The sequence below is a fragment of the Pelobates fuscus genome, chromosome 6, assembly GCF_036172605.1.
Source record: "Pelobates fuscus isolate aPelFus1 chromosome 6, aPelFus1.pri, whole genome shotgun sequence".
Lineage (NCBI taxonomy): Eukaryota > Metazoa > Chordata > Amphibia > Anura > Pelobatidae > Pelobates > Pelobates fuscus.
The window spans coordinates 163,048,521-163,192,699 of record NC_086322.1 but is presented as its reverse complement, the minus strand read 5'-3'; the positions used below and the strand labels follow the sequence as shown (position 1 = coordinate 163,192,699).

General features: G+C 41.6%; 1 protein-coding gene across 3 annotated transcripts; it reads left to right on the top strand.

Annotated features, from left to right (window-relative positions):
- Positions 1–33,051: 33,051 nt before the first annotated feature.
- ELF2 (E74 like ETS transcription factor 2) lies at positions 33,052–135,639 on the top strand. 3 transcript variants are annotated; one of them, XM_063460073.1, is made up of 10 exons: positions 33,052–33,145; positions 44,428–44,506; positions 66,185–66,301; positions 82,682–82,844; positions 127,168–127,281; positions 129,509–129,682; positions 130,128–130,211; positions 130,865–131,057; positions 132,150–132,476; positions 134,572–135,639. In XM_063460073.1, the coding sequence occupies exons 3-10, from the start codon at positions 66,227–66,229 to the stop codon at positions 135,167–135,169; spliced, it is 1,728 nt and encodes a 575-aa protein (XP_063316143.1). In that variant the 5' UTR covers positions 33,052–33,145; positions 44,428–44,506; positions 66,185–66,226; the 3' UTR covers positions 135,170–135,639. The 3 variants fall into 3 exon arrangements, with proteins under 3 accessions (XP_063316143.1, XP_063316144.1, XP_063316145.1); XM_063460074.1 differs by lacking the exon at positions 44,428–44,506 and having other exon boundaries at positions 33,074–33,145; XM_063460075.1 differs by lacking the exons at positions 33,052–33,145; positions 44,428–44,506; positions 66,185–66,301; positions 82,682–82,844 and adding an exon at positions 115,680–115,844.
- Positions 135,640–144,179: the final 8,540 nt, after the last annotated feature.

The following is a 144,179-nucleotide window of genomic DNA, read 5'->3' as shown; positions in this document are numbered from 1 at the left end:
TAGTGAGGGGGGAATAAAATAACTAACCTGTAAAAAAAAAAAATTAAACTTACCATTTGACGTCTTCTTTTTTCTAAATTCTTCTTTCTTCAGCCCCCAAAAAAGCCAAATAAAAATCCATCATACCCGTCGCACTTTAAAAAAAAAAACAAAAAAAAACCGAGCGCAAAAAAAAATTAATCCATGTTCACCCATGGAGGGCACGCCGCGTACTGAGCTCCGCAGGGCGGATCAAGGCTTATATAGCCTTGCCCCGCCCTGCAATTAGGCTTAGAACACACTGATTGGTTGGTTTAAGCCAATCAGAGTGCTCTGTGTCATTTTACACAGCGTGGGAAAATTCAAAAGAACTTTCCCACGCTGTGTAAAATGACAGATCACTGTGATTGGATGGTTTTCAAGCCATCCAATCACAGTGCTCTGTGTCATTTTACAAGCGTGGGAAAATTCCAAAGAACTTTCCCACGCTTGTAAAATGACACAGAGCACTGTGATAGGATGGATTTCAAGCCATCCAATCACAGTGCTCTGTGTCATTTTACAAGCGTGGGAAAATTCCAAAGAACTTTCCCACGCTTGTAAAATGACACAGAGCACTGTGATAGGATGGATTTCAAGCCATCCAATCACAGTGCTCTGTGTCATTTTACAAGCGTGGGAAAATTCCAAAGAACTTTCCCAAGCTTGTAAAATTACACAGAGCACTGTGATTGGATGGCTTGAAAACCATCCTATCACAGTGCTCTGTGTCATTTTACAAGCGTGGGAAAGTTCTTTGGAATTTTCCCACGCTTGTAAAATGACACAGAGCACTCTGATTGGCTTAAACCAACCAATCAGTGTGTTCTAAGCCTAATTGCAGGGCGGGGCAAGGCTATATAAGCCTTGACCCGCCCTGCGGAGCTCAGTACGCGGCGTGCCCTCCATGGGTGAACATGGATTAATTTTTTTTTTGCGCTCGTTTTTTTTTTTTTTTTTTTAAAGTGCGACGGGTATGATGGATTTTTATTTGGCCTTTTTGGGGGCTGAAGAAAGAAGAATTTAGAAAAAAGAAGACGTCAAATGGTACGTTTAATTATTTTTTTTACAGGTTAGTTATTTTATTCCCCCCTCACTATTTTTAGGGTGAGGGGGGTAGGTAGGGGTTAGAATGTTTTTGGGGGGGGGGTGACTAGGGGCTTGGGACCCCTAGTCACCTTGATGGGGGGGGGGGTTCATTTAGGGCCCCCACCCACCGCGCAGGGGTGGGGGCCAGGGGGGAGGACAGTAGGTCCCCCCCCTATCTTTATTTAGGGCCCCCACCCACCGCTCAGGGGTGGGGGCCAGGGGGGAGGACAGTAGGTCCCCCCCCCTTATTATTTTATTAGGGCCCCCACCCACCGCGCAGGGGTGGGGGCCAGGGGGGAGGACAGTAGGTCCCCCCCATATCTTTATTTAGGGCCCCCACCCACCGCTCAGGGGTGGGGGCCAGGGGGGGAGGACAGTAGGTCCCCCCCCCCTTATTATTTTATTAGGGCCCCCACCCACCGCGCAGGGGTGGGGGCCGGGGGGGGAGGACAGTAGGTCCCCCCCCCTTATTATTTTATTAGGGCCCCCACCCACCTCGCAGGGGTGGGGGCCGGGGGGGAGGACAGTAGGTCCCCCCCCTTATTGTTTTATTAGGGCCCCCACCCACCGCGCAGGGGTGGGGGCCGGGGGGGAGGACAGTAGGTCCCCCCCCTTATTATTTTATTAGGGCCCCCACCCACCGCGCAGGGGTGGGGGCCGGGGGGGAGGACAGTAGGTCCCCCCCCTTATTGTTTTATTAGGGCCCCCACCCACCGCGCAGGGGTGGGGGCCGGGGGGGGGAGGACAGTAGGTCCCCCCCCTTATTGTTTTATTAGGGCCCCCACCCACCGCGCAGGAGTGGGGGCCGGGGGGAGGTCAGTAGGTCCCCCCCCCTTATTGTTTTATTAGGGCCCCCACCCACCGCGCAGGGGTGGGGGCCGGGGGGAGGACAGTAGGTCCCCCCCCTTATTATTTTATTAGTGCCCCCACCCACCGCGCAGGGGTGGGGGCCAGGGGGGAGGACAGTAGGTCCCCCCCCCCCTTATTACCATTTATGTTTTTACAGTGAGCAGCCACAGGCTGCTCACTGTTTAGTGGACATGCCCCTACTCGCGGTATAGCGAGTAGGGGCATTGGGGAGATTTTAATCTCCCTTGTGCTATTATGGGGGTCATATTGACCCCCATAGAGTGAGGGGGGGACCTGGGGGGCTTATGAAGTGGTGGGGAGCACAGCTCCCCACCGCTTCTGTCTTTACATATTACAAGGAGGGAGCTGCACGTCGGTAGCTCCCTCCTTGTAATAAACTGATCGAACAAACGAACACTGATACTCAGTGTTAGTTTGTTCGTCTGATTTTTTCTATTCATTCATTCGTCTGTCTGATGAATGAATGAATAGGTGAAATTCAAGTTCGCATGTCCAGGTGTTTCACTGGGCATGTGCGGGAATCTCACAGTCTGTGTAGTGTGGGTAGATGACGTGTCCCATAGGGACCTCACCTACCCACACAAAGATGGCGGCGCCCTGAATAAAGATCGGGGCAGAAGATACAGATTTAAAAATAGGTAATCTGGGGGGCTTAGGGGCATTTGGGGGTGACTAGGGGGGCAATTGGATGTAGTGGAGGCGGGAGGGGGGTTAAAAAAAAACGGGATTCGGCATGACAGTGCCGCTTTAAATGTGAAAAGAAAATTACAATCACTTGCAATAATGTTAACTTGGCAGATAGTTTTCATTTAAAGAGACATCCCAGAAACTAAATGCGATTGTCCACGTGATAATTTCACTGAGAGTCACTTGCATGATGTCGAATGCATGTTTTTAGAAGGGAAAAAGAGACAAACTCTTGAACCTTATGTAGATTCAGCTCCTTATTTCACCATTTCAAGAGGTTAATAGTCAAATATATGAAGCATAAGGAGGGGCAAGTATCTGCAGGTCGGTGTTTTTCAATCATTAAAAAAGTAACAAAAACGCTTATATCAGGGAATGGACACTCCCATAGAAAACTATGGACATCCAACAATCAGCTGACACAGCTTTGAATGTCCCTGGAGAAATAGGATGTCACAGGAGAAGGATCAGACCCTATTTAAAGGAATACTAATGGAAAATGTCTGTCAGTGTGTGTCTGTGAGGGAGTTTGTGTGTCTGAGTGATTGTGTGCCTGTCTGTGAATGTGTGTGTGTGTCCGTGTGTGTCTGTGAGGGAGCTTGTGCGTCTGAGTGAAAGTGTGTCTGTCAGTGAATGTGTGTGTGTGTCTGAGTGATTGTGTGTCTGTCACTGTGTGTCTGAGTGATTGTGTCCGTGAGTGAGTGTGTGTGTGTGTCAGTGTGTGTCTGAGTGATTGTGTCCCTGAGTGAGTGAGTGTGTGTGTGTGTCAATGTGTGTCTGTGAGTGAGTCAGTGATTGTGTGTGTCTGTCAGATTGTGTCAAATTAGTGTGTCTCTGTCAGTCAAAGTGTGTGTGTTAGTCTTTAATAGGAAGAGGTGTGGCATTGACAGGAAGGGGTGGGGCAAATGTAAACTAGAGGGTGCCCAAGTTCCATCATGCCTAGGGCAGTGCAGATCCAAAATACACCACCATAAAAATGTGTCATATGTGCGTAGATTATATAGCAGCTTTGAAATAAGCTGATTCTTCTAGGACCTGACCATTACAACAACTTACGATCACAACACCACTCCTCTCTAAAGATGCAGCTTTTGTTTGCTTTTAAGTTAACCATCCACATCAAAGTAACAGTTTTGCCAGATTTTAAGCAAACTAGAATGCTTTTGTGACTGTTTGCATCAGACCTTTGACTTCCCTGCAGATGCGATGAGAGGCGCAATTACATAGTTATGGTATCAGTGATAATGAGGTCTGATAAGGATTTTGAACTTTGAGTGTATACAATTGTATTCGGGAATATAAGGAAAACAATATGAGAATGTGGAATTTTGTCAAGATAATATCACGAGACACTGGAAATATTTTGTAAATTTGTAATGGAATTATGCCATGTTATGTGTTATATGGAATGATAGCATGTTATATAAAATCTGAAGGTCAATAATTTTAATAACATCATGAACATTGTAAATAGTAATGACAGCTATGTAATGTGAGCTGGAAGAGATCACAAGGGAATAATAGTAAGCATATCAAGTGAACAGATAAGTTATCACAATAGTTAAGAAACAAATTGGGTACAGCTCACTCTGGTATACTGAAGGAGAAAGGGGGTAACCCTTAGTGGAATTGAAAGGAAGGTATGGAGGTAGTATACCAGTGCTAGGGTACTAGAAACACATAAGAACTACTATGAGTTATAATACCAATGGGAGGCTTAGGATACAATTCAAAAACGAAAAATAATTTAATGAATAATAATGTTAAAAATTGCCAAAAGATTGGCAATCACCCAGAGTGTAACACACAAACTAAATATAGTGGAAAAACCTAAAGTAAATAACTTAAATGAAAAACATGGCTCGATAACTGAAGATTAAAAAATTCTAAAGTTGCACTCTATATGTTCTCCGTTGGAGCACACGTCTGTGCTTCACAAGAACTATGATAAGCGTAGAATATTAATGGGGGAAGGATAGGGTACCCTGGAGTGTAGAGGATATAAACCCTATGTATATATATCAAGGAAACTGCCTAAGTAAAAAGAGCCTTGATACAAAGTGTGGAAACTACAGGCTCAGTAATAGGCATAAATAGTAAGATGTATCAATTCATCAGTAAGTGTTACCAATTCTATACACTGTCAGTTTGCAGTGTGTTTAGACTAGCAGTGTGCCTCTGTGAAACACAGAGCGGTTTGAAACTGTTAGATAGATGATAGCAGTAAGACTGAATAGCGATAACTCTAGAATCTTATTATGTTCACATTAGCCTATGAAATTAAATGTAAATTGATTGTGTCAGTAATACTGAATGGTGTGCCTTAATGTTATGGTCTTTTTTTAAAAAGAAGATTCAAATGAATAGCCAAAGTACTAAATGTCATCTTAGATGGATGCTGACAGGACAATAGATTGTAAGAACACGCTGGTGTGCTGTGCTCACAGGATAACGAGGGGAGAAAGAGAGATTGATTGATAGCAATTAGTAGAGAGTGATAGAAAACGATATCTCTTAAATAAACTATCCGTAGATAGCCTCTCCGTGCCTTCAAGGGCACCTAAATCCAACCCCACTAGCAAGGTATATAGAAGGAATAGAGTGCAGACATAGAGGATAGTTATCACATCAGTATAACAAGCTGCATAATAATTCCCTTGATGCGCGCGTTTCACCCGACCAGGCTCGTCAGAAGGGAACCGGTTGGTGTGAAACACTCGGTTTAAAAGAGAACAGATAGCTCGTGATTGGTTATCAGAAGATGCATGTGATTGGTGAATAATCTGACGTCATGGGGATAAATGTATAAGTGTATAAATAATAAATGTAAAGAGAGAATGTTCACAAATATGGTACAGTATATTATTAACCATAAAGGACAAACACAAGATTGAATATAATATTAAGTTAATTACAAAAATAGGGGGTTGACAAAAATATATCCATAAATAATAAATGTAAAGAGAGGATATTCACAAATATGGTACGGTATATTATTAACCATAAAGGACAAACACGATTAAATTAAATAACGGTAATATAAGCTTGTATGAAGAAGATAAATGCGTATCTTATGACCAAAGAAGGGAGAAAATATGATAAATAATCAACTGAGATTAGGTAAATCAACTGGAATGAAAAACATGTATTGAAGTCAAAACTCGCTTAATGCTGAGCCTAGTAGAATATATTAACGCCCAAAAATTAAAAAGAGAAAGGGAATGTTTAAAATAATTATCATAATACAAAAATGAATATCAAAACCTATTATGAGAAAAAAGGGGGGGGGGAGAAGAATATTTAATTTGGGAATGAACGGTATATGATGGTCACCTGCATTATAGTCCTTGCTATAATGCTAAGTATGAATATACTTATTTGTAAATAAAGGGAATAAAATTAAACTCCTCATTAAGGCTGTTAGGAGTCAGAGTTTTGAAATAATAGATCCATCTTGATTCCTTAATTAACAACATCTTGTTGTAATTACCTTTCCTAGAGTTCATAGATAATCTCTCTATGGCTTGGAAGGTAAGGTGAGTGGGGTCACCGCTGTGATGTAATCTCACATGATTTCCAACAGGGGTAGAGTAGAGACCTTCAGGTTGGCAGGTTTTTCCACTATATTTAGTTTGTGTGTTACACTCTGGGTGATTGCCAATCTTTTGGCAATTTTTAACATTATTATTCATTAAATTCTTTTTTGTTTTTGAATTGTATCCTAAACCTCCCATTGGTATTATAACTCATAGTATTTCTTATGTGTTTCTAGTACCCTAGCACTGGTATAATACCTCCATACCTTCCTATCACAATAGTTACTTATATATGAGTAGCTGTGCAGAAATTATGAGTCTGTCATTTTAAAATGTACTGAAAGGGTACAATAAAAAGAGGAGGTGATGGAGATGGGACAGAGCTTTGAAAACAGGAGAAGATACAGGCAATATGGATGAGATTTTGCAAAATCAATAGGGAAGTAGATAGCAGAGAAAAATGGGAGATGCAGATGAAGAAACCCAGGCCAGAAGTCTAAAACAGCATGGCATGGCCATGATTAGGTGCTGACAGCCAATATTCCTGTAATAGACCAGATTGTGCAATGGGGTGCGCATGGAGCTCCAGCAGACTGGGTCCCTCTAATGGACCGGCTACCTACCCTCTCATGTGCTCTAGTCTAGCGCTGGGAGGAAGGGATGTTAGATTGCTTCTTCCCAACGCTTGTGGAAGCCATGCAGGAGGTTAGCAATGGAGCCAGGAGTTTGCAGCTTTGTACCTACTGATCCTCACAACAAGACCTAGTGGAAGAGTGCAAGGAAAGAGGTTGTGTGATGGTAGAGTGCCTTGTCCTCTGATCAAAACCCCCTTGTGTGCAGGCTCTCCATGCTTGGAAATGTACTGCAGCTGTTCTTTGTTCTATTCTTCAGTGGCTGTAAGACAAAACATCCCAATGTAGTTGTGGAAACTATGTTTGATTCTTTGTATGCTGTGGTCTTTGCCAATGACAGTTAATGTGCACTGGGTCTTTTTCCATAACCTGTGCACATCTTTGCTCTTAAGTTGGGTTCTCCATTTGTGAGGCCTGCTCCCGATAAGCATCTAACCGGGCCACTTTCTCAGCCTCACAGTATCTCTCCTCTTCCCTTCTCTGCTGACTTATAAAGAAGGAGAATCTCTTTTTGTAGTATAGTTAATTCTCCAAGGTGTATGTTTAGATTTTTTTTTTTTATGATAATTATTTAACTCTTACCTTTCAGAAAAAAATAATCAATATTCTAAATTTTATCCCAATAGATTTTTTTCCCATTCACAATTATCTGGTGGGGGCCTGTCCCAAGTGCATCTATGGCTGAGCCTTCCCTGGAAGCCTGTATTTCAAACCAATAGTTTAGCTTTTCACTGAGAAAAGTGAAAGAGAACTCAAAAACACTATGTGACCAGTACACAGTGACATCAATGTTATTCTCATTACAAAAATAGTTATGTTACACTGAAATTTTTTTATTATATTATGTTTACCATACAATTTTAGTAATGAGAATTGACTGTGAAGTTGCTGTTAATTGCACACAAAGGACAAGAGAACTAAGAATGTTTGTGCCAAACTATTTGGGATTTGAGAATATATCCAATTTGCACTTTGATGTAATATTTGAAATGTTTGTTTCAAATTTCAAGTTTAATGAATATATTTTTTTCACATCTCCATGTGGTATATATATATATATATTTTATATATATGTCATACGGTGTTCCTCTACCAGAATATTTGGGAATTTGAGGGTTCTGTGCAGTTCCTAGAATTGCAATCTTCTGGACAATGATCTCAGATGTCTCATCTGAGATCTACTGAAGCAACTATCCCAAGTTAGGGATTATGACTCTGAGTGTTCCTATCACAACTGGGACTACTATTGCCTTTACTTTTCACATCTTTCTAGCTCCTCTTGCAGTCCTTGCTATTTGTCCACCTTCTCATGTTCCTTCTTCTTCATGTTATAGTCACTGGATATTGCTACATCAACCAGCTCTCCAGTCTTCTGTTCCTTGTCTACCACCACAATGTCAGGTTGTTTGGCTGCCTTGACCTTGAAGTCCCACAGGATCTTATCCCTCTCATTTTCAAATACCCTTTGTGGTATCACCTATCTGGAATGACAGGTCCAGCCCATATTCTGTGCAGATATTTCAGTACACAATCCCAGCAACTTGTGTCTCTTCGTGTATGCTGTTCCTGCTAACATCTTGCATTTGGCTGCTATGTGCTAGATTGTCTCAGAGACCTCTTTGCACAGTCTGCACCTTAGGTCTTGCCTGGTGTTGTAGAGCCCCACTTCTATTTATCTGGTGTTGAGTACCTGCTCCTGTGCTGTTAGGATTAGTGTGTCAGTGCTGTCTATCAGTCCTGTAATGAATTCACATTTCGTAATGTGAGCTACATCCACTATCTGCCAAGCAGAGGCTAATACAATGTATTGTTTAATTCTAAAATCAGGAAAATAGGTTGAAATGATACAGTGGTACATTTGAGTCTACTTATCCCACAAGCCAAATTAGTCTGCTGTCCCCTGATAACACTTCACTTGCAAAACTTAATTTTCACTTGTGCCAAATTATGAATTAAATATTTAGAAATACATTTACAGCCATCCATGTATTATGTCATAAATTTTTCCCAGCTCATCAATGCTGCTCATAAAGATTTCATAAAACGGTTCAAAGTAACGTCTCATATCGCATGTAGAGTTCTGTACAGTATATGCATGCTATTTATAGGTGGAGCTCAGGTAATATAGTGTGTTCTTTCCTTTACTAGAGAGACCTCATTGCTAATGAACTCCAGAGCTTTTTCTCATGTGTACTGAGGTAGTGACGTGGGCAGAGATACAATAACTGTCCCTTGAAACATGAATCCTGGAGAGCGAATTCACACCCACCCTTTCATCTCTTTGGTGGCAAGAACAAAGAAATGATTACGCCCACACGGCTGGGACCTAGAAGTGCAGATATAAACTAGGTTTTGGATACCAAAGTCTTGAACCCATTGGAACTCACGTGCAGCTCCATATAGACAGAATGGAAGGTTGAATTAATGATCATATTGCTCCAAAGATTGCTTTAATGTTGAATAAGTATTATCTCAATAACATATCTAACTGTTTACTTGTAAGCAATCCTTTGGCCGTCTGTGTGAATAAATGCCACCATTTATTTTTCAGTCCCTGTCACAATATAAATAAATATTGATGAGTATAGTAATCATTAGTAACAGTTCCCTTACAAAAACCATAAAATATATAATTTCATACTTGCATTGTTCAGAACCACAAACAAGGTCATTCAGTTCCACTTTCTGCGCATAGAAATGTAGCTTACCCCACCCTGGCCAAATAACCCTTAGGTTAAATAAGACAGGACAGGATGCAATAAGGTCTACCTCACAAGGTGTAGGCTATATGGCTGCATGGTACCTTTCTTACTTGCTCATCAGTATCCTTGTGGTGTCTGAACACATGCGGGGTTCCATCCCGCTGACTGGTGGCAATACTAATGACAAGCAACTCCATCAGGACAGCACTTTTAACTTCAAACATCCAATACCAAGACATGTAGACTATGTGGGCATTCCCCACGTTGCTATTATGCCATTGGCCTGACCTTGCCTATAAAAATACATAGCACACTCTGGGTGCTCAGTTATTCTGCGACCTTAAAGTCTGAAGATCTGCGTTCATATTCCTGTAAGCACTCCCTGTTCTTCTTGGTGCTGTAATTGGCTTCTGGATTTATGTTTTTCGACCTACAGACCTGACTGAACCATGACTCATCCTGCCCTGCTTCCAAATCCCTGACTCCAGCTTTACCAGCCCTACTTTTTATTTTATTTTGTGTTAACCAACAAGCCAGCACAAGCTCTCAGGGAGCCTGTCCTCGTCACCAAATCTTCCTCAGATACGGTGATTAGTAAGGAGTGCTGTATTTCTTCAAACAAAAGTAAAAGCCCAATAATAGGCCAGAACTTAACTTGGAGAGACAGAAAAGGTAGATGTCCTACACAAACTTGTCAGAGGATATGAGGTCTTATTGATTGCAGGCAGCCTAGCATAGTCCTTAACTAAGTTTTTGATCAGGGGACCAGAAGCTAAGCCAAGGAATCCATTAGGTTAGCCAATAATTACTGAGTCAAACTAAAAATGTCAAGTGGATCCGAACCATGATAAAAGCAATGTGAAAAGAAGCATCCAGTATCATAATTGAACATGGAAGAGATGTCAGATGCTGAAACCTTAGATTTGTGCTATGATGTTCCACTGGTATCCTGGCAGAATGTGCATATTTGGAAAGTATGGGAACAAAATGTGCATCATTTATATATATTAAAGGTAGCTCTTGGGAAAAGTAAGGCACCGTTAGCAATGGTTTGCTGTTTTAAATTGAGCTTTTTAAACCAAAGCAAGGGTTGTGATGCAAAAGATCAAACGGTGTCCAGGCATAAAAAAAACAGCCATGGACTGTACAGTTCTGTAGGACTCATCTGCATGACACATTTCTGGCCCAGGAGTTACAAATGCAGACAAAGAGACAGACAGACAGACACCCACACACAGAGGAAATCTCTTAAACAATCAGTTATATGCATGCAATGTACAAAATATGTGTCAGCAGTGTAACACAAACTTTAAAGGTAAATACATTCATCAAGCAAAAATTATTTGAAGTCAAAAGTAGGTAAAAGGTGCTTCTCTTTTCTGGTCCTGATTGGGGATACAGATTTTATTGTCCGGATTAGGGTGTGCCATGACTGCCCGCACTGGACCTGTCCTGAGTGCACAGCCCCAGTACACCCTAATCTGGACCAACCAGTCTGGCACACCCCAAGCCGGACTAGCCTAAAAAGAGCATTACGCACAATAAAATGATAAAGTTGGAAGATTTCCATATAATCTTGGATAATAATAAAGCCTATTCTAATCCAGAACTGGTAAACTGTAATCTGTGCAACTGGAGACATCAAAGTCTTAATAGTGGGTTTGTAAACTACACTTTATAGCTTCAAGAGAAAATACAACAAGGAGCATACAGTTTGCCAAATCACAATCAAATAGGATGTGGTGCCACAAATTTTAATAATGGTTGGTAAGGAGTGACAGCTTTCCTAGCCTGCTTTGCAATCCCAAGTAGTCTCCTCACTGACAGAGATGGGAGTAATAAAAAAATCACATCCTCCTGGCATCTCAACAGAGAACTCAGCAGTGCAAAGGGGTTGAGAAAGCTGTCTCTGCTACTGCATCGCAGCTGTCTTACTCCATAAGACACCAGGGACAAAACAGCTCTCTTTTCATCACCTCTGCCTCTTTGCTGTTCATAAAAGTGAACAAGGAGAGACCCATCTTGTCTTGTGCCACTATCTTTCTTTCCCATCCTCCCATTACTCTATGACATTTTCTGTCCCCTCTTTTCCTTACCTTCTGTTTTCTGCTCTTTCATTACTTCTAGAAATGCATTATATATTTTTTGAATGCACATTTTTGGTCTCTCCTTTCTTGCCTACTACCAAATTTTCTGGTACTGATGAGGGATCTGGATTTTCTGGTCTGGATTAGGGTGTGCCAGGGCTGAAAGCTCGGGAACTGTCCTGAACATGCAGCCCATGCACACCATAATCTAGACCAGCTACAGGACCAACCAGTCTGGCACACCCCAAACCAGACCAGCCACCAGACCAGCCTAAAAAGAGCATTACCCACAATAAAACGATAAAGTTAGAAGATTTGCAGGAAAACTCCAAAGAAGGCTTTGGCCCTACAGAAGGGGAGATATCTTACCATTAGAAGTTTTCATGATATTATGCTGATTATTTATATTTCATTTTTGCAACACGCAACGTTTGTGCACACCAAGATGGTATTGTTTTTCATGTGTACACATTTTTTACTTTTTCTTTTTTGAATATATTTTTTTTTAACCATTGAGGGTACCAATTCGCTTAACTTTGATAACTTAGATGTGGAACAATATTTACTCAGACTAGAACTTCTTAGGTAGATGCGGCTGCTTCATTTTAAGGACTTTTGGCTACAAACTGTGATTGTATTTATTTCTGCAATGATTACTTGTATTGTGTTTTGCTACAAATGATGATTGTCATGTTTAGGAAGTTTATGGATTAGGAGTATTTGTCAAAGCATTTGAATATATTGGTGTTTATACTTTTGTTTATATATTTTTGCCGTTTGCATTTCTTTTTTGAACAGTAATGAGGTCCCCACAACGTATCTTACTAAGGTACCAGTTATTATTATTATTATTATTTTATTATTTATAAAGCGCCAACAAATTCCATAGCATTGTACAATGGGTGTACTAACAGACACGTAATTGTAACCAGACAAGTTGGACGCACAGAAACAAAGGCGTTGAGGCTCCTGTTCAGTGAGCTTACAAGCTAGAGGTTACCTATCTGATTTAAATATCACACTTAAGCCTCAGTTGATTAAAAAAAATATTCTTTTGCATCATCTTTTGGAGTGAGGTATTAGTTTTTTATTTTTGTAAAAGATCAACATCCAAAGAGCCAATCACATCCAAAGAAACATTATTTCTAGTTGGTGCTTGTACCTGTTGTAATATGAAGGTGTCATTTAACACATTCAAAAACCTGATTTTCCTTGCTGGGCTACTAGTCCCTCTATCCCAATGTATGTCTGGGTATTTAAAATATCTAATAATTAATGTGTTACCAAGATGTGCAGCTTTCCCAATTTGCTTTAACAGCTGTTCTTCCTCATCATTATTATTAACATTAAGGAATTTCTAACAAAAAGCTACCCACAAAGCTTCCACGTTTTCATCGTCAGATTCCATTTGCTTAAGATTTGGCTTTAACTTATGATTGACATACAAACATACCCCACCACCTTTCCTGTTTTTTCTATCCTTCCTAAATAATGTGTCACCGTTTAACTACAGTTTATTTCAGATCATAGATTTTAGGAAATGTTAAGGTACAAAGTACTAAGACATCAGCATGAAAGCAGTGTGTGCAATAACACTAAGTTATCTGGAAGACAGAGCAGGCAGCCATGGAAAGATTTTTGGCTATACTGGATGTGCATTAGACTCTAAACTGCAGCCTGTGTAGTTGTCCAACAAGAGCATGAGCAAGGAACCAATAAGTGTAAATATACTCAAACCCAAACTTGTTTCTCAGTGTGCAGAAAGTAGGTTGATATTACATCAAATATGCAAAAACCTGCATGTTCTTCATTGTGTGTATATACCCAGTGCAGAAATACAGTGAGTAGATAGAAAGCCTAAATAGTTGGGTCAGTGGAAGACTGACATTTGTTACTAACCAGGAAAGGACTGACCAGTTGGGCACTCGATCACAGTCCAAGTGCCCAACAATTGTAGAGGGCCAGATGTTTGTCCAGTGTGCTGTTTGCTGCCGGCATCTTTCAAGCAGTCTGTCTACACTTTGGCAGGGCACAGATATAGCACCACCTGCATAGCGCCCTCACGTGCCCTATATTGATGCTGGCAGCCAAGATGGGACATCACTCCGGGAATGGCGTCAGTACAAGGCGCAGATGGGAGCTGAGCAAAAAGAACCCATATAAACCACCAGAGAGAGGACCCACTCTAGGCAATTGTATTGGGGGAGAAAGCTAGGAGGACCTCTTACAAAAAAAAAATCACATCTGTGTGTATGCGAGTTTGTATGCAATGATGTGTGTGTACATGTGTGTGAATGTACATGTGCATATAAATGTATGTCAATAGGTATGTACATGTTTGCATGAAAATGTGTGTGTGTACATATATATTATATGTTATTTTTTTTTTTTTTTTGAACGGCTAGTTAACACTTCCCAAATTCTGCACCTACAGATACATTAAAAGAATATCTGGCCCTATGTGGGAGCCATGTAAATTTCGGGGTCACAATTGTGTAGCTCCCGAACAGCTATTTGGGTGCTGGGCAGCATACTCCTCAGATCTGTGTGAGTTGAACAATTACTGCAAATTGTGTGTTAGGGGGGCAGCAGACTGCATCTCCCCCATGTGCTGCCAAAAATCTTTGTACTGACTTGGAGTATGAGTACCGTATTTTTCTAAAAAAATTTTGTCTAAAATTGTGGGTCATCTTATACTCAGAAAGTCACTGCAGGGGTTAAAAACAAACAACAAAAAAACACTTGTGCATGGGGCCTAAGCCAAGATGGCGCCTGCAGAAGAAAGAAGAGGTCTCTATATGTGTGGGAGCTGCAGCAGACATCAGCACTTATCATCAACGGAGCTCCAAAGACATGCCACACCATAAAAGGAGCAGCCATATTAAGGTTTGCTCCACCTCAGGTAGGTCTCGCTTTCTGATTTATATCTATGTCACACACTCTCTGAAAGACACACACACAATGACTGACAGACACACACACACTGACACACACACACACACACACACACACACTGACAGACACACACACTGACAAACACACACATTTACACATTCATGCACACACTCACATCATTTTATTTATTGTTCCCTACCTTTGGAAGATGGTGTGGGGCCTCTCCCTGATGTTCTCTCGGGAGCTCAGTCGACCTGCTCCTCACTACTTCCTCACGTGCGCACTCTGTAGTGATGCCGGGTGCCAGAATGACGTCATATTCTGGCACCTTGCATCACTACAGAGGGCGCACGTGAGGAAACAGTGAGGAGCAGGAAGACTGAGCTCCCTCGCTGCCACCAGGTACCTCTCTGGTAATTTTGGCAGAGTAGGCACCTGCAATGTGGGGAGAGCAGGTGCCTACTCTGCTTTAGTAAGCATGGCAAACTCGCGGCTCTCCGGGCCACAAAATATTAATTGTGGTCCGCATGAGTTTGACATGCTTGCCCTAGAGGGGCACTCTAAGCACCAAAACTACTACATCTTAATGTCCGGCAACAAATTAATGCATAAGTTTCATAGTTTGTAGCTGAAAAAGCATATATTGTAACTTGCAAATAGATCTTTTTTTTTTAATAATATTATGCTGTTAACTAATTAAAAAAAAAAAATAACTGTTGTGCAAATGTAAATTAGCTTGCAAAATGTTTATTTAAGTTCTGCCTAGAAAACATTGGTAATTAATAATTATACAAACAAGGGATAAATAACTAGAAACACATAAACAAAAGGAGAAGACATCCCTGAGCTTACAATATAAAAGTGAAATGTACAAGGAGACAAAGGGTTTGGTTGCAAGGAGAAATACAATTGGAAAAATTTATCCATATTGTACACACTGAATATAGTAAAAATAGAAATTAGAAGCAGTGCTTACAATCACTATGCACAGAATGCAGAGAAAATATAGGACAATGGGAATACAGTAAGTATAGAATAATAGAGACAAAAAAGCAGGTTCAGAAGATGCAATAAGTCAGGAGGAACCCTTGTTCAAGGGTATCTGCAGCAAAAGGAAGTTAGTGGTCAAGAGCAATGTGTTCATTGAAGAACATAGACCAGGTATGGTCTGGTTTGCATTCCTAGTTGGGCCAGAATCACTTTTGAATTTGTATAAATGAGATACACCGCTGGGGTTTAGGCAGGTCCAGATTTACCCTCCTTGTTACCCAACGGCCAGACAGTGGAGGCTCTAGAATTTGTGAGGCCTTAGGCGAAACTCAAACATGAGGCCCCCACTAACATAAACTGAAAAAAATAGTGGTTCCATTGTGTGTGTGTATAAGTAATTGTAGTAATATTGAAGGATTGGTTTGCAGCACTGGATACAAAGAGCTAGTTTCTGTATTCATTGTTCAGAGGCTTGCTGTGTAGCTGCATTGTGAGCTCTCTGACTGTACATATGGCATAATTTGCTAACTAAATTAATTTGTGATAAACAATTTTAATTTGCAATTATACGACTCGTTTATACAGGATTGTGGGATATGGTTGCATAGCCTGTAATCATATATATATATATATAAAACATTATATATATATATATATATATATATATATATATATATAAAGTGCCGCTGTGAAGGGGTAATTGGAAAGAAAAATGCAAAGTTTGGTTGGTCAAAAAAAGCTTTTTATTTTAAAATCCTATACCAAATAATATAATTACAGTTAAGAAAAGAGTGTCATAGAAATTCCCCCTACATATTCTATAAGCCGTTTACATATATATTATCCCATATGTTCTTTATATGTGTTTCCCCAGGTATTGTATTTGTATGTATATTATATATATTCTTGATGTTGTCACTTTATCTTTGCTTTGCACATTCCATACCACTCTCACATTGCAGCCATAAACACACTGTTACGTGCACACATATACACACTGTTACATGCACACATATGCTCACTAATACACAAACACATATACACACTAAGGTAAATGCACATTTATGCACTAAATACACTTTTTTTTTATAAAAAAGTAATCAATTTCCTGGTGGTCCAGTGGTCTCTCTTCCAGCTGGTCCAAAGGTCTAGCTATCTCGTCTGCAGCTCTGTTGTGTGCAGAGCTCCAGCATTTGAAGTGTCAGAGCATTGGCAACGCTCTGATTGGCCGAGCTTGAGAGATCTCTACAACATAGTCTGCAGCTCTGTTACCAGTTTTGCTGTCTCTACCCCTGGACATGGAGGGACTTCACACTCGGCAGCATACAAGGCCAGCTGACAGGCCCCCTCCATGTCATGGATCGAGAACCCGATGGATCTATCTGTTCTAAGGTGAGTTAGGGAGTCGCGAGGCCCCAGTTTGCGCAAGACCTTAGGCTGCAGCCTAACTCACCTAATGAGAGAGTCGCTTCTGGCTCCAAGAAGGGCTAGAGTGGCCAGGAGTGCGGTATATAACTGCAATGTCTAGTGAGAAGTGGTGAAAAAGGCAGATGGCATGGACCTCACAAGAAGAAAAAGAGCATGAAGGTCAGATAGAAGATGTTTAGAGGTACAGCGAGGTGAGAGAAGTAGACCCACAGAGACAATATTGTGGTCACCAAGTCTGTGAGTATTGTGTTGGAAGCTACCATAAGACAGGAGTTTGCTGGAGTTTTGTAGAGGGGTGAAAGGTTTTGTGAAAAGGGTGACAGGGGTTTTGTAAAGGGGGGGGGGGCAGGGGTTTTGTAACGTAAGGACAAGAGTTTTGACTGGGGTCAAGACTGGGGTTTTGTCAAGGGGGGCAGGGGTTTTGTGGAAAGGGGTGACAGGGATTTTTTTTAGAGAGGGGTGTTTTTAGAGGATGAGAACGTTTTTTTAAAGGGGGATGGGTTTTGTAGAAGGGGATGGGCTTTTAATTTATTTTATCAGATTATTTCAATATGATGATACATGCAGTAGGTGCAATAAGGATTTTAATGTTTTTTGTTGTTGTTGGAAGAATACGTGTGTGTTTTTTTTAGTATGTAGATCTTGTTGAGCTGGACATTTAAAAAGTAGATCATGACACCTTTGGATCTTCTTATTATCCAAATCACTAGATGGATGGACCAGTGCTGAGCAAAAACTTATCCATAAAATTACGTTAGCGGCCAGAAGAGTGCTAGCTCAGGCATGGCTAAAACCTGACATGCCTCCTATAGATGTGGTACTCCTGAAAATTAGGCATACGTACCTGATGGATAAGTTAACTGCCCAGGTGCAGGGGACCTTAAAATCTTTTGCAAAGATTTGGGAGCAGTGGGACAACTTCGCTGGCGACTCTTAGGGCCGACCAGTAAGTTTGACCTTCTAGGGGGAGGCACCCCTGGTCCCTGCCTCCGCATCGACCATCTTTTCTCCATATCTTTCTCTTTCTTTCCTTTCTCTTCTGTCTTTCTTTCACCTTTCATTTTCTGTGTGGGTACTCCACCGATCAGGAGAACATTTTTTTGAGGAATGCGTATACCATATAACGTTCACTGGTTGTCAATCTCTTTTTTGTTGAAGAAACACATTACACAGTAGAAGGTGTTATAACAAGCAGGCAAATGCATACAAAAGCTTATCCATGGTCAAAACATGAGAATTACAAGATTAATAAAACACATGGAAATAATCTCTGATGTAAGTCTGCCTCGTTTGTTGTATTTTTTTTTATTTTTTTTAAACCTGCACAATTTTATAGCATTCAAGCTAGGCATACTTGTCTAAACATTAACCAGAGTTAAGCTTGTTGACAGTTAGGACTATCTAGACATAATGATTTTTAGCAGATTAATAATGCTAGTACTTAGGTTGTCAGGTGAGAAAAGACCACTGGATCCTAGTTCACATGCATCTTACCAAACCATCAAAAACAAATTAGAAAACAGGGGAGAGCACATCAAATAAAAACAGATAAAAGCAAAACGATGTATAATGGTGTCTACTAACAGCAGTGGTGCTTGGAGATTAGGCTGTAAATCTGCACTTGGTGGAGGAACTTTCATCAGCCAATCCCTAAGCCTGGGAAGCGTATGTTACACTCCAAGGAATCAATGGCAGTGGAACGGGAGTATGGTAAGGCATCCCCCCAGCCTCGTGTGGAGGCTAGCATCTCTGAGTCACTGACTTGGGGGGTCTATCTTTGAGTCCAAGTCTTTCCCAGATGAAAAATAGCAGAGGGCTGTTATCACTATCCTCTGCCTGTGTGGGTGATGCAATGGGGCCAAGCCCCGAATGGCCTTCAGCCTAGGAGGGCTAATTGATTTGAGACTTTAATTAATTCTACCTATTGTCTACAATAGCTGTATCTTTCAAAATGTCTTATTGTGCTTACAATATCGCTGTTTATTATTGACATTCTTATTTGTCTTATGGATCCATTGTCACTGTCTGTCTGTAACGAAAATATACCCCAACTCGCAGGATTCAACTTGACAAAAGACAACACAGAGGAGAGATACGTCTACCGGACCTTAGAATGGCTGGACTCGACGTATATGAGAGGAGACAGAGTCAGGAACGATCCAAGGTCAAGGATACAGAGAGACAGCGTAAACTAGGACTAGCCGGGGTCTGGTAGACAGTAAACAGCAAGCCGGCAAACAGAACAGATAAGGATAAAGATATAACGTAGTCAGAAACAAAGCCAAGGTCAATACGAAGGAACACAACTGAACACAACAAGCGCTAAAGGGAACTGAAACAGAAACCACAATAGGGCAGGGAGCAAAGGGAGAGGTAAGTTTAAATACTTTCAACTTATTCTTGATTGGCCCCTGTCATACCCACGCCCCCAATATGTGAGAGTATGGGGAGTGTGGGGTGACAGGGGCCAATGGGAGACCGTTTTGATTTTCGGCTCCCACTTCCCCTTTAAGAGCGTGCTCGTGACGCGCGGCGCGCTCTCAAAGCTAGGCGGGACACGTGACCGCATTCTGCGGTCAGCGCCCGCCGTCATCGGCGCTCTGAGCACGCCGAGAACAGAGGACCTCGGCCGGCCCCTGGACAAGGTAAGTAACGCTACACTGTCATTGTACCTACTTTTTCAAACATAAAGCATGGAAAAAACTAAAGGAGATCATGACACCAAAAAGTGTGGTCACCTCTGCTATAGACAGAGGGGGCAGTCCAGAGAGTGTAGAGGTGGAGCGAGATGGACTGTTTATAACATTAGAAGGATTCCTGGGGGGAAGAAAATGAAAGGAAATAAGGCAATGGTTAGGGGAAATGCCCCCAGCAAGAGTAGACAAAGTGAGAGAAGAGGAGGGGAGAATGAGATTTGAAGGTCTGGGAGGGGAAATGAGGTCTAGAAGGGTGGATAACAAGAGAGGGGAGAAGAAAATAGAGAGCTTGGGTGGAGAGAAGGAGTGAGTGTAGAAGAAAGGGAGAACGTATGGGGAGGATGTAAAGTATGGGCTGCATGAGGAAAATGGAATGACAAAAGGGCTTTATAAACCAGGGAGAATAAAAAAGAATAGAACATTTTAGAAGAGGAGAGGAGAAGAAGACATGAAATGGATGGAGAGAAAAAGTGAGGCAAAACCATATTTTATAAAATTCAATAAAAACTATTTGAAAAGAATGTGAGACATGCCAGAAATAATTGGGAAATAGGAAGAGGGTGAGTAAAGAATGGGATGCTGCAGGGAGGATGAGGAAGGAAATTTAATAGAGGCTTAGGGCTAAGTCTAATTCCAGCTGCTCAGCACCCGTTAAAGGAACACTATAGTCACCTAAATTACTTTAGCTAAATAAAGCAGTTTTAGTGTATAGATCATTCCCCTGCAATTTCATTGCTAAATTCACTGTCATTTAGGAGTTAAATCACTTTGTTTCTGTTTATGCAGCCCTAGCCACACCTCCCCTGGCTATGATTGACAGAGCCTGCATGGAAAAAAACTGGTTTCACTTTCAAACAGATGTAATTTACCTTAAATAATTGTATCTCAATCTCTAAATTGAACTGTAATCACATACAGGAGGCTCTTGCAGGGTCTAGCAAGCTTTTAACATAGCAGGGGATAAGAAAATCTTAATTAAACAGACCTTGCAATAAAGAAAGCCTAAATAGGGCTCTCTTTACAGGAAGTGTTTATGGAAGGCTGTGCAAGTCACATGCAGGGAGGTGTGACTAGGGTTCATAAACAAAGGGATTTAACTCCTAAATGGCAGAGGATTGAGCAGTGAGGCTGCAGGGGCATGTTCTATACACCAAAACTGCTTCATTAAACTAAAGTTGTTTAGGTGACTATAGTGTCCCTTTAATGAACAACATCACTATAGATACCCAGATTACTTAATCTCAATAAAGAGGTCTGGGTGCCATGTGACACCCCCCATTTTAACCATGATGTTATCATATTTTTATTCCTAACACTATAATTATCCTTTAAGAAGCCAGTGGGGGTGGGTAGCAGTTCAGACCCAAGTCATATAAAAGTATAAATAAGCAGTGGGAAATGAAAAGAGTATGGGGTCTGGTAAAGTAGTGGGAGAGGGTAACAAGTTGGTAAATTGGACACTCCAGTGCCCAATTATAATACAAATAAATATAACACTGTTTAGTAGATATACCTCAATGAAATTGTGCATGCATTTAATTATGTATTTTTTTTAATTGGGGGTATATCTAAAAACCACTTGCAAAAGCTGCAGATCCCTCCTCTTCTTCCCCATCTTAACCTTTCTGTGGCTGCCCAATCACAGGCTTTTCAGTGCAGCTGAATGAGAAGTCTTTGCAAGGCAGGTGCTTTGGACAATTGCTGCCTCTTGAGTTTACCTCCACTGAGCTAACCAAGCCAGGAAGTAACAGGACCAGTTGTCTGACAGCCAGGGGGCTGTAACCATGTTAATTTGTAAAAGTGCCAATTTCTATTGAACCTTTTGGATAATAAAAAAAGAGCACACTCTCTTCACACATAAAGGTTTCTTGAAGGTTCCTTTAAGGCCCAAAAATAATTATGTTCTTCTGTTGACTTGCCAGAGATAAGTAGGACAGAAAACAATAGTATACACTTAAAGAACACTATAGCATTAGGATTAAAAATGTGTAATCCTAACGATACAGTGGGATGTGCTGCAGTGCTATATGTTTATGTTACATGCCCTCCCCCCTCAGAATAGAGTAGAAATGTACTTTTACTGACCTTTTCTCCCTCGCCATACAGATTTCTCTGCGGCCAGTCAATGCAGTGCTTTCCCAGCAAAGCATTGGGACGCTAGTGCACATATGTGGAAAACTTCATTGAGATGCAGTGGTCCGGGTGCCTATAGTGTTCCCTCAGGGCCAGTGCAAGGATTTGTGGCTACAGATGCTGCCTGCCACTCATTCCAAACTGCGTCTTCACCTGTGTGTCTCTGAACCTCCTTTTGAATTTCATACCCCCTTTTGTGTTACTTATCTAATCTTTTGAATGTCTTACCCTCTTTAATGTATCTTATCCCTCCTTTGTTTGTCTTTCAGTAAGGAACTTACCTGCCCCTGTGCTGCTCCCCTTGTTGGCTCGCTCCACGTGGACGCATGGCCTGTACAGAGAAATATGTATACTTGCCTTTTGGCCCAGCGAACAGCCCCCCCTCCTGGTTTGTGTGGTCCGAAACTCACTGAGCCATTGTATTCCCTGCAGTATAATACACGCTGTCCACTTGAATAGGTGTCTTTTATGAATTCAAAATGTGACATCAATGCTGCCCTTAAAGTAACGATGTCATCTAGGCGACCCTATATTCAATCAATTTGGAGTCACAGAGATGATGTGGACTAATCAAAAAGTGTGTTAGTCTATATAAAGTTAATTTGGGCACTTGTTAATTGCCATATCGTTGTTTCTTCCTTCATACACAGTAGTGTATATACAGTATCTCACAAAAGTGAGTACACCCCTCACATTTTTGTAAATATTTTATTCTATCTTATCTATGTGACAACACTGAAGAAACTACCCTCTGCTACAATGTAAAGTAGTAAGTGTACAGCCTGTATACCAGTGTAAATTTGCTATCTCCTCAAAATAACTCAACACACAGCCATTAATGTCTAAACTGTTGACAACAAAAGTGAGTACACCCCTAAGTGGAAATAACCCTCATAGGCATGGAGTTCACCAGAGCTTCAGAGGTTGTCACTGGAGTCCTCTTCCACTCCTCCATGATGACATCACGGAGCTGGTGGATGTTAGAGACCTTGCGCTCCCCCGCCTTCCGTTTAACCCCTTAAGGACCAAACTTCTGGAATAAAAGGGAATCATGACGTGTCACACACGTCATGTGTCCTTAAGGGGTTAAAGATGCCCCACAGATGCTTAATAGGGTTTAGGTCTGGAGACATGCTTGGCCAGTCCATCAGCTTTACCTTCTTTAGCAAGGCAGTGGTCGTCTTGGAGGTGTGTTTAGGGTCATTATCATGTTGGAATACTGCCCTGCGGCCCAGTCTCTGAAGGGAGGGGATCATGCTCTGCTTCAATATGTCACAGTACATGTTGGCATTCATGGTTCCCTCAATGAACTGTAGCTACCCAGGGCCGGCAGCACTCATGCAAGCCCAGACTATGACACCCCCACCTCCATGCTTGACTGTAGGCAAGACACACTTGTCTTTGTACTCCTCACCTGGTTGCCGCCACACACGCTTGACACCATCTGAACTAAATAAGTTTATCTTGGTCTCATTGGACCACAGGACATGGTTCCAGTAATCCATGTCCTTAGTCTGCTTGTCTTCAGCAAACTGTTTGTGGGCTTTCTTGTGCATCATCTTTAGAAGAGGCTTCCTTCTGGGACGACAGCCATGCAGACCAATTTGATGCAGTGTGCAGCGTATGGCCTGAGCACTGACAGGTTGACCCCCCACCCCTTCAAGCTCTGCAGCAATGCTGGCAGCACTCATACGTCTATTTCCCAAAGATAAACTGTGGATATGACACTGAGCACGTGCGCTCAGCTTCTTTGGTTGACCACGCAAGGCCTGTTCTGAGTGGAACCTGTCTTGTGAAACCACTGTATGTTCTTGCCCACCGTGCTGCAGCTCAGTTTCAGGGTCTTGGCAATCTTCTTATAGCCTAGGCCATCTTTATGTAGAGCAACATTTCTTTTTTTCAGATCCCCAGAGAGTTCTTTGCCATGAGGTGCCATGTTGAACTTCCTTTGACCAGCATAAGAGAGTGTGAGAGCGATAACACCAAATATAATACACCTGCTCCCCATTCACACCTGAGACCTTGTAACACTAACAAGTCACATGACACCGGGGAGGGAAAAGGCTAATTGGGCCCAATTTGGACATTTCCACTTAGGGGGTGTACTCAGGGGAGGGCTGGCAGCGTTAGGCCTGGGGGGGCAAATCCAGTCAAGTGGCCCATCGCACCAAGAGGAGAGTAAAAACACGTTTCCCATGTGATTGAAAGGGGGGGGGGGGCAGTCACCTAAACAGACACACTCACTGACAGGTGCACACACTTGCTGATTTGACACACACTAACAAACACACACTCACTGACAGGCACACGCACACACTCACTGACAGACACACTGTTAGTGGCATACTGACTCACACAGACATACAAACTGACACACACATACATACAGGCATACTGGCTAACACACACACAGACAAACTGGCACACACACACAGACATACTGGCACACACACACAGACATATTGACACAGACACACACACAGACATACTCTAACACACACACACACACACACACACACTTTTAAAGCCAGCTTCCTACCTTTGCTGGTACCTTTCCTGAGGTCCAGTGTGCTGACTAGGGTGCTTGGGTCTGGCTCTGCTTGCTGTGTATGGGCCACCCGGTGGTCCGCTTTGTGTGTGGGCACAGTGCAAGGATTAAAGTAGGGCCCCCTTGTCACTCTACCTTGTGCATATTGTCGCTCCTCGTCACTCCCCACTAAGCAATACACATGGTTGAAATGTGTGTGGTTTCTTTGTGTGATTGTACTGTTGCTGAGTGAGTGTTGCATGTATGTGTGTAGTTGGATGAGTGTGGTTGTGTGAGAGTGTGAGGGCTGGCTGAGTATGATAGTATTTGTGGCTGTTTGAGAGGGAGACAAAGAAACAGAGAGGGTGATAGAGAGTGCCAGAGAAGACAGAGAGGGAGGGAGAGACTGTCAGCAGAGGTCTACAGAGCAGTTCAGCCACTGGGGGGAACATTTTTCTTTTCTTTTTGGATGTGGGCAGCCCTGGATTTAGGGCGGCCTGGGGGGAAATTGCCTCCCTGCCCCCTGGCCCAGCCCGCCCCTGGGTGTACTCACTTTTGTTGCCAACGGTTTAGACATTAATGGCTGTGTGTTGAGTTATTTTGGGGGGTAAGCAAATTTACAATGTTATACAGGCTGTACACTTACTACTTACATTGTAGCAGAGTAAGTGTTGTCACATGAAAAGATACAATAAATGTTTTACAAAAATGTGAGGGGTGTACTCACCTTTGTGAGATACTGTATATTTTGATATTGACCTTAGCTTGTATTTGACTTTGTGTTTTTCTGGTATCCTGACTTGGCTTGTTTCGAACCTTGAGTATTTCTGGTATCCTGACACGACTTATTATTCTGTTTATCCGTATTTCTATATCCCTGCCCGTGGCTATTCCTGAGTCTGTCTTTATCTCCATTAGTGTTAAGTCCAGCCACTCTAAGGCCCGGTAACGTCTCTCTGTTTGTAGGATTTGCCATTCATGTAAGTTGGAGTATGACCCCTTGACACTTTCACCCATTTTAGTGACTCTTATTCCCCTCTTGTGTGTCTCTTGCTCTACCAGTCCCTTTGTGTGTCTCTTAATTCTCTCTGCCCCTTTGTGTGTCTCTGATTTCTCTGAGCCAGTTTGTGTGACTCTTACTTCCCCCAGCCCTTTTGAGAATATTTTAATTATTCCCAGCCCCTTTGTGTCTCTTTGTCCCCCCACCCCATTTGTCTGCCTATTTCTCTCCCATAGGCCCTTTCTGTGTCTCAATGGCACCCGCCATTTTAGGTGTGGCAGTCGGGCTCACCGGCCTCAGTTGCAGTGTCGCGGTCAGGGCCACAGGGTGAGGACAGGGATCACCCCCCCCGGCCCAGAGGGGGGGGAACGGAGCCGGATCCGTGCCGGTCTGTACCCGTGGCTGGGTTCTGCGGCGCAGGATAGTGGGGCAGCGGCTGTCCGCCCCACTCACCGCAGGAGAAGGCCCCTGTTGGGGCAATGTGTTTTTCTCCCCCGGGGGACTGAAGCTCGGTGAGCCAGCCTCTCCCCGGGTCCTGCAGTCTCTCAGCTCTGGGTATCTGTTCTGGCGGTCTGATTTTAGGTGGTGAGGCATGATTTTAGAGAGTAAATTTTGTTGAATTGCCGGAGCTGTTCAGGCTTGCGACCGTCCAGCTCGGCGGTCCGGCCCCGCCCCATAAAAAAAACTTTTTTGACTGTAATATAATAGCAGTCAGTTTCCTTCACACGTGTGCGTTTCAGGGCCTGCCAGGGCACAGTGTCACACCAGTGCAACTCATATCTGGTGTAACAGTAGTGTACATTTAAAAAAAAATACAATTTTGACTGTAATAGATTGAATAGCAGTTAGTTGTCTGCAAGCGTGTGTGTCAGGTCTACAGCGTCTACTCTGCCAACTTCTGCCAGTGCACAGTGCCACTCATATCTGTTGTCACAGTAGCTTGCACGCATAGTACCACCAATCGAAAAAAAAATGACAGGCAGAGGCAGGCCACCCCGCAGGGGCCGTCGTGCTCGTGGTGCTGTGATTCCCTTTGGCCCTAGAATAATGCCCAGTGTTCAGAGGCCACGTACCCTGAACTCGAAAAGTTCTGAGGACATAGTTGACTGGCTAACACAGGACACCCAATCTTCTACAGCTTCCGCTTGGAACCTTGACGCACCATCCTCCTCCAGCTTAGCTTCAGGTCCCTCTCAAGTTACCACTCGCCCGCCTGCCACCACCACCAACACTAGCACCACAGCCGCTTCACTTGACCTGTCAGAGGAGTTATTTAGACATCAGTTGGAAGAAATGAGTGATGCGCAACCATTATTGCCAGAGGATGTAGATAACAGGGATATGTCTCAGTCAGGCAGCATTACACACATGGACGTACGGTGTGATGATGATGATGTTGTACCCGCTGCTGCTTCCTTTGCTGAGTTGTTAGATACAAGTGAAGCTGTTGATGATGACTATGCGTCCGTGGATGTCACGTGGGTGCCCGCTAGAAGAGAAGAAGAACAAGGGGAAAGTTCGGATGGGGAGACAGAGAGGAGGAGGAGACGAGTTGGAAGCAGGGGGAGGTCGTCGCAAGGAGCTAGTGGCACAGTCAGACAGCATGCATCGGCACCCGGGGTCAGCCAGACAGCACGCCAATCAACGCATGCTGTTGCCACCACCAGAATGCCGTCATTGCAGAGCTCAGCAGTGTGGCATTTTTTTGGTGTGTCTGCCTCTGACAACAGTTTGCGGTGTTTGCGGTGCGTTAAATGGGGAGTTTGGTCTGTCACTGTGAAGCGGGCGTAACCCTTACACTACCCGATCGATACAACATCATACCTGATGTTTTAAAGCACGTTATTCCAAACAATTTAGGAATGTTAGGTGATTTATGCCCTTTATGGATTAAAACTAGACTCTACATCAACTATGTAATTTTCCATGGGAATTTTGCCATGGATCCCCTCCGGCATGCCACAGTCCAGGTGTTAGTCCCCTTGAAACAACTTTTCCATCACTATTGTGGCCAGAAAGAGTACCTGTGGTAAAATTTGCCTGCCTATTGAAGTCTATGGTGGTTCGCCCGTTCGCGGAAATTCGCGTTCGCCGTTCGCGAACGGAAAATTTTGTGTTCACGACATCTCTAATTGTCAGTTTTATTTAGTTTTATTTATTAAAGTACGAATACAGTCTACATTACAAATATAAAAACAGAAAATAAGAGTAAGCGCTAAATACCCAAAAGGCAGCAACCCTATAAGGGGATCTCTCAAAAAAACCCTTAAACAGATGGCAGATACAAGAAATAGGGGGAAGGGCTGCGCCACAAAACGTCAGTGTATAAAATAGTCCAAGTAAAAAAAGGAAAAGAAAGTCTTATCTGGAACAGGTCCAATAGGGGACGTAGGATCTATGGATGTTGGTCCGGAGCGGATATCCTCTTTCTCCTCCTTCTTAGGGATTCACTCAGATATAGGAAAAATAGAGAAAAAAAATAGTGCAATACGTCTGATAAAGAAATACAACAGTCTAAAAGCTGGTATAGAACTCACATGTGGAGGAGCTGTAACTCGTTCTAGTATGAAAGGCGTGCAGCGGTATAATCCCCGCTTATGGGATATATGGAAGGTTCCTCCGTCAGTGGTCAAATATATAGAAAGAAAGGAGACAACAAATAGTGCTCACTGGGTAAAATCCACGGATAAAAGGGAAATAAAAATAATACTCACAAGAATGGAGCAGACCAACTGCTCCTTGATGATAGCGTTGGTGGTATTATCCCCACCTAGGGATTGCTTGGGGTCCAAAATGATGCCAGGTAACAAACAGGTATAAAACAGTGCTCAGTGTATTAAAAAGATAAATGGTACCAGTAAAAAAAGTGACCAAATAATCTTTAATATAATAAAATACACAGTAAAAGTCCACATACGCGTTTCGCCAATACGGCTTTATCAATATGGAAAAAGATCCTGATACCTGGCAAGGTAAAGTTTAAATAGCAATTCAGATAATTAAAATTGGCGCCAAAAATTAGGAATAGCCAATCAAAATTAAAATAATGAGCAGTAATAAAATGACATATTAAAATAAACTGATTGTATGCAGTATACATTACAATAGGCTCTATGAGCCTTATAAAATATCAGTATTAGAAAAACGGAGGTTAAATAGGGTAAAAATACATTTTGTAATACGGTCATGTGACCGGCAAGCGTCCGCAAGGGATTCTGGGGCTTGGAGTTTATGGACGTCGGCAAGCACTGCGCAGCTGCCGGCGTCTGTGTGGGGAGGTTGGAATTAGACGTCGGCTCGCATGTAATTGCGGCCGGCGTCTGACGAATCAGTGCACACTGTGGTGTGACGACGGCTCGCGTGTAGCTGCGGCCGTCGTCATGGAGACCCAAAACACATAGTAAAACCGACGGCTGGCACAAAGCTGCAGCCGTCGTCTAGGGAACCAGCTTAACTTCACGATCACAGGGGAATGTGATCAGTAAAACGGGGAGAAGGCTAGGTGTCTGATATACTGAAAAGTATCATCAGACATTAGCCTAATATAATAAAACAAAATGAATGTATAAATAACCACATAACGAATTATAATGAATAAGTACACCACAGAAATGACCAGTTAAATAGACAGTATAAAATATTGGTACAATCATATTGGGAAAATATGGTAAAACCTGCACAGCTATATAAGCAGAAATAGTAAAAGGCTGGATAAAAGGCATAAGATTACAAGAAATTATATAAATCGAAATCAACATTTAAACCATGAGGTGTGAGAGTTTGGAGTGTGTACACCCACTCCATTTCGTTTTTTCCTAGAATGTTTTTAATATTCCCCCCTCTCCATGGAATAGTACATTTTTTTTTATTCCAATACACTTTAATAATCTAGGGTCTCTATTATGTTTAATGAAGTGTTTGGATACTGAATGATTTAAGTATCCATTTTTAATGTTTCTGCAATGTTCGCTTAATCGCGTTTTCAGGCACCTTGTGGTCATTCCAACATATTGGAGGCCACAGGGGCACTCAAGCAGATAGATAACATTTTTAGTTGCACAATTAATAAAATCATTAATTTTGTAAACATGATTTGTCATATTGGAAGTGAATTGGGTGACTTTATTAGGAACTGTGGGGTCCGTGCTTCTACACACTATACACATTTTGCATTTGCAAAAACCTTTGATCTGTGGAAAAAAAGAGGGTGCATGTGTTGCTTCTCTCGTAAAATTCTTAGTTAGTATTGATTTAAAATTTGGAGCTCCCCTAAAAACTATATTCGGACGTTCTGGTAAAATCTTTTGAAGAGTTCCATCCTGTTTTAAAATATGCCAGTGTTTCTTAATGATTTTTTTTATATTATTACTTTTATTGTTATAATTAAAAATGATAGGCAGGGGCATAGGATTATCTGTATTTTTTAACTTATATTGTAAAAGTTCATTTCTATCTTTATTCTGGATATTTTCAATGGTATCCATAAGCTCTGTTTCAGAATAATTTTTCTCAATGAATTTGTCTTTTAGAAGATTTGCTTGCATATTAAAATCACTTATTTCAGAGCAGTTCCTTCGGAGTCTTAATATTTGGCTCTTGGGGGCACTATCGAGCCAGGGTTGGTAGTGGCAACTGGTTTTGTCTATGGCAGTGTTGACACAGACTTTTTTAAAAAATGTTTTCGTATGTATTTTACCATTTTTTATAAAAATATTCAGATCTAAAAAATTAATATGTTCCCTACTATACTCATAGGTTAAAATAATACCTCTGTTATTAATGTTAAGATTATCCATAAAAGAGTTAAGATCATCCTCAGAACCTTCCCAAATAAAAAAGAGGTCATCAATATATCTAAAAAATGAGACCAGGTTCGCTCTCCAGGCATGATCACTAAAAATAGCTTCAGACTCCCAGTTGGCCATAAATAAGTTGGCATAGCTGGGAGCGAACCTAGTACCCATTGTAGTCCCTCTTTTTTGTAAATAAAAGGAATTTAAAAACCAGAAATAATTATTTTTTAAAATGATGTTAATACCTTCTAATATAAAATCAATTTGTGTACCAGCAATTTTACCTTCTTTTGTTAATATATCTTTGATAGCTTTACAACCTATCTCATGAGGTATAATAGTATACAATGACTGCACATCACATGTAACTAGTATAAAACTGGGTTTCCATATAAAATTATTTAGGAACTTTAAAAGAGCCATAGAGTCTTGAAGATAAGATCTCATAAGTTTGACGGATGGTTGTAAAAGGGTGTCTATATATTGTGACAGATTGCATAGGAGGGAGCCTATGCCCGACACAATAGGTCTCCCTGAGTCGCTTTTCGGACAAATTTATTAACGTCAAGAAAGGCTTCGAAAGGTTTAAAAGAATTGGTTGGGGCAAATTTAAAACCTTTAGTTCAAACTGATATCTGTGCACTAGTTAAAATTTTTTGTGAGAGGTTAAAAATGCCAGTATTCGTTTTTTTGTTGTCATCGGTAATTATGGTCTTTCTAGTCTTTCTTTTTTGTTCGCGCCTACCACTTCTTCTTCCTCTAAATTTAAAATCCTTTTTTGTGACCGTGAGGGGTATGGTGTCTGGGTTAGTGAGGTGGGGTGGGTTCTGATTTCTAAAAAATGATCTTCATTTTCAAATTCCGAATCCAATGATAGTAATTGGTATCTGTTTTGGTAACTGGGGATCGTGGGTGATTTGTAGTAATTTGAGTACTCTTTGTGATCATTGATATATCTGGATCTCTGTGGTTTTGGAGACAGATATTTATGTGAGGGTCCTGGTGAATTGTGATATGTGGGTGATGGTGGGATTTTGTGGTGAGTCCGATAAGAATTATTTCGATTTCTTTGAATAAATGGACGATATTGGTTGGTGTTGGGGTGATGGGAACTTTGCGGGGGACCACGGTAGTGGTTACTGGGTGCCTTGTGTGTGCGAATATTTTGTGGTGAATGTGAAAAAGGATTTTTTTTAATAATAGGATTCCGATGTTGATAAGATTGGTGTTCTGAATAGTGTGCCTCAGAATTTTCGTGTGCCAGCCGTCGGTTTTACTATGTGTTTTGGGTCTCCATGACGACGGCCGCAGCTACACGCGAGCCGTCGTCTCACCACAGTGTGCACTGATTCGTCAGACGCCGGCCGCAATTACATGCGAGCCGACGTCTAATTCCAACCTCCCCACACAGACGCCGGCAGCTGCGCAGTGCTTGCCGACGTCCATAAACTCCAAGCCCCAGAATCCCTTGCGGCCGCTTGCCGGTCACATGACCGTATTACAAAATGTATTTTTACCCTATTTAACCTCCGTTTTTCTAATACTGATATTTTATAAGGCTCATAGAGCCTATTGTAATGTATACTGCATACAATCAGTTTATTTTAATATGTCATTTTATTACTGCTCATTATTTTAATTTTGATTGGCTATTCCTAATTTTTGGCGCCAATTTTAATTATCTGAATTGCTATTTAAACTTTACCTTGCCAGGTATCAGGTTCTTTTTCCATATTGATAAAGCCGTATTGGCGAAACGCGTATGTGGACTTTTACTGTGTATTTTATTATATTAAAGATTATTTGGTCACTTTTTTTTACTGGTACCATTTATCTTTTTAATACACTGAGCACTGTTTTATACCTGTTTGTTACCTGGCATCATTTTGGACCCCAAGCAATCCCTAGGTGGGGATAATACCACCAACGCTATCATCAAGGAGCAGTTGGTCTGCTCCATTCTTGTGAGTATTATTTTTATTTCCCTTTTATCCGTGGATTTTACCCAGTGAGCACTATTTGTTGTCTCCTTTCTTTCTATATATTTGACCACTGACGGAGGAACCTTCCATATATCCCATAAGCGGGGATTATACCGCTGCACGCCTTGTATTTCTTTATCAGACGTATTGCTCTATTTTTTTTTCTCTATTTTTCCTATATCTGAGTGAATCCCTAAGAAGGAGGAGAAAGAGGATATCCGCTCCGGACCAACATCCATAGATCCTACTTTCCCCTATTGGACCTGTTCCAGATAAGACTTTCTTTTCCTTTTTTTACTTGGACTATTTTATACACTGACGTTTTGTGGCGCAGCCCTTCCCCCTATTTCTTGTATCTACATTACAAATATATATACAGATATTTATGAAACGCAATCCCAGATTACATTTAGTGAATGGCACCAAATGTACACATACTCAACAATATCAGGTCTACTAAAAAAAATTAGCAGAGAAATGGTCCGAATGCCATATATAGTAAAGAATGTATTTATTACAAACGGAAAAAACACCAAACTCAGTTCAACTAATTCTAATAAAATTCTCATTCGCAAAAATTAATTAATTTAATTTATGCCAGCAAATGTACATAAATTCTCAGTATTTGCACCAAAACAGACTCTCCCCAAATCTAAGGTGACCAGTTTTTATTCTTTTTATGGGGGCAAATTATGAAAAATATACAACAGATTGCTGCAATGAAAGCAAGGCTACCATGCAGAGGTTTAGTTTTTTTTGTTATTTATTTTCTATATGTGTTTCTATACGGTTTTTCTGTTCAATAAACATTTTGTGAGTCAGACAATGTGTGTCCTTGCTTAGTGCCCATTCCCTCCAAGTGTGTGGGAGCTCCCTAATAATGGCTGTGTGCCTCCCAGCCCTGCCTGTGCTGCCATAGTCCCTCCCCTCCCTCTGACACACTCTCACTCTGTATTTCCCTTCCCTCTCTCTCAGTGTGTCTGTCATCCCCCTCCTCCCTCTGTGTTGTCACCGCTGCCACCCCCACCTCTCCCAGGTCGGTGCCCCGGGACCCTCTCCCTGCCGGTCTCTGGCTGCAAGGTAAGACCCCCGGCGGCGGGCCGGCACTCTGTCTCAGGCGGCGGGGGGAGCGGGGTATTGGGGGGAATCCCGGGCTATCCGCAGACATGATGGCAGCTCCCTCCCTCCCTCCCAGCCAGGGCCGCGGGTTCATCGGGCGGCATGATACCCCCCACGCCGAGGCCGGGCCTCACTCACCGGCCATGATGGGGCCGGCTGCTCTCACCGAGCCGGTATTGAGAGGGGGAGGAGGGAGCACGCTGTCCCGGGCTAGGCTCGGTTAGGATTAATAGGGGCTGCCTGGCCGCACATAGCCCTCCATGACAGAGCTCCCACCCCGGCATGTCCGGCGCCACCATCCTGCACCCGGGAGAGGAGCTGGGGTGGGGGCTGGGTGTCATCAGGGCCTACATGTTTGTTGTGAAACCCAGTCAGTGTGCATGGTAGGAGGAGAGAGCATTGAGTGTGAGGGGATCCCTCCCTAAACATTGCCTCAGTGGGGGTGGGGGACCATGCATGCCCTCCTTTACTATGGTGGGGACACATACTGCCCTCCTTTACTATGGTGGGGACACATACTGCCCTCCTGTACTATGGTGGGGACACATACTGCCCTCCTGTACTATGGTGGGGGGGGCACACACTGCCCTCCTGTACTATGGTGGGGGGGGCACACACTGCCCTCCTGTACTATGGTGGGGGGGGCACACACTGCCCTCCTGTACTATGGTGGGGGGGGCACACACTGCCCTCCTGTACTATGGTGGGGGGGGCACACACTGCCCTCCTGTACTATGGTGGGGGGGGGGCACACACTGCCCTCCTGTACTATGGTGGGGGGGGGGCACACACTGCCCTCCTGTGCTATGGTGGGGGGGGGGGGCGGGGGGCACGCACTGCCCTCCGGTACTATGGTGGGGGGGGGGGGCACGCACTGCCCTCCTGTACTATGGTGGGGGGGGGGGGCACACACTGCCCTCCTGTACTATGGTGGGGGGGGGCACACACTGCCCTCCTGTACTATGGGGGGCGGGGGGCACACACTGCCCTCCTGTACTATGGTTGGGGGGGGGGCACACACTGCCCTCCTGTACTATGGTGGGGGGGGCACACACTGCCCTCCTGTACTATGGTGGGGGGGGCACACTCTGCCCTCCTGTACTATGGTGGGGGGGCACACTCTGCCCTCCTGTACTATGGTGGGGGGGCACACTCTGCCCTCCTGTACTATGGTGGGGGGGCACACTCTGCCCTCCTGTACTATGGTGGGGGGGCACACTCTGCCCTCCTGTACTATGGTGGGGGGGCACACTCTGCCCTCCTGTACTATGGTGGGGGGGCACACTCTGCCCTCCTGTACTATGGTGGGGGGCACACTCTGCCCTCCTGTACTATGGTGGGGGGGCACACTCTGCCCTCCTGTACTATGGTGGGGGGCACACTCTGCCCTCCTGTACTATGGTGAGGGGGGGCACACACTGCCCTCCTGTACTATAGTGGGGGGGGGGGCACACACTGCCCTCCTGTACTATGGTGGGGGGGGCACACACTGCCCTCCTGTACTATGGTGGGGGGGGGGGGCACACACTGCCCTCCTGTACTATGGTGGGGGGGGGGCACACACTGCCCTCCTGTACTATGGTGGGGGGGGGCACACACTGCCCTCCTGTACTATGGTGGGGGGGGGCACACACTGCCCTCCTGTACTATGGTGGGGGGGGGCACACACTGCCCTCCTGTACTATGGTGGGGGGGGGGCACACACTGCCCTCCTGTACTATGGTGGGGGGGGGGCACACACTGCCCTCCTGTACTATGGTGGGGGGGGCACACACTGCCCTCCTGTACTATGGTGGGGGGGGCACACACTGCCCTCCTGTACTATGGTGGGGGGGGGCACACACTGCCCTCCTGTACTATGGTGGGGGGGGGCACACACTGCCCTCCTGTACTATGGTGGGGGGGGCACACACTGCCCTCCTGTACTATGGTGGGGGGGGGGGGGGGCACACACTGCCCTCCTGTACTATGGTGGGGGGGGGGGCACACACTGCCCTCCTGTACTATGGTGGGGGGGGGGCACACACTGCCCTCCTGTACTATGGTGGGGGGGGGCACACACTGCCCTCCTGTACTATGGTGGGGGGGGGGGGCACACACTGCCCTCCTGTACTATGGTGGGGGGCACGCACTGCCCTCCTGTACTATGGTGGGGGGGGGCACGCACTGCCCTCCTGTACTATGGTGGGGGGGGGGCACGCACTGCCCTCCTGTACTATGGTGGCGGGGGGGGGCACACACTGCCGTCCTGTACTATGGTGGGGGGGGGCACACACTGCCCTCCTGTACTATGGTGGGGGGGGGGGGCACACACTGCCCTCCTGTACTATGGTGGGGGGGGGCACACACTGCCCTCCTGTACTATGGTGGGGGGGGGCACACACTGCCCTCCTGTACTATGGTGGGGGGGGCACACACTGCCCTCCTGTACTATGGTGGGGGGGGGGGCACACACTGCCCTCCTGTACTATGGTGGGGGGGGGGGGGCACACACTGCCCTCCTGTACTATGGTGGGGGGGGGCACACACTGCCCTCCTGTACTATGGTGGGGGGGGGGCACACACTGCCCTCCTGTACTATGGTGGGGGGGGGGGCACACACTGCCCTCCTGTACTATGGTGGGGGGCACGCACTGCCCTCCTGTACTATGGTGGGGGGGGGGCACGCACTGCCCTCCTGTACTATGGTGGGGGGGGGGCACGCACTGCCCTCCTGTACTATGGTGGCGGGGGGGGGCACACACTGCCGTCCTGTACTATGGTGGGGGGGGGGCACACACTGCCCTCCTGTACTATGGTGGGGGGGGGGGGCACACACTGCCCTCCTGTACTACGGTGGGGGGGGGGGGCACACACTGCCCTCCTGTACTATGGTGGGGGGGGCGCACACACTGCCCTCCTGTACTATGGTAAGGGGGGGGGCACACACTGCCCTCCTGTACTATGGTAAGGGGGGGGCACACACTGCCCTCCTGTACTATGGTAAGGGGGAGGGCACACACTGCCCTCCTGTACTATAGCGGGGTGGGCACACACTGCCCTCCTGTACTATGGTGGCGGGGGGCACACACTGCCCTCCTGTACTATGGTGGCGGGGGGCACACACTGCCCTCCTGTACTATGGTGGCGGGGGGCACACACTGCCCTCCTGTACTATGGTGGCGGGGGGCACACACTGCCCTCCTGTACTATGGTGGCGGGGGGCACACACTGCCCTCCTGTACTATGGTGGCGGGGGGCACACACTGCCCTCCTGTACTATGGTGGCGGGGGGCACACACTGCCCTCCTGTACTATGGTGGCGGGGGGCACACACTGCCCTCCTGTACTATGGTGGCGGGGGGCACACACTGCCCTCCTGTACTATGGTGGCGGGGGGCACACACTGCCCTCCTGTACTATGGTGGCGGGGGGCACACACTGCCCTCCTGTACTATGGTGGCGGGGGGCACACACTGCCCTCCTGTACTATGGTGGCGGGGGGCACACACTGCCCTCCTGTACTATGGTGGCGGGGGGCACACACATTGCCCTCCTGTACTATGGTGGCGGGGGGCACACACATTGCCCTCCTGTACTATGGTGGCGGGGGGCACACACATTGCCCTCCTGTACTATGGTGGCGGGGGGCACACACATTGCCCACCTGTACTTTGGTGGCGGGGGGCACACACATTGCCCACCTGTACTTTGGTGGCGGGGGGCACACACTGCCCTCCTGTACTATGGTGGCGGGGGGCACACACTGCCCTCCTGTACTATGGTGGCGGGGGGCACACACTGCCCTCCTGTACTATGTTAGGGGGGGCACACACTGCCCTCCTGTACTATGTTAGGGGGGGGGCACACACTGCCCTCCTGTACTATGTTAGGGGGGGGGCACACACTGCCCTCCTGTACTATGTTAGGGGGGGCACACACTGCCCTCCTGTACTATGTTAGGGGGGGCACACACTGCCCTCCTGTACTATGTTAGGGGGGGCACACACTGCCCTCCTGTACTATGTTAGGGGGGGCACACACTGCCGTCCTGTACTATGGGGGGGGCACACACTGCCGTCCTGTACTATGGGGGGGGGGGGCACACACTGCCGTCCTGTACTATGGGGGGGGGGCGCACACTGCCGTCCTGTACTATGGGGGTGGGGGGGGCGCACGCTGCCGTCCTGTACTGTGGGGGGGGGGCGCACGCTGCCGTCCTGTACTGTGGGGGGGGGCGCACGCTGCCGTCCTGTACTGTGGGGGGGGGACGCACGCTGCCGTCCTGTACTGTGGTGGGGGGACGCACGCGTCCCTCCTGTACCATGGAGACACACACACACACACACACACTGCCCTCCTGTACTATGGTGGGGGACGACGACGACACACTGCCCTCCTGTACTATGGTGGGGTGGGGAGGGGGGCACACACTGCCCTCCTGCTCTATGAGGGTGGGGGCCGCACAGTGTCTCATGGCTACAGCGGGCATTGCTCAGTAGTTTGCTAATCCTGGGCCAGTTTCACTTTAGCAGGTTACAGCCCTGTAATCACTTTACTTCATTGCAGGAGGCCTGAACTTTGCTGTCATAGCCTCTGCCTTCCTCCCCCGATAGTAGTATTATTTCACCTGAGTTAGGCATGTTTGCATTGAGAAAATATCTGTACATAGTCATCATAGCCCTCAATCCGCATGTCTAGCTCAGTCTCTGCTATTTTATATGCCTTATTACACACTCATATTATTGGACGTTGTATTTGTATATCTCTTTTTATATCAGGTGTTGCACAATGTGCATGCGTGTGTATGTATTTCTTTTATTGCTATGTTAGTAATTTAATTTAATTTAATATGCATTTGAGGTTTATACACTAAAGCAGGGATATGCAACCTTCGGCACTCCAGATGTTGTGGACTACATCCGCCTCATAATGCGCTTACACCCATAATGCTGGTAAAGCATCATGGGAGGTGCAGTCCAAAACATCTGGAGTGCCAAAGGTTGCAGATACCTGCACTAAAGTATGAATTGTTGAAAACTGGACATTTTATGCTAAATAGCAATGCAGGAAAATTAACTGCGAAGAATTGTCATCTTATTTAGCTACTGGGGCCTAAAATATTGAATTTAAATTCTCCATAACTGACTGTTTACTAAATATTTAACTCTATATTCTTAAGTGCCTTTTCTGCATGTAGAAGATTTCTGTTCTTTTAGCACATTCTAGCTCCCTATGACCTGAATTGATAGGTTGGGAATCCTTTTGAGACACAAACCTTAGTAGTGCTCATTTGTTAGTTATCAGATCCTTATACACTGTAGCATGTTAAGTTTGGATTGATATTTTGCATGTTACTAATCTTAGGTAACTTACATTACTGTCAGTCCAGTGCTTCAAACTAGCACTGTTTTGTATGGCTTTTACTATTCCAGTCACGTGTTTGGCATATTTGTGAGTACACAATATTAGTTTAGATATCAGTACCATTGTACTGTTTAGGTAGGTAATATTCAATCTCTAGGTATACACACTTCCCAATCTAGTGTAGAAAGGATAGGGACATTTTGGTGCAATCTAAAAGACAACAGAAAACGAAAGGAATAATTACATTTTTTGTTTTGTTTGTTACGTAAGGGTTACTTTAACCATCCTGACTGCTTCTGCTTTTAGAAATAATGCCGATGGGAGTCTGTAGGTACAGCATTTCTGTTTGAAACACTGCACATATTAAGATATTTGCACTTTTGTACCGAGAGCTAGTTACAACACTGGCACATGTGACTTTGGCAGCCTGAAATTCAGTTCCAGACTACCAAATGTCAGTTCTGTGCGAAATGCATGTCTCTTGTCAGCACACTGGCAAGAGACTTGGTAATCTCCTCCTTTGCAGGTAGCATGCCTTTAAGGGTAATCTTGATCTTTCCCTATCCACCTCTTCTACCTAGCTCACAGCATATGCGTGCACACTGAGCCGACTACCAGTCCAATAAAATGTTTCTCTATGAGAAGCATTTTATTGGATCACAATTGGGCACTGCTGATGTGATAAGAAATTTCTAATTACACAGAGTTGTAAAATTTATTATTTTTTTTTCATGGAAGATGCCTGAGTCACAGCATGGAGGTGTGGCTAGGGCTGCATAAGCAAAGTGATTTAACTCCTAGCAGAAAATTTAGGTGACACTGCAGAGGTATGATCTACGCACTCAAACTGCTTTATTAAGCTAAGGTTATTTTCATGCTCAGAATATCTGACTGGCAGAAATCTGTAAGTGCAATGAAGGGATAAATACTAATGTTAAATATCCAAGGAGTGGTGTGCTGTCTGACCCTGGTTTGCTTTGTGGAACAATCCAGATTTTCCTGCTGGAGAAAGCTGAACGCAGGGAATATTTACACCCAATGGGAACCAGATAAGTTGTCAAACTGTTCTAAAACGGTTTTGACATCTTACCATGGGAATGGGGCACCAAATTACTACAGTGGTTACAGTGTTTGGAGTGTATTGTATACAATATTAAAACAAAAACTCTTCACTGCTCCATTATATAATAGCCTTTAGCAGCTGTAAATTAAAGGAACACTATAGTCACCTATATTACTTTAGCTAAATAAAGCAGTTTTAGTGTATAGATCATTCCCCTGCAATTTCACTGCTCAATTCACTGTCATTTAGGAGTTTTGTTTCTGTTGATGCAGCCCTAGCCACACCTCCCCTGGCTATGATTGACAGAGCCTGCATGAAAAAAAAAACTGGTTTCACTTTCAACCAGATGTAATTTACCTTAAATAATTGTATCTCAATCTCTAAATTGAACTTTAATCACATACAGGAGACTCTTGCAGGGTCTAGCAAGCTATTAACATAGCAGGGGATAAGAAACTCTTAAATAAACAGAACTTGCAATAAAGAAAGCCTAAATAGGGCTCTCTTTACAGGAAGTGTTTATGGAAGGCTGTGCAAGTCACATGCAGGGAGGTGTGACTAGGGTTCATAAACAAAGGGATTTAACTCCTAAATGGCAGAGGATTGAGCAGTGAGGCTACAGGGGCATGTTCTATACACCAAAACTGCTTCATTAAGCTAAAGTTGTTCAGGTGACTATAGTGTCCCTTTAAGCAATAATGTGAGCTGCCTACATACACAACCAACATACTGCTAGCTTCAATATGATCTGGTTTGTAATTATAGGATCGCTAAAGCCACCCAGACAACATCATCTCCATGAACTGATCTTGGTTCCATGGTTCTATCATTTTAAACCTTCTGTGTAAAATATTATTGTTTTGTAAAAACAGCAATGTTTACATGGAAGGGTTCTATGCAGATGTAGTGACTGTCAATAGAGGTGCTAATCTATTTATTATTCAGTCAGGTGTACTCGTATAGAGCCTCACAATGTTTTACCAATGGGGGAATATTGGATTTCCCTTAGATCCTTAATCTTGTTCATCTGAAGGTGGTGGATCAACTGCAGCTTGTCAGTAAAGGGAAGTAAAACTCACTTTTTAAGTCCTTATAGTGGGGAGCATGGGGCGTCAGCCACCTATAGTTAGAGGAACACTACAGTGTTAGGAAAACATGTTTGTGTTCCTAACACGTTAGTGTTCCTTTACAGGGACACTATAGGCTACAAATCTACTTTAGCATAATGAAGCAGTTGAAGTGTACAGATAATGTCTCTCTGCTCAATTCTCTTCCATTTAGGAGTTAAATCCTTTTGTTTGTGCAGCCCTAGTCACACCTCCCTGTCTGACTTGCACAGTCTTCCTGAACACTTCCTGTAAACAGAGAACTAATGTTTAAATTTTTTATTGCACAATCTGTTTACTTTAGAATTTCTTAACTCCTGCCTTGTTAAAATCCCTATAGACCCTGCAAGAACCTCCTTTGTGTGATTAAAGTTCAATTTACAGAGCAGAAGATGCAACTTTCTAAAGCTAGTTAAGGTCTGATTGGAAATAAAACCATTTTTTTCCATGCAGGCTGTGTGAGTCACAGCCAGGGTAGGTGTGGCTTGGGCTGAATAAACTAAAACAAAAGCGATTCAAAGGGATTTTATTGTGTTAGGAATACAAATCTTCTTTCTAACACTATAGTGCTCTCTGCTCCCTCCTTCCTTGCAGCATCTCGTACCCAGCATTTATTGGGCTAAAAACACTTTCGTCACTTACCCAATTTTAGTGCCGATGTCCCCGGCGCTATGACGTCAGCCGACGGGAGGGGAGGGTGGGGGCAGGCAGGCAAATGCATATGCGTATGTCATCTAAAACAGCAATGATTTAGATTGCAGATCTAAGGGGGACAGTGACAGTGCTCCCAGACCACTTAGATGAGCTGAAGTGGTCTTGGTGACTATATGTCTATTTAGACTCCTAAATGGCAGAGAAATGTGAGACTTCAGAGGCATAATCTAAATACAAAATCTTCATCATTAAGCTAAAGTTGTTTTTGCAACTACAGTGTTCCTTTAAACAACAAGAAAATGTATATGAAAAACAAAATATGGATCTGGTGATCTAGGTATTTAGTAGATACATTTTTATACTTCTCACCAAGCCTCAAATGTAGGTCTTCTTTAGGGAGTTAAACACACGCATGATGGCTTACAATGGGTGTAACTCTATTGTAGACCTTGTATTATGCCCCGGGTTGCTTTCATTCACTGAAAGGAAATGAGGTCCTGTGGGGCACCTCTCAGATATCTGTTGTTGTGGGACTTGGCATACTGTGCTACTTCCTGTTTCCGTTGTAATGTGAAACTGCAAATGTTCCTCCTGAAAAATAAACAATGGGTATTGTGTATTCCTGTATTTTTATTACATCTTTTTTTTTTTTTTATATACCATCTTGCTGTATGTTGTTGTTATCGCCATTTATATAGCGCCAACAGATTCTGTAGCGATTTACAATATTATGAGAGGGGGTATTAAACTTAAATAGGACAATTACAAGAAACCTTACAGGAAGGATAGGTTGAAGAGGACCCTGCTCAAATGAGCTTACAGTCTATAGAAGGTGGGGTGTAAAACACATTAGGACAGGACCCTGTAGGCACCATAACTATTTCATTGCATTGAATTAGTTATAGTGCCTGAATTTCATTGGCACTGCACCTCCATTCTATATAAAACCAATTTTCAAGTAGTTTAATACTGAATAAGAGCCCCTGGGTGCCCTTAGCTTGTTCTCTACTGAATGTATAGCCAATGCAGAATTGACACCCTTCTTTCTAGCCATACAGTTTAATACATACAATGGGTGCTGTTAGGTGGAAATCTGTCAGTTGGCACTATTAGCCAATTATTGCTGCTCGGGTTAATGCTTCCATTAGCACAGAGGGGATAGGTTGCTGGGGTCTCTTGTTTAGCACTAAAACTTTAAAAACTAATGCTGAATGGAAGGGCAGCTGCAGATGGCTCCAGACACTATAACCACTTCAATGTTATTGCACCTACTGTGTAATTTGTAGGACTTTCTTTTATCTTTTAGAATTAAATAAATGAAGGTTTTTTTTTTTTTTTAATTTGTATTTTATTGAGTGTTTTGCAACATAGAATACAACTTATACAGGGTATGTCTTGGAGGCATGTATTAGTCCTTTGCCTCTTCTATAAGTCAGAGTTCTGTTGCTCTTCAAACGTGTCACACAGGTTGTCTTCAGTTGGGTTTTGTCATTGTCTGGTGTGTGTTCTCGTCTACTGTGAGTTGTTGTGTTTCGGCTGTGTTGTGTAGTCTTGTGTGGCTATGTGTATCTATGGTGTCGAGCTTCAAGGCTATGTGGTTTTGCGTCTCTTAGGTGTTTTGTGAAGTGTCTGAGGGGCAGATTGTCATGGGTTACCTTCTAGTCCGTCCTTATGTGGGGCTGACGCTCTCTCTCTATGTGAGTCTCGTGTGGTCTATGAGTCATGTAGCCTAGTATGGGGTTAGGCATGTGGCAGGACAGTCCTTGTTTTAGGGCCGCTCTGCCCTTAGGCTCTCCGGCGTCTTTGCTGGAGCCTGGATCCCTCCGGGTCAGGCCGCAGTATTTCTTGGTTCTTTACCCGGTAGGTTCATAGACTTCCAAAACGCCGTGGGATCTTCCCCAGCTGATAGGGTAAGTGTTTCGTGTGCCTTTTGGATGTTCAGCGTTCCATCGTCTCCCCAGCGGTACCGGACCTCTGCCTCTCTCAATTTCTTGGCTACTGGTGCCAATTGTCTTCTCGCTACCAGCGTTGTGAAGGGAAGGTCTCCATAAACCGTCACACTGCAGCCCTCGAGCCGGAACACCTTGATCTCTCTGGATTTGTTGAGTATAGCAGTTCTCACCCCTATGTCTCTGGTGATGACTATTATGTCTCTTGGTGCCTCCTGTGGTGCTGCTGCCGCCTTCCGTACTCTGAACGCTGAGACCACCATCCCTTTGGTGTCTTTGCTCTTTAGGCCCATCGAGTCCACCAATCTCTGGACGAAGGGCAGCAGGACTTCGTCACCCACTGTTTCTGGGATTCCCCGCATGCGGACATTTTTGCGTCTGTGGCGGGATTCCAGTGCGGTCACCGACCGGGTAAGTTTCTGCACCTTCGTGGCCAGATCCTCGATTTGGTCGTGGGCGTCCTGCATCTGGTGTTCCCTAGTCTGCTCTTTATCTTCTATGTCAGAGACCCTCTTGCGGAGGTCTCCTATGTCTGCTTGTGCTTCCTTTAAATCTGCTTTCCAGACTTGCCTTATGTTTTGTAGGAGGCTTTTAATGTCTCCTTTAGTCACTGGGGAGGAGTCCTCGTCGGAATCCGTTTCTGGGTATTCTTCTCCCGGTTCAGGTGAGGTAGATAGGTCTCCCTCCTCCTGGGACGCTTCTGAGGCCTCCTCTGCAACCCGAGCCGCGGGCGCCATTTTGGCGGGAGCCGCGGTCGCGGCTGCAGGTCTCTCAAAGGAGAGCCTTATGTCCGGCATTCTCGGGGTCGCTGGCGGCTGGTTTCTTCTGTTTTTGCGCCCCATAGTAGTCTCTGTCGGAGGGTGAGTAGGGATGTCGCCAGTGATGCTCCTGTATTTCTTTTTCCTGCTCTATTTTGGTTTCTGTCTCGGAGCTCCAGAGGTTTGCGTCCGCTCTGGTGCTCGTCCGGCCACGCCCCCCCTAAATGAAGGTTTTTAGTTGCAGAGATTTAAGGTTTAATGAAAACTGGCATTTTTATATGCAATTATGTAGTTACTAATATAAATATTTATTAATAGTAGCTGTTCCAATTAAATTTTAGACATTTGTTTTCATTTGTTTTTCCAGGTGCCATATAATTGGACATTGAGAAAATAGATATCAACGTTTTTCTTTAATCTGATTTGGAAACCACAAGCAAATTCAGGTATGTAGTATATATGCAGGTTGACAAACCTGGGGCTATCCTGGTGCTTGTAGGCACTCACTAGTTGACTAATGCAGATGCATTAGCCCATCCAATTCTTAGGCTGAGCGTTAGGCCAACCTGCTTATAATACTTAAAGGGACACTCCGGGCTTCATAACAACCTCATTGAAATTACATTATGGCGCCAGGAGGTCCCTGGCATTGGCTCACCTTAATGGGTTGAACAGTTTAGCCTTAAAGTCTTTGTTCCAGCTTAGAATCTCCCTGCCTTTTTTTTTTTCTTTTCTTTCTTAAAATCTCTTAACCGGATGGCTCTTGCAGAATCAGGCAGCGTCGCTGCTGATTTGGCAGAAAGAGGTCAGCTGATGCCCTCAACCAATAAGTGAATCCCCATTTAAAAACAAAAAAAAATATCTTGAAAAAGGAACATTTCTTTTCAAGACAGTTATTTGAATGGGTATTCACTGATTAGCTGAGAATGTCAGCTGACCCCTCTCATCCAATTAGCAGCGCTGTTGCCCGATGCTGCAAGTACTTTCCGGTTTGGAGATTTTTAGAAAAATGAAGAGCAGGGAGATTAGTCACTGTAATAAAGACTTCAGGGTTAAACTGTTTGAGAACAGTAGTCACTGTAATAAAGACTTCAGGGTTAAACTGTTTGAGAACAGTTTATCCCTTAAGGCAAGCATGCCAAACTCGCGAGTTTTCCATGCTTACTAAAGCAGAGTAGGCACCTGCTCGCCACACATTGTAGGTGCCTACTCTGCCAAAATTACCTGGCCGGGGAGGAGAGGAAGCTGGTGGCAGCGAGGGAGCTCAGTCTTCCTGCTCCTCACTGCCCCTTCATGCGTGTCGTCTGTAGTGATGCTGGGTGCCAAAATATGACGTCATTCCAGCACCCGGCATCACTAAACTGCGCGCGTGCAGGAGCAGGAAGACTGAGCTCCAGAGAGAAGAACAGGGAGAGGCCCCACACCAGCTCCCAAAGGTAGGGGGCAATAAATAAAATTACGTGAGTGTGTGCAAGAATGTGTGTCGGACGTGACGTCATTGTGCTCCACCTTCGCAGGTTTTCAAGTAGTAGAGGAATATCCGTTTGGCACAGAATGCGGGGACTGGTATTTAGTATAGAGGGAGGACGACTGGTATTTAGTATAGAGGGGGGACGACTGGTATTTAGCATAGAGGGGGGACGACTGGTATTTAGTATAGAGGGGGGACGACTGGTATTTAGTAGAGAGGGGGGGACTGGTATTTAGTAGAGAGGGGGGGACTGGTATTTAGTAGAGAGGGGGGGACTGGTATTTAGTAGAGAGGGGGGGACTGGTATTTAGTAGAGAGGGGGGGACTGGTATTTAGTAGAGAGGGGGGGACTGGTATTTAGTAGAGAGGGGGGGACTGGTATTTAGTAGAGAGGGGGGGACTGGTATTTAGTAGAGAGGGGGGGACTGGTATTTAGTAGAGAGGGGGGGACTGGTATTTAGTAGAGAGGGGGGGACTGGTATTTAGTAGAGAGGGGGGGACTGGTATTTAGTAGAGAGGGGGGGACTGGTATTTAGTAGAGAGGGGGGGACTGGTATTTAGTAGAGAGGGGGGGACTGGTATTTAGTAGAGAGGGGGGGACTGGTATTTAGTAGAGAGGGGGGGACTGGTATTTAGTAGAGAGGGGGGGACTGGTATTTAGTAGAGAGGGGGGGACTGGTATTTAGTAGAGAGGGGGGGACTGGTATTTAGTAGAGAGGGGGGGACTGGTATTTAGTAGAGAGGGGGGGACTGGTATTTAGTAGAGAGGGGGGGACTGGTATTTAGTAGAGAGGGGGGACTGGTATTTAGTAGAGAGGGGGGACTGGTATTTAGTATAGAGGGGGGGGGACTGGTATTTAGTATAGAGGGGGGGGGACTGGTATTTAGTATAGAGGGGGGGGGACTGGTATTTAGTATAGAGGGGGGGGACTGGTATTTAGTATAGTGGGGGGACTGGTATTTAGTATAGGGGGGGGGACTGGTATTTAGTATACAGGGAGTGCAGAATTATTAGGCAAGTTGTATTTTTGAGGATTAATTTTATTATTGAACAACAACCATGTTCTCAATGAACCCAAAAAACTCATTAATATCAAAGCTGAATATTTTTGGAAGTAGTTTTTAGTTTGTTTTTAGTTATAGCTATTTTAGGGGGATATCTGTGTGTGCAGGTGACTATTACTGTGCATAATTATTAGGCAACTTAACAAAAAACAAATATATACCCATTTCAATTATTTATTTTTACCAGTGAAACCAATATAACATCTCAACATTCACAAATATTCATTTCTGACATTCAAAAACATAACAAAAACAAATCAGTGACCAATATAGCCACCTTTCTTTGCAAGGACACTCAAAAGCCTGCCATCCATGGATTCTGTCAGTGTTTTGATCTGTTCACCATCAACATTGCGTGCAGCAGCAACCACAGCCTCCCAGACACTGTTCAGAGAGGTGTACTGTTTTCCCTCCTTGTAAATCTCACATTTGATGATGGACCACAGGTTCTCAATGGGGTTCAGATCAGGTGAACAAGGAGGCCATGTCATTAGATTTTCTTCTTTTATACCCTTTCTTGCCAGCCACGCTGTGGAGTACTTGGACGCGTGTGATGGAGCATTGTCCTGCATGAAAATCATGTTTTTCTTGAAGGATGCAGACTTCTTCCTGTACCACTGCTTGAAGAAGGTGTCTTCCAGAAACTGGCAGTAGGACTGGGAGTTGAGCTTGACTCCATCCTCAACCCAAAAAGGCCCCACAAGCTCATCTTTGATTATACCAGCCCAAACCAGTACTCCACCTCCACCTTGCTGGCATCTGAGTCGGACTGGAGCTCTCTGCCCTTTACCAATCCATCCATCTGGCCCATCAAGACTCACTCTCATTTCATCAGTCCATAAAACCTTAGAAAAATCAGTCTTGAGATATTTCTTGGCCAAGTCTTGACGTTTCAGCTTGTGTGTCTTGTTCAGTGGTGGTCGTCTTTCAGCCTTTCTTACCTTGGCCATGTCTCTGAGTATTGCACACCTTGTGCTTTTGGGCACTCCAGTGATGTTGCAGCTCTGAAATATGGCCAAACTGGTGGCAAGTGGCATCTTGGCAGCTGCACGCTTGACTTTTCTCAGTTCATGGGCAGTTATTTTGCGCCTTGGTTTCTCCACACGCTTCTTGCGACCCTGTTGACTATTTTGAATGAAACGCTTGATTGTTCGATGATCACGCTTCAGAAGCTTTGCAATTTTTTTAGTGCTGCATCCCTCTGCAAGATATCTCACTATTTTTGACTTTTCTGAGCCTGTCAAGTCCTTCTTTTGACCCATTTTGCCAAAGGAAAGGAAGTTGCCTAATAATTATGCACACCTGATATAGGGTGTTGATGTCATTAGACCACACCCCTTCTCATTACAGAGATGCACATCACCTAATATGCTTAATTGGTAGTAGGCTTTCGAGCCTATACAGCTTGGAGTAAGACAACATGCATAAAGAGGATGATGTGGTCAAAATACTCATTTGCCTAATAATTCTGCACTCCCTGTAGTATTTAGTATAGAGAGGGGGGGGGCTGGTATTTAGTATAGAGGGGGACGACGACTGGTATTTAGTATAGAGGGGGGGGGAACGACTGGTATTTAGTATAGAGGGGGGGGATCTGGTATTTAGTATAGAGAGGGGGGGGGGGCTGGCATTTAGTAGAGGGGAATGCTGTTTATTTGTATACTATACTTTTCAAAACAAACCTGCATTTCTGTGAAAATTTTAGTTTGTTTTTTTTGACCCACTTTAACCTAAACCTTGTTTATGTGGCCATGCTAGACTTTGGGTTTGACATGCTTGCCTTAAGGTGAGCCAGTTCCAGGGACCTCCTGGCACCATAACATCATTTCGATGAAGTTGTTATAGTGTGCAGCGTCCCTTTGAAATGCTACTTTAAAAAATTCCTTAACATTGTAATGTTAATTGTGTTACTTGCAAAGCTATGCAATATGATGTTTAGCCCATCAAGTTCCACATACCTACCAATTTTGTTCAGCATTATTTTTATGTACCAGTGATTCATTCCATGTCCCTGTATCTCCACACAGAGAGTATAAATGTTGCAGTTCCCCTTCTAAACACTAGACATTAATTCATAAAAGTGTTACTTTCTATTGAAATCTGTACTTTATGTAAATTGAAAAAGAGGACAGGATAAATAATAATATTAAATATCCTATTAGTGCAGGATGAATTACCATGGTACAGGAGTCAGCGGCATTCTATAGCCTGTTGTAGAGGAATCCATATTTTCCTGCTGGAGAAAGCTGACTGCATGTTAAACCCCCCCACCCCCCCAAAAAAAACCCTGACTTTTCAAAAGCAGACGTGTAAACCCCACAGTATGTGCTAGGAAAAAATAACCCAACAAACGCCAAAGGTGCCTTAAAAACCTGTAAGACGTGGGGGCCAATGGCCCCTTCATAAGAACATACAAACTAAGTAATACAGAACCCTACCTGCAAGAAAACAAAAAGGAATGAACAACAAATAATTGCATTGTGGACAATAAAAGCAATATGGTTAAGCAAGGCACCGAGACCACAGTACAGCAGGCCACTGCACCCAATGGAGACAGGTGTCGCCACAGCAGACCTTGCACCTGTCCTCCCACCCCACTTTTGAACATTGATTATGTGCTCTTAGGATGCGGTGTGTCTCTCCTAGGCACTCTGGGTGTACAAAAGATGGTATAGCCCATGTGCCCCCTCCTCTTAGGAACCTGCAGGCACACTGCTCGGAATCCAGCAGAGCCTCCACTGCACCCCACACTGTACTGACTTCATTGCTGCTGTGCACTATATCTGGCTGTCACAGGACAGCAGGAACCCAGCTTCAGGTCTCCACACTGGGTCTAGGTGCAAAGGTGATATATGGGATATGTGTGCAAGTAGGGAGTGGAGAGGTCCAAAGCAGTGGCCAGCTGCAAACCTATTGTCCTGGTGCGCCCCTCCCATGGGGCAGGTTGTTGACAATGCAGAGCCACAGGTTGTAGCTAAGATAAATATCAGGTAAGCAGGTGGGGTCAACATAGTTAAACTTATTTACTCGAACAAGGATAACCTCCTCTCCCCCAGTCCAAAGGAGTGGGGCTTGTTCAAGGCAGAAATAACTATTTGGCAAGTGCAGTGTTAAGAAGCCTGCATCCAGGGCCACATTGCTTTTTAGGCTTGTCCCCAAAAGTTTGAAATTGTCCCACAGATACATATCCGCAGCACCCCCAGTTCTTCTATGTACAATATTTGGCAGCTCATGGCATGTTAGGCATCAGGCATAATAACACATACCACAAGACTTGGTAAAATTAATTCTGGCCAACAACGTCTGAATGGGTCAAAGCTGCAGAAGATGGCATCCATTCAGCATGATGGCCAAATCCTTTCCCCTAAACGTTGCTATTTGTATGCTTAAAGGACCACTATAGGCACCCAGACCACTTCAGCTCAATGAAGTGGTCTGGGTGCCAGCTCCCTCTAGTGTTAACCCTGCAGCTGAAAACATAGTAGTTTCAGAGAAACTGCAATGTTTACACTGAGGGCTAATCCAGCCTCTAGTGGCTGTCTCCCTGACCACTTCAGCCCAGCGGGAGGGGGGGCATTAGGTTGTGGGCACCTAATAACCCTAAAGTGCCAGGAAAACAAGTTTGTTTTCCTGCACTATAGTGGTCATTTAATGCTATGCACTAGATAAAATGACACTTCATTATTTTTGGAGAATGCTGTTTCAGAAGGTTTCTGCACTTGGTTATCCTGGTGGCGCCGGGCTTATCTCACTGGCTGAGAGCTCTTAACTGATGATTTGAGCTAGTGCTTAGTTTATAGGACCTAACATATCTCCATGCAGGAGCTTCCAGTTGTTCTGGAAGCTTGGACCGGTGCCTGGTAGAAGGCAGTTAAGTTGTCAATCCATTCTCTGTTTGACTACTTACCCTGGGAGGGTGTCAGGGCACTCCTGGCACCATAAGCACTATAGCGTGCTTCAGTAGTTATGGTGCTTAGTGTTCCTTCAACATCTATTTAAAAAGCTTTTATTTGAAATGGCACACTGAGGCATGCTAAGATTTTTATTTTAGTGTTTGGAGTGGATTATATTGTTCAGAAAATCACTTTCGACATGCTGGTTGATTTTGCTGTTTAGAGAGATTACCCTTTGCATATATAATAGAAACCCCTTTGAAAATAATGTTTTTGGTTTGAAGGGAAAGTGATGTATTCTTTTTGAGATGCATATGAATTGAACCCCAACCAAGGTGCCTGCATAGATTAGTCTAGTCTAAGCACAGTGTGTGCTTCATTCAATAAATATTTCATCTCAAAAATCTCTTCACCAACGTACATCTTAAAATTCTGAAAAGGTCCATCACCAAAAGATGACCCACTCTGTTGCTTGAGCGTTGGCACTGTTCTGAAACAGGACTTGCTGAAGTACAGAACGTATGGCTACAGTTGCATATCATATTAGGATTGCTAATCTTCCTCTTAAGAGTCAGATTTTAATACATTAAACACAAAAATATTTTCATTATTTTTTTATTTTTAGTGGTATAGCTTACGCACTGCACTGGCTTGTTAAAGTGCTGCTGTTTTAGAAACTTTTTACATAATTTTCTTTTATTTTTCAATTGATTTAATATATATTTACATTTGAAGAGGAAGTCTTTTGCTTGCTGCATTATAGTAAATCCTCTCCCTGCTTTGCATGTTCTTCCTCTCATTTTACATATTGTTGTGCCTAGGTGAAGTTTTAAGTAACAGCCAAATTCACACAGATTTATCTCGTTTAATTTCGGTTGTTGTCTTGTCATGCTGCCTGCACTATCTGATTTTGCAACGGTATAAAGCATCATAATGTAAAACCTTTGCGCTATGTTATAGTAAATTTATCTTGCGCTCATATCTAATTTCCCCCCCAGTTAGCGTTTTCTGTCTTGCGGAAGCTAGTGAATGTTGGATTATATATGTACATTGTTTGCTGGTTAATCAGAATCTAAATTTATTTTACTGGATCACTATAGTGTCAGTAAAACAAAGCGGTGGGTCCCCCTCCCGTGACGCTGAAGGCAGCTTACCTTATTCCAGTGACCTCTCCTCCCCCGCCGACGTCCTCTATCCCCGTCCGACGTCAGTGAACCCGAATTCGCATGTGCAAGTGCCGCATATATTACTCTGTTGTGGTTACATAGTTTCCAACCCAAGTCTCGCCAGGGAATAAACACAGCAACCTGTTCCCTGTAGCATTCAGAAAATACTGTATCAGGAACCATTTGAATATTTCTGTTTGAAGCTGTGTACAAGTTTGCATTGTATTTCTTTTCCATTTTTATTTATTTATTTTCTATTACCATAATACTCTTATAATAAAAGGAAAGCTATTGCATTAAGAATACAATGCTCTGTTGTTTTTTTTTTTTGTTTTTGTTTATTTTAGTGCATGAATAAACAAAACAGGCCTGTAATGCCACAACAGCATGAGCAGGCAACACAGTGTACAAATGTTAACATTTAAGTGGCATTCTAATGTAAAGAACTAATTTGTATATGGTGTTGCTTTATGCAGTACCCACAAGTGTGTGGAGTCTGATGCAGTACATACAAGGGTGCACTAGTAGGCATATTTGTAGGTATAGTTGTCTAGAAAGTGGGCCCGTGGGTTGTTTGCAACGCATCGTGCTGGGCAGCTTAGGTACCAGCCTTGTGCAGGTTTACTGATGGGTTGGTGCTCTGCTGAGCCAGCTATTGGGAGTAGTGTCGGCTCTGTCATGAGCAATGTGGGGCATTAAGACTAGCTTGCTGAGAATTGTCTGGGTTGTGGCTAGAGGGACTAGTAAAGGGTTGGCTGGGCTGTTTACGGAACCGCTTGGGATATATGGGCCAGTCGGCTTTGCAGTACTGTAAGGCTTCGGGGTATAATTTAAAACCTCAAGTTGGTCGTACCTTAACTTATTCGCCAGTTTACCCTGCCTTTAATTCCTACCGAATTGTGTAACCAAAGAACTTACGCTCTGGGGACCCCTAGCTCACCCTGTCTGAGGGAACCATGGTGACGATTTAATAAAAGATCCACAGGTGTGATTTAGCACCCCAGAACATACCTCAGACCGCTGGGTAAGCCTTGGGTTCCAAAGAGGGGAATTGTGGCGTATTTACCCTAGTCTTGGTGCCTGGCACGTAAGCACATTCTCTTTTTCTCTTGACATCCTGTGGCTTCTGAGGAGACGATTGCATCTGTCACCCTCAGCCCCCCTGTAGTCAGTTGCACCTGTACACATAGTATTAAATAGGCATTAGTGAATTAAACATAACCATTAACGTAGGTAAGCTTTGAACCAAGTGGAAATACACTCCCCGTTGTATGGGGGCTTGGAAGCAGCAGGCAAGAGGGCTCTGGCCTCAGGTGGTGACTGTGGCATAAGTATTTGAGAGGGCTCTCCGAGGTGTGAATGACTGGACGTTCACTCGATCCCATTTGGGGGTTGCTGTAGTCCTGTGGTGGCCAGATTGTGGCAAAGAGTCCCCTGGTAGGCCCAAGGTTCTTAGGCTTCGTGCAGGCCCTGCACCATGTGGGCAGTTTCTCCTTCCTGGATCTGTAGGGACCATGGCGAGCGCCAATGGTATGGCAGGCTGTGGGCTCGGAGGAGAGCAGTGAAGGGCTGTATTAGTTTCTCCAGAAAGATCCTGGTAGAATGAGAGTGTTATATTTTTCGAACGTGAACGGAGCTTTACCCCTTAATTCAGCCTGGACCGCCATATTATTCGCCACGTTGTGGAATCGTACACTAGGTGCTGTTGCCGCAGCCAGTCGGGCTTTTGGGATTCGGAAGACCCCATTTGAAAAACAAATTTCACATTACAATCCTGTTGCTTTCTACCCAAAAAGCAGGAACTTTTTTATTTTTTTGTATACTTTTATTTGGAGCTTTTATGATATTTAAGGAGGGAACAAGACATGAAATAGTACCACCATCAAAAAGTTAGATAACTGTTTTATTTGTGTGGGGGGGGGGGGGGGGGGGGGGGGGAGAGAATCTGTAACACAAGTATATTTCATCAGAAAGCCTGCACAGGGGATTGATAAAATATTTGAATGTTAAATATGAATGCTTTTAATTTACATTAATCAAATCTTTATACATCCTGAATTAAAAAAAATACAATTTGGCAGCTTGTTTTTAGTATGGCCCTCCGCACCTGATTGATACCTATTCCTATGAGTGCATGGAGCACCATGCCACAGTTGCTCTTTATTCAATGCTATCCTTAATGGGAAACTCCACTCCCTGAATACACAAAGAAATAAAAATCATGGTTTAGTAGATATACCCCAAATAAAAACATGCATTGATTGTGCGTTTTTTTTAGGGTATACTTAAAAGCCCTTTGCAAAAGCTGCAGTCCTCTTGTCTTTCTTTGCAAGCTTTCCTTTTCTTTCCCAGCCCAGACTTTGTGCGGCTGTCCAATCAGACTTCCCAGTGCAGCTCAATGAGAAGTCTTTGTAAAACAGGTGCCCTGGGAAATTGCTGCCTCTTGAGTTTAGCTCTGCTGAGCTAACCAAACTGGGAAGTAATAACACTGGTTGTCTTCTTGATAGCTAGTGGATTTAACAAAGTTTAAGTTATAAAAGTGGCAATATCTATTGGAAAAAAGTACCACCCATCACACATAAAGCATTCCTGCAAGCTAAAGTTCTTTAGGGGTCTGGAGTATACCTTTAATTTACCCCATTTACTGGTTCCAGAGGAAGAGCTGAACAGTGAGAATTGTATTGTCTGTCTCCTGAACATCTTACATGGCATATCAATATAGAGAGAGGAACTGAATTGATGACAGGCAGTCACATGTATGTCTTTGTTCTGCTGAGTTTAGGGATCCCGCACTGCACATTATGATTTTTATTATATGGTGTGATATTACCCCTTTGGTACACAAATTAAAACACTTAACGTCCTGTTGCCATATTGTACTGACAATAAACCTACAGTCCGCCTGGACTGCAAAATTTGGACATTGTTGAATTCCATCAACAATCACTGAATTGTGTAAATCAGTTCCTAAATGGACCTGCTTTTGTTCCGGATTTCAGCGGTACCGAACGCAGCTGGACATCTGAAGTCCAGAAGGAATTAATTAAATCCATGCCCAGTGGCTTCAGCTCCAAACCTGGATTTAAAAAAATAAAATAAAACTGAACTATTTGCCTGCTGGCAGCATTTGCAGCCAGCCATGAAAATAGATATAAAAAAAAAAACACCTCAGTCGCACAATGGTTAATTATGTGATGGCTGGCCAGTGCTTGCTAGGCAGCTGCCACACTAAATAAATTTAAATCCTGTGGGGTGTCAATATACTATCATGGAGGTGTTTTACTTCCACATGCCTCCCCTGCCGTGGGGCCATGTTTACTAAATGTTTAACCCCCCCCCCATATTATTAGTATGTGGATCTCCCACCAGTCATCCCGTCCTATTTTTTTAAAAAAAAACTTTTAACTAGGGACTGACTGATATAATTTTTTCCAGAACCAATGCCAATACAGATTATTGGTCGCCTCTCGGGCCGATTGCCGATAAGCGGCTCGGGCCTACCTCTATTTCCGAGCCTTGGAAGCTGCCTCCCTCGTTCCAGGGCTGCCTGCCGACGAACAGCGCATTTCCCCGATAATGCAAGGGAATTGTACGCACCCCACCAATGCTTTGGGGCAACGGTCTTAGAAACCACAACTCAGTGCGAGTAATGGCGCCCCTCTGCTCCAAAGGTGGCGGCCTGAGTAGATTCAGATGCGGAGCCCAGAGGCTTATGTGAGGACCACAGTGAGACGCTGAAGTCCGCTATCCCTGTGTCACTCGTTGAACGGGAAGCAGAGCGAGATGCACCAGCTAACAAGCAGGACATTCTAAACCTACTGCGAGAAATGAGACCAACAACAAATGCAGACCTGGATTTAATTAGGACAGAAGTCCAAGCAGTGACCGCATGAACACGAGCCTCAGAAGAGGATATCATAGAAATAAGGCAAGAGGTAACAGGTCTTGGGTAGTCCCTGCAATAAGTACAGTCCACTACTTATGAGAGTTGACCTCGCTGAAGACCGCAGTTGTCTCTTTAATATTAAAATCAGAGGCATCCCGGACTCCATCGAGTCGACCAAATTGACACATTATCTTGAACGTTTTTTTACTACCATCCTGCCACACACACTCATGCCAAAAAGACTGAGCTTGATGGCTTTTTTCGTATCAACAAACCCAAGTAAACTCCATCCTCTGCTTCCCAAAACCTAATCATCAGGTATGGCTCTGTATCGGATAAAAAATGCATTTTGAACGCAGTGAAGTGACGCAGGGATTTTGAGACATCTTGGCTCACCTTCTTTCAGGACTTAACCCGAAATACTCTGCAGTGGCGAAGGTCCTTTAGTGCAGTAACGAGCCAGCTACGAGACGCAGAAGTGGACTATCGATGGTCCCTACTTAGAGCATAACCACTATCAAGAATGGAACCACGCTGAGACTTACCTTGCCGGCTCAGTCCCCTTCTTTCTTCCATGCTTTGGGAATACCAATGCAGACCCTGACTCCGGCTGCTCCTACCTGAGAAGCCTGGGATCCAGAATGAATAACACCTTTCATCCCCGGAGCAGTGATGGCACGAATGCTTGGACTTGAATTCCTGTAGCAACGCAAGCATATGTCTCTCTTTTTACTGTTTTCTTCTAATTGTGTTCATGTTTATTTTTCATTTCCATATTGATAGAACTGCTGGTGACTTCAATCTTATTAGCCTGTTGCTCCATAGCAGGGAATCTACCCAACCATGAAGGGGCCATACGTTCTCAAGTGAGATCCGTTAACCCCCGTGACCCTCAAGGTTAGGGGACGTAACTCTACTGAACTGCAAAGTATGCAAGCTCCTGGTACCTTAAATGCCCTACTATAAATAAATAGGACCCTCACACTGGTTGCGAATACCGGTTGTTTTCCACGGCTCTTAAAGGCCACATCTTCTCCTAATAACGCTTCTCCTTTTATACGGGTATCTCGCCTAGCAATAGATTTATCCAAATACTCCAGGATGCATGCTAGCCAAATGAATGTACTCGTTGTACATCTTTTATATGACTTGTCTTACAAGAGTGAGACGCTTTTCACACAGTTTTGGTGCCTTATTCTACACTTGTTGTGTGGTTATTATAGCATTATATGTTACAGCAATATTGATACTCCTCATCTTGTAACTCTTGACATACCAAAGACAAAAAAAGAGGTTTTATGAATCTGGTTGATAACTGATAAAGCAATTTTACTGTATTTTGTTATCAATGCAAATAATCTGTCACTTGTATATCTTTACCTCAATAAAAAACAGATTGACATATTTCATTTTTTTTTAGATGCTGGGCAATATTTTAGGAGTTTGTAGTTTGCCTATTTAACTATTTAGTGAATAAAACATCTCATCTGAAAGGCTCTTTCACAGAAATGCATGTATCCATAAAACCCCTATTGGACAGAGAGCTGTTGTGCAAAATGGTTTTGCAGTTTAAAGAAGCACTATAGGGTCAGGAACACAAAGCTATAATTCTGACCCTATAGTTTTAAAACCACCATCTAGCCACCTTGGCCCTCTCTTGCCTTTGTAAATATAGTAAAATCTAACTTGTATTCATGCCTGAAGCTGCTGGCTCTGCCCCTGTCTGCCTCAGACCTGCAAGTTGTATGCTGACATAATCAGAAGTGTTTTCTGGGCCTATCACAATGCTTTCCCATAGGATTGGCTGAGACTGTGAAGGAGGCAGATCGGGGCAGAGCCAACACATGACAAACAGAGCCCTGGCCAATCAACATCTCCTCATAAAGATGAATTGAATCAATGAATCTCTGAGGAAAGTGCAGTGTCTGCATGCAGAGGGTGGAGACACTGATATGTTGTGGTGCAAACTAGGCAAGACTGCTTAAGGAAGCAGCTCCAGCAGTCATCTGAGGAGTGGCCAGTGAAGTTATCACTAGGCTATAATGTAAACACTGCATTTTCTCTGAAAAGACAGTGCTTACAGCAAAAAGCCTGAAGGGAATGCTTCTACTCACCAGAACAAATGCAATAAGCTGTAGTTGTTCTGGTGACGATAGTGTCCCTTTAAGTTTAATGCATCTAGTATATTATACTTGAATTTATTAACATTCCCCTCCCCACCCAATGCTTCAAGAGATGCAAGATGTATTACTGCATTTTCCAAGACCTAGGCTGTTTGGGAATCATGGTGATGATTTGAACTATGTCAGTGAGTTGTGGAAAACCAGGCCATAATCTAAGGGGTGTAAACTAATTATGCACATCTGCCGGCAAGCTGCTGGAAGAACGCCAGTCCTCAACAATGGCCCAAACTGAAAATAAAAACAAGTATGCAGTGTTCTTGAAGGGAAGGCGATGTTTTCTTTCTATAAAACATGGGACTTTTTAGTGTGTGTGTGTGTCTGTGTGTGTGTGTGTGTTTTCCTTCATATGACACTAGAAATGCATTGGCACTTAATAGTGAACAATAATTTTTTTTCTGTATCTACCTTCAAAATACTTTGGGCAGAATTATACTGACTCTGTAACAGAATTCCATGTGCTGCACACATACGTTCTGTATTTTATTAGTTTTCTCTGAGCATCATAACCATAACCATTAGGGGTCGACCGATTATGATAATCTGTGAACTTTCAGGCCGATAGATGATAATTTACCGATATTCTGTACATTTACTGTTTTGAAAAATAAACTATTTCTACACAAATCTACTGTTAACTGAACATGTTTATTATTATTTTATTTATTCTTTTATTAAGGTAAATGCACAAAGTATACATGCCAGTCAGAATTGTTTTATGTTTTTAAGAATATATTTAAGAATATATAGATGGTACACTCAATGTCCCCTGCAGCACATCATATAAGCATTGTGTATATGCATATATAAGCTATACATAGAATCTATGCAATCTAGACCAGATTACCCAAGAATATAGGCAAGCACTAATATACACAATACCCCACATTATAATAGATCCATAGTACACAGTGTTAGACAATATGACACGTAACATGGTTTCAGCAAATTGCAGGTTATACATACACTATTCCATAGTAAACCATTTACATAGAATGTGATGGCAGATAAGAACAATTCGGCCCATCTAGTCTGCCCAATTTTCTAAATACTTTCATTAGTCCCTGGCCTTATCTTATAGTTAGGATAGCCTTATGCCTATCCCACGCATGCTTAAACTCCTTTACTGTGTTAACATCCACCACTTCAGCTGGAAGGCTATTCCATGCATCCACTACCCTCTCAGTAAAGTAATACTTCCTGATATTATTTTTAAACCTTTGTCAGGAAATAGTGGAATAAAGAATGTTTTCATGTAGTCAAATATAAATAATAAACATATTATACATAATGAACATATAGGGCCCCATATATAACACAAAAAAAAAATAGAGAAAAAAAAAAAAAGTGTGGGATACCAGACCCATAGGTCCCAGGGAAAATCCCAGAGATTCATGGATGTGTGTATCAACACCCTCAAAAATAGAAAAAAGACAGATAAAAAATAAAATATATGATATTGATGTAAACCAATCCATGAACTCAGGGCAAGAAATAACCAATCCCGAGTTCATGGTATGGGTACATCAAAAAGTAATTAAAAAATAAATATATATATATATATATATATATATATATATATATATATATATATATATATATATATATACATACATAAAGAGCAAAAAATAAACTAAACAAATTGTCGTATCCACTGTGAGTCTCTCTTTATGGACTGAACTTGAGAAACTCCCTATTATTCCAGATTTTGCTGATCACTGTCACCCTTCTCGTGTGTGAAGAACTATAAAAAAATATATATGTAAGTAAGAACTAGAACAAAAAATTTTTAAAAGACTAAATATATTATCTAAAGCAGGCAAAATCCCTTTCATCATTCATGCCATTTGGGATCAGTGTATCCAATACATCTCCCTTTGGCTTAAACGTTTGAACCTGCTACACCCTATGGATGGGATTTTAACCTGTTCTATACCCAAAAAGTGTAATTGTTTGTGAAACCCAATGTCCAGCTTGATTAAATGTCGGGCCACTGATGAGGTAACCACTCTATTTCTAATCGCACTTTTGTGTTCCCCTATTCTCACAGATGCCTAGTAGTTTGGCCAAAGTAACCTTTGCCACAGGGGCATTTAATCAAATAGACAATCAAGTGCCGACTGACAATTGATATAAGTTCTCATATCAATATTGTAGCCCAAATTTGGGTGTGCAAATGAGGCTGATTTTATGACGTTATTACAGTTTACACACCTACCGGATCTATACATCCCTTTTGTCTAACCATGTGTCTCCCTTTGTATTGTCATCATTTGCTCTGGCATGTTTTAAATCCTGCCTTAGGTTCATAGAGTTCTTAAAAGCCATAAATGGAAATGTCCCAAAAATATTCCTCAGGTCCGTATCCTCACTTAGCACATGCCAATGTTTTTTTTATAATTTGTGTAACATGGCGGGACTTAGTGAAATAGGTGTGTACAAATGGAATCTGTTTTGGTTTTATCTAAACTTCAATCCTCGGTTTTTCCTGACTATTAAACTCCAAAACCCTCTTCTTAGCCATCCTTAATGTTTCCCTCTATCCCTAAATCTCTTCATCATTCCATCCGCCCTTTGTTCAAAGACCTGATCATCAGAGATAATCCTCCTCAGACGCAATAACTGTGAATAGGGCAACCCCACTTTCAGCTGTAGGTACGAGTTCCTTTCTGTCGGTTTGGAGAATATATCAAAATGAAAACCATTTGACATTGACATCCAGGAAATGAACCTCTGTTGGGCTATACTCAATGGTGGACTTTATGTTGGGTAGCACCAGATTGATAATGAAACCATGTTTTTCCTGTTGTCTGTGTGAGTCCCAGTCAAAGGAGGTTTGGCTAGGGCTGCAAATATACAGAAACGAAAGTAATTATATCCCTAAATGGAGCGGTGAGGCTACAGGGCATGATGCCAAAACTGCTTCCTTAACCCCTTAAGGACGGACGGCGGGCGTGCTGTCCTTGGGGACCCTGTTCTAAACGCCAGCAGACGGCATAGTATGTCCCCGCCGTCCAGGAGACTTACATGCTCGCTGTCGATCCCCCTCCGGCAATCGCTACGGGACGGGACTTGCTTGTCATCCCAGGCAGTCCTTTTGCGTCTGAGTCAGCCCTCCTGGGCCATGTAATCGCAAGGTCCTTGCGAGTAGGGATCGACCGATTATCGGCCGATATTTGCTATTTTCAGCAATATCCATATCGGCTAATAAAGATGCCAATATTACATACCAGGGCCAGCAGCAAGCGCTTACTTACCTTCCCAGCAGCCCCCCTGCATAAATCTCGCGAGTCCCGTGGCTGTCAGTGTTGCCGCGGGTTACCATGGCAACGCTCCGCGCTGGCCCCGAGATTTACACAGGGGAGCTAAAGGGAGATGCCGGGAAGGTAAGTAAGCACTTGCTGCGGGCCCCCACTGTACTTTTCATGCCACTGGACCACCAGGGAATGCTATATCCCCCCCCTCTGTGGCCAAGTAAGAAGCAGGGAGGGGGAACTAAAAAATAAAAAAATTCAATATTTTGAAAATTTAAATGCCCCCTCCCCCAAATTACATACCTACACAGATACACTGCATTATATAAGCATACTGCATTCATTATACACACACTACACACACACACTGCATTATATACACATACTGCATAAACACACACACACTGCATTCACTGTATGCACACTACACATACACACACTCTGCATTCATTATATTCACTATACACACTCTGCATTCATTATATACACACTACACACACACACACACACACACTACACAAACACACTGCTCCCCTGCATCCACTACACGTGGCATGTATATTTTGTGCATTTACCATTAGAAAGTTTATTTTTTTCAAAATGGTAAATGTACAGAATATCGGTAAGTTATCGGCTATCGTCCGGAAAGTTCAGAGTATCGGCATCGGCTCTAAAAAAAATAAAAAAATAAATAAATATCGGTCGATCCCTACTTGCGAATAGCCGTCCGTAGCAGTGCCAACAGGGGGAGTGCCTGGAATGACAGTCCCCCTGCTGCCTGTAATAAAGTAAAATAAAGTTTTTTAAAACATGTAAAATTAAATAATATATACTTAGAATATATATATATATATATATATATACACACACATACATACTGTCTAAATGTATTTTAATATATATAAATCAAAATAAACGTAGAATATTAAATATATAATAATTTTTTATATATGTATAATATAAAATATAGAAATACGTAAAAAATTTAATATATGTGTACTTTCTGTCAAACTGTGTGTGTGTGTGTGTGTGTGTATATATATATATATCATTCTAAGTGTATTTTGATAGCTGTATATATATATATATATATATATATATATATATATATATATATATGTGTGTGTATGTATGTATATATGTATATATCTATCAAAATACACTTAGAACGATATTATATATATATGCGCGCGCGCGCACACACACTATTTAATGTCCCTTAATGACCGGGTGCAAGCAAAAGACTGCTGTTTTGTCCAATCATCCAAGTAGGTAGCTGCACTCACGGATTTTAAAATTCCAAAATGTATTGATAAATGTTAAAAACCGACGATTAACGGTTCAGTCATAGAGGACTTTCATCAGGATCAAGCGTATATATATTTCATTAGGATATATGTGTATATGTATATATCATTTTTGAAGTTTATATATAGGTATATATTGCATCATATTCATCCTCATCTTGCGGTATCTGCAGTAATTGCCTTACTAACAAATGTGGAAGTGCCGTTCAGCAGCCAACACCACGGCGGATCAACACCAATTTATATAGTCAGGATTACTAGTTGATCCAGCAGGTAGAACTATGTCATGTCCAGGATTAAAGGTAATGTCTTACCGTGCCTTAGAGTTGCCGGACTTAACGTACCAGAGAATAGTCAGAATACTTGCCAAGGTCAGGGACACAGAAGGAGACACAACGAAGAGGGAAAGCCAAGTCAGGGATACCAGAATACAAGGAAGTCAAATGAAGCCAAAGTTTGGCCCTGCCCCATGCCGATTTTAGCCAATCCAATGCTTTCCCTATGAGAAAGCATTGGATCGGCTAAAAATCGGCCATTTTGATGTCACAAAGAGGGCGAAGCCAATGCCCCCGGACTTGCGCGGCGCTGGAAATAAAGGTGAGTTTTAAACTTTTATAGGGGAACTAAGGGGGGGCAAGCCACCTAAATGTAGTGATCCTTTAATTATTTATGAATTGGCATTCCAGAAGGCACATGTTCACAGCATTTGGTACAACGTGATTCATCACACAGTCCTCAGTTGGTACATTTTAGGACACCATAACATACCGACATTCCATTCCATAGAGTAGTACATCTTAGAAAGGGTATAGTACATAAAGAACATTGCATATAATCATTACATTAGTGTTGTAGAGGGTGACCTAGTATACATTGTCTGAACTGAGGGGTACTTAAACAGAATTCTCCTCTTGCTCATCGTGGTTTCATGTATATGGTTATCCGAGAGTGCGTTCCTGATCTTGATTTTCTGGTATTTGACTTTGGCTTTGTTTTGATTTCCCTGATATCTGGTATCCTTGACTTTTGGCTTTCCCTTATCTTTGTGTCTGATTCTGTGTCCCTGACCTCGGCTAGTATTTTGACTGTTCTTTGAGACGTTAAAGGACCACTATAGGTACCCAGACCACTTCAGCTTAATGAGGTGGTCTGGGTGCCAGGTCCCTCTAGGATTAACCCTTTTTTTTTTTTTTTATAAACATAGCAGTTTCAGAGAAACTGCTATGTTTATCCTGAGGGTTAATCCAGCCTCTAGTGGCTGTCTCATTGACAGCCGCTAGAGGCGCTTGCGTGCTTCTCACTGTAAAAATCACAGTGAGAAGACGCCAGCGTCCATAGGAAAGCATTGTAATGCAATAGATCCTCTCAATCCAAAATATGGACCGCTCTGGAATTCCCTCCTCAGAGTCTAAAGCAAAGGTAAATAGTGGTCAGAATACAATAGACCTAGGCAATGAAAGGATGATCCAAAGGATATGCCAAACGTGGATCTCAGGTAAGCTACCTCCAAATCCAGTACATGAAAAGATATTGCGCTCGATTTGGTATAGTTGATTTTATATCCGGACAGATTTCCAAAGTGGTTGAGTATTTGAAATAACAGTGCGAGTGACTGGAATAGGCAGCTTTATAACATTCTTGTTCCAATAGAAATGCCATAAATCGATCTGGTCTCTCTAAAGAGGTGCAGTAAAGGCTCCAACGAGAGGACGAACAGAGCTGGCGATAGTGGGGCAACCCTGCCTAGTCCCTTTATGGATCCCGAAATGTGGTCCAAGAGAGCCCAGGAGTTGTAAATGAGCCTGGAGGTTAGAGTATAAAGCTTGTATAGTATTAATCCGAGGAAGGGGGAAACTGCATTGCCAAAGTAGGCCGAACAAGTAAGGCCACATGACCCATCAAATGCTTTCTCTGCGTCCAATGATAGGAGTTTACCACCACAAGAGGACATAGTCTTAAATTAGAGGGGCAAAGGTTTAAAAATAATATCAGGAAGTATTACTTTACTGAGAGGGTAGTGGATGCATGGAATAGCCTTCCAGCTGAAGTGGTAGAGGTTAACACAGTAAAGGAGTTTAAGCATGCATGGGATAGGCATAAGGCTATCCTAACTATAAGATAAGGCCAGGGACTAATGAAAGTATTTAGAAAATTGGGCAGAGTAAATGGGCCGATTTGGTTCTTATCTGCCGTCACATTCTATGTTTCTAAGCATGCGACGGGTATTCTCCTATAATTGCCGACACATCATGAAGCCCACGTCATCCGTATTTGTCCAACTTGGAAGATGTAATATGATGTGCTCTGCCAGTATCTTGGTTTCAACATTTTATGTTGGGTCCTTGTCGCCCTTAGGGAGGGGAAGATATTAGCTAGGGACATATCAGATCAGAGGGTACTTGTCCTTTGGGCATCTGTGTGTGTGTGTGTTTTTTTTTTTTTATATAATTTATTAATGGAACACAATACTGACCCAATGATTGAAGTTCAGTCTGTTTGGCACTAATGTTTACTGAGAATAATGTTTTGTTCCTGAGTTAATATTAAACGGACTGCTTGCACTTTGTACATATCTGTGGCACAACCTAAAAAATAGACTGCAACTGTTACAATTTGTAAACGTAACATTTTTGAGTGGCATTAAAAATAAAATATTTAATTTTGAGTTTTTGGAGCAAAGCTATAAAGTGAAGTTCTCACCATGGAAATAAGTGGAATTATGCAGGTTTTGTTTAATTTTAACCCACATATATTGCATCTTATAATTTTTTTATATAAAGATAAAAAAAATCTATAAAGATGTCAAAGCTGTAATACTCAGTGGCCTATTATGTCCTTTCCACTTCTTTAAGAAGTTTTTGGTCAGAGTGGGGGAGATCAAATGCGCATGCCGGGGCATAAGACCAATACCATATACTTGTCCTAGTACCACTCCCCCTTGTTACAGCTCTGTAGTGCATTATCTGTCCTTGCCATGTTACTACAGTGCTCACAGTTTAATGTTCCTCAAACATTTCCTTAGTCTCTGCTGGCATCACTGCAGAACCAACAGAAACATTGTATAACCTTTTTTAAAAAAAACAACAAAAATACGAATTCAGTTAGGTCGTCATGACATCCACTAACAGCACTTCTTCCTTCAAAACAGAATGAAACTCTGTCCTGGAATCAAATGCATCATTTGATTGGAGGAGTGTTTTTTTTTTTTTTTTGCCTGTGCATGCCCAGTTCCAATCTATTGCTGCTTATGAAAAGCAATGGATTGGAGATTGCAGAGGCATGCTGACGTCTCTGAAGGAGGTGCTGCTGGCTGCAGCGAAGGAGTCTCAGCGCTGGAAAGGTGCTAAGCAATCTTTTTCTAAATTATTTATTTTTAACTTTTGTTTTAAAAAAAAAAAAATACGGGATTTTATGTTCCCTTTAAATGGAGTTGCAAGGCGCAAATCTATCCTGGTGTCCCAATAACTACCATTAATTTTGACTAGAGAAATTGGAAATGAAGTTATTGACCATGCCAAACAGTTCTGACCATTACTAAGCAAGACTCTGAAGTTCAAAGTTTGCATATTTATGTGGAGCTTACAGGTCTTATGGGTCCATCTTAAGCTCCAAAACACAAGGTTAGGCAAGCTAAACTTTTGATTGGATTAGTAAGTTTATTCATGTTTCATTAAGCAATTTATTTGAAATGTCTCAAATTTAAGGAGTGATTTCAGTTGATGAGTGCCCACCAGTGCTGTCAATGGTTTTCACCCAAAAATTCACCTGTGTGAAAAATAAAAATCATTGTTCTTTATGGATTCAGCAACCTTTTAAATGCATTCATCTTTGTTTGAGATAAAGAACCATCCATTAATTAACCATGACTCTGTTTTTAATCATATAACTTTTTCTGTTTACAGGGAACTTAATTGTAATTGGTTCCAGAACTCAGGGGATGCAACATGACCTCTGCTGCAGTGGATGGTGGTGGGTCGGTAGGGGAACTTGCCAGTAACGGGGTAGAAACTACAGAGCAGGTGAGTTGGAATTTGTAAGTTAAAAATAAATAAATATGTAAAACTGAGTACTGGGATAAAACTCTTTATCCCCTAAATAACAATTTATTTGTTTTGCTTGAAAACACATTAGCATTACCCTTTTTTTTTTTTTTTTTTTTAAAACAAGGGATGCATTGCTAGCACATAAACATATAATAAAACAGCAATTTTGTGTACACCTATTCTTTTACAGACAAACTTAAAAATAAAAATTACGTCAGTGCATGCAATTTTGTATTTTTCACCTATTTGTTCAGCTTTCATAACATTTTTGTGGTAATAAAAAAAGTGCACTATATAAAGTGTTCATGATCTTGCAGTATATCACACAGGGTCTAAAATCTGAGTATAAAAGCAATTTGTTTTTCTCTCGGTAGATGTGACAATTGATCAATAAGATTTAATGAAAAATCTTGGTTATAGGTCTTTGTAAGGATCCTGAAGACATTGCAAGCAGTATTGATTACTAAAAATGTAAAGAAGATGTCTGCACTGGAGTATAATGTTCACATACAATAACTAGTTAAACCATATTTTCCTAAAATAAAGGTATTTAAAACTGCCTTAGCAATCTTTATCAATCTCTGAATTGGCAATTTAATGCTGACAGTACACAAAAATTGGGATTGCACTTCCAAACCAGGGGACAGTTGATAATCAAAAAACACAAAATGTGCTGGCACTCAATAACGTAGGGTGCAGGTATTCGAGGTTAACCCAAAAACAACCTCCTAATCTCAATCATAAATAAATGTGAATACCGCACTCGATAATCATGCAATTATTTCATCGTTTTAATTATTATTATTTTTAAATATGCTTATAAAGATATGTATAGTATTTCATCGTGGTGACATACATTTCATCCTATATACATGAGCTATTTACAAATATATACACAGAATCCTCCCTCTTATAAAGTAAAGTTCATAATATATGTATATACAATGGTAATGATCCACAGAATCTCAGAAAAATTATTGAAAAAATAAGAAAAATTGAAAAAAATCCAAAAAAGGTGAAAAGAGAAAAAGGGAAAAAGGGGGAAAACAAGAAAAAGTAAAAAGGATAAAAAATGATAATACAGTCCTGATATATTGCAGTCCAAAATATAGTGCACTATAATTCACTGTCTATGGGTGGATCTCACCAATGTAGGAGTTTCTCCTGGTATGCACAGTAGGAGGATGCTGTAGTCTGTAGTAGTAATCTGATAGTGATGTTGAAGGGGATGAAAAGGTTCCTGTTGTGATGTAAAAAACGATCACCTCATCAACGCTCAGTTTGTATATGTGTGTCAGTATATAGCAGGTCGTTCTCGGCAATCTTTGAATGGGCGGGCTGCGCGCTCGGGACGTCCATGTCCCTTCGACGGCCCCTGTGTGCTGCATTCTGCCAAAATAAATGTAAAGTGGTTTAAATATCCTAAGTTGGCGGCTAAACCCAGCCGCATCCACTCCGTGGTCCTACTTCCGCATTCTGACGTCAGCGTGCGTCGCTGCGTCATGCGTGCTCAACTAAACTTTATTGTACATTTACAAATGGCCCCACACAAATAGATATAACTTGTTGGCTAATAAGATTAGTCTAACAGTATAGTATATTCAGTAGAAGGAGCTTATGAAATGAACATAGTTTATAATTGAAAACAAACCAAAAAAACAAGTTAGTAACTATTAAAGAAATACCACACAGTGTAGTTTATATACAGTAGAAGTAGCCTATGGAGTGAACATAATTAATAATTGAAAACAAAGGGAAAAAAGGAGACTGCCAAAGACTCTTTCTGTATATTAGAAAAAACTCTATTAGACTAATATACAGAAAGAGTCTTTGGCAGTCTCCTTTTTTCCCTTTGTTTTCAATTATTAATTATGTTCACTCCATAGACTACTTCTACTGTATATAAACTACACTGTGTGGTATTTCTTTAATAGTTACTAATTTGTTTTTTTTGTTTGTTTTCAATTATAAACTATGTTCATTTCATAAGCTCCTTCTACTGAATATACTATACTGTTAGACTAATCTTATTAGCCAACAAGTTATATCTATTTGTGTGGGGCTATTTGTAAATGTACAATAAAGTTTAGTTGAGCACGCACGCTGACGTCAGAATGCGGAAGTAGGACCACGGAGTGGATGCGGCTGGGTTTAGCCGCCAACTTAGGATATTTAAACCACTTTACATTTATTTTGGCAGAATGCAGCACACAGGGGCCGTCGAAGGGACATGGACGTCCCGAGCGCGCAGCCCGCCCATTCAAAGATTGCCGAGAACGACCTGCTATATACTGACCACACATATACAAACTGAGCGTTGATGAGGTGATCGTTTTTTACATCACAACAGGAACCTTTTCATCCCCATCAACATCACTATCAGATTACTACTACAGACTACAGCATCCTCCTACTGTGCATACCAGGAGAAACTCCTAAATTGGTGAGATCCACCCATAGACAGTGAATTATATAGTGCACTATATTTTGGACTGCAATATATCAGGTCTGTATTATCATTTTTTATTTTTTGTCCTTTTTACTTTTTCTTGTTTTCCCATTTTTTCCCCCCTTTTTCTCTTTTCTCCCTTTTTCCATTTTTTCTTATTTTTTCTATTTTTTGCAATATTTTTTCTGAGATTCTGTGGATCATTACCATTGTATATACATATATTATGAACTTTACTTTATACAAGGGAGGATTCTGTGTATATATTTGTAAATGGCTCATGTATATAGGATGAAATGCATGTCACCACGATGAAATACTATACATATCTTATCTAAGCATATTTAAAAATAATATTAATAATTAAAACTATGAAATAATTGCATGATTATTGAGTGCGGTATTCACATTTATTTATGACAGTTGATAATCATTCCTGCAGTACGAGTGAGATTTTATAGCCTGAATTTCATTCTGGAAAAATAAATGAACGTAGAAACTTGTATAGTCTTCTGGGAGTGAAGTGGTTAAGTCCTCATGACACACTGAGGGAGCCACTTGAAACAATTAATTTTTAATGAAATTGTATCTTTGTTAAAGGGGAAAATCATGGCTTTGTCTGTATTATGAAGTAAGTGGCAGCAATGTGTCAACTATCTACTAAACTGTGCCCTAATTTGGTATGTTAAATTGTGCAATCCCTGCAATAACAAGTTGGGGAGCTGTTGTCTTCAATAGATATTGCTACCTCATTTGATTGTGTTAAAATGGCAAATCCCACATAAGTGTTCCAAATTATGGATAGTTATCTGTAAGCCGGCCAGCCTGTTCGATTATACATTCCCTTAATTAACATTCAAATGTTAGCTGCTGTGTAAAAGGGGTGTGTATATTGGGTGTGTTGATTCTAGCCATGTTCTGGTCAGGGGGGCATGTGAGGTGTACACCCTCCCCTGTTCTCATTGGGTTTTGCCTATTACAAGGCAGGACTTAAGTCCCTGCTTGTTGATCAAGTGTGTGAGATGTTCTTCCCCTTTGTCCTCATTGAATGTTACCCATGTGGGGCGGGACGCATCTCCGAAACTATTGCATCGTAAGTCTGCCTGCGTCAGGTGGGTGGTGTGTCTATATTAAAACACCTCCTCCAATGCTGGCAGACGTGCTCGATTAGTTACATTACTGCGGTATCCAGACGGGAACACAATCACAAAAGAGTTGTTCATATCATGTGTGTACAAGACAATCAGCACTCCCCCAATAGCCGTAGATCGGTCCATATTCACAGAGTAGGTGCGTATATCCTCCCACTCTATGTAAAAAATACATGCATAGAGATTACGGAGGGATAATGCTTCTTAGATACTTTAGACTTTAAAAAGTCTAAAAATATATCCTAAGTGTATGGAGTTTTACCATGGGTATGTAACTATCATGCCTCTCTTCTCAATATTTGTGAATCCCTTAATTCTCCCGTTGACCCCATAATTACAGGGACAGTTTGATATTAAGATGTGCCGTAAGACCACAGTGCTGTCTATTCAAATAGTATTTGTGTCCCCTATGTCTCCTTGAATGAGTTCAATGTGCAAAGATATAATCTGTGAATTTGGGGGTATGTGTGCAGTAATAAAAACTGCTGTTTACATATCTAAATGCAGCAGTGAATTAATGGCAACTAACTCTCTGAAATAAAAGTCTGTAGTTAACAGGCAAATACATATGATAAATGTAAAGGCTTGCATTAGTTCACTTCACAGATATTTAGTATTCTGGGTGTTTAGATATATACCTCTGATTCCAACTTTATAATTATAAGCAGCTTAGGTCCAAACGAAATAAGATAAGGTAAGTAAACGTATAGCAGGCTAAAACTGCCAGTAATTAAGAGACAAATCGTGTAAGTGAAAAAAGTAAATATATACATCAATTAAAAATTACCACGGTCTTAAAAAGAAATAAGATTAGCATAGGGGATATTCTTTCCAAGAGCCTTATATCAGGAGCTATAGGAAGGCTGAGAAGGAGAATCCCTCATTCAATCCCTGTGGGGAAAGGGTTTTCAATTTATAAATCCAATAGGATTCCTGCTGTATCACCCTTCGATCCCAATCGCCTTTGCGTTGGGTTTGTGGAATATATTCTATTACCATAAACCATAGTTTGTTAGAGGAATTGGCATGGTGTATCTTTAACTGGCGTGAGACTGGTGTCTCTAGAGGTCTTCTCATGGAATTGACGTGCTCCCTAAGCCTGAATTCAAAGGGGCGGAAGGTTTTCCCAACGTATTTAATTCCGCAAGAACAAGTTAGTAGATATATTACTCCTTCTGTGCGACAGTTGAAGAAGGAACGAACCGGGAAAATTTCCTCCCCATTATTGTCTGTAAACAGTTTGGAGTCTTTAGATATATGCATGCATGTGCTACAGTGTCCACACTTATAAGTACCTTTGGGTAGGTAGTGCTTGGAGGGTTTTTTCAGCGGTGCAAGATGACTTTGTACTAAAGTATCTCTTAGGTTTCTGCCTCTACGTGCAGTCACGGAGGGAAATGGAGTGATTACTTGTTTAATATGTGGGTCCGACATTAGAATCGGCCAATAGCGTCTAAGGGTACCCATCATATATGTCCAGCCTGCATCATAAGTAACTAACTATGCAACAGATCGAATTGGCATCCGATGTTTGTTGGTTCCGATCAGTAAGAAGTGTGTCTCTATCTAAACTGATTGTGATACCGGAGAAACTGACGGAAGCCAAGCACAGAGAGATGGACACAGGTTTCTTCAGGAAGGAAGAGATTCTTTATTCGATTCACCGACCGGGGCTCAGAGGGACTTATGTCACCAAAATACAACAAGATCTGAGCCCAGAACTGACTGTGTAAATGCATGATATAGACATATAGCTCCTCCTATAGTTAACTCTACCCCCATATACTCTTTACACAATCAGCTGAACAAAGCCTAACTTCCCTTACTTATTAGACCACATGGCTCACCCAGAACAATGGAGGAGGGGGGAAATGTTTTCAGTTTCTGCATTCCTGCATTTGCTCAATACGGTGTTGATTGTATCTTAGCTACGTGAAACTAACTAACTGATACACCATTTACACATATGCCACATGGCAATCTTGTCCTAGTAAATTTATTTTTACTGAGATTCCACCACATTCCCCCCTTTGATGCTTTTGATATTTCACAATTCCAGATGCATCACTTAACCATAGTTTGCTTACACCTCAGGTTGCCATGAATCAGAACAGACCTCGTAAGCATCTTAGCATCCTTACAAATTCCTTCAGCACTCCTCATTCTGAATATATTCTCTCTGGGCTAAGGGTTCATACTTGCAAACAGCCATTACATGCGCAGCTGGTTTCCTTTCTGTCGTGCTCTCTATGACACTCTGTATGGACCTAATTACCAATGGAACCAAACATGGTAGAAAGAGACACACTATAATCAACATGACTCCTCCTACCAATGTCTTGATCCCTCCAAGCTGCTCGTACCTACTTCCAAACCAACTACTAGAATTGTACCCGTTCCAGGCTTAAGTCGGTACATGCGTCAGTTTAGCCATGTGGCTTGTGAGATCAGCCACTGCCTGCCCTTCATCATCTATGTGCAGACAACAGTTGCTGAGATTGAACTTTCCACATACACCTCCTTCTATTTGCACTGGAAGTGAATGGAGGACTTTATCAACAGCCCAACTGGTTTACCTGGTAAGAAGGCTATGTGCTTTACAGAGGAATCCATAATTGCCTAATGGTAGAATGAGGCTTGAATCCCTGTATTAGAATACAATAACACTTCATGGGCATACAGTTTGGCTGTTAACCAGTTCCCTCACATATTACATCCCTCCTATTGGCAATGAAGCGCGCTAAGGAAGCCAGTGCCACTCATTATCTTCCCAGCTACCTACATTCAAGGATGCTAGCTTCTTTTTATGATTCACATCATAAACTTTAACTCTCAAGGTCTCTGCTGTTTCAATTGGCAACAAGAAGAAGGATGGTTTGAGCATACCTAATACACATGCCCCTTCCCAGTCCTGTGGTAACTCCGAATATACTTTCTTACCACAGATCCAGTACAAATTTGCTGGGGCTCTCCAGGTAGATGTGATGGATAGGTCAAACCACACATCCTTTAAATTGTAGTATCTAGCAAACGGGTTAGATGGTTCTGAGACATTTGAAGCCGACCACCAAGTTGTATTCTTCGTATCATCATCATAAGCTTTTTGCCCTAGACAAGTTAATTCTCCTACAGAAGTATTATACATCATTCCTTTCCTCGCTATGCAAACATAACCTATGATGGAGGTCTTTAATCTCCACTCAGATTTACCTCTAACACTCATATGATAATCGGCTTGTGTAGATATTAATTGGTCAACTGCCTCAGAACCGGACATTACCTCCTTTGCTTCCCAAGGCCATTGGTCTCCCATGTTAGTACCTCCACACACATAGCAGTTGGTAACATTAAGACTACCGGCAATACTTTCGGCTAAATCTATGAACAGGTTTTTAGCATTATGGGGGATCTTATTATCTATACTCATCTCTTCATAAAAAGAATGGTATACTTGATGAGTTTGGGAGGTTACCGTATCGGTCTCTATCCCTATAAATAATATTGTCCCAGGATCTAAACCCGTCCCATATATTTGGAACCCAAATAAGTTACCGAACCTATCTATGAATCGTTCAGGATTATTTATGAGTATATGGACTGGGTTACATTCCCTAGACTTACAATATGGCTTTGTAGGCAACTTAGTAACAATCATATCCTTATCTACTGTCGGTCCCCAAGTTGCCCACCCCACACAAGACCAATATGGGCAAAAGTTATATTCCCTATCTGGGCATCTCGGACTTACATACTTGTTTTTACTACTGGGACAAATATATTTATCATTAGACCCATACGTTCTCTCCCACTTAAGATCCCCACATACATTCCACGGCTTTCTACCACTTGATATTGCTTTACATGCATCAAATAGCAGAACACCCGAAGAATGTACGGTTTCTAACTCAGTTTTATTTATTAGGGTCCCCTGAGGATCTCCATTCCTGAGGGTCAACCAAATTGTACGGGGTTGATACTCTGGACTGAAGCACTTAGGTTCTCCTACTCCTAAATGGCACACACTATATTCTATATTTAAGTATCTACATCTTGATACATCTCCGTTACATTCATATTGTGAATGCCAAATTAGGGTCTGGGAAATATGGTTACCTGTTCTTGTAGTCTTAATGCATACCTCACAGCTAGGAGTGTCGGTACCTCTACCTTCCTGAATATAAAAAGACACAAAAATACATATTATCAAAAACACTTCTTTCGACGTCTTCATCCTCAGTCTTCGTCCGTGCGATGGCACCTCAGCTTCCAGGATGTAAGGGCTGCAGGGAATGGAGTTCTGCTCGTCTTCACAGGGGTCCCTTCGAGACTTTCCTGGCTTTTAATAACACATTGGTGAGCGGACAGGCATTATTATGGCCGTCAAAAACACTCACTTGTAGATCTTTGTTGATGTTCCCTTTTAACAATATTATCTTCGCAAAAAAAAAACACTTTTAATCCAACTCGGTCACACGCTTCAACTGGATCTTGCAAGGATTCTCTGGATCTATGGTAGCTTGTCAGGAATCTGCCGCTGTTTTTTTTTTTTTTTTTTACCCTAGAGTGATGAATCCACGGAGTCACTTCTACAACCTTTACAACTGTTGGGGTAGATAAAAGAACAACATAGGGACCTCTCCACTTGGAACCTAATGGAACAGTGTTCCATTTTTTTATCCACACTTGATCCCCTAGATGGCAAGAATGAACAGGTGGATAAATATTCACAGGTAATCTATCTTGTACCCATTTCTGTACCTCCTCCATAGTTTTACCCAACTCTACAACCTGCTGCCGGGTAATTCCTTCTCCCAACTGACTCAAATCCCCCGTTAAGTTACCAAGTATGGAAGGTGGATGCCCATACATAATTTTTCAGCAGTACCCCAGAAACAAAAGAAAGCATCTTTGAGGTCTAGGAAGGTATAGTAGGTTGCCCCACCTGGTATTAAAGCAAGCAGATTATAGGGGATGGGTACCACTGGGTGTATATTGACTACTGCATTATTAACTGCGTTTAGATCTTGTACAGGATGATACTCATCTGATCCCGGCTTCTGAACAGGTAATAATGGAGTGTTCCAAGGGGAGGTACAGAATTTTAGGATGTCATACTTTGCACACTTATCCACATAGGTTTGTATATTTTCCTTAGCCCTCTATAATATATGGTACTAACTAAGGCTAACAGGATATGCTCCAAGCTTTGATTCAATGTGTATTGGTGGAATATTGCGAGCAAGTCCTGGAGGATTATTCTCTGTCCATATTCTTGAAATGTCAAATAAGGATTCATCACTCTTAGGGTCTGTATTTGTTATTATAGAGTAGAAGTGCCATTCTTCTTCCTTTTGCACCGATACTGATATTATGCCTGGTGATCTATTAAACTTCAGAGACATTGATCCGTTGGGTTTAAAAGTTATCTGGGCTTGAAGCTTTAATAATAGATCTCGTCCTAGAAGCTGAACTGGACACTCCAGCATATATAGGAACTGGTGCTTAACCAAATGGCCTCCTAGAATACAAGTATGACTCCTGAGAATTGGTCTAGCAGCGCTTTTCCCAGTAGCTCCTATCATAATTATAGTCTTCCTGAAGGAGGAGCAACTAGGTTAGTTACCACAGAGTACTCAGTACCAGTGTCAATCATGAAAGAGCTCCTCTTTCCCTCTATTGATACATCGACCATAGGCTGCACTCGGCTAAAGGGGGATGGAGCCCAGTCGGTATCAATAGTCTTCCATGACAGTGTCAGCCAGACCGACAAAATCTCTATCTTCTCTATCCCTTAATCTCTGGGTAGGGGAATAGTATCTACTTCCCTGAACACCTCCTCTGTTACTACTGTCATTCCCTCCAAGACTTTCTCTATAGCCACCTCTGTAACCATCTCGTAACCTTCTCTCTTGTCTTATCTATAACTTGCTTTATATTCCCTCTGTGGGCAGTCACTTTTCCAATATCCTTCCTCTCTACAATACGCACAGTGATTCCTACTTCCTCCCTTACTCAGGCTATTCTCAACTCCTCTATTCACCTCCCTTCCCTGTCTCTCTACACTTATGATAGCTACAGCTAGCATATCTGCCTTCATCCTCATTTTACGTTCTTCCTCCTGCTTTGTTTCAATCTCCCTGTTCATATACACCTGAACTGTGATATGGACATTCCTACAAATCCCTTTAACTTTAGCAATTTTCTTTTGATATCACCTTGGGTCTGGCTGACAAATGCTGAGTTGTTCATTCGAGAGTTCTCAGGGGCCTCTGGATTAAAAGGAGTATATAATCTATATGACTCCAGCAATCTCTCATAGAAAGCATTAGGTGACTCGTCTGCTTTCGTAAAGGAATTATGGGTCTTCCAATTAAACAGATCAGTCATGGTGAACGGGACATAAACAAATACAGGGTCTGCCAACTGTAATTGACCATTAATATCAATGTGTGGTGGACCAGGGGTAAGCTGCAGTGGCATTTGTAAATGTCAAAGTTGGAGGGCACCGGTCATTTGTCAGGTTAGGGTGGGACTTAGATAGGGTTGTTTAGTCATAGGTTCCGGTCGGGGAGTGGTGAGGTAGGTGGAAATGGATAAATTAATTTTACTGGTCAGTAACTTGGTTAACAAAATGTTTCGGACAGGGCTAGGAGGAGCCTGACCAGTAACCAAAAATGGTAAAAGTGTATTCCAGCGTCCTATACCATTGACCATTTCATCCAGTTGTATTTCAAAACTAATTTACTGTTACTAAAGGCACACAAGGCTCAGTAATTATAGTGTTATGTCAGTGGTTATGGTGTTTTCAGTGATTATGGTATTATCAGTGGTTATGGTGTTTTCAGTGGTTATGGTATTATCAGTGGTTATGGTATTATCAGGGTTATGGTATTATCAGTGGTTATGGTGTTTTCAGTGGTTATGGTGTTTTCAGTGGTTATGGTATTATCAGTGGTTATGGTGTTTTCAGTGGTTATGGTGTTTTCAGTGGTTATGGTGTTTTCAGTGGTTATGGTATTATCAGTGGTTATGGTGTTTTCAGTAGTTATGGTGTTTTCAGTGGTTATGGTATTATCAGTGGTTATGGTGTTTTCAGTGGTTATGGTATTATCTGTGGTTATGGTATTATCAGTGGTTATGGTATTATCAGTGGTTATGGTGTTTTCAGTGGTTATGGTGTTTTCAGTGGTTATGGTGTTTTCAGTGGTTATGGTGTTTTCAGTGGTTATGGTATTATCTGTGGTTATGGTGTTTTCAGTGGTTATGGTATTATCTGTGGTTATGGTATTATCAGTGGTTATGGTGTTTTCAGTAGTTATGGTGTTTTCAGTGGTTATGGTATTATCAGTGGTTATGGTGTTTTCAGTGGTTATGGTATTATCTGTGGTTATGGTATTATCAGTGGTTATGGTATTATCCGTGGTTATGGTATTATCAGTGGTTATGGTGTTTTCAGTGGTTATGGTGTTTTCAGTGGTTATGGTATTATCAGTGGTTATGGTATTATCAGTGGTTATGGTGTTTTCAGTGGATTCAGTTACTGTTATTAAGAATTCTCCTCACAATTTTGACTGCTAATAATAAAACTGAATACAAAGAACCAGTTGGGGGGGTAGGTAGGCACAGAAAAAGGAGGGGACAGGCATCTGAGAGCCAGAGACAATTAGAGCACAGGGGGACATACCAGCTGCACCAGTTTTTGCTAAAGAATTTAGTTGAGGGATGGTCAGATGGGTCAGATTCCATTGGGGATGGACAGACCAGTTTTGATAACCATCTAGTAACACAAACTGTGTTAACAGTCAAAAACTGGTCATTCTCTACTACATAAGGTAGTCCCCAAAATCACACACATTATATCCCTTTTTAAAGTTATTTAGCATACATTCTAAGGGATCAACAATCTTTAAATCGGCGCTGCCATACTTAGCAACGGAGCGTCTAATTCAAAGAAACACAACAAACACACCTACAACAGTCACATTTGTTTCCCTGGCAACAGCACCATGTGGCACAGTTACTAGGTCAAACTCATACAACAAAACATACAGGGAATTCCCGTACACACACAGCTGTTACACCAGTCACTAAGTAACTAATACTGTGCCCTTTGGCGAAACTATACAGTCACCCACGCTATAATTCTCTATATATGAATTACCCGTCTATAACACACCCCAGTAACATCGTCTTTTACAAATAGCGGTTACAGTACGGTTAGCATAAGTCAAAGCACAATTTAAGGTCACAATACAATTATTAGTGGTTATGGTGTTAAACATGCATTAGACGACAATGATTAGTACTTATATACAGTGTCAGTAAATATACAGGGTTATGGTACCGTGCACTATGATACAGCAACACACTATTAACACTCTCGCTAGACGGCTGAGCTCGCGCTATCTAACAAGATATACACTTTACTAAACAATCTTTAACACATTTACAATCCCAACTAAACTATTGGCCAGTACCTTGAATGGACTACCTAAAACTATATACACCCGTTTTGGTTAGCCACACTGCCCAAGCACCACATATAGCGAACTAGAGGACCGAATTTACACAGACGCCTCTTAGTCTATTACTCTATCAAAAATCTAGTGGGTTCCAAATTTACACGCCTTCCCACTTAGCCAAGATAGGTTGAGAGCTAGCGAACCGAATTTACACAGACGCCGCTTAGTCTCCCGGTCCCTCCGACCTAGCGAACGTAATATACACCCTAGAACGCTAGTCTAGACAAGACACCGGTGTCCGGCTAGGGCTATTTACACCAGAACCCCGCCTGACTAACCAAATCAAACGGTCTTACTAAAGAGCGTTCGATTGAGCGGTGCGCCTTCGCTCCTTCCCTCCGACAGAGGGGGCAGATTCCATACACAGATTTAAACCCCTTTTGGGCCTACCGCACAATCGGTATACCCCTAGTGGGTCTGCCGTCTAAAACAGCAGTTGTCTTACCTCCTCGTTCCTGAACCTGGGTTCACACTCATCGACGGGGACACCCCAGCACTTACTACGTAGAGGCCGATGATCTCCTGGACAAAAGACCAGTGGCGCCGAGACGAAGGGAGGTCCACGCAGAAGTTCAGGGGTGCAGCCGTAGAGAACGTGGGCAAAGATAGACCGTCTCACGCCTCTGCTTCTCAGCTACCGTTGAACGATGAGCTTCCCGGCCCAATGCACCAAATGATACCGGAGAAACTGACGGAAGCCAAGCACAGAGAGATGGACACAGGTTTCTTCAGGAAGGAAGAGATTCTTTATTCGATTCACCGACCGGGGCTCAGAGGGACTTATGTCACCAAAATTCAACAAGATCTGAGCCCAGAACTGACTGTGTAAATGCATGATATAGACATATAGCTCCTCCTATAGTTAACTCTACCCCCATATACTCTTTACACAATCAGCTGAACAAAGCCTAACTTCCCTTACTTATTAGACCACATGGCTCACCCAGAACAATGGAGGAGGGGGGAAATGTTTTCAGTTTCTGCATTCCTGCATTTGCTCAATACGGTGTTGATTGTATCTTAGCTACGTGAAACTAACTAACTGATACACCATTTACACATATGCCACATGGCAATCTTGTCCTAGTAAATTTATTTTTACTGAGATTCCACCACAATTGCTCTAGAGTAGGCTATCCTTAGAACCCTATTCGTTCTACCGTAGCCTTAGGTATTGCCCTATAGGTATACCCGCTTTTAATGGTTGAGGATGGTGGCTAGTCCAATTCAACAAACCATTAGTGGCAGTCTTTTTCTGATACAACGTAGCTGCCATTTTACCTCCAGGCTGTATCGCGATCGTTAAATCCAAGAAATAAGCTGTTTGTCGCCCATTTCACTGGTAAATTTCAAATTGTAGTCATTCACATTAAGAAGTTTAACAAAATCCTCAAAGTCTGTTAGATCCTAACCAGATGACACACGTCATCTATATACCTTTTCCAACAGTATATCAATCCTAAATAGATTTGTAAGGTGGGATCTGCCATGATGTGCTTCTCCCATGCACCTTAATAAAGGTTTGCATAGGAGGGCGCACAAGATGTTCCCATGGCAATCCCCCTTATTTGCTGGTATATGGTGCCGTTGAAATTTTTTTTTTTTGTGCGAACAAATCTGAGAAGTTCCGAGATAAAATCTATGTAAGAGGTTGGAGCCTTTAGTTCATGTTCTAAGGTAGTTCTACTATTATATATCCCTAGCGTGTGTGGTATGGAACTATATAATGACTCCACGTCTAGCCTGCATGGTGAGGCTTGCTCAGGGACATGGATATCTCTCAGGAAGTTCAGCATTTATTTTGTATCCCTGATGTACGAGGGTAATTTGTAAACAATAGGGGACATGACTTTATCGAGGAAAACACTCAGATTCTGTGTTGGTTTGCCATACCCAGACACTACGGGCCTCCTTGATGGATTGTCTAAAGATTTATGTACCTTTTGGGAGGCTATAGAATGTGGATAGTATAGGCTGTTTGATTAGCATAAAAACGAGTTTGTTTTTTAGTAATTAGCTCGTCTGCAAAGGCTGGAGTAAGGATTGATTTAATCTTGGTAAAATACTGAGGAGTGGGATCATGAGCCAGGATTTGATATGTATCCCTGTCATTCAGTAGCTGATATACCATCTTTATAGATTTAGAATGGACCACGAGTGCTATATTGCTGCCCTTATCAGACGGTTTTATTACTAACTCGTTATTAGCCTTTGGTTTAATGCCATTCTCTCAGCATTGGAGAGGTTGCCACTAGGTTCAAAATCCAGAGCTTTTAAATCAGCCTTTTCAATATCCCTGCACACCATGTCTAGATAAACCTCAATGTTTTTATAGTCTTTATGGGAAGGTGTGAATTTACTATAAGTGGTGAGGTTAGTAATGGGAATAGTTTTAGATCTGGGGTCATCGCAAAAGTCGAGAAGTTCGACCAAGAGTCGTATATCTTTAATTGTGAACACCATACTTAATGCTTTCTGCTCCTTCTTGTGAGTATGGTATTTATGAAGAGCTAGCTTACGGGTGAACAGATGTAAGTCTTTCGTCCAAATTTAATTTGTTGAACGGGGGAGTAGGTACAAAGTAAAGACCTTTTGATAAGGGTCTTAATTTGAATGTTCGAGAATTTAGTTTGAGGACAGGTTAATGAGCTTTGGGTCATTGCTTTTTAGTGACGGTATTTCCATTGGCCTCTGCCTCTCTGCAACTGTCTTGTCCCGGGCCTTGGAGTTCATCTGCCTGTCTCAATCCTAAAAAAAATCTACTCCCTTATGCAAGATACTCTTAGGGGCTGTCTGAGTTGACTTTATACTTGTATTAGGGGGTTCTCCTTCATTGACAGTAGATTCATATTCTGAAGTACAGAAATGATCAGAGTATATTCTAACTTTTCTTTTGGTCTGACGGTAAATCCTGCTGGTTTCAAAATCAGCTGTGTCCCTTATGAATGTATAATGCTTTTTTTTTTTGGTGGGAAAACCTGTCCAAATTAGTCATTAGTTCAACTTCAAGATTCTGGAATTGTGGGTCATCTTTAAAGCTTTGTATATTCTCAATTTTAGTGTCTAGTGTTCAAATAATTGACTTAAAAGTTGAGGAACATTTAGCTGCTTCTTCCTCCCATTTCTGTCTAAATCCCTCAATCTCTATATTTCTAGATGGAGGGCTAGAACCCTCAGACCCCTTGGGATAATTTTCTTTGAAATATATGTATCCAAAGTTGATATTTCCCAGCTGGTTTTGTTTTGTTGTTTAAAGGTTTTGGTTAATTTGTTAAAGCAAGTTTGTATATCTGGGGATGAGAGAGTTGGAAGGGAGGAATTATTGGAGAATATGGTGTCCGCGTCAGAACACCATTGTTTAGGGTTTATCTTATTTGATAGAAAACCAGGATTGTATTTACCATCTATTGAGTGGCTTTGCTTCTGGGCCATAGCTATACTGAGCCCCCATAAATATATATTTGTGTCTCTCCCTTAGTTTTTACGTTATCCGCTCATCCTTAGAATTATGAAATTTCCTATTTTTTGTTACTCTACCATTTAGGACTTTGTCCTCCACATTTTATATTGCTGTGTAGGTATACTTTTGTTTTATGAAGTATGCATCTTGATGGAAGAGGGTTCTTTGGAAATGAGACATTTAAAATTTGTTTTGTCTTGATGCAGAGCCTGTAGATAAAAAGGAGCAGTTGTCTGGTGAACTAGGCGATGAGCCAGTACATAACTTTAATGTTTCTTGTGGTTTCTGGTGTATGCTACTATGCTTATAGCCATAATGTATTTAGAGTTGGAGGCTGTGTAGATTCCAGTTTTGTATTCATCATCCTTTTGTACTGTGAAGCTATCACAACAGGTCTTATCATTTGGGAAGTTTGCACATTCTAACCTTTTTTTTATTTTAACAAGGAAATTGGGTGTGTATCTTTTTTTAATCCCTTGGAAAATACAAATGACTTGGGTAATGTACATGTGCCAACAGCAGGATGTATTTCTGCCAGAGGAGGTCTGTATCTTCGGATAGACACGTAGCAGTCCTAAACAAGAAATATAATAAATAGAAAATTAAAGTCTAGTCCGCGCTTTACAGCTAAATTTGAATGTTAGATGGACCTATTGATATCTATCAACTCTGTTTTCTAAATTACATTTTTTATATGTATGTTTTTTTGGTTGTTTTTTTTTTAAAGCGATTTTTAAACACGTTTGTGCTTTTTAAATTTTTTTTTGCTTGTAGGAGGATGTTCAAATTGAGTACCCTGCAGTTATTGTGGAGCCAGTCCCTAGCGCCCGTGTGGAGCAAGGATATGCAGCTCAGATTCTCGTGTACGATGATGAGACCTTCATGATGCAGGACGTGGCAGAGGAACAAGAGGTGGAGACTGAAACAGTAGAAATAGGTGCGTGTTTCTTTTTCTCTTGATTTGCCCACTCATGCACACATACAAAGAACAGTCATATAGGTTGTGTTTTCCAGAAAAAATGTGGCGGACAAGGTTTGCTTTAGACAATTTAATACTAATTACTGAAGTCTAAATTGCTGACACCACCGTAGATGATATGTTTTAATAACCTAAGGTTAGCTACACATAAAATATGCTTGGTCAGTCCCAGAATGTTGATTAATGTACACTTCGTTATGATACCATGCAGAACTATAATATTTTAGGAATACTGTAGATTTGCATTCACATTACATGTATGAAATTATAACTTTTTTTTTTTAAATGTCATCATGTCGATTGTATTTAAGATACTAATATCCATATTTATTTATTTTTTTCGAACAATGTAATGATTTAATCCCTGGAGGCTGATATTTATCCCAAGGACGTCTCAATACTGGATGTATAAATATATTTACTGTATGTGAGCATTATTCTCAGTCTTTTAGAAATCTGATTTCTCGGTCCAAATTTGGATAGATAATGCTACCAACCCCGACTATATTTAAAGGAACACAAACGTATTCCTGACCCGATTGTGTTAAAACCACCATCTAGCCCCACCTGGCCCCCTTACTCCTCTAAATATAGTAAAAACTTACTTGTATTCAAGTCTGCAGCTGCTGCCTCTGCCCCTGAACTGTCTCTGACCTGCCTGCTGTCATGCTTCCCCATAGTATTGGCTGAGACTGTGAAGGAGGCAGTTCAGGGGCAGAGACAGCACAAGTGAAACACAGCGCTGGCCCTTCAGCATCTCCTCATAGAGATGAATTGAATCAATGCATCTCTATGAGGAAAGTTCTGTGTCTGCATGCAGAGGGAGGAGACCCTGAATGGCAGTGCTGCACACTAATCAGCATTGCCCCAGGAAGCACCTCTAGTAGCCATATGAGTGGCAGCCAGTGGAGTTATCACTAGGCTAAAATGTAAATGCTGCATTTTCTCTGAAAAGACAGTGTTTACTGCAAAAAGCCTGAAGGGAATGATTTTACTCACCAGAACAAATACAATAAGCTGTAGTTGTTCTGGTGACTATAGTGTCCCTTTAAACTTACTTCCTCTGTACACTGCCACACTTTGTAGTTATAAGGAGCCCCTTTAGTGTATTCCTTCTTCTGAGTTCATTTCTTTGACCTAGTCATTTACCTGACATTTCTAACTTAATATCCTGCAAGGTTATGTCTTATAGGATAAGTGTCCTTTATCTTGGCTATAAGCTTACCAACCATCTGAAGTTTTGTGTGTTCCAAATAAAGGGAATATGAGAATTATGAGAACGGACAAAAGCTTAGAGAAATTCCGTAGCTTGCCCTTTGGTAAATTCCCGCTCAGGTCTTAAAATAGTTTTTGCTCACTTGTGCCATTACAAAAAAAATAATTTCCAAGGCCTATCAGACTGGTCCCATCCATAAGGGCAGCCCAGAACTAATATCCTGGCAAGTTCTCTCTACAAGAGAGATACAGCAACCCCAGATGATCGTATTGGCCTCCTTTGGGCCTCGTCAGCTAGGTGTTGCTGATTTTGTGTGTGTGTGTGTGTTCACTCCCCTCTTGATGGAATTTTGTGTATTCCTCATTCTCTGGTTTTCTACCAGAACCCTGATTGTATCAGGGTTCATAGAACTGCACTCTTGCAGAGACCTCTGTTGTCCCACCTGGAATCTGCTGAAGCTACTCTCCCATCCAATACCGCTGCAGTTTTCAGTTCCTCATCTATCATAACTATGTTGGGTTGGTTCGCCAGTATTTGCTTGTCTGTCTAGATCTTGAATTCCCACAGGAACTTCGCTCTGTTATTCTCAACTACCCATCTGAACTTAAGCAGGTCCAGGCAACATTCTGTGCAGATATTTCGGTACACAGTCCCAGCAACTTGGTTGTGCTTCTCAGTGTATGCTGTCCCTGCCAACATCTTGCACCTGGCTTTTACAGGGAGTGCAGAATTATTAGGCAAATGAGTATTTTGACCACATCATCCTCTTTATGCATGTTGTCTTACTCCAAGCTGTATAGGCTTGAAAGCCTACTACCAATTAAGCATATTAGGTAATGTGCATCTCTGTAATGAGAAGGGGTGTGGTCTAATGACATCAACACCCTATATCAGGTGTGCATAATTATTAGGCAACTTCCTTTCCTTTGGCAAAATGGGTCAAAAGAAGGACTTGACAGGCTCAGAAAAGTCAAAAATAGTGAGAGATCTTGCAGAGGGATGCAGCACTCTTAAAATTGCAAAGCTTCTGAAGCGTGATCATCGAAAATCAAGCGTTTCATTCAAAATAGTCAACAGGGTCGCAAGAAGCGTGTGGAAAAACCAAGGCGCAACATAACTGCCCATGAACTGAGAAAAGTCAAGCGTGCAGCTGCCAAGATGCCACTTGCCACCAGTTTGGCCATATTTCAGAGCTGCAACATCACTGGAGTGCCCAAAAGCACAAGGTGTGCAATACTCAGAGACATGGCCAAGGTAAGAAAGGCTGAAAGACGACCACCACTGAACAAGACACACAAGCTGAAACGTCAAGACTGGGCCAAGAAATATCTCAAGACTGATTTTTCTAAGGTTTTATGGACTGATGAAATGAGAGTGAGTCTTGATGGGCCAGATGGATGGGCCCGTGGCTGGATTGGTAAAGGGCAGAGAGCTCCAGTCCGACTCAGACGCCAGCGAGGTGGAGTACTGGTTTGGGCTGGTATCATCAAAGATGAGCTTGTGGGGCCTTTTCGGGTTGAGGATGGAGTCAAGCTCAACTCCCAGTCCTACTGCCAGTTTCTGGAAGACACCTTCTTCAAGCAGTGGTACAGGAAGCAGTCTGCATCCTTCAAGAAAAACATGATTTTCATGCAGGACAATGCTCCATCACACGTGTCCAAGTACTCCACAGCGTGGCTGGCAAGAAAGGGTATAAAAGAAGAAAATCTAATGACATGGCCTCCTTGTTCACCTGATCTGAACCCCATTGAGAACCTGTGGTCCATCATCAAATGTGAGATTTACAAGGAGGGAAAACAGTACACCTCTCTGAACAGTGTCTGGGAGGCTGTGGTTGCTTCTGCACGCAATGTTGATGGTGAACAGATCAAAACACTGACAGAATCCATGGATGGCAGGCTTTTGAGTGTCCTTGCAAAGAAAGGTGGCTATATTGGTCACTGATTTGTTTTTTTGTTTTTTTTTTGTTTTTTTTTTTTGATATGTGAATCGATTTTTAATTATTTTTCTTTAGTTGACGTGTAAACATTATAATTAGTGAATTTTTCACAATTTATAACATTTCATTCAGACTTAATATTGCATTGGGTATACATGTAGGATATTAATAGAAAGTCATTTCTGCACTTTAAAAAAACGAAAAAACCTAAAGCAATGCATAATATGTATTGGTGCACTTAAAAAGAAACATTTAAATTATAGTGGAACAAACGCACAAGCACAAATCCAAGGTTTAGTTTTGGTACAAAGTTTGGACGATTGCCTCTGTCCTTAAGAGATTAACATTAGAAGTGATTACTAGAGAAATCATTCCACTTCTGGACTGAAAAGGCAAGGGTCATACTGTAGTGTACTGTTAAGTCAGCTTGGCTTCCTTATCTATAATTCTTGTTTTCCTTGATCTCCAGTGACTTCGCAAATATTACGCTTAAATCAATTGCTATACTGGAACTCTAAATTTTTTTCCCACTTCCCCACTGTTGCAAGAAACACTGACTAATCTACTCAACTGTCCAGAGAAAATCCATATACCATTCTTGATATCCATATGCAGAAAAGAGAAGTAGCTCTCCCAGCAGCTTACAACCCATTTAGCGATTTTTTTCAACAGAAATAATTAACATCCAGGCTAACAAATGACTGCCCGATTAATCTTGTCGCTAGTGTCTCCATTCCCTTTTATATTTTATATTTAATTTGTGTTTATTTGACAACATTGCGAAAAGTTACATGACATTTGAGATTTGAACAAGGATATTGTAGTAAGTCTGTATCACATGGATAAACAAGTTCAATTTAAACTACACTTCTATTGTACTATATCAACCTATACATCAAAGTGGCCAGACATGGTGTCCTCGGCCGATAGCTAAGTTTTGGCCCATGTTACCAGTAAGAAACCGCTGTATTGGCCGTAATGCAGATTAGGGGGAGTAAACAGGTCTACGTCGGTCTTACTGAACTCAGTCTGCTATGAAAGATTGTAGATCTTGCTAGCTCGAGTGTGGCGGCTACCAGTTGAAGTCTGGTCCATTGGTAGGGTATGGGGCCAGGACGTGCGTGGGTGTATGGGGGGGGGGGGGGGGGTGTATGTCAGTGGTCTAGTGCGTTAACTAGATTTCTCTTGTCTGGGGACTGTTTGGGGTATCCGTCATCCGTTCCCCCTATCTGCTTCTCCCTCAGAGCGTTCTTTGGAAGTCCACTGTCTTTGAAGCGTACAATGGGCTCGCTGTGGGACCCTCTGTGCCTCCTATATCCCTCCTCAAAATCTGAGTGTGTGCTGTCTGTGGCCCCCCTATGTGGCTGATGGGTTCCCGATTGCGGATTGGCCTCTAAATCGGATCTCCCAAGGGTCTTGTGGTTCCCGCCTCCGCGCAGGTGCAGCACTGATTTGTTTTTGTTATGTTTTTGAATGTCAGAAATGTATATTTGTGAATGTTGAGATGTTATATTGGTTTCACTGGTAAAAATAAATAATTGAAATGGGTATATATTTGTTTTTTGTTAAGTTGCCTAATAATTATGCACAGTAATAGTCACCTGCACACACAGATATCCCCCTAAATAGCTAAAACTAAAAACAAACTAAAAACTACTTCCAAAAATATTCAGCTTTGATATTAATGAGTTTTTTGGGTTCATTGAGAACATGGTTGTTGTTCAATAATAAAATTAATCCTCAAAAATACAACTTGCCTAATAATTCTGCACTCCCTGTATGTGCTGGGTTGTCTGAGGCCTCTTTGGTTCTGTCTGGTGTGGTAGACCCCCCCACTCCTATTGATATGTTGCTGAGTGCTTGTTCATGTGCTGCTAGTATGAGTCGCTCAGGGGTACCTTTCAGTCCTGCATTTTCCAACCACTGGTAGGATTTCGTAATTGGAGCCATGCCCACTATTTGCTGGTGGTATATCCCATGTGGCGGTTTATGTTGCCATGGAACCTTCTTCTCGTCTGTCAGTTTGTCTTTGGGAGCTGTCTTCATGATGTACTTGTGGATGCTGTGTGTCCTTGACACTCATGAAGCCCCAATCTCCTTTTTTCTTGCTGGTGTGCAGTCTATGGGTAGTGGTTTTCCGGTAGAATCCTCTATTCATTGTGAGTAGTTTCTGGGTATTGATGTCCATGGTCTCCTGCTCTTTTCTTGACAAGCTTATTATTCCCGCTGGGTATGTGATGACTGGTAGGGCAACTGTGCATACACAGTGCGTGGTTCTTTGGTTAACAAGACATTTATTATCTTAGCCTCTTCTTCTCTGGTGTATCTGCTCAATCAGGTTGCCTGTGCTGCCAGCCTTGACTTAGCTGGACCATTAGCATAACTGGTATTGGCATAACTTTGTATTTTCTCAGTAGCCAGGTTATATACTTGATCTTTTCACCTCTGTGAAGTTTATCCATCATACTAATTTCATTAATGCCACAGCATTGGTGGTCATCCAACAGCTTGAGTACACAGTCAGGCTGAAAGAGAAACAATGCCCATCACCGAGACTAAGACTAGATGCCAAAATCAAGGCAACAAGTTGAACCAGCTTAGTAAGTTAATGTGCTGCCTTTATCTTGGCTTTGAGTCCCTATGGTGGGCATTGTTTCTCTTTCAATCTGACCAAATCAAGCTGTTGAAGGACCGCTAATGCAGTGGCACATATGAGTTTGTTGGGATTGTAGAAAGTACCTCATTAACCACTGTTGGCTTAAGTCTGTTGGTAGTTTTCCAGTGATATTTGATAATCTTGTCTAATAGTCAGTTGCTAGCTTCCCAATGACCCTCCCCTATTTGTGCCATTTTGGAGCACAGATGCAGGTTGGCAACCCAATGTGTGAGAGTGTGGCTTATGCTCTTATTTTGAAACGTTGGGTAACTACTTTATTTTTATTTTTGGGTGTGGATGATGGTCTGTTATAATTCATCCATAGTTTCCACATGCATTTCATGTGGCGCCTGTCATAGAGTCTGCTGTTGTAGTGGCATTCAATCAGGTCTAGATTCTTACTTTGTGTCCAGGAATGTTTAATTTAAAATGTTTGCCCTTTTTTCCAGTAGCCCACTTTTCGTCATATTGTCACAGTTTCCTAGCATCTAACTGGGACCTTTTTAATCTGGTTGACGTTTGAGCTGGCATGACTAACGTGGTTCGTGCTACTCTCATTATTGAGATAGATCGGTATGTATTTATTGTTGGTTGTCTTGCCCAGAGACACTTACTGGTGAGGAAGTCTGATGGATATACCGTATTTTTTGCTCCATAAGACGCACTTTCCCCCCCCCCCCTCAAAAGTGAGGGGAAATGTCTGTGCGTCTTATGGAGCGAATGTGAAGCTTTACTTACCTGTATTGTAGCGTGGGCCGTCAGAACAGCGCGCACCGCAGTACAGGAACTTAAATTTCAGTGTACACACTTCCTTTCAGTCCGGCTGGAAACCGGAACCTGAAATTTAAGTTCCTGTACCGCGTTGCGCGCTGTTCTGCCGGCCCACGCTACAATACAGGCAAGTAATTATGGGACACTGGGAGGGGGGGGGGGGATTCTATGGGAGGGAAAGGGCACTATGGGACAAGGGGAGGGGGGGGAAGAACACCTAGCAAGCAGGGAGGGGGGACGAAAAAAAAAAAGAGAATTAAAAAAAAAAAAAAAGTAATAATAATTAAATAATAAATAATAAAAAAAAAAATAATTAATAATATATCAAATGCCCACCCCCACCAACACATACACAAACACACACTGCATCACACACTCACACTTCATTCCTATACACACACTGCACTCACACACGCACTGCACTCGCGCGCGCACTTCGCTCGCGCGCGCACTTCGCTCGCGCGCGCACTTCGCTCGCGCGCGCACTGCGCTCGCGCGCGCACTGCGCAGCGCACGCGCACTGCACTCGCGCACGCACGCGCACTGCACTCGCGCACGCACGCGCACTGCACTCGCGCACGCACGCGCACTGCACTCGCGCACGCACGCGCACTGCACTCGCGCACGCTCGCGCACGCACGCGCACTGCACTCGCACGCACGCACTGCATTCATTATATACACACACTGTAAATAAATATTCAATTAATATAATTTTTTTAGGATCTAATTTTATTTAGAAATTTACCAGTAGCTGCTGCATTTCCCACCCTAGTCTTATACTCGAGTCAATACGTTTTCCCAGTTTTTTGGGGTAAAATTAGGGGCCTCGGCTTATATTCGGGTCGGCTTATACTCGAGTATATACGGTAACTTTTTGTGGTTAACTTTCACTGCAGAAAGGCCCAGGAAGGTGGATTCCCTAAGCAACTGGGTTAATTCCAATTATTTTTGCCTAAATCAGGTGTTTTTTTAAAAAGTGGAAAACACAAAACAAGAAAACAAATACATTTAGAGACCTTAGAAGCTGTAGTTTAGTGCGTGAGCTTGATGGATTCTGTATAAGAAACAAACTACCGGTAGCAGAATGAGTGGAGAAATGTTATCTCTTCTTCCAGCTTTAATAAATGTTAGTTTATCAGTCTCCCACATATGGCAGTTTACAAAGTATCAACTGGACATTTTACTACTCTAATGGTATGCTTTCCTTGTCTACCAGTTTATAACTGAATAATACTATATATAGTGAAATGGACTCTTTCTATTGCTTGAAATTACGGTAAGTGAAAAAGCTTTTGAATATTGTTTTTTGTATAATCCGTCAAATGTTCAACTATTAATATTGCTCCTTTAATGGTGTTATTAATGGTCTCATTTAAAACCAGTGGAATACCGGAGGAAACCCTTATATTATTGAAGGTCTGTAGAATGAAATCCTGTACTTTGCTTTCACTGTTTTGGACCCATAAAAGTGCCTACCGTATTTGGGGCATATTGATACAAAGACCTGTGTATAGCTGATCTATGACATGAACCTTACGAGGCATTGACGATTTTAACTATAACATAGGTAATAAAGCAGAACATATTACTTTTGGTCATGTTCATACTGCTACTTGGTTATTATTATATTAGCAATACCAGTACTCTGTTTTGTGAGTTCCCTTACTCCAAAGACGTTCTATAGTAAAGAAATGAAATATAAAATAAATATATATATATATATATATATATATATATATTATATACACACACACACACACATAAAAATAATTTCAGGAGAATTGTATTAAAATATTTTAAGTTAAAGATGCAAATTCTTCTATATTCTAAAATTAAGCTGAAGATCACTTTTCTCATGCACTGTTAATGAGCTGGAATTTGTACAAGCTCAATCTTTGCTGATCAACTGATCTTTCATAAAGTCCAGCATACAATACAAGCATAGCTGTTTTAGAGAATATTAATAGATTATGCGCACACATTTTTAAAAGCGAGCATAACAGAATGAAAAGTGGGGAAGGGAGAGTCCAGAAATATGTTACATTCAGAAGAAATGCAAAAAGCAGGACTAAACGTTTTAGAACCGTCATGGTGGAAGAGGGTATAGTGACTGTAGGAAACCACCTCTTAAATAAAATAAAAAAGGGTCAAAAATAAATCTACATACTTACAAAGCTGAAAAAAGACTTGCGTTCATCAAGTTCAGCCTTCCTCATATGTTTTTTTGCTGTTGATCCAAAAGAAGGCAAACAACCCCAGTTTGAAGCACTTCCAATTTTGCAACAAACTAGGAAAGAAAATCCTCCTTGACCCCAGAATGGCAGTCAGATTAATACTTGGATCAAGAAGCTATTGCCCTACATTGAAATATGATATCCTTGAATATTCTGTTATTGCAAGTATGCATCTAGTTGCTGTTTGAACATCTGTACAGACTCTGATAAAATCACTTCTTCAGGCAGAGAATTCCACATCCTTATAGTTCTTACCGGAAAAAAAAACGTTCCTATGCCTTAGACAAAATCTTCTCTCTTCCAGTCTAAACGCATGACCTCGTGTCCTATGTAAAGTCCGGTTTGTGAATAGATTTCCACACAATGGTTGCTCAAAGCTGGCCTGGCCTCTTTCCTCACAGCCGCCCCGGCCGCCCGCCCGCCCGCCCTTTAAGCAGAGCCGGCTGCCCCCTCCACACCGAGATCTGCACGGGGCTGAGGAGACAGGAGAGGAGTCTTGAAAAGCAGCAGCTGCTCCCTGCTCCCATCACCCACAGCCAGCCCCTACTTACCTATTGTCATTTGCTCCTGCCCAGTGCCACTGGACCCTTGGGAAGACACCCCCCTGAGCCCAAAAGGTAGGAAACAGGAGGATGGCAAAAAATATATATATTTTTTTCATTTTATTTGTGTGTGTATTTCTGTTCTGCATGTATATATTAATCTTTGTGTGTGTGTGTGTGTGTATCCATTTGAGCATAGCAAATAATACTTTGTGACTGCAAGAGAGTGTGTGTCTTAGTGTGTGTGACTGTGTAGTGTGTCTGTCAGGTTGTGTGTGCGTTTAGGTTGTTCACCTTTTTACCGACGCTATGCCGGTCTCGCTGCAGCTGGCCAGCCTCCATAGCCAAGATTATCCATTGCCAATTAGCATCTCCTCGTAGAGATGCAATAAATCCCATGCACCTCTATGGAGAACATTCAGCGCCTCCATGCAGGGCGTGAAGAAGCTGAATGTAGGTAGAAGACACTGTAGTGGCTGTATGAGTGATGTCCAATAGAGGTGTTACTAGGTAGCAATGTATGTTTCTCTGAAACATAGTTTACTTTGAATAGCCTGCAGGGACAATCTATACACACCAGACCACTACAGTAAGCTGTAGTAGTTCTATCGAGTACAGTGTCCCTTTTAAGAATTGTATTTTTGTCTTGGGGGAGGGGGGGGGGGGGGAGGAGAGAGACTGACTCCTAGATTGAAAGCAAATCTGTCAAGCCCTGTTGTAAATTATTTCTTGTAGTTAATCCAGGCTGTGCACATCTTGGTCTGTCTTGACTTACATTTGCTTGGTCTATCATAAACTGGTGTTTTATGCCTCTGGTGTTATTTTCAGTCCCTTTCTAAGTATTGCTCACGTATTTGATATGCCTATCGATCTTGAAGGCTATGATGCTTGATAGGTCCTTCCACGTTGTGGGGGGGCAGGCGATTGGTTGATAATCAAGTGATGATCTTCTCTTTCGAGGGTCCCTCAAAACCAGTATTGATCTACCTTGTGGGTGTTTGCTGTTAGTACATGGTTTATTTGTGCTGCTAGGTGTTCATGCAGCATTTGTTTTGTTATCCAGTATGTGTGGATCATGTCAGGTGCTGGTGCTTGCCAAACTTTCATGTTTTACTTATTGTTGTATATCACTGACTGTATTGCCAACTAGTTGGTCTACTTTCAGGAGTAGCCACAGGACGTTGGTGTTATGTGAATATTTGATGTTCTTAAAGTACTGGTATGTCTTGGCTCTTGTTGATACACAGCAGCAGTGCGCACACCTTGGATGGCTCTTTGGTAAACAGAACATGTATTCTCTTTGCTTCTCTAGTGTATCTGCTCATTTGTAAAGGACCACTATAGTGCCAGGAAAACAAACTTGTTTTCCTGGCACTATAGTGTTAATAGGTCCCCCCACCCTCATGGCCCCCCTCCTGCTGGGCAGAAGGGGACTGGAAGGGGTTAAACACTTACCTTTCTTCAGCGCCGGGCTCCCTCGGCGCTGTGCATTCTCCTCCCTCTTCCGACGTCATCCGCCGAATGCGCGTGCGCGGCAAGAGCCTTCAATCAGTCCACGGGAAAGCATTTCTTAATGCTTTCCTATGGACGACAGCGTCTTCTCACTATGAAAATCACAGTGAGAAGCGCGGAAGCTCCTCTAGCGGCTGTCAATGAGACAGCCACTAGAGGCTGGATTAACCCTAATGTAAACATACACATACATATGACAGAACAGTAAGATAATGCTGGGGGAGTGTTCATGTAAAATGTTGGTAGTGGGACAGGAAACTCAAATCAATATTTAGTCCTCTATTTTTTTTTCTGTTAAGCTATTGGATCGTTCTGGCTTCAAAAGTTTTTTTTTTTTTTTTTTACTTTCTTGCGTATTATTAAAAAACCCTTTCAGTACTTTGATTTTTAGGTCCTTCATTGAGTGGCCAAGATTCTTCTTTGTGGTGTTTAATGGAGTGTCTGTGCATATTCATTCTGCTATTTAATTTCTGGGTGGTTTCCCCAATGTAGAATCCTAGGTGGCACTTGGTGCATTGAATGTATACCACATTGCTGGATGTGCAGGAGTAATAACCTTTAATGCTGTAGGTTTTATTGTGTGTGGCTGTGTTGTTTGTGCATATGTGCTGACACAGTTTGCAGCGAGGTTTTTTTTCAATTGACTGGTCCCGTTTTCTTTATTCTTCCCATCAGAGGGCAGCTTCCTGTTGATTAATTTTTGTTGGAGGTTTGGTGGTTGTCTGAAGGCCAAAATGGGCGTTTCAGAGAAAACGTTTTTTAGATTCTCATCTTCTGTTAACATTGGTTGTAGGTCTTTAATGATTTTCCGTATTTACTCAAGAGTTGGGTTGTAGGTGACCACAAGTGGTACTCATGTAGATATATTTTTTCTCTCTGTACTGTAGCAGGCGCGTGCATGGAGTTTTTACAGCAGAGTTGAATTGTTTGGTAATAGTTTTTGGTTTGTAGCCTTTCTGTCTCATAGATTGGGAGAGTACAACCCAGCTCTTGAGGAAATACGGAAAATAATTTTCTCCATTTGTGACATTGTTCATCTTCTGCTGTGAAGACCCCATATGCATTGGCATATGAGACCATTGGGTATTTGATTGGTACAGAAGGGAATAAAAACTCTTCTGACACTTACCTGATTTCCGCTTGAATGTACCTTGGCGCTGGTTCAGGCTCCACCAACATTGTCAGGCATAGTTGTTCGCTTTAATTAGCACTAGTTTGGGGTCCACGGAGTTGGACTGGATGACCGCTTTACCTGGTTACCGCTAGACATCTGATACCACCTCTCCGGATGCTGGAAATTCCTGCAACATGCTTTCATTAGTTCCACTAAGCTTTCTCTGCCATTTGGGACCCAGCTGATTAGCTGAGAGCATCAGCTGATTGTTGTCCGCCAGTAAGCACTGCTATGCACAGCCAGGCTTACCTGGAAGCAGGTAAAGTGGTGCTTTGACTACTTACTATGAGAAGGTGCAAGGTCACTGATGGAACCATAACCACTGCAAAGGGCTATAGTGGTTATAGTAATCTTTTTAAATGTTGCATTGCTTATCACCATACCTGCATATGGTGTTTAGATTCCTTACCCGTAATATTTTCTAGCTTGCACCTGATCTGTTTTGTCTGAAAGGATACACATTTTCTATTTTGAATTATTCTGGATCTTATAAGTCGTCTTCCATCATTTTTATGAGCATCCTAGATTTTGCAGTCACAGTGGATACTGTGCACCCTTATCACAGTTGCTAACCACCAGTCGATTTACAAACCATCCTTAACAATAACTTGTTCATATGTCCACAAGGTCCATCAATTTTGTGACTGGTTAGTAAACTGTAGGTGTTGAATGCTGTTGCTAATTAAACACTGCATTTTCTCTGAAAAGACCGTGTTTACTGCAAAAAGCCTGAAGGGAATGATTCTACTCACCAGAACAAATGCAATAAGCTGTAGTTGTTCCGGTGACTATAGTGTCGCTTTAACCATTGTATAAGTAATCGATTAAAAGTGCGGAAAAAAATGTAAACAATTCCATTGATACAGTTACATAGTTACATAGCTGAAAAGAGACTTGCGTCCATCAAGTTCAGCCTTCCTCACATATGCTTTTGCTGTTGATCCAAAAGAAGGCAAAAAACCCAGTCTGAAGCGCTTCCAATTTTGCAACAAACTAGGAAAAAATTCCTTCTTGACCCCAAAATAGCAGTCAGATGTCTCCTTGGATCAAGCAGCTATTAGCCCACTAATTAGAAATTGCATCCCTGTATGTTATGTGTTTGCAAGTATTTATCCAATTGCAATTTAAACATCTGTATAGACTCTGACAAAACCACCTCTTCCGGCAATGAATTCCATATCCTTATTGCTCTTACTGTAAAAAAAAACCTTTTCTTTGCCTTAGATGAAATCTCCTTTCTTCAAGCCTAAATGTGTGACCTCGTGTCCTATGTATAGCCCTGTTTATGAATAGATTTCCAGATAATGGTTTGTACTGGCCCCGAATATATTTGTATAATGTTATCATATCCCCTCTAAGGCGCCGTTTTTCCAAACTGAAGAGATTTAAATTTTTTAACCTTTCTTCATAACTAAAATGCTCCATTCCTTTTATCAATTTTGTAGCTCGCCTCTGCACTTTTTCTAGTGCCATGATATCCTTCTTTAGAACAGGTGCCCAAAATTGCACAGCATATTCAAAGTGTGGTCTTACCAGCGATTTATAAAGAGGCAAAATTATATTTCTCGAGATGATACAGTGTTTGAGTCTTGTCTGCAGCTGCAGACCCCATCCTCAAACTCTTATCTTATAAACATCGGCTCAATTTGGACTGTACTGGTTTATCTCCAAGAGCAGTTTCAGTCACATAAGTGGAACTGCTCCTTAAACTGGTAGGAATCAAACATCGTAGTAGAGCAAGCATGTCAAACTCAAAGTCTAGCCTGGGCCACATAAACAAGGTTTAAGTTGATGTGGGCCGCAAAAAAATAAACGTAAAATTTTCACAGAAACATAGGTTTATTTGGAAAAGTGCAGTATATAAAAAAAAAAAAAAACAGCATCCCCCTCTACTAAATCCCAGCCCCCCTGCCCCCATATACTAAATCCCAGCCCCCCACCCCATATACTAAATCCCAGCCCCCCCCCCCAAATACTAAATCCCAGTACCCCCTCTAGCCAACAAGTAGACTCCACTCACATTGCCGCTGCCAGTATGCAACCCCAGAGTCCAGCCTCTGTTATACCCCAAATGGCGCCGTCCGCACCCTGTGCCAAATCTGATTCTCCCGTTACTTCTTGAAACCCTGTGAAGGTGGAGCACATCAATGTCATGTCGGAATGTGATGTGGCATGCCTCAATGCACCTCCAGGTACTCCAATGTCCAGTCACAGCCAATGCAACACTAACAGACAGACACTCACAGACACACAATCACATAATACCGTATGTACTCTAGTATAAGCAGAGTTTTTCGGCACATTTTTTGTACTGAAAAAGCCCCACTCTGCTTATACTAGAGTCAAGGTCTGTATTATGGCAACTTACATTGCCATAATACAGACCAGGACCGCCGGGCTCATTACAAGCCCGACGGTCCTGTTGGGGGCTGGCCGCGAGCTCTTACTTACCTTTATAGCAGCTCCGGTCAGCTCAGTGCTGCTCCTCCGTTCAGCTCTCAGTGTAAGTCTCGCGAGACCCGCGGCAGTCAGAGCGTTGCCACCGATTACCGTGGCAACGCAGCACGCAGACCACAAGACTTACGCTGTGAGCTGAACTGGGGAGCTGCACTGGACCACCAGGGAATGTTACAGCCCCCTCCCTGGCCAGGCAACAAGCAGGGAGACGGGACAAAAATAATAATAATTTAAATAAATATTAAAATAATTGAAACAATAATATTGAAAAAAAACTAAAATAATTATATAGTATATTGTTCAAAAAAAATTAAATAGTAAAAATGCCCTCCCCCACCCAGTTTATACACACACTCTGCATTCACACAAACACACTGCATTATATACACACAGTGTGCGTGTATATAATGCAGAGTGTGCGTGTGTGTGTGTATATACACACTCATACAAACACACACTCTGCATTCATTATATACACACTACACACAAACACACACACACACACTCTGCATTCATTATATACACACACACGCACACTGCATTCATTCTATACACAAACACACACTCTGCATTCATTATATACACACACTACACAAACACGCACACTGCATTCATTATATACACACACTGTAAATAAATATTCGTTTAATGTAATTTTATTGGGATCTAATTCTATTTAGAAATTTACCAGTAGCTGCTGCATTTCCCACTTATACTTGAGTCAATAAGTTTTCCCAGTTTTTTGTGCTAAAATTAGGGGCCTCGGCTTATACTCTAGTATATACGGTACATTTACACATTTTATTTATTGCTCCCTACCTTTGGGAGCTGATGTGGGCCCTCTTTTATCTGGAGCTCTCCTTCCTGCTCTTCACTGCTCCCTCGCGTGCAGTTTAGTGATGCTGGGTGCCGGAGTATGACATCATATTCTGGTGCCCGGCATCACTACAGACGGCGCACACCAGGGAGCAGTGAGGAGCAGGATGGTTGAGCTCCATTGCCTACAGGAACCTCTCCTCCCCGGCCGGGTAACTTTTAGCAGAGTAGGCACCTGCAATGTGGAGAAAGCAGGTGCCTATTCTGCTTTAACACTAAGCATGCACTCGTGGCTCGCCAGGCCGCAAAGATGTATTTTATGGGCCACGAATTTGACATGCTTGTAGTAGAGAATGCATAATAAAAATTGCACATTCCCAGTGTCTGATGGAACTGCAGCAATTTAGTATTGAATTGGGTTTGAGAGATGGCTCAGGTTGCTCTATGCGCCATCACCATTGCGGTTATGCAGCAGTATGACAGGTTGAAGAATGAATGTAGTTACACTGACTTTTTGTCAATCAAATTTATTTCACTTTTTATTGAGTGATAGTGATGTGTTACAAGGGTAAAACATTGTACAGTTATTACAAAGTATATAAGCACAATGAAAAATTAACCGCCACTTTATCTTAAAAAAAATAAAAATAAAGCATTAACAACAAGCCTATCATCAGATGGTCTGAAGAAATAAGTAGGCACATATTTAAGCTAGGTCAAATGTGCTTGGCGAGTACCTGTCTATTAGACTATAAGTTACTGCCAGTAACCTATGATACTGATTAAGCTTAAGAACAGCTTACTGCCTATGATTAGAGAAATGTTCATAAAAATTGTAAAAGTGCCACCGGGTACTAACTCATGAAAAAAAAACAAGCAAACATTGCAATACAAAACAAGGTAAAATGTCTGCCCTCTAGAAACTTAAAGGACCACTCTAGTGCCAGGAAAGCATACTCGTTTTCCTGGCACTAGAGTGCCCCGAGGGTGCCCCCACCCTCAGGGACCCACTCCCGCCCGGCTCTGGAAAGGGGTAAAAACTTACCTTTTTCCAGCGCTGGGCGGGGAGCTCTCTTCCTCCTCTCCGCCTCCGTTCCTCCCCGTCGGCTGAATGCGCACGCGCGGCAAGAGCTGCGCGCGCATTCAGCCGGTCACATAGGAAAGCATTCATAATGCTTTCCTATGGACGCTTGCGTGCTCTCACTGTGATTTTCACAGTGAGAATCACGCAAGCGCCTCTAGCGGCTGTCAGTGAGACAGCCACTAGAGAATTAGGGGGAAGGCTTAACTAATTGGTAAATATAACAAACAGCAAAACAAAACAACTACGTTGTTGTGTGTTAAATATCGATTACTTAACTTCAATTAGTCTGTAGCCTCCCAAGATCGTTATCCACCACAAAACGATCATATATATGTATAGAACCACAAGCAGAAGTGGGATACGGCTGTACAGTCTATATAGGGAACATACAAGGAAAAAAACAATAGTGTGATACAGTATATACAGTGAAAATGTGCGCTTAAATGGATGCACTCACGAGATAGTAAAGGTAAAACAGCATTCAAGGTGCCTCCCCAGGGAATATGGAGGGATGCTGGTATCCTTCGGTAGTGTCTAGCAGCCAAATGGGACACAGGACTCCAGGTGAGTAATGGTAGAAAATATTTGTAGTTTTATTTTCTTTAAAAGGTGATACAACCTTGTTGAACGAAACGCGTTGGACCTACTGCTGCACTTTTATATTTTATCTGCTTGGTGTTGTATCACCTTTTAAAGAAAATAAAACTACAAATATTTTCTACCATTACTCACCTGGAGTCCTGTGTCCCATTTGGCTGCTAGACACTACCGAAGGATACCAGCATCCCTCCATATTCCCTGGGGAGGCACCTTGAATGCTGTTTTACCTTTACTATCTCGTGAGTGCATCCATTTAAGCGCACATTTTCACTGTATATACTGTATCACACTATTGTTTTTTTCCTTGTATGTTCCCTATATAGACTGTACAGCCGTATCCCACTTCTGCTTGTGGTTCTTAACTAATTGGTAAACATAGCAGTTTCTCTGAAACTGCTATGTTTATAAAACAATTAGTTAACCCTAGCTGGACCTGGCACCCAGACCACTTCATTAAGCTGAAGTGGTCTGGGTGCCTAGAGTGGTCCTTTAAAGGCTTACAAAGAGGAAGGAAGCACAGCCTATGCTCATCAAGCAGTATGTTCTGCCCTGATAATATAAGCAACTTGGAGACCGTAAAGCAGCCCCCCACAAGCCCTAGGCTGTGACACAGTCCAGCATTTCACAGGTTCAATCACAGATTGTGATCAGAACTAATACTCAGTCTGTCTTTTTTTTTAAATGTTTTATTCAGTGGTGTGATTTCCAGAGAGATGACAAGGCACAATATGAGGTTATGAGTCAGTGTATAAACATGGATATGTATTTGTACTTCTTTTTTTTTTTAATGCCTTTATATTTGTCCACTCTCTTTGTACCCCTATGTTAATTACCTTCTTCCTCACCACGTCCTATGCCCTCAGTCTTCACTTCCTCTCTCCCTCCATTGTAGTGTGAAGTGGCCCATAGACGTTGGTCCAACTAGATCAGCTCTCTAATGGCACCATAAAGATTAAGGTTGCTTACTGAACAAGCTTAACAAAAAATATTAATGTATAGTTTGTTGCAGTTATAGCGTCCCCACCACACACACACTTTAAAGGGCAACTGTCACTTCTTCTTTCAAAACTAAAGGGACACTATAGTTACCAGAACTACAGCTTAATGTAGTTGTTCTGGTGATTATAATCCTTATATGCAGCGATTTCCATGCAAACAGTCTAATCAGATAAAAGGAAATGTTTACATTGCCTCTAGGGACACCTCCAAGTGGCCACTCCTCAGATGGCCACGAGGTGCTACATGGAGCAGTGCTGCACAGAAGACAGCACTTCCGTTCTGCGTCTCCATGCTCGACATGTATACGCTTAATTTTCCTCATTGATGCATTGATGCATTGATTCATTGCGTCTGTATGAGGAGGTGCTGACTGTTGAAAATGGTGTTTGGCCCCGCCCCCTTTCCATTTTAGCCAATTAAATGCTTTCCCCATTGGAAAGCATTGGATTGGCAAAAAATCTGCATTTCTGATCATGTCTCCAAGGGGGCGGGGCCAGTGCCGGCAAATCCGCGCAGTGATGGAAATAAGGTCTTTTAATTCCTCTTAAGAGGGTCGGGTGGGAGGGGCAGCAACCTAAATGGTGGGTTTAGCACTATAGGGTCAGGAATACATGTTTGTGTTCCTGACCCTATAGTGTTTCTTTAAACCACTAAACAAAATGTGGAAAATCACCTCCTAACTCATGTTATCCTTTATTATGTTGTCTCCTGTTCTCTTTTAAATAGATATACATTTAGCATCACAGTCTGGTGCAGAATACTGAAAGTGGGGCAAGCAGTATGGAAACAAGTTGGACCAGCAGATTAATTCAATTGGTGACTGTCTCCATCATTGCACCACTTTTTAGAACACTACAGTTCATAAATCTCACCAACACTTCAAGACTAATCAAGTCTTCTGAAAATTGTATTTTTATTTTTTAAATTGTATTTATACACAAGTGGAAAATACAAGGAGAAATGAAAGTGTCACCTCTCTTGTTTGTATGTTTACATGTTTTGTTTTCTTCTCTACAGTAGTGTCTCATTATTTAAGAATACTGACTGTTCCTTGCTTTCTATGCCAAAAAGTGGTATAAAAGGATGCCAAGAAATAGAATACTTTTCAGGTGCAAAAATGGCAGAAAAATTATGTTTTAGACAAAGTAATAACAGAAAAGTTACCAATTTACCACAGCTGAGGTAGCTTCCACTGGCTCTGTAATATGATGTGTTGGTTTCCCAAGTAGCAGAGTACTATAGATAGTACCCCTGTATAGGAATGCACATTGTTAATACGCACTGTATTGGATGGGGGTGGGTCTTTGTAAGACTTCATTAAAATGTGTTGGCAAACTGGCACTTCTGTATTCGTGCAAAAATATTCCCAAGTTATTAGCAATACATTAAGAAACCTTAATTTTCTCCGCTATATTTTAAATACCAAGACATTCCTCGACTGGCAGATGTTTTAATGTGAAGTGACTACTTTGAGCATTAAAACATTTCCCTTTCTTAGAACTGTAAATGTAATTTTCAGAACATTTCAAACATGCATACCTGCAAGACATCAATTTTCTTGGTGGAGATCCAGATGGAAACAAAAGCATCTGCAAAAGTATGCTCAAAACTGAGGCACTCTTCTTGTGTATAGGAAAAGAACTATACTCATAATGGAGATTTTGAATAAAAACAGTTATGTTTACGTTTTATGTATTTTTTTTTTTCTGGATCTTTTCTTATTTGCATCTATTTATTCCCATACTTACTCTTAACTACTTATTGCACTTCTTGTTATTTTCACCTATTTTATTTTGGTTCTTTTGATATTTTTTTTTGTGTGCTTTTTGATAAATGAGCTATGTCCATTGTATAAAACGGGAGATTCAAATCTGCACCTCGCGACAAATGTCAAATTTTCTGAGGCAGGTTAGCAGTTTTCATTCTTTTTAATGTGCACTGCTCAAAAAAAATAAAATGGAACACAAAAATAACACATCCTAGATCTTAATGAATTAAATATTCCCCTGAAATACTTTGTTCTTTACCTAGTTGAATGTGCTGACAACAAAATCACACAAAAATTAAAAAATGTAAATCAAATTCTTCAACCCATGGAGGTCTGGATTTGGAGTCACACTGAAAAATGAAGTGTGAAAACACACTACACAGGCTGATCCAACTTTTATGTAATGTCCTTAAAACAAGTCAAAATGAGGCTCAGGGTGTGTGGTCTCCATGTGCCTGTATGACCTCCCTACAACGCCTGTGCATGCTCCTGATGAGGCGGCGGATGGTCCCCTGAGGGATCTCCTCCCAGACCTGGACTAAAGCATCTGCCAACTCCTGGACAGTCTGTGGTGCAACGTGACGTTGGTGGATTGCGCAAGACATGAGGTCCCAGATGTGCTCAATTGGATTCAGGTCTGGGGAACGGGCGGGCCAGTCCATAGCATCAATGCCTTCGTCTTGCAGGAACTGCTGACACACTCCAGCCACATGAGGTCTAGCATTAGGAGGAACCCAGGGCCAACCGCACCAGCATAAGGTCTCACAAGGGGTCTGAGGATCTCATCTCGGTACTTATGGCAGTCAGGCTACCTATGGTGAGCACATGGTGGGCTGTGCGGCCCCCCCCAAAGAAATGCCACCCCACACCATTACTGACCCACTGCCAAACCGGTAATGCTGGAGGATGTTGCAGGCAGCAGAACGTTCTCCACAACGTCTCCAGACTCTGTCATGTCTGTCACATGTGCTCAGTGTGAACCTGCTTTCCTCTGTGAAGAGCACAGGGCGCCAGTGGCGAATTTGCCAATCTTGGTGTTCTCTGGCAAATGCCAAACGTCCTGCACGGTGCTGGGCTACAAGCACAACCCTCACCTGTGGACGTCGGGCCCTAATACCACCCTCATGGAGTCTGTTTCTGACAGTTTAAACAGACCCATGCACGTTTGTGGCCTGCTGGAGGTAATTTTGCAGGGCTCTTGCAGTGCTCCTCCTGTTCCTCCTTGCACAAAGGCGGAGGTAGCGGTCCTGCTGCTGGGTTGTTGCCCTCCTCCACGTCTCCTGATGTACTGGCCTGTCTCCTGGTAGCGCCTCCATGCTCTGGACACTACGCTGACAGACACAGCAAACCTTCTTGCCACAGCTCGCATTGATGTGCCATCCTGGATGAGCTGCACTACCTGAGCCACTTGTGTGGGTTGTAGACTCCGTCTCATGCTACCACTAGAGTGATAGAGAGCACCGCCAGCATTCAAAAGTGACCAAAAAAATCATCTAGGAACCATAGGATCTGAGAAGTGTTTTTTGGTCACCACCTGCAGAACCACTCCTTTATTAGGGGTGTCTTGCTAATTGCCTATAATTTCCACCTGTTGTCTATCCCATTTGCACAACAGCATATAAAAATTGATAGTCACTCAGTGTTGCTTCCTGAGTGGACCGTTTGAATTCACAAAAGTGTGATAGACTTGGAGTTACATAGTGTTGTGTAACCCCTTAAGGACCAAACTTCTGGAATAAAAGGAAATCATGACATGTCACACATGTCATGTATCCTTAAGGGGTTAAGTGTTCCCTTTATGTTTTTGAGCAGTGTATTAAAGAGATGTTGTGACGAAGTGCCACTTTTTCTCGGAGAGGCCTGCTTGCTAGCCTCTTGCCTTGTGACTATGGCCTCTGGGAGGTACTGTCATTTAAAAACACTATTTGGGCTTATTGGCTTTTCCAAGACTGTTTCTGGCCCTTTAATCTGTACTGTTACAGTTCTGCACTTTTGAAGTGGCACTTCGGAAGCAGCCGAAGTAGGCGAAGGGAACGCCGTTCGTGCATAAGACCGCGTGGCAGCGGCCATTTTAATTTAGCCGAACGTGGTCAGCGATGTTTTGCCGTTGCGTTCATGGAACTAAAATCGGGTACGCAACGGCACGAACACCCCTTAACTTCTACCTTCTATGTGGCTTCGACAGTAGTCGAACAGCGTTCGACTATACGAACGCCACATTAACCTTGCCTATTTGCACGAACTGCCTCAGTTCGTGCATTTGAACAGTATTTAACTATGGTGAATAGACCGGCCACACAGCCCAAATCTGTGGAACTGTTTTGGGCATGAAAATGTGCGTGCAGTCGGTCAAAGGAGACTTCCAGCTAGCTACCGAGCCACTGGACCAATTCGCATGATTGTTGGATAGGTTTGTTTTCTAATTATGCTGGTTCAGAAAGTCTAACTTTTATTGGAATGTGATGTATAATTTTGAAGTTATAGAAAATGTGTAAAAGTATATTTTTCGCTTGGAGATAACTCAATTATCTCCCAAGCAGAGGGGAGGAATTTACTGTAATGAATGGGAGTGTTTATCTGTGTGACTGTAAACTATTAGTTGTTGAGTTTGTGTTTTCAGTGCCCAACAAGGTCCATGTGGGTGGTGGGCTTTGCTTCTTATATACACATTTCCCCACAAGGTTCAGTGCATTCCGTTCCTGTTTGACCCTCAACACATAGTCTTGTCTTGTGATTGGAGGGGAACTGCTATAATCACACTGGGGATTGCTATACTTTGTATACTCCCCTGAGCTCTAATCACTTAGCTCTTTTAAGAGCTGCTCCTGATATGCTCTCCTGGAAGAGAGGTCTTTCCCACACGGTCCTGGAGGACAGAGGCTGATCCAGGGTGGAAGGAAGACGGCGAGACTCCAGTTAAGCTATGGCGGTTGTGGAGTGTGCAGTGGTTGTGGTGTCAGGTGTGGTGCTTGTGGTCCTCGGCGCAAGCTAGGAAGCGTCTGTCAACGGAAGGTACTCAGTTGGAGTACAGGTGATCCGTTACAGATGTGTAATGTATAAAATAGATAAAAGGTAGTGTTTACATTGGTGCATCTTGCAGCCACTTAGTAGATAACTCCCTAATTCCCTCGGTTTCAGGGAGCTATCTACCAAAAGGCTGAAAGACCTAAATTGGTCTTTCAGCCAAATGTGGGGGGAGAGGAGGTGTGCTATTTTCCTGCCCCCCCCCCCCTAAGTGGCGGGTGGGGGCCCTAAATAAAAATAAGGGGACGACGACCAGTATATATTACAGGCTGCAACTGACATTTAAGATGTGTTTTACAATTCATACTTTCATACTCAGGTTTGAATAGGTACAAAACTCATTGTTAATATATTCATCACTCCACTCTAAGACCAAGAACTGCAGATCCCTCAAGGTCAGTTTAAGAGTGACATGACTACAGGCTTCCTGCATTCTCAGCTGCTCTTTCTGGGAGGGGATCTGATCGGGTTTGTGTATACCTTTCAACTTTTAAATGAGGGACTTCTCTCTTATTAAAGGCTTGGTCCAGCATTTGAACTCCCCATTATTAGATGAAATAAAAAATATACTAGTGCCAATATTTTGTTATACACTGTAATTAATCCCACAGGGGTGTTTCCACAGCAGTCTTCTTCACACACAGCTGATTTGTATCCTGTTTCCCAGCAAATCAGCTTTTTCCATAATATAATTAAAGAGAAAAATTTGCTTAAATACTGTCTGAAGCACATGTCAAACTGCATATAGATTTGTGCTGTTGGATAGAGTAAATATTTACAATACTGTATACAAAGAGTTAGGTATTATGTTGTTATGGAGCTAACTAGTTAAATAAATTTTTAATTCACCTGTACATTGTAGCTTTAATTTTTCCACTAAGTGGTGTGGATGTAATGTCCCTATTTTTTAGCCCTGCAGGAAAAACAATGTTTACAGGGTTTAGCTGCCTCTAGTGGTTGCTTCACTAACTGCCACTAGATGCACTTGCATCTAAGTATCTGAGTGAAACCATGGAACTGGCCTCCCAATGCTTTCCTATAGGAGATCATCCATCGTGGAATAGTGGAGACCGGCGCTGCGAGAGAGAAAAGAGAAGTAAAACGTGTTGTTTTTTTGTTTTTTTTCCTGCTCTTTTACAAAAAAGGGGGCAGGGATACAGTCAATTTGAGTATTTCATAAAGATTCTATCTCTAAGAAAAACTTATGTTGCATGGGGTGACAGTGCAGCTTTAAAGGGGACTTTTTGCCGTCCATCTGTTTGCCAATAGCCTTATTGGCAAATGTATGTGGAATTCCACTGACTGTAAGAGCAATCAGAACATCAGCCAAATGGACGTATATGAAATTTGGCTGAAACTATTTGCCTCATGTCGACTGTAGAAGGCTTTCAGCTGGAACAGATGACTTGGAACAACCTAATGACATTTGAGAAATGCTTAGAGTATAAGTCTGACTCTTTCATTGTCATTCTATTGATGCAGTTGGCATTTGGTTTTTCTTCTCTGTCATTAACTTAAATTAAATAAATTAAAATGGTATCGGATGGCTAAAACACAATAAGTCAAGTGAAAATGGGTAGCTATAGTGCCCCGATAAGTAAGCATATACATTTTTTGTCTTTTGCTTAGGTGATATTTATTGGGGATTATGCCTAAACATTTTCACTTTATTTATAGTAATGTTTAGCCATGCTGCAAAGTTAGTTTTTTGGTTTGTAGTTTCACAGGTTTTGAGATTTTGCCTGAGGTGTTGGTGAAGGTTTACAAAAGGATTCTCTCCACGCATTATATATATTTTTCTCTTCTGCCCTTTCCCTTGCATTTCATTTCACTCTAATTGACCAGTTTAGTCTATTACCGTACTTATCTTTCTTTGCTCCCCCTAATAGCAATCGGAACCTCTTTTTCACCAATCTTGAGTGCATGGAGCAGCATACCTATCAGGCACTTCATGATGCAGTATCTTTACTTGCATTGTCATTATTTGCTGTTGGAGATAACCAAGTGTGGATATATTTTTAAAAACAAGCTGATGATGAACAGCATTTTAGTTTTCTCTATGGCATTGACACAGAGGAACTTTCATTTTTCTTTCACTAAATATAGTAGACAACACCCCTCAGGCTTTCCACATGAGGTGTGCACAAATAACAATCATTCCCTAATCTCCATATCGGGTTTTTCAAAGTAGTGTTGGAGAGCTTGCAAGATCTAAGGTCAGATTTCCCAGTCCTCCTCTTTTGATTTTTTTTTTTGGGTGTACGCTAAATGTGCACATAAATCTCTCTCTTCAGGATTTGTCCTTTGCTCTCTGGTTCTCACTCCGTGTCTATCCTACTCCTGGTGTTTTTTTTTTATTTTCACCTTATTTCTAAGTTCTCCACCTTACTGAAATTACAATCTTCTTACTGCATAGTTGCACTGCAAACATGCTTATTTCTTCCAAAGATAGTGTCTTTCCAAGTCCAACAACTATTCTACCAGGCATATATTCACCTCGGATAAAAAGCCATCCCTTGTATGCAAGGCTTCTGTTTAGTATTTGATACTTTCTTGTGTTTTAGCTTCTTTATGCATGAACTTTTTCTAGGTCATTCTTCCTGTTTAGACAACTGAACTTGGCACATTCTGCTTGTGTGATTTGATTTTTTTTATTGATATTTATATAGCGTAAAAGTATTAAACAGCACTTTATAATTAAGTTAAAGGGTGAGAGAGAGGCTCTGCTCAAACAAGCTTACAATCTATAGTAACCGGCTTAAAATGTTAAAATGTAGTTTCTTGTTCCTGGATATTGGTTAACAATATTAAAGCACACAATATACAAATAAGATAAATTGGCGCAAGATTCAACCTAATAGACAAAAAAAATATTAAAATATTATATATGATATTATATACCAATACAATAAAATAAGCAGCACCAGCAATGTACCCTGGTAAAAAGGTACCACGTAATACAGAAAAGAGAAAAGTGCTAGTGCGCTGAGAAATTTATATAGAGACACCTATAAAATCATCCAGTGACTCTCCAAATGTAAAATAGTGTTAAAAACAGAGACCCAAAAGACAAATATGTGCACCCAAATCACTGACACACATATACTTATAGCCTTATAGCCTGTCAATGTTGGTGGCTGGGTACTGTAATGAGGGAGACAAAAAACAGGGAGGGGGGACAATAGGAGGTACTCCTAGTGCATTAAAGTAAAAATATACAATATAAAACACATATATATAAAATCCCTATAGGTAAAAAACTCACAAAAGTAGAGTGGTATAAGCCCCACTCACGGCTATCATGCCCAGGGAGGATCAGCCCCTTGGGTACGTGGGATCCGCAGAAAAAGCTCTTAGTGACCACTGTTATAGACGCAAAAATTTATTGGTATAATAATGAATTCCAAGTAATAAAACATAAAAATGGGTCAGTCCAGCCGCAAGCTCACCACACCAAATCGATCAGAAACAGGGATAGATGTTAAAAACGTGAGTCTCTGCTCCTGTTCACTCCTGTTTCGAGGTGCCTCTTGCCGGTAGATGTTTCCCAGTCACTTCCGTGTGCGTCAAATGCCGTGGTCACGTGACGCGTTTCGCCCCGCCTCTTGGGGCTTTCTCAAACGAGCAATATTCTCCTCCCACAAAAATACGAAATATATATCGGATGCCCTCAGGCCGTGATCCAATCGGCCACTAAGTCTCTCAATGTTCAAATTAAAGTTCAATATCCTTCCATTATGGGACATCCGATATACCCTTAGAATACTAAAAGTTTATTTCTAAAACACATATTAAAACACTTACTATTAGCCTATATAAAGCATAATCCTACATCATACAAATACTACCATTATACATAGAAACTTCTCTGTCTCTTAAAAACACAATTGTAGCAGCAATATCATATTTGAACAAAGGGGTTGATCTCCTAAACGAATCTTAGCTAAAACATACAAAAAAAAAATAATACAGAAAAAAATAACAGATATATAAATATCCATATAAATACAAATAAAACTTTCTTTCTTGAGTATAAAGAATCTTGAGTATAAAAAAATCTCTTTACGAAAAAAGGGGGGACCTCTATAAATATTAAAGCAGCTCCCCCCCTTCCCACACACCAAAAAAAGATACAATCTTTATAAAATACTCACATCGACTGTTAGAATTTCACTAAAATTCCCATGTAGTCAAAATAATTATAAAACAATGTAGGGTTTGCTTAGTCTTTTATATATTTTTCCTCCACTTGACCAAAGGGGTAGCTGTGCTTTCAGGTTTCGCTAATACCTTCTGCCTTCACTAGTGACGTCAGTGGGATAAAATAATTCTTTCACTGATAATATAGAGATCTTTATTGATAAAATGTATTAAGGATCGACCGATTATTGGTCTGGCCGATATTTGGTATTTTCGGCAATATCTGTATCGGCCACTAAAGTTACCGATATTGCCGATAATACGTACCAGGACCGCCGGGCTCATGACAAGCCTGGCCGTTCTAGGGGGGGGGGGGGGGGGGGGGGCAGTAAGCTCTTACTTACCCGTTATTTTCACACACACTACACAAACACTCTGCAGTCATTATATACACACACACACACACACTCTGCATTCATTATATATACACACACACACACTGCATTCATTTTATACACACACTACACAAACACACAGCTCCCCTGTCTAAACACACTGCATCCACTACATGTGGCATGTATATTTTGTGCATTTACCTTTAGAAATAGTTTGTTTTTTTTTAAATGGTAAATGTACAGAATATCGGTAAGTTATTGGCTATCTGCCTGAAAGTTCACAGATTATCGGTATCAGCTCTAAAAAAAATCAATATTGGTCGATCCCTAATATGTATGGAGGGTCTCTTGTTATTCTCAATAGACCTCAGTGTTATACTCTCTCGTATGCAAGAAAGTACAGCACTGACACGAGCTCCTGACTAAAGAGGATCCCCCAGAGGCAAATGGCAGAGGCCATGAAAGACCGCTTCAGGTAAGTAAATCTTGCCTGTACTACATTCCCAGGCAACGCACACCAAGTTGCGATGTCACCTTCAAGTGTCTTTGCAAAATATGCAAAGACCCCAGAAGGTAACAGAGGCATTTTAAAGGACTTATTTCTGAGTGGGTATAATTTTAATAAAGGCAAGACTTTATTTTTTCTTGGCGTCCACCTATGTTTTATTTAATTAAATGTAACTTTTGGCAATACCTAGTTCATATTGTTAGAAATGTGTCACCTTTTGCTTATTAACCTTGCCATTATAACTACACAATCATTAATACAGAGTTTATCCTACCTTTGCTGCTATAACAACCTCCATTTTTAGTAATGCTTTCCAATGCTGGTACATTTATGCAAAGATTTCCCTAAGTGGCACGGTCACTTGTGATCCCCAGATGACATATCCAATTGTATCATGAGTGATGTAAGTAATTATACTTACCTGGTGCTACCCTTCCTGAGAACTGCTTGATACTTTGAGACTATCTGATAGAAATAGTGGGTTATTCCCTATTTCATGGAAGCACAGGCAGGTTATCCCTGCAAAAAAACATGGCCGTTATTATAAGGAGAGGAGCACATGGTGCCCAGACAACTTAATTATTGAGATGTAGTCTGGGTGCCTATAATGTTCCTCTAATGCCAGGTGTCTATGCAGGCCAATGGAGTTCTTTCACACTGATGACAAACCATTGTTTGTCTGTATACTATTCCAACCTGAACTTGATATTTTGTTTGCTGAACTTGGTGTTTTAGGTGGAACAGCTAATAAAGTGCCAGTCATTAAAGGAACACTATGAGCACACAGGCCACTTAATGTCCATGAAGTGGTCTGGGTGCCATATGGCCCCCATTTAATCCTGCAGCTAAATCCATTGCCATTCTGCAGAAATAGCACTGTTTTCTTTGCAGAGTTGTTAACCTGCCTCTAGTGAATGTCATACTGATCGCAACTAGAGGCACTTCTGCACAGACTCTATTTCTACCAGATGGTCTGAGATATCTGATAAGCACAGCGTGGCGTATTGATTTGCATGGGCTCTAAACTCTCATTGGCTAGATCTCGATGATCTCATCCAAAGAGTCTCTGTATTCTCAGTATTCTCTTGCGCCCCATTTTTTGCTCTCATCCAAAGAGGCAGAGCTTCACCAATGAGACCAGTGCTGTGAGGGAGAAAAGGTAAGTAACCTACCGTTTTAACCCTTGCAGCAGGGGACCCAGAAACTTAAACAGTGACTAGGGAACCATAGCATTAGTAAAACATATTTTGTTCATAACACTATAGTATTCCTTTAAAGGATCACTATAGGGTCAGGAACACAAACTGGTATTCCTGACCCTATAGTGTTAAAGCCCCCTGGGCCCCTCATGCCTCCATAAATATAGCACAATCGTACTGTATTCAAGCCAGAAGCTGTAACTCTGCATGCTGTTTGCCTCAACAACAAATACACAAGCAGTCTGCTGACATCATCAGAAGTGGTAGCCTGATCCAATTACAATGCTTCCCCGTAGGATTGGCTGAGACTGACAAAGAGGCAGATCAGGGGCAGAGCCAGCATGATTTAAACAGAGCCCTGACCAATCAGCATCTCTTCATAGAGATTAATTGAATCAATGGATCTCTGAGGAAAGTTCAGTGTCTGCATGCAGAGGGAGGTGACACTGAATGTTTGGATGCATTTTAGGCAGCCATGACCCAAGAAGGATCTGTAACAGCCATCTGAGGACTGGCCAGTGAAGTTATCACTAGGCTGTAATGTAAACACTGCATTTTCTCTGAAAAGACAGTGTTTACAGCAAAAATCCTGAAGGTAATGATTATACTCACCAGATCAAATTCAATAAGCTGTAGTTTCTCTGGTGACTATAGTGTCCCTTTAAGTTAAAAAATTAACTTTTTTCCCCACAGACAATTTAAATATCTGCATAGCCTTTTTTTTTTTTTAATAAACATAACCACTTGGCAGTCTCATTTGAAATACCTGTGTGGCCTACAATTTTGTGGCTGAACTCAATTTCATAAGAGCAGCACTTTTAGATGAGTTTATACAAAGGTAAACATCTATATCTGTCTTCGAGGAAATTTTGTTTTCTATTAAATTAAGTCAGAGCTCTGGCGTAAAGATCTTTTTGTCTGTTGGCATTGCATAGCTCTGCATGATTTATGCATTTTTCAGCAATGGGTATAGCTGAAATTAGGAAATCATTAATTAAAAGTTGTCTACTGGAGTTTGTTCAGTTTTCATAACTTGCTTTCACTTCGAATGCAGACTCTGCAGCTAATGCAGTGAGCTCTCACCCAACCTAGACATCATTTAGTTAGCTATAATTATTAGTACATCTGGCTCACACATCATTCTTCTTAAGAAGAAAGGGAAATGCCTGTCAGGTCACAGACTTTGGATAACCTTTGTTTTGTTTGCTATAGATCTAATACAGGGAGTGCAGAATTATTAGGCAAATGAGTATTTTGACCACATCATCCTCTTTATGCATGTTGTCTTACTCCAAGCTGTATAGGCTCGAAAGCCTACTACCAATTAAGCATATTAGGTGATGTGCATCTCTGTAATGAGAAGGGCTGTGGTCTAATGACATCAACACCCTATATCAGGTGTACATAATTATTAGGCAACTTCCTTTCCTTTGGCAAAATGGGTCAAAAGAAGGACTTGACAGGCTCAGAAAAGTAAAAAATAGTGAGATATCTTGCAGAGGGATGCAGCACTCTTAAAATTGCAAAGCTTCTGAAGCGTGATCATCGAACAATCAAGCGTTTCATTCAAAATAGTCAACAGGGTCGCAAGAAGCGTGTGGAAAAACCAAGGCGCAAAATAACTGCCCATGAACTGAGAAAAGTCAAGCGTGCAGCTGCCAAGATGCCACTTGCCACCAGTTTGGCCATATTTCAGAGCTGCAACATCACAGGAGTGCCCAAAAGCACAAGGTGTGCAATACTCAGAGACATGGCCAAGGTAAGAAAGGCTGAAAGACGACCACCACTGTACAAGACACACAAGCTGAAACGTCAAGACTGGGCCAAGAAATATCTCAAGACTGATTTTTCTAAGGTTTTATGGACTGATGAAATGAGAGTGAGTCTTGATGGGCCAGATGGATGGGCCCGTGGCTGGATTGGTAAAGGGCAGAGAGCTCCAGTCCGACTCAGACGCCAGCAAGGTGGAGGTGGAGTACTGGTTTGGGCTGGTATCATCAAAGATGAGCTTGTGGGGCCTTTTCGGGTTGAGGATGGAGTCAAGCTCAACTCCCAGTCCTACTGCCAGTTTCTGGAAGACACCTTCTTCAAGCAGTGGTACAGGAAGAAGTCTGCATCCTTCAAGAAAAACATGATTTTCATGCAGGACAATGCTCCATCACACGCGTCCAAGTACTCCACAGCGTGGCTGGCAAGAAAGGGTATAAAAGAAGAAAATCTAATGACATGGCCTCCTTGTTCACCTGATCTGAACCCCATTGAGAACCTGTGGTCCATCATCAAATGTGAGATTTACAAGGAGGGAAAACAGTACACCTCTCTGAACAGTGTCTGGGAGGCTGTGGTTGCTTCTGCACGCAATGTTGATGGTGAACAGATCAAAACACTGACATAATCCATGGATGGCAGGCTTTTGAGTGTCCTTGCAAAGAAAGGTGGCTATATTGGTCACTGATTTGTTTTTGTTTTGTTTTTGAATGTCAGAAATGTATATTTGTGAATGTTGAGATGTTATATTGGTTTCACTGGTAAAAATAAATAATTGAAATGGGTATATATTTGTTTTTTGTTAAGTTGCCTAATAATTATGCACAGTAATAGTCACCTGCACACACAGATATCCCCCTAAAATAGCTAAAACTAAAAACAAACTAAAAACTACTTCCAAAAATATTCAGCTTTGATATTAATGAGTTTTTTGGGTTCATTGAGAACATGGTTGTTGTTCAATAATAAAAGTAATCCTCAAAAATACAACTTGCCTAATAATTCTGCACTCCCTGTAGTATACACTTTGCTGTATATGAATTTTTAATTGAAGTAATAGCTTTCGTAGTATAGTAAAATTGTATGTGGCCAAGTTGTTCTCTGTATAACCTATGTACGTTTACTAATCAAATTATAAGAAAATGTCACACACATCCATATTTATCAAAGAAAACCAGGTGCTGATTTGGTGGCAAACTGCTACTTAGAGATTACCATGAAAAACCAAGAGAATATTTGGCACCATTTACTACTTTGCCTTAGAATGTCTATTGTTTTAGCTTGATAAACATGGCTTCTAGCCTAATAATTTACCTATGGTAAATTGTGATCCGCATTAAATTATCCAAAAATTGATTGACAGTCCTGCTAGTTATGTGAGTGCAGGTTATGGCTTATGATGTGTTTGCTTCACATTAGGGGCCAGTTTACCTATGTGAGTGAGATCCAGCTTTTGGGGAAGGGCACAGTGAGATCCAGCAGTGAGGGGCATTGTTTGGGGGTGCTCACATAGTGAGGGGCCAGGCTCACACAGTGAGGGCCAGGCTGGTGAGGGGCCAGGCTGGCAGTGTTTGGGGGGGGGAGGGGGGGGGGGGGTCATTCAGTGAGGGGCCAGGCTGGCGGTGTTTGGGGGGGCCCTCATTCAGTGAGGGTCCAGGCTGGCAGTGTTTGGGGGGAGCTTACACAGTGAGGGTTCAGGCTGGCAGTGTTTTTTTTGTTGGGGGGCTTACACAGTGAGGGGCCAGGCTGGTAGTGTGGGGGGGGGGGGGCTCACACAGTGAGGGGCCAGGTGTGGGGTGGGCTCACACAGTGAGGGGCCAGGCTGGCAGTGTTTGGGGGGGGAGGCTCACACAGTGAGGGGCCAGGCTGGCATTGTGGGCACTTCCTGTGTGAGGCGGTGCGGAAGGATCATGCTTTCTCATACAGTGCAGTGAGCGTGCTGCTGCTCGGCGCTTCCTGTAGGCTGCGGAAGGATCTCGTGTTCCCCGCCCCTTGCACACACACATACACACGCACTGTGTGCCTGGATCTCCGCTTCCTCCTCCTCTCCTGCTGCCGCCGCTGTGACTCAATGTGAAGCTGAACCTCCCGACAAAAATGGCGACCTCGCTGCACGAGAGACCCACCAACCAGCTCGATCTGCTCATCCGAGCCGGTAATGCATGCAGCGCGGACACAGGGGGGGCAGCCGGCCCGGGCTGGTATAATGAGCATGCACGGCCGGCCCCGGCCCTGTGTGCACGGCACTGGCTGGCTGCAGGGGGAGGGATGCGGCTGCGCACGTTTCGCTCTCGGGGTGCTCTCCGGGGCCAATCAGGAAGTGATGGTGCTCGGGCTGGGCCCCCGGGGGCCACGCTCTGCCTGCAGGGAGCCTGCACACTGACTGCCCCAACCAGGAAGTGAGAGAGAGCGCCTTCTCTGCCACGCTGTCTGAGCACAGCCCGGGCTGCTCCATCCCCGGCCGGCCCCGTGTAACCCCGGCCGCTCTGCCAGCATTGTGCCCGGGTCACATGGAGGCCGCGCTGGAGCTAATCCTGCACATAGCGGGCAGCGCTGGCTGCGAGGAGCCCGGTGCCATGCTGGCCTGGCTATCATGCTGGGCACCCGGCCGGGAGGACATGCTGTAATACGGTTACTGTATGGGGAGATTTTATTTTTAATGCAACAAAAAAAAAAAAAAAAGCCCGTTTATAGCGGAAGCGCTGAGATCAAACGGGCTGGGACAGCATGTGAGTGACAGCGGCCATCGGCCAATAGTATTGGAGGGAATGTTCGAAATACAAAAACCGGCCAATAGGCTGACGGCGGAGAGGCTGGGCTACGGGCCAATAGGCGCACAGCGCCGCGGTGATTGGCAGTTAGCCGTGAGCTCACAATGCGGATGGAATTGGAGGGAAGAGTAGAGATGTAAACACGGAAGTTAGAGGCGGGGCTTACATTGGGCACCTGGGCTGTTCTAGCTTGATAGACACGTGCAGCGCGCACTCAGCCTGTCCATAGGGGACAAGACTGATTACACAGGGCCCCGAATACAGTGCTATTATTAATGGGGGACAAAGCATGATTACACAGGGCCCTGGATACAGTGTTATTATTAATGGGGGACAAAGCATGATTACACAGGGCCCTGGATACAGTGTTATTATTAATGGGGGACAAAGCATGATTACACAGGGCCCTGGATACAGTGTTATTATTAATGGGGGACAAAGCATGATTACACAGGGCCCTGGATACAGTGTTATTATTAATGGGGGACAAAGCATGATTACACAGGGCCCTGGATACAGTGTTATTATTAATGGGGGACAAAGCATGATTACACAGGGCCCTGGATACAGTGTTATTATTAATGGGGGACAAAGCATGATTACACAGGGCCCTGGATACAGTGTTATTATTAATGGGGGACAAAGCATGATTACACAGGGCCCTGGATACAGTGTTATTATTAATGGGGGACAAAGCATGATTACACTGGGCCCTGGATACAGTGTTATTATTAATGGGGGACAAAGCATGATTACACAGGGCCCTGGATACAGTGTTATTATTAATGGGGGACAAAGCATGATTACACAGGGCCCTGGATACAGTGTTATTATTAATGGGGGACAAAGCATGATTACACAGGGCCCTGGATACAGTGTTATTATTAATGGGGGACAAAGCATGATTACACAGGGCCCTGGACACAGTGTTATTATTAATGTGGGACAAAGTATGATTACACAGGGCCCTGGATACAGTGTTATTATTAATGGGGGACAAAGCATGATTACACAGGGCCCTGGATACAGTGTTATTATTAATGGGGGACAAAGCATGATTACACAGGGCCCTGGACACAGTGTTATTATTAATGGGGGGCAGAGCATGACCACACAGAGCCCCATTCAGTGTTATTAATGGGGGGACAGGGCATGATTACACAGGGCCCTGTCCATGAGGGTCAAGACATGTTTACACAGAGCCCCGTACAGTGTGATGGGCAGCTATGAGAGAGAATTCATGATTACATACAGCTGTCCAGTTCGTTTTTCTGGGGCTCACTATTGAGCAGTGTGTTGGTGACACATGATCTGTCTTATTTCCGGATCAGATAATCAGCTTAGGTGTTAGTGTGTGTGGTTTTACTGGCGGTGTTTAATTTTTTTTTTTTAATATTATTATTATTGAATACATGAATGTGTGATCTAATCCATAAACTCCGAACAGCAGCTTGTATTTTTGCTGTCTGTTAAATATAAATATGCATGTACTTAAAAAATGTTTCAGTAAAAGGTTTTTTTTGGGGGGGGGGGGGGGGGGGCTTATTATTTACAGTAATAGTTGGGACTTTTTTTTGTTGTTGTTTGGTTTAAGTGCAATCTATTTAGTACCTAGCAAGCAGCTATTTGAAGAATAGAAAAAAAAAAAACATAATGCCCAATGTTCAGTGTGTTTTAGAGGCTTGTTTCAAACACTAGATTTGGTTATGCCACTAATGAACCTCTGTTTTTTATACATATACTGGTTATAACCTATAAAGCATGTGTGCTGAATATCCTAGCACTTTGTAATATCTCTGTGGAGTTGAGTGTTTGTACATTACACATATAATACACTGTGTGTACCACTGTTTTTATGTTTTTCGGAGCTTTTTATCTGGATCTGGACATATCTCACAGTTGTTTGGGATAAATAATTTGCGGTTGTTCAGTGCAGGGAAAAGTATGAAATTTCCAAAAGTTGTTACTTTTGCCATGCCAAACAAATGTCTGGAACTTCTTTGGGATAGTTTATTTAATATTTATGTTTATAGCATAAATGCATTTTCCTGTTTTTTTTTTTGTGTGAAAATTTGTATATTTTGTATAGGATATTATGAAAAGTAAAAAAAAAAAAAAAAAGCCTTTATACTTGTACAAGAATTAAATGTTATAATTTAACCTGTGCGTTTAATTTTACATTGTCCAACATGTTTGTGTCTCCATTTTATTTTCCAAAAAGATAAATATTCTGTGTTCACATGCAAACTGTCCATTTATTAATCTACTGTGTTAAAACTCAAAACACTTCCTTTAAAATAATGGATGTAAAGTTCTGGCATGCTTGGAAGTTAATTGACCATCACAACTCCAGGCTATGGATATCAGGATTTTAGTGCACAACATAATGACCCCCAAGGCTACACAAATCCCAGTAGCTAGGTTGTCATTGCACCTGCAAGGTTGTGTTCCTCTTAAGGTCGCCTTTGTTCATTTGTAGGCTAGCATAGTTTTCTGTAGGTTATTGTTGGAGTTTTGCTTTTAACTCCTCTGATCTTTGTAAACAAATTCATCAGGGAGATTATTTATTTATATTTGTAAAAGTTACCCATCCACACATTGTAAAATGTTTTTAGTTGTGATATATATATGATTATATCATCCGTGCTTAGAAATTCTCTGGGTTATTCACTAAAGGCCAAAATAACAAACATTGTGGTTGGATGTGTAGCTGATTTGGATAATTTTTCTAGTTCATCTATTTTGAAATTCGTTTTGAATTCCTGACATTTCTCACTTGTGACTAACAGTGTAAGTTTAGGATGCTTAATGTATTGCACGTGAGCACTTGGTTTCAGGCCGCCTCATGAACACTGTTATTACATTTCTAATTGTAGTCAATATAGTGATCTAATTTCTTGATAGTAAACTGGTCTGAATTTGCTGAACATTTGTAGTATTTCTGGCTTATTGGGATTAGTGGGGTTATTGCCACATTTAAAACTTTGCTTCATGGCTTGAATTTGTTGTATCTTTAAATTGGTTTCTGATTTCATACTCTTAGTTAACCTGCTGCCTTAGTGCTGTATCATATTATCGAGATAGATGTGTGAAACCTAGCAGAAGCCAGAGAGGGCTGGATACCCAAAGAGAAATCATAAACACAGTTTGTTTGAGTAAACTAATATAGCACTTTATCAAGCTTGCTACTTGTTTTTAACACCTCATGTAATTGATATCCTTTGATATGCATTAGATCATAGGTCCTCAAACTCCGGCCTCCCAGATGTTGCTGAACTACAACTCCCATGATTCTCTGGCTATATATGTAATTCAAAGAATCATGGGAATTGTAGTTCAGCAACATCTGGGGGGCCGGAGTTTGAGGACCCATGCTTTAAAAGGGTGGCCAAAAAAAGTAAAGATATCTACTGTTGCAGAGCAACATCTCTCATGTTGCTTTGTCAGCCTTAAATGCATTGTGCAATGATAGTTTAACAATATATACACTGTACTACTCTCACATATTATTTGTATGTTATATGGAATTCGGCATACAGTGTAAAATAATTATTAGAACCTTCATATCTCATCCCTTTCTCCCCAGTACGTTTTTGGAATAGTGATAACCATAGAAACTCCCACTAGTGACTGATTACCAAGAGGAAGCCTGCATGTTCTTGGCTGCCGTCCAATTCTGGCCTCAGTTTGAAAAGGCCTTAACTGCTTATTGTCCCCAACAGAGACCTATTGGAAGTGGGTGAGATTCACAATGCAGTATTACAGTGTATCCTGGCTACCCACAGGGTCCAGCTGGAGCGGTGTAACCCCTTCACTTCCAAACTGGCATGAATGGCTTAATGCTATCCACTGGTCTGTATTGTGTTGATCCTAATTATTGTTACAGTGACACGGATGTTATTCAATGTATGTCACTATTTGAGTGTAGACACATAATGTAAGTTCTTGTTTTGTTTTTCCCCTCTCATCCTATAAATCTTAAATGTATGATTTGAGTGTACAAAAATGCTTTAAAGTTAAAGAAATTAAGATTATTTCAATACTATGAAAGCCAATTCAAGAAACTATAACCAACGTACACTGATGTTTTGAGTTTTTGTTGGAAACAAATCATATTTATGACGGCAGCTTTCCTTTTCCCATGTTTCTTTTTCATACTGCAGATTTTTTTGATTTTTTTTTTTTAATGCGCATATAGTTATACATACCCACACATCTACATACATTCCCATGCACACTTGTGGAATTTCACATTTTTTTCTTTACTGTTCCCACATTTGACTCTCTAATTTTGCATTTGAGTAAAAGGTTTTACATTTACAAATGTGCAAAGTTAGGTAGATTTCCAAATATGACTCTCTGCTAACCTCCAGGTTTTTTCTGAGGTTAGGAATGGTGCTGGTTCTTTCTAGTGATATAGATATATATATACCTACATATATACAGTACAAATAAAATATATAACTTGCTGACCAAATCACTAACGAGTTGAACAAATACTCTAATAATATACTTATTTTCAAGTCCTATGTGTGTTTTCGTTTGTTTTGTTTTTTTGCATTTATTGCACTAGGTGCTTGCATGGCATTCCCTGAATGCAAATAATGTGGGGCTTTTAAGAGTATGGAGAATTGTAATTAGGGTCATCATTATCAGTGAGATTTCAGAGTAAATTCAAATTTAAACTGACACTTCTGCCAACCTACTTAATCTAAATTAAGTTAATTAAACCACCCCACCCCTCCCCCCATATCAGACGGCCAATCAGCAATTCCCCATGTACAAATCTGTCTTGGAAATGGTAAGTTTCTTTCCAAACCAGTTTTGTGAATGGGGAGTCACTGATTGGTTGAGTGTGTCAGCTGACTGCTCTCAGTCAATCAGCAGCACTGCGCTCCCTGAATATGAAAATTCAGAAGCTGGATGCTCCCACGTGGGGAGTGGCAATCTCCCATTTAGTCGACTTAGGGGTTAAAAAGGAACACTATAGTGACAGGAGTACAAACCTGTATATGCAGAGCATGGAGACACTGAATGTGCAGCACTGATCCAGTAAGCACTTTTAGTGGCGGTCTAAGTGACTGTCTCTAGGCAGCAATGTATACACTGCCTTTTCTCTGAAAAGGCAGTCATTACAATAAAAGGCATGCAGAGCATGCTATACACATCTACATTAAGCTGTTGGTGTTCTGGTTATTTTAGTCTCCCTTTCAATGCATGATAGTGGAGTTTTAATTTCTTGCTTGTTTTTTTTCCTGTTAAATTGACATAAAATGTTAATTTTACACATTGTCAGCAAACAAAGTTTACATAAAAAGTAATAATACCGACCTCCTGTAGGATGCTAGACTATTGAGTAAACCGTAAATATGCTCTCTGGGTTCAGAATGGTGAGCAATGTTGTTGCAAACACTAGTTTATTCTTCATATAACCGCTCCTGTTACTTTGAGCTTGTCACCTAGAAAGGGTTGTAAGGGGTCAGCGCTACAACACTGGTTTTCTCAATGTTCTGATAAGCATCTTCAAACAGGAAAAGCTTTTCACTTTGAATTGCCAACCACCTTGATTGAATTACTCTATCTTGGTAAATTTGTACTTAATTACATAATTTTCTTTATGTGAATTTAAGAGTATGTTTCTTATATCTATCCTTGGAGGAAGTTGGAAAATTAACTACGGGTGCTGGCAGTATGCTTAGAGTTAATGGTTGGTGGCGTCCCCTTCAGCTTCATTGTAGGAGAGGTCATTTTCAGCTCTAAATGTGCTTTTGTTCATATGTTTAAAATTATTTTTTTGTTTGTTTTACATGTGGTTTTGGACTATATAAATGGTTACAGTGGTTGGCTATATTATGCCAATTTATTTAGATTAGCAGAGAGTATTAGTGGTGTAGTGTGTTACGATAGTGCGGGGGCATCACTGAAACATACATATTCTAGTACTGTTTGAGAAGTTGAGTGACACTCCTATTTGGCAGATTTTTCAGCTGCTGCTTTCAGCTGCTGTCATCAAAATAGCGTCAGGGGGATGCTTAGGAGTGTAATTCCCACTAATGTCAGGTAAGCCAGTACTAAATTTCCTGGTTCTCGTTGTGATTAGGACCCGAAAACTGCAAGGAGCTGTGCATTATCCCCCTTTCATTATGTGGGATTATTGCATGGAGTTATTCATAGCATTATTTACCTTTTTTTTTTATTTAAAGCACCAAGGCATCCTCTGCGCTGCTTGCACCAAAGGGACACTGTAGGCACTTCATCTCATTGATTAGATTATAGTGCCTAAACTCTACTGGTACGGTCCCTCCATTTAGTTTTAAAATATTTTTAAGCAATTTAACACCAAATAATGGTTCCAGGTTATTCACAGACACTCCTCTACTGGATATATGGTTATAGGCACTATAGGCACCCAGACCACTTCAGCTTAATGAAGTGGTCTTGGTGCCAGGTCCATCTAGGATTAGCCCTGCCTGCTGGGTTAATCCAGCCTCTAGTGGCTATCTCATTGACAGCCGCTAAAGGCTCTTCTGCTCTTCTCACTGTGATTTTCACAGTGAGAAGACGCCAGCGTCTAAAGGAAAGCATTGAGAGTGCTTTCCTATAGACTGCCTGAATGCGTGCGCTCTTGCCGCGCATTCAGCCGATGACGACCGAAGGAGGAGGAGAGTCCCTAGCGCCGAGGGAGCCCGGCGCTGGAGAAAGGTGAGTGTTTAACCCCCTTCCGCCTGGTGGGAGTGGGACCCTGAGGGTGGGGGCACCCTCAGGGCACTATAGTGCCAGGAAAAAGAGTTTGTTTTCCTGGCACTATAGTGGTCCTTTAAGGCAGAGATAGATTACACAATTTCTTCTAGTCCTACAGATTCATGTCAGCAGTGGGCACTTCGGTAGGCGAAAAGCAGTCAGCTGACACTCATGCTAATGTTTATTCAATATCCCAAACTGCACAGAGGGGATTGGTTTGCTGGAGAGTCTTGTTTAGAAACAGATTGATGCTGAATGCAAGAACAGTGCTAGACTCTAGATACTTTAACCACTTAAATGAGATTAAACGGTTCGTATGTATAATGCCCTTTTAAACACATTCATTCATAGTCTCTCAACCTCAATGAGCTGTTTGTAATTGTGGGGTGAGGAGTTGAGACAAAACATATTTACTTTCATTTTTACTGATTAAAAAGTTGTAATAAGATTTGCATTATGATGTGTTTGGGTAGTCTGCTTAGCTCTGTTGCTGTTCTTAAATTCCCCTTTGCAGGACACATAGGCAAGGGTCACCTAAAGATAGATAAAAGCAGGCACTGCACGCTGCTTCTTTGGAAAGGCTCTGCTATGAGCACATTTCCATAAATGGCCAGAGCAACTGGAGATGGCACCTTGCAGGGATAGTGGATGGGGAACAGCAGGTGCTGCCTGGCGCTCAGTCATATAACACTAGCAAACTCTTCTCTTGTGTACTGCATGTCTTTTCCAGTGCTGCATGGTCCAACAGGGAATTAAGCTGCTTTTTCAAGGTGCTATGCTCAATATATTGATTCTGCTTTTTGGGGATTTTCAGGTTTTTTTTTATATGTATGTTAGTAACTGCATGCATACACCATATTTACTTAACTATGTTTGAATAAAACCAAACCTTCATCACAATTGTAAATTTTTATTTGGAAGCAATGAGAATGTGTGCCTGTGTAGTGGGAGTTATTTGTCAATTTCTAATCATGCCATCACTAATCATTGTTTTCCCGTTGCAATAACCGCAACTTCCAAAATATCAGCTTTGCTAGGTATTCTCTCAATTGCAAGTCCTTGAAAAATTGACTCATGGCTTAACAATTGCAGGGAGACATGGTTTCTGAAAATGTTACTGCTGGTACCAGTTTACATTACCTTTTTCAGTATACTCCTTTCTAGAAAAATCAGGTCGACTCACACAATCCACGAGAGTGATTTCTGGAATAACTCCTATCTAGTTAAGACAACAGAATATGCTTTGAGGCCTGCTTAAATCGAAGGGGTTAAAAGCTCTAGATTTAGCAGGAGGTGATTTTCCTTATCATAACTTCACTTGCTAGACTTTCTGTCCCATATCTCTGGAACTCCACACAACTTCCAGCATTATCCCTCTGTTTTCATGAAGTCTTTCTCAAAATAAATCTGTTTCTACAGATATTACTCAACCTTTTGCTGTTACAACCTTTATATTGGACTAGTTCTGTCATCTATATTCAACACCACAATATTATTTCATATTCTACCTCTACCTTTTAGATTGTAACCATTAAGAACCACCACTGAATTCATACAATTTTCATTAAAACTCTGAATTTTAGCAAACTAAATCTGAAGTGGTAAAATTGAGGATAGATTTGGCAAGCTGTGACTAATGCAGAATTACCCAGAGCTATTTTTGCCTTGCTTTTATAATTCAGATTTAATTCAGTTAACCCCTGCATGTTGGCAAGGGGATAGATGCATCACTTTAAAATTTAAAGGGTTACTCCAACCACAATGATCACTTCAGTGATTTAAAGGTGTCATGGTGATAGGAGTCGGCATGTGCAGCGTTTCAGTTTGGAACACTGCACATACTAAAATGTTTTAATTCTGTGCCAGGGACAAGTTGCAACCCCAGCATACGTGACATTGGCATCCGAGAATTCTGCACAGAATTGACATTGGCAGCCCAGAACTTGTATTGCACAGAGCAGTGTGTCATCAAGAGAAAGATGGCTTCTCCATCCCTCCCACTGTGCGCTCTCTGTCGTTAGCGGGAGGAGCGAGTGTTCATACATATATACATATATATTTTTTTTAAATACCACTTCCCTTGCCAGAGCACATTCGTGTTCTCTGAGCCGATAAATTGGACCAATCGGAGGCTTCTCTATGAGAAGCTGGTGATTGGACCATGGAAGACCCCAGTGACCTCAGAGGAAGCGCAGAAGTCAGTCATGGGGCTTCACCAAGCACTGGATTCCAGTTAAATAATCTTTTTATTTTGTCGGTTATGCTTCGGGGGCGGGGTGCCATGGGTGCTTCTCCATATTTCACACAATTCAAACCTCCCTCACATATTTCACATGATCCGTTACCATTTAGCGTCACAACAGCTGAATTAAAAAAACAAAAATCTCTAAGTCGGCTATGTTTTTCCATTTTGACTATTTTGGTCTAAAATGTGAAATTCAATTTAAATTTTCACAAAGGATACTCCAGATAACGATTGTGTGTAATTATGTAAAAAAAAAAAATGTATTTGCAAGATGCTATAGATGTGAGATTTAGAAAGCACTCCAAGTTCATTTGATGTCTGTTTGGTCTACTGTATTCCTTTAATGCATTGGTTTGAAATTGGGTACTCAAGGTTCAGACCAGTACATCACTTTCATTCGCAACAACAGTTTGTTGTTTTGTGGCTTTGCCCAGTTAGTGAAGACACTGTTAAGGATCTGATTAACTGGTTAACACCGCGGTTCCCAAACTGTGTGCCGTGACGTGCACAGGGGTGCAGCGGAATGTTTCCCCGGTGCTATGATTATAGCACCGGGGAAACATTACTGCTGAACAGGGGTCCGGTCAGGTGCCGCGGTCCTTTAAGACTGCGACCGGACCCCGGTAATGTCGGACAACTGGGAGGAAATGCCAGCCTGTCACTACCTCCCAGCGTCATGCAGAGAGACAGCGCGGAAGGAGGCAGCCGCAGCATGACAGGAGCACGAAGAGCTCCAGACCCCTCACCCCCCTTTTTTTTTCCCCCCTCTGCCCCCTCCTCTCAACATATTACTTGGGAAACCTGACTCTCACCTTTGTAATGATCCATTGTATTGTGATACATTTAAACACCAGAAATGTTCTAAATGTATCTTTTATATTTAAATACCTAAACACAACAGATGACTACCGTTTGTAGACATGAGCACTGCATTATTTTATTTTTTTACTTCTAATATAGTGGCTGGGCTTCAATCAGGGACCTTCTCAGGTCCCAGAGGAGAAAATTTAATTTTACCATAGTGATTGCACGTATACGTCTCTCCTTGTTATCAGCGGAGTAGCAGAGGGGAAAATATGCTGCTTCCAACCTGGAGTATTTTCTCACGTGCGTTATTTTGCAAACACAACTGCACCCATTTTTTTGCTATTTTTTTTTCTTTGTCATTAATTTAATCTCCTTATGGATTATTAAAGACCTTGTTTTTTTGTTTGTATTTCTAATCATTCTCGTCACCATCATACAACATTTCTGCTTAAAGTGAACTCTTAAAGGGTTATTCCAAGCATTGTTACCACCGCATTGATTTGAAGTGGTCCTGGTGCTTGGAGTCTGTACATGTAATGTTTCGCTATGAAACTAAGCACATAAAGAATACAACACCTCTGCTGCCGGTGGTGTATATACATTTCAGGCTGTGTCATTGGGGCTCCCTGTGAATATCTTCTCGCCCTCCCTGGTCTCCCTCCCCTTAATTGTTGGTCGAAACAAATTAACGTTTAATTTAATAACAATATTCCTAATTTTTCTCCTGCTTGCAAATATAAAAAATATGTGTATTGCTGATGAATAAATGTTCTATAATAAAGGGGTTTTGTGTAGTGGGGACATAATGTGTTATAGCAGAAATCAGAGCAGCTTTTTCACATGTACATTCTGCTGTATTTTGATGGATTTATTTACTAAACTAAAACTTTTTTTTGTTTTGTTTTTTTTGTTAGTGGAGGCATCTGTCCAGGGCAGCAATGTTCACTGCACAGACAAGACAATCGAGGCGGCAGAGGCATTGCTCCATATGGAGTCCCCTACCATACTGCATGACTCTCGAAGTCCAGGTAACAGTGCTCACAATTATCTTTGCATCATATGCATAACTCACAATCAACTGGAATTAGATACATTTTAATGCCATGGGTTGTATGTTTTGTCTCAAAGAATGAAAAGTGTGTGTGTGTGTATGTATGTATGTATGTATATATATATATATATATATATATATATATGTATATATATATGTGTGTGTGTGTGATATATATATACACACACACATATATATAGTGTATATATTTTATATGTGTATATATCTAAAGTGTTTAACATTAGTTAATAAGCAGCTCATTTATGATTTGTACATCTAATAGTAAAACCAAGCACATCTTAGATAAGCAATACATAAGCAACATCCAAAGGTAAAAACAATGAAACACCCAAATAACCAGAGCAGAGAGGCAATTGACTACCTGCACACATCCAGACTGAAATTGAAATGAACGTAGGTATCCAGATAAGGTCTTACTATAGGCACCCAGACCACTTCAGCTCAATTAAGTCTGGTCTGGGTGACAGGTCCATCTAGTGTTAACCCTGCAGCTGTAAACATAGTAGTTTCAGAGAAACGGCTATGTTTACATTAAGGTTAATCCAGCCTCTAGTGGGTGTCTCATTGACAGCCGCTAGAGGCGCTTCTCACTGTGATTTTCACCTTATTTGTTGCGAGTAGGTGACCGTCTACACCACTCCTTTTAAAAAAAAAAAATACATTTTTTTTATGAGTTCCAAGTTGTTAGGAAAAGACCGCCTTAGATGGAAGCCTTTTCTGAATGTGTGATTTAACACCGCTTTTCTCGATAACCTCAGCCTGACAAAAAGATCTTTTGGAAAGATGAAAAGTAGCCAGTTATCTTATTATCCTCCTGTGGGAAGCCACATAAGGGAAAAAAATGTGTGGTAGACAATAACCCATATAGTAAATTATAGAACATTATAGAACACTATTATATTTATATAAGTACAAAGTATAATTATATAGTTTAAAACACTGAGCTAAAATTCAGATTCATATTAAGATTTATTTAAAGGAACACTATAGTCACCTAAATTACTTTAGCTAAATAAAGCAGTTTTAGTGTATAGATCATTCCCCTGCAATTTCACTGCTCAATTCACTGTCATTTATGAGGTAAATCACTTTGTTTCTGTTTATGCAGCCCTAGCCACACCTCCCCTGGCTATGATTGACAGAGCCTGCATGAAAAAAAAAACTGGTTTCACTTTCAAACAGATGTAATTTACCTTAAATAATTTTATCTCAATCTCTAAATCGAACTTTGATCACATACAGGAGGCTCTTGCAGGGTCTAGCAAGCTATTAACATAGCAGGGGATAATAAAATATTCATTAAACAGAACTTGCAATAAGGAGAGCCTAAATAGGGCTCTCTTTACAGGAAGTGTTTTAGGAAGGCTGTGCAAGTCACATGCAAGGAGGTGTGACTAGGGTTCATAAACAAAGGGATTTAACTCCTAAATGGCAGAGGATTGAGCAGTGAGGCTGCAGGGGCATGTTCTATACACCAAAACTGCTTCATTAAGCTAAAGTTGTTAAGGTGACTATAGTGTCCCTTTAATGGCATGTAAAGCAATATAGCTTTGTTTATAAACTGCTTGATTTTCTGTGATTATTCGTTGTCACTAGTAGATTGTGTCAGTGGCATATGGTCGCAATGGTACTGGGAATGTTGCCAAGACATTTTAGGCAGGTGATGTTTGACATGTTGGTAATCAATAGCAATGCCTTGGCAAGAGGTCATGGTCACCAACAAACAGCTGATTGTCTGCACAGCATTTCAAAATGTTTCTGTACTGGAGATGGGGTTAGCAGTTGGTAAATCTTGACCTTACTAGTCACGTAAGCTACAGTTTTTTTTTTTTGGTTTTTTTTTTATGGAAGGTAAATTGGTCTCTTATTTGATGGATCATATTATGATCTAAACTTTACAAAATGTTATCTATGAATTTTAAATGTTACTTACATGTTTCATATCAAAGCTGTTTCCTCTCAAGTGATGTGAAATGCTTGTATATGAAGGCTTTTGCTCCTCTTACAGAGAAAAATATATCCTACTTTAGACTCTGCAGTTTCATTTTCAAGTGAAGAAATAGGAGGTGCAGTTATCCGTTGAGTTTTGAATGAATTTAATGCATCTGATGATTGCAGTGTGGACTTGCTCATTGAGTTTTGAGTGCATTTCTAACTGTCCCTTCTCTATTCTTCCTCTGTAGTGGACATTTATACATCTACATGTGTCTCTACACCAGAGTTCATTCACGCCGCCATGAGGCCCGATGTAATCACTGAAACAGTGGTTGAAGTTTCCACTGAGGATTCTGAACCAATGGATGCCTCTCCGATCCCTGTGACTATCGAACTTGGAGAACCAATGAAAAAGAAAAAAGGTACATTCCATTAGCTTTAAGCTCGCTATCTGGTTTTGTGTATAAATTTTGTATAATAAGACAATCAACTAGCCATGAAACACATTCCATGATTTAAAGACCGATATTCTACATTATCTTTAAGTTTTTGTAAGGTGACTGCAAACACTACTATTTGAAAATTGCATATTTATATTGTTTTCACTGTTTGTGGATATTTGTGTGCATTGCACCCAGTCCACTTTGTGTTAGTTTGTGGTCTGGTGCCCTTTAGGGTCCATTTAATAGTTAAAAGTGCTGATTGAATGTTACCAACACAATAATGCGCTCTACAAGAAATGAACAATACACCGTAACAGTTCTATGTTGCTGTTCACTTGGTCAACATTGTTCAGTTTTTGGGTGAGCGTTCCTGTGAAGTATATATATCAGATTTGATTTATCTCCAACCTTTTCAATTCTACAGCTGGTAGGAAACCAAAGATTCAGCAATCTTTTCCCAATGGGTCTCCAGATTTGGGAATAAAGAAAAAACCAAGGGAAGGAAAAGGTAAAGTTTCAAACATTTTATCCACTGTATTTGATTCATATCTAATAAAAGTAAGCCTACCAACAAACGTGTATATAAAAGTCCCAGGATTTTTGCTGCACACTGACAATCCATTCAGTGGAACCCAGTTGATATGCATCGTCGCCTCCCGTAGGGGACAAAATGTTTAACCCCTTAAGGACCAAACTTCTGGAATTAAAGGGAATCCTGACATGTCACACATGTCGTGTCCTTAAGGGGTTAAGAGCCATGAAGTGGCATATCTCCGGTTTCAAAATTTCCACTCACCTTTTAACTTAAGTTTAAGTTGCGACCTGGCTAGTAGAAATTCACCCATTTTGATTGTGCCATGATAACTCCAGGCTTGCAGTGACAAGTAACATTTGTAGGACTCTCTAGTAGTGTCAACTTAGAGTTCTGATCTAGCCTATAGTCAGGGTGAAGTACTATTGTGCATGATGTCTGCGCATATCATTGCAGGAATTTGTGTACACAACAATGACAATAATAAACAAGATAAAATGACAGGAGTTCTAAGCAAAGAACATTCGTAGCCATGTTGCTTGTAATGGTCATTTTAATTTGTATGTCCTCCATCCATTCAGCCTATTATTTGTATTTTGTTTACCATGTGTTGCTGTTTTGATTTTTAGGGAGCACAACATATTTGTGGGAGTTCCTATTAGACCTGCTTCAGGATAAGAACACATGTCCTCGATACATCAAGTGGACTCAGAGAGAGAAAGGGATCTTCAAGCTAGTGGACTCTAAGGCTGTCTCCAGACTTTGGGGGAAGCATAAGAACAAGCCAGATATGAACTATGAGACAATGGGACGCGCTTTAAGGTAGTGAATCCGGGAGTAAACATGTTAAAGTTGAAATGTTTCCATTCCATGCTATATTTGGGGCAACATTAAATTGCTTCTAATGATTAGTCTATAAAACATTGGCTTTGCAAAAATGTACTTGTGCATCGAATAGAACGTTACTGAAATTAAAGTCCTTGTAACCCACTGTATTCAAATTTATACTAGGAAATTATTCCTTGGGTTTCAAATAGTTAGTCACTCTAAGCACAGTGAAAATCTTTGCATAATTTCAAACGCTATGGTGAAGTGTGTCCAGCTTCCTGTTCAGAGTGCATTATAATTGCTGCAATTGGCAAACCCCTGTAGCTGTAAGACTTCCTTATGGATCAGTGATGTCAAAGGAGAAAATGTACTTGTCTTTAAACATAAGCCGTCCAACTTGTGTATAAGCATTTCACATGCATATTTGTAGAAAGCCCAAATTGGAGCTTCTCGTATGTCATTGTTGCACACAGCCCAGTGTTCATTTTAACAGTTTGCTTTCCAGTGGCAGAAACTGCACATGCCACTAGTCAAACGGCAGACAGGATGTTTGGGGGTCCAGTTTTGTAAGTTTTCAAATTATCAGAATTTTCCTGAACTTCATCAAAACATTACAGCACATTCAGGAGGAAAACATTACTTTTATGGTAGTTAATTCTTTTAAAGAAATGTGCAAAATTAAAGCAAGCTTGTTTTCATAGTGAAAAATGGAGCCAGTCTACAATTTGCAGCTGAATGGCATAACTATATAATAATTAATTTTGTAGCTAGGGAGTTACTGAATTAGATTCTTCTGACCAGGAGATATGATTTTTTTTTCTTGTGTAATGTGTTGGGTTATGAAGCAAAGTGTTTTATTATTCATAGGAGATATGTTTGCTTATGAATGCAAATCCTAATTTAAAACACTACATTCCTAGAACATTAGTTATACATGATGACTTTGTTATGACTGGCTTGTTTTTATGCCATATATATTAATTTGCAGGATATTCAGTATGTGTCCATAATTGCTGTGGCTATAAGTTGCTATGTCAATTGATTAAAGCCAGCTGTGTAATGAAATGTCATTCTATTACCCTGCAGGTACTACTATCAAAGAGGGATCCTTGCAAAAGTGGAAGGACAGAGGCTTGTGTACCAGTTCAAAGAGATGCCCAAGAACATTGTGGTCATTGAGGATGATAAAGCAGAATCCAGCAGTGAAGAGGTTGTTTCCCCGGCAGATGAAAAGTCTCTGGAACGAGTGTCTATTCCCACAGAGAGCATCCTGAAAATGGCAATGCCTGGCCGATTGGAAAAAAGTCCTATTCAGCAGAATTCAAGGAAGCCCAGATTTGTCAGCTTAAATTCACCTGGGAATGAGTCATCCCCTAATTCACCCACCAGCACCACACCAACAGGAACTCAAAGGTTTGAATCTGAAATCTTACTTGCTATAAAGCATTCCTTATCAACAGAGCATACAATTATATATTTTTTTCCTACATCTCCTTGAGTACTGATGGAAAGATACAATCTTCCTTTCTACGGTGCTGACTTAATAAAAACATTAATTCCTCCTCGTAATAAGGTTGGGGAGGAGGGGTTGTTCTCCTGTCAAAATAGGTAGGGCCTAACTCCTTATTGGTCTCCTTCTGAGGTTTTCAGGCGTTACACATGCACCGCATGTGTACACTGGTCAGCAGTATCTCAGACCAAAACGCTTTAGTGTGTCTATCCCCAAGTTCATAGACTCCCCAGCATTGAATTAATGCTTTTCTATTCTGGGTGCAACAGGAAGAGTCGCTGGAGGGGTGTTAAACCCAGTAATGTAAACATTGAAGTTTTTCCAAAACGGCAAAGTTTTACATTCTAGGATTAAACCTATAGGGCCACTGCACCCATGCTGCTTCATTGTGATGGCTTTAATGGTCCTCGAGTCTCCATTTTATTGACCACCCTGTACACGAAGTAAAGAAGATTCTGCCTGGGGTCTGTTTTATTTTGGATTGTATCTTTAAAGTAGACTTCCTGGCAACTTTAAAAATGCTTTTATTTTTTTATAGGTGACTGGAGCAACATAATTCTTAGTTTATATTTTTAAAGATCTACTTTCCTGAGGTTTACTACTAGCTCCTACTAGATAGTGCTGTAGTGTGTTGTGGAGTGACACTGAATTAACGTATTTGTCAGTTGCATGGAACATAATGATAAGATTTGGACTTTGGCAGCTTTTCTTACCCAAACCCATTTCATTTGCCATTTGCGCTTTGAGTTTACTGGAAAAATGTATATTCTGTCAAATGAAAGTGTTACTTCAAGCATCATAATCACTGCAGCCTGCTGTATGGTTATGATGCCAGAAGTACCCTGTCCCCATTTCCTGTTAATGAAGCAACAGTTTGCCCTCTGTACCTGGGTCCCTGTCGGACCCCAAGGCTCTTTCATTCCTGCTGACGATACTCTGCAGGGTTGCGTAAGCTGATGCAATTGCTATCCATTGGCTGACCACTGTTGACCAATACATGGCACACTGAAAATTTGCACAGAATTGACATAATGGAGCCCAGAACTCTCGCTAGTTACATCTCCAGCAGCGAAGGGGGTGAACTCCATAAGTGCCATGCACAGACAGACTCCAAGAACCATGACCACTTCAAATTACTGAAGTGATCATGGAGCTTAGAGGCTTTAAGAAAAGTTGAGTGTGTTTTCTAGGAATTTAAGCCTCTTTGCCTGATAAGGAAAGTTTATGCTGCATTGCTACAATTACTGTTGCCATAACAAGGAGAGAGAGAGAGAATAAATGGATTTTAAAAAAACCGAAATTGCTACATTAAAGGAACACTATAGGGTCAGGAACACAAACAGGTATTCCTGACCCTATAGTGTTTAAACCACCATCTGGCCCCTCATGCCTCCCTAAATATAGCAAAATCTTAATTGTATTTAAGCCTGAAACTGTAGCTCTGCATGCTGTTTGCCTCAAAATAGCAAGCTATCTGCTGACATCATCAGAAGTGGTGGCCTGATCCAATCACTGTGCTTCCCCATATGATTGGCTGAGACTGACAACGAGACAGATCAGGGGCAGAGCCAGCACAATTCAAACACAGCCCTGGCCAATCAGCATCGCCTCATAAAAATGAATTGAATCAATGAAGCTCTATGAGGAAAGTTCAGTGTCTGCATGCAGAGGGTGGAGACACTGAATGTTTGGATGCATTTTAGGCAGCCATGACCCAGGAAGGATCTCTAACAGCCATCGAAGGAGTGGCCAGTGAAGTTATCACTAGGCTGTAATGTAAACACTGCCTTTTCTCTGAAAAGACAGTGTTTACAGCAAAAAGCCTGAAGGTAATGATTCTACACACCACATCAAATTCAGAAAGCTGTAGTTGTTCTAGTGACTATAGTGTCCCTTTTAATGCTTTCGTAAAGAAAAGTTGGATATTATGTAGGACCGTAATTTTCTTTTACACTTTATTAGTTAATAAAGCTGTATTTTTTTCTTTTCCTGTCCTAGAACGGTCCGGGTGGCAATGCAAGTGCCTGTTGTGATGACTTCTTTGGGACAAAAAATATCCACTTTGGCCGTCCAGTCCATGAATCCAGGGTCTCCGATAATGGCCAACACAAGTCCAACAACCACATCAGCCCCAAAAGTTGTGATCCAGACAATTCCCACAATGTTGCCAGCATCCTCGGATAGTGACAAGTACACCATGCAGCCTGCCAAAATCATCACCATCCCGACCTCTCAGCTCACCCAGTGTGCACTGCAGGCAAAACCTAGTTTGAGTGGGTCTGGCCAAGTTAATCTGGTTGGAACTCCTCTAACCGTGAGAGCACTTACTCCTGTATCTATAGCGCATGGCACACCAGTAATGAGACTAGCAATGCCAGCACAGCAAGCCAGATGCCAGACTCCTCCTAGGGTTATTAGTACGCTGTTTAAAGGACCTGACATGAAATCAGATGGAGAGCTGAAAACGTACCAGCTGGTAAAAGAGGAAAAACAGACAGAAGGGGGTAAAACTGTTACACATGTTGTGGTTGTTAGTACCCCGTCTGGAATCACTTTGCCAGTGACTGTAAAGCAAGAAGGGGATGGTAGTCGGTGAGAAGTACGGAAATGGGTCCATCGATGTACAGTGAGCTTTGGGTCAAACTGACGTTAAAAACTGAAAGGACAACATTTATTTTTTATTTTAATTTTATTTTTAGGAAAGAAGTGTCTAATGAGACGCTAAAGGGACATTATACAAATGTGGAGTTGAAATTAAATGGCCTTTACTGGAATGTGGATAACATGCCCATATTTTTTGTGGGAAACTTGTTCATATGCTGATGGGAATTTTGCTTCTTACAAAATAAATTTAAATTGACATCAAGGATAAAGAAACTGAAAGGGACCAAAGCGTTCATTTATATATATATATATATATATGTACATTATTTTTTTAGGTTACACTAAATAGAACGTGGAACACTAAAAATAACTGCGTGCGGCTGTTTATCCTGAAATGCAAAGTAGATGACCAGGTCAAAGTGGCAATTGTAAATTGTAACACTTTTTTGCTTTTTTTTTTTTTATTTTTATTTTATATTGTGTGTGTGTATGTGTATATATATATATATATATATATATATATATATATATATATATATATATATAATATATATATATATATATATATATATATATATATGATACACGCCTTTTTGTTTTGTTTTTTTGTACCAGCATCATATACCACTGTGTACCTACAGTCTTCACTTATCCGGTGCTATGTGAAAGTTCTGCTAGATGGGTATATCAGAATGTGAAATGCAAGGAAGAAAATTAGATGCCCACTGATTTTTTTTTTATTTTTTATTTTATTTTTATTTAGAGATTTAAGCAGATTTCATATGGAAGCCTTAGATGGATTCTCAGTTTTTATTTTCCATTAGCAGGTTGTAAAGCAATTTTTATATATAAGTATATTGAAAAGAAAATAATAAGAAAAAAAAAAAAACTTGTACCTAGCACAGTATTGGCATAGAATTACATGTAACATATTTTATATGGTAATTATTGTTTTTTTCTATTATTATTTTGTTAAACCTTTTATGTGACTCTTGATGGTCTGATTTGTGGTAAAGGCTCTGTTCCAGCTAGATAAAACATTAACGCATTAAGGACAATTCAAGGGATTGCACAATTTTACATTAAAACTGACCATGTACATGCTTTAAAGCAATAGTACAATCTGTCTTGTTTTGGAAGGGGGGGGTTAACTTTCAGTGTTATTCATGAAAGCGTGAATTCAAGGAATTGAGTTTCAGGCCACGATAATTTTGAAAAGTAGCCGATTAGGAGCATTTTTCCATTTGGCTGTTTTTGGCTTTTATTTTGAAATTCACTTTGAATTCCAAAACAATGCACGCTTTAGTGAGATGATAATATACAAATAGTTTATCTTCCTTCCTTTAATTAGGCAATTAATCCATTCATTCATTCTACATTTTGACAACTATTGGTCATGTTTTTGCTCTTAAAAGCATAATTCAGACTTTTGGCAATATCATACCATAGTAAACTTTATTTTGGCAGATTTCCAGAGAAAGCATAACATGAGGTCATCTGCACAAGATGTGTACAAAACAATCCTAGTATGAAACAGATGGCAGGAGAAGGTGGGATTACAAATATTTCTCATTGCACTTGCAGGCTAAGATACACATAGCCAACATGCAAGTCATACAAGGTTGCAGATGTTGCTGGCAGGTTTACTTTCTGGAGGGAAACCTTTCAAGTGGTGCACTTCTAGTGCATATTCTGCATTTCCAAATCAAATGAAATTGCTTTAATTTGGTAATGCAAGAGTATATATATATTTTTTTTTTTTTTGTCTTTACATTTTCAGTATATTCTTTTGAGACAAAAATATCATAGCACAAAATGTTTAGACCAGCAACCTGGTCTATTACAATTCCTTTCCAAAAATAAATGTCCCAGTGGAACTGCATATACTAAATAGGTATATTTTCTTTTTATTGCTCTGAGGTGTGTGATGACTTAAGATTTTGCTTTAATTTGCAAAAAACACCGATGGTGACATTGCTGGCATTGGGGCTGAGGGGGGACAGGCAAAGGTGAGTTGTCTGGCCAGTCCTTTCCTACTCATGGTGCTTTGGCATCAGGTGCCGGAGTCACGAAGTGTGTTGGAATTTCAGTGACATTCCAACACAGCCAATATGAGTATTTAATAAAGATTCCTAAAACTCTTCCAAAATGGCAAAAAAAAAGCCTTTCTGTGTCACATGACTATTGCCCTGAGAAAACAGAAATTTTAAAAGAATCCGTTCCGAGCTGACTTTGGGCATTCATAGGCTTTTGATTTGAGAATATGTTACAAATTCTGTATTTAGTTATAAAATAAGTGCTATTGAACAGAGTAGGTGGAACATTATCTTTAAACCGCAGACCTTTTGTCCAAGGAAAGGTGTAATTGTGAGCACGTTTGCAGCAGGCGAATAAGCTTTTTTATTCTTTTGACAGAATTCACAAGTACATTTCAAGTTCTGCTATAACTTTTAAAGGTCACCATAAGCATGGGTCCATATTTTCTGAGGGAGTGGGGAAGGGTTTGACGCCTGCTATACATTTTTATTAAGTTAGTTATGAGGGGCAGCAGTTAAACGTGGGGGGAGGGGGAGATAAAGTACAGTGTTCAGGCTGAACTGTAATAGTTTGTATATTCAACATTTGAAGTATATTCTATTTTGTTGTACTCTTGTTTCAAAGTGTATTCAAGTAGATTTTACTGCAATATAGAAAATGAATTTGGTCTGTGTCCTTGTTTTGTTCTTGCACTTAGTGTATAAATCTTTACGCCAAAGTTCCTCAACCTGTGGCATGTACTTTTACCCAGTGGGGGGTCTTATAAGGGATTAGGGGGACCCTTGCTTAATATTATTGCGTCATTTTATTTTTGTTACAGTAAGTATTAGGAGTTTCCATTAAAGATGGATGTCTTATTTGTAGCAAGTGGTATTGAGTTAAAAGTTGCGTTATTCAGTCTAATTCAGTGGTTCCCAACCCAGTCCTCAAGTACCCCGTAACAGTCCAGGATTTAGGGATTACCTAGTTGTCTAAGGTGTTTTTAGAAAGTAGAAAATAAATACTTTAGACCCATCAGTCCCTAATTCCTGGACTGTTTGGGGTTCACTTCAGGACTCGTTTGGGAACCTTTGGTCTAATCCTACACTTTCTGCTATTACCAAACAGAACCTATATAATGATCGTTTGACTTGTCTGCTTTATTTTTTATTTTAAGTTGAATACAATTTACAGACTGAAGCACAGTTTGGAGTGATAAAAGGAAAAAAGTAATGACATGTAAAGCATTTAGTTTTTGAATGATTGAGATAAGCAGTGATTTAGATTTCAAACACGTGGGAAAAACTACTAAATATTAAAAGTCCCAGTTGCGCTAGCAGTCGCATGCTATAGCCAAGCAAAGGTTTGAGGCACTTCATAACAATTAGTTTTTGTTGTATAGATATATCTATATATTTTTTTTAAGTTTTCTGAAATATCTTGGAGTGAATACAGAACCTAGTATTCTATTGGTAATATCCAAACACGTCTAACGCTTTTTAAGTTTATTGCAGATTTAATGTATGTGCTGTAAAAACATTTCGTGGAAGTCATAAAAAAAATATTAAATATAAGCATGTATTTCCACTATAAACCACTTAATTTCTCAATCTAGGTTTCCTGTAGTAAACAAAATAACGAACAGTGCTGTATTTATGCTATCTTGCGTCTGTGGCAATTCTTTACATTTATGATCAGACTTTATGAATTTATGTACATTTAAATTAGATACATTGATGCAGAAGGAAATATTGCAGGTATTGACAGTGACGCACATAATTAACTCAATGAATTCAATTTTGGGGGGGGGGGGGTGGTTTAGGTGCATGATACATCATGAATATAAGTCAGCTTTAATAATAATAGATCAACAATATTCAGCAAAGGTCCACTTGGCTCAGGTTGCACATTTTTAAGTGTTAAAGACGTAAGGAACATAGCTCCATTATGCCAGACAGGTAAAGAATGAAAAGGTATTAGTATTGAACTATAGATAGGAGCAAGAGGTTCATACCACTGGGTACTCAAAATTAACTTGCGCTGCTGGTGGTCAATAAGGGCACAGAAACCGAAAAAAATCAAGGAAACAATACAAAGCAGAACATTGGCATATATAGCATTGTGAGTTCTGTGATATAACCGCCAGGCTGCTGGTAAAGCTTGTAGGCAACTCAACCAATGCCCAGAGATGGAGATTGCCAGCTCCCATTACTGTCAGCTGCTCCGATGAGGCTCTTCCACTGAGCCGAAGCCTCCAGACCGATCGGCTCCATCTTCTCTAGGATAACATCCCTGCCTTTGCCAGGATTTGTAGCAGTCTCCTACCCAGCAACATGAGTTGGAAACTCCTGGATCCTGCAAGCTGTGTTGAGGCCTATAATTTTGCAGTCGGGTTGAGTGGGTGCAGGTTTGGAAATGCCATCTGCAAGAAGTGTGCACCTGCCGCGGCAGTCTATTACGCCTTTTCCTCCGTAACGCCAGCCTGGAGACTTGCTGGAGATTCCCTGACATGAGGCATTGGCCAGCAGGATGGCTCCGGTGCGCCATTGTCAGGCCTGTAAAAGCGGGGGTAGGTCCTTGAGCCCAAACCCTCTTTCAGAATTTCTTGCATATGCAATCAAATGTCATGAGGATTTGGTCCACGTATGTGGATGGCAGTGGAGTGGTATACATGGTTGTAAGCCCAGGCAGGGCAGCCATCTTGACTGAGGTCAGCACTGGTAAGCTTTATTTCTCGTGGAGATGACCACCCAAATACTCCAGTTGGAACCGGGATATCCCCACAGATCCAGAGAGGGGGGGAAAGGGCTTAAAGCCAGCAAGCTCCACTTCAACGATGGGGATCGGTAGCCTCCCCCTCCTCGAGCAGCATGACTACAGTCCGCAAGGGAGCTGACTAGTGGCTGTATCCACGGGATTCGCGTAGAAAAGTAGCATGTTGTCGGCACTTTCTTACTCTGCAAGGTCTGTTAGACTACCAAGAATCCCTATTTTAGGTCATTTAACATCTGTCTAATCCGACTAATTTAATTCTGGAGTGCAAAATGTATTTAAATCCCACTAAAACTAAAATGGCCCATGTGTACAAATGTTTAATAAGACCCTAAGATGCTTAAATTATATAATTTTGTTTCTAACATTATTTTTATTGTACAATCCTCCACCTTACTCATTCAGATGTAAAGTAGAGGAATCTATATTTAATTGTTCAGATGTGGTTTCCAACTGAGCTGGAACAAAAAAATATAAACTTGGAGCACCATCCACAGTCCACATAACACTTTATTTTTTTTAATTTATTTTTTTTAAACTGTGGTTCCTGGTTTGGTTTTATTCCTCATTATTGATAACTGTGCTAATGTAAATATTTAGATAAAAAGTTGGTACCAAAATATGTATTCTTCCTCTCTGTGATATTCTTGAACATTTTTCAGTTTGTATTTGTTTAGAATTCTATCTACCAATTCTTCGTTTTTGCGATGACATTTACATAAAAATGGCTTACGGTAGTTCCTTCTAATCTTAAAGGGACACTAGTCACCGGGGGAGGTGGGGGTGTCAAAGGTGTGTCTTTCTTACCCGATACACAACTTTTTGTCTCCTGGTTGCTGCTCACCTCCTTGTGTTGATGGGATAGTGAGTAATTGGTCTCTGTATGATGCAATAGCAGATACCACTTTCCCTGCTACATTTGTACATAGCAAAAAGCAAAAGTTTTTGAGCAGCAGCCCTTTCTCTGTGTGTTTCTGCACCGCATCTTTACTGTGGCAGGAGATCGTGAATCTCTACTATTGGATCATGCAGAAACCCCAGTCAGTGCTGCTGACCTTCCTTTCTCTGTTAACTTTAAAAGTGAGTAGCAGGAGGAAGTGAGGGTTAATAATTATTAAACTGTGAGAATGTGTCTGCGAATTAATGTGTTTTTGCATATGTGAATGTTATTTGATTTATACTACAGATAATAGTTACTAAAGATGTATTTCCTGTATTTTGCTGCAAATATGTTGTGCTGCTTCTGCCTTGAGCTCTCCCCAAACAAGGGAGACACTCCATATTGGTGCTTACTTTTGACTTTACCGAGTATGTCTAGGAGTTGTAGTTCAATTATCCACTTTCTATTATAGAAAGAAAACCGCTGAGTTACAACTCCCCAAAGACAGGAACTTGTGATTGTCTCTGGATGCTGAAAAAACTTTTGACACACTGCACTGGCCCTTCCTTCTCGTGGTCCTTACATTTTTTTTTACTTCCCACCCCAGTTCACTTCCCTCATCACAGCACTCTCTGGGCATTAATATCCCCAAGCAAGACATGACAACTCTAAAACAAAACTTTACCTATGACTGGAGGCGAGATTACGTTAAATTCCTAGGGATACATTTCACACCCACATTTAACACTCTACATTAAGCAAACTACTTGAAACTGCTTTGTGAACTTAAAAACATCACACAAGGATGGAAGGAAAAACCTCTTCTGGTCATGGAGAATTGCAGCAGTCAAAACCTGTGCATTTTGCGGTTTGCCTTTGTAGCGATAAGATCTATTACTGAATTACAACAGATCTATTACTGCAAAAACATGTGTGAGAGACTGAACTTGATAGACACAAGTCTCTTTTCAACTATGTAACTATAGCTACTGGTGTACGAAACCTTGCTCCTATTTCCTGAAATATGTGGGCTGCAAGAGACTAGTCTACTTGTTTCAGGTGATTCCTGCTGAGAGCATCTGCTAACTTTTTGTGATCGACCTGCAGAGATCGACAGAAAACATATTTTCAAGGAGAAAGGATCTTGTACCTCGTTGTCAGTTCACATAAGCTACCGCTGTAGCATTGTCTGTTCTTATCTTTACATGCTGATTTAGAAGAGGTGGTCTAAAAAAATAGGAGGGCTAACCAGATAACTTAATTCCCTAAAATGTACTTTTTTTCTTGCATCCTGAATTCTCTAATTTCTCCTTTTCTTCCTTGTCTTCAAATGAGCACCCCACCCTACTCTGGAGGCATCTCTAGTGAGGAACTTGAATGTTTTCATCCAAAAGGAGAGATCTTCCTTAAGGAAGTTAGATGTTGTCCACCACTGGAAGCTTTTGAGTGTCGTCCTGTTTAGGTCCATCAGCTGGTCTAAGGACAAAGTAATCCTGTCCCATTATGCCAGAATATTTTTTAGCAGGGGCCTCATACTTGATTGTGCCCAGCTGACAGCTGGAATGGCTGCTGTAAAAAGGCCTAAAAGACTCATAGCATCTCTTATGGAACACTTCTTCTTTCCTTGTTGTTTCTGAATGAAAATTGAAATCTTCTTTCTTTTTTTCCCCTGGTAAAAAAATTCATATGAATGGTATCCAGAACGAGACCTACAAATTGAATTATTTGAGTGTAAACTCTGACTTTTCTTCATGATGAGCCATCCATGTTTTTACAGAGCTTCGAAAACAGTTCTTATATTCAAGAGGCGATGAGTAGTCAATTGTCCAGGTAGGAAACTATATTTAGTCCTTTTCTTCTTAGTGCTGCAGTTATCACTACCAGAATTTTAAACCCTCGGAGCAAAGTAGATGCCAAACTGGAGAGCCTTGAATTTTCATTGAAGAAGTTCTTAAAAGTTTATCGGAAATCTCAGAAATATTCTTCTGCGATGGGAATGTGAACATAAGCATCTTTGAGATCTAGTGACCTTCGCCAATAAGCAGGTTGGATAATGTGCAAAGTTTCTTTTTTTAGAATTAATTTATTCACTGCTTTTAGGTCTAAGATGGGTCTGAAGGAAACCTCTGTTTTTGTACTAGAAAGTATAAAATGTAAAAAGCTTATTTTGCAACATTATCAGAACTTATCTCAAAAGTGCTTGTTTCCAAAGTGGATGTCTGGTGGAAACTTCCATTCCCTCATTAACTCATTTTTTTTTTTTTTAAATTTCCCTTAAGAGGTTCCTCATTTTCCATAAGCCTTTGGACTTCTCTGATAAGCCTGTGGATACTGTCCTCACGGAAATAATTCTCTTCATCCGAGGAATCACTTGACTCTTCAGATTAAGAGTTTTCAGAGGAAAAGTCTGAACTGGAATCAGAGATTTTCACCATTTATGCATTTTCCGTAACAGAGATCTGATAGGAAGTTCTGTCATTAAAAATTAAAATCCAGCACACTCCCTTATCTACTAAACAACTACTTTGGTGCTGACAGATTTTGCTAGTTTTATTAAAAACACCTAATCTAGGCAAAACATAATGGGGGTTTAGTTACATTATATGATCATACATTGCATAAGCCTGCCACAAGGAAGTTCTGTCATAACAGAGCCCTGCACAGATTGGATAGCGGCTGACCTTATGTCCTAAAAGTTATAAAGGTGGAACACAGGTGCCTGGCGTACGTTCCACCTTAGAAGGCATCCTACAGCAGTTGGGACAGAGCCCTCCTAAGCCGCAGCTTAATCACAGTGTATATAAACTAAAAAGTGGGGGGAAATCTGTCCTGTATCATGAAATAAATCCTAACAAGAAAAAATAATTCTTAAAACATAATTTTTAATAGTAGGACATATAAAAGTAAAGGAACAAATACTTAGATAAAACCTGGCTCACTGAACCTGACACCTTCAGCCTCTGATAACGATTACATTGTCTACCTTCCTTACCTTAGTAGTTATTTTCTAGATTAATCGATTCCATTTATTTTACCAAGACTTCGGGTGACTGGCGTTTCGGATTGTCTAGCCTTCTGCAAACTACGGCGTGCATATACCGCCAATAGCACATGCAATTTAGCTGATTTTGGTGGTGTTTTGCAGGGGGTCTCTGTTAGGTAGCTAGTTGAGCTGTAATTATTGATAGGTGCCCTTGAAGGCACAGATGGATACTTGTGTATATATATATATATATATATATATATATATATATATATATATATAATATGTGAGTGGAGATAATACAGTATCACTTCTATTACTTGGGAATACACTGATGTTATATTGTAGCAA

Excerpts from the sequence above, each read along its gene's own strand:
- ELF2 (XM_063460073.1), top strand. The coding sequence starts at position 66,227 with ATGACCTCTGCTGCAGTGGATGGTGGTGGGTCGGTAGGGGAACTTGCC. Across the intron at positions 66,302-82,681 it reads GGGTAGAAACTACAGAGCAG|GAGGATGTTCAAATTGAGTA; the intron begins GTGAGTTGGAAT and ends TTTTGCTTGTAG. Across the intron at positions 131,058-132,149 it reads ACAATGGGACGCGCTTTAAG|GTACTACTATCAAAGAGGGA; the intron begins GTAGTGAATCCG and ends ATTACCCTGCAG.